Below are 143,686 nucleotides of genomic sequence, written 5' to 3' on the forward strand. Positions count from 1 at the left end.
CTTGTCCCTTCCCCACGCTGACCTCATCACCGTATACTTTGCGGGGGGATCTGGTCCCTCCACATAATGACCCCTTCACGCCACACATCACAGGGGGGTCTCGCCTATCCACTGAACTGACCCCATTAGTGCAAAAATAGCAGGGGGGGCCTGGCCCTTCCCCTGCACTGTCCCCATCACCCCACACATTGTGAGGAGGGCATCTATCCCCTCCACTGCACTGACCCCATCACCCCACATATTGGAGGGGGGTCTGGCCCCTCCCACACATAGACCCCATAACCCCACCCCTTGCAGGGGGGGGTCTGTCGCTTCCCCCCTACTGACTACATCTCTCCACAAATCCTAGGGGGGTCTGGCCCCTCCCCTGCCTCTATCACCCCTTACACCACAGGGGGGTCTGGTCCCTCCCCCATACTGACCTGATCACACCACCCATTGCATGGAAGTCTGGCCCCTCCCCCACATTGACCGTTCACCCCACACGTTGCAGGGGGGTCTAGACCCACCCCCGCACTGACCCCATCACTGCACATATTGCAAGGGGGTCTGGCCCTTCCCCCACATCGACGCCATCACTCCACACACCTCTGGGAGGCTCTGGCCTCTTCCGCGCAGACCCCTTCACCCCACACATCGCAGATGGGTCTGGCCTCTTCCCCGCAGTAAGCCCATTATCCTACACGTCGTGAGGGGGGTCTGGCCCCTCCACTGCACTCACCCCATCACCCCACACATCAAAGGGGGTCTGGCGCCTCCCCCGTACTGAGCCAGTCACCCCACAAATCGCAGACGAAAGGGTCAGCGTGCTCAGTGGCTTTTCCGTCTGGGGGTGGTGCGGGGGGACGGGTTTGGTGTGTTCCGAGGGGGCAGGCAGGCCTCGGAACGGGGGAGTTAGGGAGTCGGTGGTGGGCGTGTCACCCCGGTCGGGTAGAGCGATAGGTGGGACCGGGGGCGGGTTCCCGCGCATTGGGCGGGGCCGGGAGCGTATCCTTGTCGGTGGGGCTGGGCGGTTGGGCGCCGGGCTAGCAGACGTGATTGGGTTGCGACGCGCTGTGATTGGATGTGGCGGGCTCGTGCCGCCGGTTGCTAGGTTCCGTGCGCCGCCCCTCCCCTAGGTACGTGCCCGCGCGGGGTCGCGCTCGCTCGGTGATCTGCGCTCGGTTGGTGCCGGTGGTGGCCGGTCCCCGGTAGGGAGCGGCCTTTTCCGAGTCCGGCCGGGGCTGCCTCAGCGGTTGCCGCTCTGGTGAGGGCTCCGCGCGGGCCGGGCCTGGGGCGAGGAGGTAGCTCCGGAATTTGTGGCGGGGCCCGCGGTTGCCGTGCCGTGCCGGGCCGGGCCGGGCCGGGCCGGGCCCGATGGGGTCAGGGGGAGGCTGGGGCTGTGCTCGCCCTGTCCCGTGAGGTGTGGCCGGGGTCGTGGGGAGGTGGCTGGGGCTATGCTCGTCCCGGGGGTGGGGGTTGCTCTTCCCTGTTTCGGCTCTGGGCGGGGGTTGGGCCCTGTGCGCGCCTTCGGGATAGTGTTCTCTGCTTCCTTCGGCAGTGGCGTGTTATCTTTAGCGCTGTGCCTTTTAGCGAGGGGATTAACAGTGCTGCGAGGGCAGTCATCTGAACGGGAGGGCTCAGGATTGGGGAGGGGGGGGTCCTATCCCTTTTCCCTGGCCACTTAGCAGATATTCCTGAACATCCTGTCTCGTCTAAGGCAGGATTAGGGTCTTAAGTGTCTCCTACATTCCCATCCCCTCCCATTTTATGCCCTTGTCTCTTAGGGTGCAGCCCACCTTGAGTTACCCTGCACATGACCTCTTTTAGAGTCCAGGCATAAAACTCACCCCTTTCTACTTAGCTTGAAGTGCCTCAGGCTGCATTTGGCTTGGGGGACTGGGCTCTGAGGTCACCTCTGCATTTGGATATCCTGGCGATGGGCGTGGTAGACATACTTGGTGGTCTTATTTGGTATTGAGCTGGAAATCCCATCTTCCAGCTCTTGTGACAAAAGTTATCATGCTCTTGTGTGCAGTAGTTACTCCCTTGTCCTTCTAGTTGTGTGTTATAGTTAGGATTGGAAGGATTAGTTTTTTATTGGTATATGTCCGCAAACATCAATTTCACCATGCACGCCAAAATATTTTCCTCAATAATATGTGAAATTTCATATCGGCAAAATAAGAAAAATGCTGCCTGAGAACTTATTAGTTTGATTTATGGATATTTGCTTTGTGTTTTGACATGTGATAACAATTTGTGTTTTAACTGTTATAAAACTTCTAACTTTTTGAATCTCAGCATCTCCTATTGTTAAACAATTATTGTCTGTCCTGCCATAATTTCCTGACACTGTTAAAATATAAATGAAGAAAAATTGAAGAAAATCTTAAAAATAAACCTATTAATTATCAAAATTATAAAAAATAAGAATTGAATTTTGCCAAGGCTGATTGTAGCATGACGGGGCCCTACAGTCTGTCATGCTTGCTGTTCTCTGGTTCGGTTGTGAATGTGGCAAGGTTTCTCTATATGGACAAATAGCTATAACTCTACCCATTATGGTTGTAGAATCATATTGTCCTGTTCACACTAACAAATGCTGTTAGAATCTGTCTGCTCCTGATTATGTTAGAGCTGTGCTAGTGCAACGAGGCAGAGTAGGGGTGGTTGGCTCCTAACCTAGCAGTTTTCTCAAGGGCTGACATCTTCATTTCTGTCTGGGGATACATTGTCCAATGCCATGTTCTGTTAGTGGTGTTACAGTTGTGCACCAGTGTCCACTGGTGCCTAGCTGAGAGCTACTGAGAGGAGAATCTTCCCACCCCTACTCTATCCCTTGTTACAAGGCTTCTCTTGATGTTTATAAACTGAGGGAGGGAGGAAGTGCTGGCCCCTCCAGCCCCAAAGTAGCTCTTGCCCTCTTCCTGGCTATTCTTCATGGAAGATTTTGTTGCATGAACCTGTCCAAAATTGGTTTGTAAGAAGTTTTTTACTTGTCAGTTGCTGAGCCACAGATTGTATTAATAATAAGTCAGTGTAAGGCAGGGGTCTCAAAGTCCAGGCCAGCAGGCCATCTGCAGTCCAAGAACCTCCCCAATGTTTCCCACTGGGCTCCAGCAATTTTGGGGCTGGGTCTCTCTTGGCCCCACCTGCTGCCCCAGGGCGCTCCACCCTACGTCCCCCGGGCAATTTAAAACTGCTTGGGGCCCTGCTCACCACCGGCAGTGCAGTAGAGCTGAGCGGCTTTCTGTGCGCTCGTTCCACGTGGCTGCCAGCCCCTCCCTGTGGCCCTGGGACAGGGTGGGGCTGTGCCTCCATGCGCTGCCCCCACCCCGAGCACCCCTATGGCCAATGGGAAGCTGTTCGGGCGGTGCCTGGGGGCAGCAGTGTATGGAGGCCCCCAGGCCTGCCCTGCCTTGGAGCCCTAGGTAAGCATTGCACCCCACCCCTTCCTCACATACCCCCTCCCCACCCCCCAAACTCCCTCCCAGAGCCTGCAACCCCACCCCCTCCTCCTGCACCCACACCCTGTGCCCCAGCCCAGAGGCAGCACCCAAACTCCATCCCAGAGCCTGCACCCCAGACCCCCTCCCCCACCCAAACTCCCTCTCAGAGCCTTAGGCAGGTGGGGGGCAGAGTTGGAGGGGGTGGGTTCTGGGCAGCATGAGTGACATTATTGGCCCGCTGGGAGAATTTGTGGACTGGCCCTGGCCCCTAGTGTAAACTGAGTTTGAGACCCCTGCTGTAGGGTGTGCGGTGGCAGCAAGAGATGTTCTTGGGAACTTGAAAGCATTTGTCTTTCAGACCTGTGTCTTACAGTACAACTGAGGCCAGCACCAATAGACATCCTTTCATGGCTTATTGCTCTTCTAGCTGTTCTAATGGATGACCTGGCTTTCACTGAGGAGATGTACAGATGAAGGTGCTAAAGTGTGTGTTCCTTTTGAATGCAGGGTTTGGTAGTGGCAGAGAGTTTCTTCCTTTTGATATAATTGGACACGGCTTCTTTAATTTTATTAAAGACCTAACTTACACACACAGCTGTACCTTTCATTGCATCTTTTACCTCTTGTGCCTAGTCTTTTCTTGGGCTTCTGCATGGTGGTTCTACCCCTTGGGGTCAGTTGGGAGAACCGAGGCTGCGGTCTTGACCCTCGTCTCCTGAGTTTGGTGCAGTACTGTAGGGACTTCATGTGGGAGTGGAGCTGTTGTACTGAATGGTGCTATGGCATGTATGAGTCTCCCCTTCTGTCAAACTTCTAGGGTTCATTGACTTGAAAATATCACTTCTTGGTTTCCTCAAGCTCCTTTGATCAACTTGCACTGCCCATGCTGCTCTAGTGGAGTCCCAGTTCCAAAATACTTGCTAGCCTTTTACATAAACTTATATAAATCTTATATAAACTTCCATTATAACTACTGAGCATATTGAGCATATATCCAGTATATTTTTCAATGTGTGGTTTCTTACTCCTAGCTACTTAGATCTTGCTACTTCTCGTCTTTGACAAGCATATTGGTCTCAAGCCTTGTTCCGGCCCTTAATATGGAAGGTAATTGGGAGTGTCTCTATGCTCCCTTATAACACAGGCAGATTTTCCAAGATATGTGGTGGCAATGTGTATCTATGTATCTGAATTCTGAAGATATCTTCTGTTTAGATTCTTGGAGTGATAGGCGCTGACTTTTGTTTTTCCCTGGGGGTGCTCCATCCTTGCTCTGCCCCTTCCACAAAAGTCCCGCGCTCACTCCGCCTCTCCCGCCCCTGCTCCACCCCCTCCTTGAGGCCCCAGCCTGCCTGCTGCTTTCCACCCTTCCCCAAACCCCTCCCCGAGCTACTGATCAGCTACTCCAAGAAAGAATCTGATCTGGATCATTTTGGGGTAAATCCTAATACCAGTGATTTCTAGAAAGTAAATAAAGTGCAAGTTTCATGATGTTTTGTTCTTAAGTGGAGCATGGGGTGGGGATTTAGTCACTGAATCTGTAGAGTATTCCAGTTGGCATGTTCATTACAGGTGATGGCATCACAGATCATGTTCTCCAAGAAAACCTTCAGCACTCCACAGGAGTCTCCTCCACAGATCAGTCCAGAGATATGTTTATGGCCTTGCAGTGAGCTGAATAGCTAGCTTTCTTAGCCTAGCACCTTCTGATGGTGCTTAGTGCCAACCTTCCTGAGTCACTTACTATTTTGCCAGGTCCAGACATCCTAGTACTACTTACAGACTGTATGTGCTTCTGGATTCTTTGCCTCAAACTTTAAAATGCCCTTCCGTTCTGAAAATGACTCAACAGAAGTTATTGTTTTATGTTTGAGATAAAAAGGATTCACTAACAAGAAAAGGTTTTTGTTTTTTTCCCCAACCCTGCAAACCCTTTCCCGCCCCCCTCATCCCCAGGCTCTGAGAATTAAGCCAGGTTTTTTCCATGTTGTGCATGGCCAGTAATCAAGGCTCTGCAGGCTGTATTAGACCCTTTGTCTTCATTGGGTTGGCACAGATGTAACTGATTGCATCTTAGGCATGGGATACGCTGTGGGGGGGTTCGAACTAAGAAACGCAACTTCAGCTACGCTATTCGCATAGTTCGACTTATCTGGCCGTCCTCAACGGCGGCGAGTCAACCGTGGCGGCTCCCCCGTCGACTCCGCTTACTCCTCCTGCCGAGGCATCGATTTGGGGATCGATTTATCACGTCTCGCTGCGATAAATCAATCCCCAGTAGATCAATCACTACCTGCCGATCTGGTGGGTAGTGAAGACGTACCCTTAGTAAACAATTCTGTTGCACAAGAAGGAGTAGATTCCAGTGCTCTCTTTAGGTGTGCTGGCTCATCAGGAGTAAAGGACAACAAAGCTAATCCCTATCCAGCAAAGTCTAAATCGGTAGGCCCTAAAGCTAAGCTCTAGTCCCTTCAAATCAGCAGACCTGACTCTGGTGGTGTAAGTGCATGGGATAGTTGTAGAGCAGGGAGGTGCTATTTCTTTGTAGTTTGCTTTTCAGAATCGCACTGGTTTTTAGGAATTGGCTGAAGGCAGATAGTAGAATTCTTTGTAAATGGTTACGATTACCCTGATCTTTGCTGCCAGTGGCCTCTTATTGGTGGTTCAGGGAGGAAGAATGTGGAGGAAGCCTGTGTTGCTACTGGGAAGAGGTGTGACGTCTGAACAGTAGTGTGCTCCCTAGATGCTGGCTGAACAGTGTCCTTGGCTTGCAGCCCTGAGAACTGGTGTTGACAGACATACCCCCTTTTCTATGGTAAATGCCAAGCACTTACCTAGTTCACCTCAACCCTTCCTGGCAGGAGGTCCTGCTTCTCAGGTGCCCCCTGTGTAATATGGTCTCCTGTGCCTCTTGCCTCAGGCATGCTGCTGCTCTTGTTTATATTTTTAGTTTATATATAGTGCTGTTTTTAAAAAGTTTAGTTTGATGTATTCTTTCCTACCTCCAGGGTCATCAGTTTAATAGTCTCTAATTGACTGTAGGTTTCTTTGCAAAGTGTCTTCTGCTTCTTCTATTCCAAGCATCCTAAACCACTTATTCGTTCTTTCTGATACTTGTCATTGCACTCTCCTATCCTAAATATAGGGTAGTGTGCCAGCCCCCCCCCCCCCCAACCTGATAGTAAGATGAAGTGTTTGGAACTCCACTACTTAGAAAGATAATCAGCAAAGCCTAGCTTACTGGGTTTTGAATCTTTCTTTCTCCTTGGTGCAGGAATTTGCCCTTAGATTCCTGTGAGTGTCTGAACTACTCTTGCATTAGAGGAAAAATTTTGAGTGGGAGCATGTCAGTTTGAAAAATGCACATCTCTCCAATAATCAGTATATAAATGTTTGTAATAAATTCTTGGTAACAGCACTGGACTCACTCTTGAGCTGGAAAAACATTTGCCAGTGGGCTGATACATCAGCATTTCTGCTCTACATTTTGTGGTATAGATTTTGTATGGAATGTTTGAAATGTTAACGCTTATTTGGCCCAAGAAATGGCCTGCTTTCATTGCAGATTAAACCCATTACTACTTGTCCTACCGTGGAGAACAATTGATCTCTGTCCTCTTTATAACAGCCTTAACATACACCTCTACCCCAATATAATGCGGTCCGATATAACGCAAATTCGGATATAACGCTATAAAGCAGCGCTCCAGGGAGCGGGGCTGCTTTACCTCGTTATATCCGAATTCGTGTTACCACAAGCGGTTCCTCTGCGCCCTGCTCCAGTTCACCTCCACCTCCTCCCCTGAACGTGCCGCCCCCTTCCAGGCTTCCCGTGCCAAACAGCTGATTGGCACAGCAAGCCTGGAAGGGAGTGGGGGGGAGAAGCGGAGCGGCGGTGGTGCGCTCAGCGGAGGAGGTGGAGGTGAGCTGGGGCGGGGAGCTGTTCCTCTCCCTACCCCGATATAACGTGGTCTCACCTATAAGACGGTAAGTTTTTTTTGGTTCCCGAGGACCGTGTTATATCGGGGTAGAGGTGTATTTGAAGACTTATCAGGTCCCCTTCAGTCACCTTTTCTTAAGACTAAACATGCCCAGTTTTTTAAACCTTTCCTCATAGGTCAAGTTTTTAAACCTTTTATAATTTTTTTTTTTTTTTGCTCTCCTCTGGACTCTGCAGTTTGTCCACATCTTCTTAAAGTGTGGCATCCAGAACTGGACACGGTACTCCAGCTGAGGCCTCACCACTGCCAAGTAGAGTGGGACAGTTACCTCCAGCATCTTGCATGATACTGCTGTTAATACACCCAAGAATATCACCTTTTTTTGCAACATCATCATATTGTTGACCCATTTAATTTGTGACCTCCTGTAACTACCAGATCCGTTTCAGTAGTACTACCACCTAGCCAGTTGTTCCCCATTTTGTAGTTGAGCATTTGATTTTTCCTTCCTATGTGTAGAATTTTGCACTTGTCTTTATTTAGTTTCATCTTGTTGATTTCAGACCAATTCTCTGATTTGTCAAGGTCATTTTAATTTCTAATGCTGTCCTCCAAAGTGCTTACAACCTTATAACAGTGCTTATAACTGACTCCTGATTTGCTAGTACACAAGTAGTTTCAGTACTCTTCCCGTCTCAAGGAATTTGAAGACTCAGTCTCTGTTTCCTCTGTGTGTCTTACTCATGGTCACTTCAGTCAATCAGAGGCACAGTCAAGAATCCAAACCTAATACCTTGTGCACAGTAGGAAATTTTAGAGAAATTTCAAATGATGCTACACCAGTTCAACTGCTGCACTAGGAGTTGCAGTGTAGACAAGTTTCCTACAGCTGGAGATGTTTTTACCATCATATCAGTTAAACCTGGTGAGGAGCAGGTCTAATTAACACAGCATGTGTTAAAAGTACTAGAAGATGCTAGACACTTCACTATGTTAGGTAACACAAGTGTAGCTGATCTGCTGGTAGTGCTGGTGGAAACTTTTCAAAAATGCTCCACGCTAGACCTGGTAGTCTGCGAAGAAGCCCCCGCCAACTTTATAGGTATCATCACACAAGTGGGTCTTAAGAAGAGTTCCCTTTCCTCTGAGGCATTCAAAGTTAGTCAGTAGCCATGTACTATATTATACTAAGGTCTTGTGTATTCAGTGGCCATGTAATCAACCCCTTGCTACAGGATTGTGCTCCAGAATCCAAGCTTTTTGTCTTGAAAACAAACAATTTTGTATAACTACTGTGGTTATGAATAAAGCCTTCAATACAAACTGAGTGTGACTGATACAGTGCTATCCACAGGAGTCAGCAAACAGCCAAAAGAGCTAATGTGATCCTGAGATGCATAAAAACAGTAGGAGTAGAGAAGTTATTTTACCTCTGATGTGACCACTGCTGGAATAGTGTGTCCAGAATTCAAGAAAGATGTTGATAAATTGAAGAGGGTTCAGAAAAGAGTCATGAGTATGATTAAAGGATTAGAGAACATGCTTTATAATAGACTCAAGGAGCTCAATCTATGTATTTTAACAAAGAGAAGGTTAAGGGGAGATTTGGTTACAGTCTAGAAGTATACATGTGGTGAACAAATATTTAATAATGGGCTCTTCAGTCTAGCAGAGACAGGTATACATGGCTGGAAGTTGAAACCAGACAAATTCAGACAGGACAAGGTGTAAATTTTTAACAGAGAGAGTAATTAACTAGTGGAACAATTTGCCTAGAGTCATGGTGGATTCGCCATCACAGATAACTTTTAGATCAAGACTGGATGTTTTTCTAAAAGATCTGCTCGAGGAATTATTTTGGGGAAGTGTCACGGAGTCATAGGGTCCGGTCTAAGCTTCAGCCTGTAACCCGTCTCTTGGGAGTGACCGCTTAATATGCAGGGCCCCCAAAACCCACACAGTTCTGAAGGCGCAGGCCCATGGCCTTCAAGATTGGGCCTTTGGCACCAGCGAATGCTGTTTCACTCCATGGTTCCCTTCTGCGAATCCAGCCAAGCCATAGTCCTGAAGGATGCTTTTACTGTAGCTCTTCAAGGCACAATGCTCTCAGTATTTGCAATGACACAGGCAGCCTTTTGAGAACAAGTGAACCATTTATTAGTCACCTTGCTAAAGAATCTTATAGACCCTAGCTTAGCAAAGTGAGGCAGAAGTTAAGTCATAGCCCAGGTTGGCCAAGCCAGTGCCATGGTGATCCAGCCAAGCTGTAATGGACTCCAACTCTTGCTCTCTCCTCAGTTTCCCTTTGTCTCCTAGCTGTGGGTTCCTGAGTCCCTCCCTCCAGTCACCTGACAACTTGTTCCCAAGCCTGCTTCACAAGGCCAGCTGGAGGGTTTCCTGCTGCCAGATGTTGATTGTTTAGTTGGTGAGGTGACTTTGTCTTGCGGGACCCTCTGTTGATGTGAACCAATTCTTTAATTACTCTATTTATTCCACCCAGATGACACACACCCCTGTCCAGGGGCAGTCTGCCCACTTTTGCACCCACTGGATAACAAAGCAGTGTTCAGCAGGAAACTTCAGGTATGCCTAGAATTCATACAAATATTACAGAAAATTCCCACTTTGTCACAGGAAGTTTTTTGGCTATACAAGAGGTCCGACTACATCAGGGGACAGGACAATAAGGTGTAAATTTTTAACAGTGAGAGTAATTAACTTTTGGAACAAAACTTTTGGTGGCCTCAGAGTGCAGCCACCAACTCTTGCTGGTGCCTGCTCTGACACATTTTGCTAAAATACTTAACTTTAGGGAAAAACAAACAAATATGCACATATACATGTGCAAATCATTTATTTATTTATTTACATAGGTTGGGGTTTTTTTTGCAGACTCAATAATTAAAATAATGTACAGTTGTATTTTGGTGTTCTGGCCCCCGCCACCTCCCCTGGCCTCGTACTCGTTGGCTCTGGGCCCTGCTGCTTCTCCCCATTGCCCTGAGGTCCCTTCCATGGCTGCGCACCTCACTCCTTGCTTCTTGACCATGGTGCCCAATAAGGCTGGCCCTGCTGAAGCCAGGGGATGGGTGGGCAGGGGGAGCTGAAGCCTGGAGCCCTGAAGCTGGGGAGAAGGCTAAAGCCCTCCAGTGGAGAACCTGGGTGCTGCAGGAAGCAGCTACTGCTTTGCCCCCTCCCCATCTCTGCCTAGAAGGCTGTTGTGGCTGCAGGAAAACCCACTGATGGCCGCATTTGAGAAATACTGGATTAGATGATCACAAGGCCTTGGAATCTATGAAGAACTGGCTGAAAACACACTGCTCTGAAAATCCCATTGTGAGTGGACATATGAATTTTGTGCATGAGAGAATCAGAATTTCCAGTCTGCCCCACCAGTTTTGCAGAATACCTTGCCACAATATACACTTCATGGTATAATTTCTTTACAGCCAATAACACTGCTGTAGTTAGGTGCACTTCAGGGGTGAGTTAAATCACTACAAAGCTAATCTAGGCTACCTAAATCTGCTGCTTTATATGCCAGCAAACTTGCACTATCGTTTGTTTAACTTAATCTGTAGAGTGATGCTTAATGGATTATTTTGTAATGCTCAGATGAGTACTAAATACTGCGCACAATACATGCATACCCCTGCCTGCCCTGGAGAGCTCTCACACAAAGGAGGGATTTGACAGCTGAGGAATAACATTAGGAATGGGGGTGGGGGAAAGCACCCAGGCTGTAGTAATATGAGGGGCTATTCCTTTTAGGGAAGTGTACTTTTAGGTTGGTGCAGGGTTTTGTCTGTGTGCACACTAATTTCTTGTAGGTGGGGTTGGAGGAGTTAGATTTTAAGTGATTTGGATGAAGAGAGGGTGGAAGGACTATTCTCTTGCTGTCTAAAACAGTGGTTCTTAACCAGGGGTCTAGGGGGCCTCCAAGCAGGGCCAGCATTAGACTCCCTGGGGCCCAGGGCAGAAAGCTGAAGCCCAGGTCCCTAAACCCTGCCACCCAGGGCTGAGGCAAAGCCTGAGCAATGTAGCTTCTTTCCCTGCTTGCTACCTTCTACCGCTGGCCCTGGCTTTTATATGCAGAAAACCAGTTATTGTGGCACAGGTGGGCTGAGGAGTTTTTATAGCATGTTTGGGGGTTAGAGGGGGAGAAGTCGGGGGCTCAGAAAGAAAAAGGTTGAGAACCTCTGGTGTAAAAGACATTTGTCTGGCAAACAGAGCAGTACACAAGGTGCTACACATCTGCTGAAGGTTCCAGGAAAATATGTATTGCGATAAGTAGTATATGCTGTGGTTAATATGTACTGTAGCATTATGCTGCATAACATGGGGGCAGAATTAAGGTTGCACAGGTGACACTAACAGGTAATTCCTAGTTCTCGGGTGCTGAATATGTAACTTTAGTATTATCTTAATGTAGTTTTTATGCAGTCTCTTGTGTTTTGTGTGAGGGCTCCAGGTGTATAGACCCTGCTATTGTCACTGACTTCTTTCAGAAGGTTCGTGCTTTGATAGTGCATCATTGGGTAAAAGTTGTCTTGAATAGCAGGGTCTAGTCTAGGGGTAGTCAATTATTTATCAGGGTCCAAATTTCTTGGTCAAGGTTTAGTTAAGGTCCAGACTCCAAAGAAACATTTTCCATGCTGCAACATCAATAACAATGATGATGGTGATAAGTAAATACAGTTCTTCTTTGAGAGATTGCTCATGTGTATTCCACAGAAGGTGTGCGTGCTCGCCATGTGCACCGGTGCCAGAAGATTTTCCCTTAGCAGTATCCGTATGGGGGAGCACCGCTGTGACCCCTGGAGTGGCGCCTCTATATCGTGCTATAAGGGGAGCTGCACACTCCCCCCACCCTCAGTTCCTTCTTGCCACCAGTGAAGGTAGTCAGAACTTTTGCTCCAGCTCTGCTGCAGCCTTTTCCAGTGTTTTTAGTAGTACCTCTAGTTAGTCTTGCAGTTAGTAGTTTTTAGTAGTTAGTGGGCTCGGGGTATGCCCCTGGTTTCAAGTTGTGCGGCTCCTGTCACTCTTCCATGCCAAGGAGTGATCCGCATTCTGAGTGTCTCCACTGCTTGGGCAAAACTTGTGTGAGTGAACTCTGCAAGATCTGCAAGTCCTTCAAGCTGCATACTAAGAAGGAGAGGGACATCAGGCATCGCACTCTCCTTATGGAATCGGCGCTGGCCCCAACTCCGGTACGCTGAGCAGATTCGGCACCGTGTCTTCTGTGCGCAGTGAAGCCCCCTCCTCCAGCTGGCACTGCTCCCCCTCCAAGAAGCAGGGGAAGAGCTCCCCTGTCCTTCCCTCAGCGCCGCTGTGAGGTGGAGAGGCTGGTCCTGCGTCGGGCAGCCCTCAAATCCCCCCCGGGCCCGAAGCCTCTGACTCGTGATGAGCGGAGCAGTCTGGCACCGTCTGCGTGTGCGTCTCCGGCAGTCAGGATGCCATCGACGCCAGAGGCTCTCCAGGCCGTGCAAGACATTTGAGTTTGCCGGTACCCAGGGCACCACCGATGATGGGGCCCTTGGTCCCGCAGCAAGCCGCCTCTGGGTGCTCACCAGACCTCCCTGGCACGGCGCAGCTCCCACTCCAAGGACCCGCTCCTTGCCTCATTCAACACGCAGTGGCTGGTCATCTCACAGCCCGCATCCACCCTCCATGCTAGTCAGGCTAACGGGTTCGCCGCCCGGGCAGGTGTCTCGAGATCCCTCCACAACACGCAGTAGCGGATGCAGGCACTGTGACAGGCGCTGTAGATGCTCCTTGCGGCGCAGATACTGCAGCTGGTCCCGACAGCGTCGACGTTGACGCTCCCGTTGGAGTTCCCACTCTGCCAGACGTCGCACACGGGACTCGCCAGTGAATTACAAGGAACCGGAGTGAGCACCGAAGCAGCACTTCCGACGGGTACCGGTCCTCGACGTTGAGGTCCCGGTCCAGTGGAAGAGGCACCGCAGGCACCATCGCTCCCGCCGCTCCTATGGGGCCATGCGTTTGACGGTGACCTCAGCCTCGGCACCCAGCCACCCATCACTGGGTCACGGGGCTCAGCCAGCACCGCCAGGGCCCCAACTTGGACGGGGCAGTGGTGCCAATGGGCACCGTGGCCACAGATGCCCGCCCAGATGGGAACCCATTCAGTAGCTGAGGCGTCTCCATCTCGGCCAAGGGACAAGTCTACAAGTCACGAGTCGGCAGCCCCTCGCCCGGACTCCAACCTGGGGGGTCGACTCCTCGGTACCACCAGAGGCCCACGGCTCCGGGCTGGCCCTCTCTCTGGCACCGGATGACGTCATAGCGGCACTGCCGCCCGTTATCCCACAGGAGGATTTCAAGGCTCATCAAGACCTTTTAAAGTGGGTGACGTCCAACTTCCAGCTGCAAGCCGAGGAGCTGGAGGACCCATCTGACACACTCTTTAATGTGCTGTCATCTTTGGCACCGGGCCGTCTGGCCCTACCCATCCACCTGGGAGTAGCCAACATTTCCAACACTTTGTGGAAAACTCCCTCTTCCTTAGCCTCTATTTCCAAGAAGGCTGAGAGGAAGTACTTTGTGCCAGCTAAGGACCACGAGTATCTCTATTCTCATCTGGCACCTAACTCTCTGGTGGTGGAATCGGTAAACCACCGGAAACGACAGGGCCAGCCCGTGCCCACCCCCAAAAACAAAGACTCCAGGAGACTGGACTTCTTTGGTAGAAAGGTTTATTCCTCAGCAAGTTTCCAGCTCAGGGTGGCCAATCACCAGGCCCTACTGAGCCAATATGACTGTAACTTATGGGGGTCTCTGCCAAAGTTTGAACCACTCCTCCTGGAGCAGGAAAGGAAGGACTTCAAGGTTCTGGTGGAAGAAAGGGCGGCGGCGGCGGCGACCAAAGCAACCCTCCAAGCAGCATCCAACACAGCTGATATGGCAGCTTCTTCGATGGCTTCCACCATATCCATGCACAGAGCGTTGTGGCTCCTCATGTCTGGGCTGTCGGCGGAGGCCCAGTCCGTCATGCAGGACCTGCCGTTTGATGGAAAAGCATTGTTTGCCAATCAGACGGATGTCCGCCTCAGGGAATGAAGGATTCCTGTACCACCCTGCAAACCTTGGGACTCTATGTGCCTCTGGCTACGGACAAGGCCAAGACGCAAACATTGGCTCAACCTGCGTGGAGCAGATATGAGCTGCCGTATAAGAGGCTGAGAGACCAAAAGCGTCGGTCTCAGTGTCAGTCCCGCTCTGCCCCACAGCCCGGGCCCTTCAAGGGCAAGAAGCAGGGAAAAAGGTGGTTTTGACTATCTGCAGGGGGGTACCAGGGCAGTTGCTGGGGAGATCCCCCTATTAATAAAGTTGGTGTTCTGCAATCGCTTGTCTGCTTTCCACATGTCGTGGTCTCATATAACATCGGACCAATGGGTCCTCAACACCATCTCCAGGGGCTACACGTTGCAGGTCATCTCACCCCCGCCCAACCACCCCCGTCCCCCGCCAATGGTCTCGGGGGATCCGGAACATGCCCACCTCCTAGAGCAGGAGGTGGAATGGCTAATGCACCTTGGGGTGGTGGAAAGAGTACCGGTAGAATTCCAGGGAAAGGGGTTTTACTCCCGGTATTTCCTGATCCCCAAGGCAAAAGGGGATCTCAGGCTCATCCTGGACTTGCGGGATCTCAACCGCTTCCTGGTCTGTTACAAGTTCCGCATGATGTCCCTGGCTTCTATTATCCCCTCCCTGGACCCAGGGGACTGGTATGCGGCCCTGGACCTTCAGGACGCGTATATTCACATTTACATTTTCAAGGGGTACAGGCGCTTCCTCCGCTTCCTAGTGGGGTTAGATCACCACCAGTTTACGGTCTTTCCATTTGGCCTAACCACAGCTTCCAGGGTTTTCACAAAGTGCATGTACATGGTGGCGGCCTACCTCAGATGGCAAGGGGTACAAAACCTGGACGATTGGCTTCTCAAGGGCAACTCTCGGGCCCAGGTAAAAGACAGTGTAAACTGCTCAGGTCCACGTGCGCGGCTCTTGGCCTAGTGGTGAACGAGACCAAATCAACGTTAGTTCTGGTACAGCACATAGAGTTCATCGGGGCGCTGATGGACTCCTCCAGGGCTGCAGCATCTCTCTCGCTGGGCAAGTTCAAGGCCCTACGAGACCTCATTGCCTCAGTCATGCAGTTCCCGGTGACAATGGCAAGAGCATGCCTTCAGATCCTGGGACATATGGTGGCATGCACAATGTGGTCCGCCATGCCAGGCTACGTATGAGGCCCCTCCTGGCTAGCCTCCCAGTTCTGCCAGGCTTGGGACGGGCTAGACAAGGTTCTCACGATCCCGTCCCCGATACTTACATCCCTGCAATGGTGGTCTTACCCGAACAATATGCTGCAAGGAATTTCCTTTTGGGAGGTGACCCCGTCATTAGACCTGGTGTCCAATCCATCGGACTTGGGCTGGGGAGCTCACACAGGGAGCATGCAAACCCAAAGGAGGTGATCAGCCTTGGAATTGTCCCTCCACAAAAATGTCAAGGAACTTAGGGCGATTCGTTTGGCGTGCATAGCTTTCAGCATGCACCTTTGCGGCAAGGTGGTCAGGGTCCTTACGGACAACCCGTGGCGATGTACTACATCAGCAGACAAGGCAGGACTTGTTCCTTGGCCCTCTGTCTGGAAGCCCTGAGCTTATGGGAGTTCTGTATAGCCCATGATATCTCCCTGCGAGCTTTTCACCTGCCCGGTGTCCGCAATGCACGAGCCAATTGCCTCAGCAGGATTTTCTCCCCCCAATACGAGTGGTCACTCCACTTGGAGGTCGCTCACTTGCTCTTCTGAGAGTGGGGAGTTCCCCAGGTCGACCTCTTCGCAATCCGCCAGAACCAGTGTTGCCCCAAGTTCAGCTCCAGGGGAGGAGTGGGGAAGGCTATCTCGGACGCCTTCCTCCTACAGTGGTCAGGCCAGCTGTTCTGTGCCTTCCCACCATTTCTTCTCATTGGCAAAGTCCTGCAAAAGGTAAAAATGGACAGACGCGTGTCATCCTCATAGCCCCAGCATGGGCCTGCCAGCACTAGTACGGGACCCTCCTACACCTCCTAGCAGCCCCCCGAAGGAAGTTGCTGCATCGCCTGGATCTCCTCTCACAAGACTGAGGCAGTCTCCTCCATCCCAATCTAGCCACGCTCCACCTGACAGCATGGCTGCTCAGTGGCTAGACGAAGAGGAGAGAGGTTGCTCGGAGGAAGTCAGGCGGGTCCTCATAAAAAGCAGGAAGCCGTCCACATGCCGGGCATACCTGGCAAAGTGGTCCAGATTTTCCAGATGGGCAGGGGAGTGGGGAGCCTCCCCATTGTCCGCATTGCTCCAGCTTATCCTTGAGTACCTCCTGTCCCTTAGAACCCAAGGGCTGGCACCCATGTCTGTTGGGGTACACTTGGCGGCCATATCGGCCTTCCACCTGTCAGTGCAAGGCCACTCTCTTTTTCCACTCTGACTTCTCGCTTTCTGAGAGGCCTAGACCGTTCATTCCTTTATGCTAGTTTCCCCCATACCGCAATGGGACCTAAACCTGGTGGTGTTCCGGCCCATGGGGCCCCCCTTTGAACTCCTGGCCATGTGTTCCTGGTCTTGCCTCTCATGGAAAGTAGCATTCCTTGTAGCAATCACGTCGGTCCGATGTGTCTCGGAGCTCAGGGCCTTGACCTCAGAACCCCCATATACAGTCTTCCACAGGGATAAAGTCCAGCTTCGCTCACATCCCGCATTCCTCCCGAAGGTGGTCTCTACCTTTGATATGGAGCAGGACATTTTTCTTCCAGTGCTCTGTCCTAAGCCCCATTCCTCCAATGAGGAACACCGCCTTCATGTGCTCGATGTGCATAGGGCGCTGGCCTTTTATCTAGATCAGACCAAGCCCTTCCGGAAATCCTTGCAACTGTTCATTGCCTTGGCCGAATGTATGAAGGGGTAACCCATTTCCACCCAGCGCCTTTCTTGCTGGATCACCTCGTGCATACGCACATGCTACGATCTGGCAGGGGTTCCCCCGCCACCAATCGTCAGGGCGCACTCTACGAGGGCTCAGGCCTCGTTGGTGGCCTATGTAGCCCATGTCCCTATCCAAGACCTATGTAGGGCTGCCACTTGGTCCTCAGTCCACACATTTACTTCTCATTATCACCCAAACTAGAGATGACGCCGGGTCGGGCAGGGCGGAACTGCATCCTGGGAACTCATAAACTCCTACCCACCTTCAACAGATATAGCTTGGAGTCACCTACTGTGGAATGCACATGAACAATCACTCGAAGAAGAAAGGACAGTTACCTGTTCCGTAACTGGAGTTCTTCGAGATGTGTTGCTCAGTTGTAATCCACATCCCCCTCTCCTTCCCCTCTGTCAGAGTTGTCCGGCAAGAAGAAACCGAGGGTGGGGGGGAGTGCACAGCTACCCTTATAGCACAATATAGAGGCACCACTCCAAGGGTCGCAGCGGTGCTCCTCCGTACGGGTACAGCTAAGGGAAAAACTTCTAGCACTGGTACAAGTGGCAAGCACACACACTTACTGTGGAATACACCTGAGCAAAGCATCTCGAAGAACACCAGTTATGGAACAGGTAATTGTCCTTTTTTGTGGTCCATTCAAAAGTGTGTGGTCTGGATTTGGCCATGGTCCACCTATTGACTACTCCTGCTCTTGACTTGAAAGATAAAATCTAATCTTTCCAAAGAAATAATTGCTACTAGAAATAAATATGAACCCTTTCCAGAAGTGCATGCTGTGAGGGGATGCAACCCCATACTCTGGGTATTCTTAAACATCTGACTGCCAGAGGCTGGGACTGTACAACAGGGGATGGATCACTTAATAATTGTCCTGTTCTGTTCGTTCCCTCTTAAGCATCTGGCACTGGCCTCTGTCAGAACACAGGGATACTGGGCTAGATGGAGCATTGGTCTGATCCATTATGATCATTCTTATGTTCTTAAGAAGCCTTAAACAGCACTCTTTTGAAGTTGTGCTTTCTTGCATGGCAAATGCCCCTTACACCCATTGAATGTGGGAAGGAATCCATCACTCCAGTATAATGTAACTTTACCCATGTTTAGCTGTGGGTCCAAGCTTTCTATTGTGGTAGTAGATGGGGTTGGTACGACTCTTTACTTTGGTATATAGAAATGAGCTCCTTGTGGCTTTGTTGGTTAATTTAGCATTTGGGAGGGTTTGATAAAGAATAACCTAAGTCCTAGATGGGAAGGAGCTCCTCCATTTTGCATGTGATCCAAAAGTAGAACTTCAAAGGAAGGTTGCATTGGTATCTAAACTGACTTCTCAGTTTTCAGTTGCATTGGCCAAAATATTCAAAGACCATGGAAAGACGGGCTCGTAAGACCAGATTTTGGTATATAACCATGGTATTTTAAACAGTGCTTAAGTTAGGAGCACAATTCTCATTCAGGGCAATGGGATTTGTGCTACTAAATCACTTAAGCCATTTCCACATACACCCAACATCTTCAAGGCAGTTGCCAGTTGGAATGGCTTCAAGAACTATGAACTCGTGGACAGGGCAGCTGGGTTCATGTTGAAGAAAAGCAGAATCTTCTTTTTGGTGCTGAAAAGATGGTTCTGCTCTGCAATCCTAACTGATGCTATTTAGGAGGAAAGGGGAGATGTTATCTTCTGTCTCCAGGCAAGTCATTCCCAGGTTGAGAAAATGGCTGCAAAGGTTCCATCCACAGTGTAGCTTGAAGGCTTGAACTTGATGCTAACAAGCTTCTTTGGCCATCAGTAGGCACTTCCTTTCTGCCTTTTGAGCTGACCCCAAACACACTGAGAGGCTTATGACCATATCATTAGCAACTTTTAAATTAATGAAACAGGTACAAAAGATGGCTGAATCCCAACTTGGGGAGTGGGAGGAGGGGTCTGGGGGTCCCACGACAAAGGCATTGCTCTGAGGAGCCATGACAAAATGGAGGTAAAGAGAATTTGCTTTCTAAAGAGATGGGGGTGAGGGTCAGGTTCAGATCAAAGTATTTACACCGAGGCTAATGTCTGTCTGGTTTGGCTTTGAAGCAATATGCAAATAGAGCTGGTTTGCAAAAACTTTCAAAGGCGAACAATTGTCTCATTTACAGTACTCCCCTCCCCCACTCCCTTTACTGGAAAGAAATTAGCTTGTTTCCGTGGATAGGAACGTTATTCTCTTCGGTAGACTGGAACTTTCTGGAGGACCTGCAGTGAGCTCACACACTTGAATTCTTTGGGAGTGGCTAGCTGAAGTTCCTGTGATTGCTGCTGTTTTAGAGCAGAAACAACTGGAGCAAACCAAATTTCCTAGTCAGCTTGTTGGTGCTATCTGCCACCTATATTCTGAAAGGAAATCTGAGTCTTGCTATGTAGTGGTCTTTGGACGGTGTGGTGTTTCCTGAGCAATTAGTGTTAAGCACGCTGTCCTCTGTTCATTTCATTCTATGTGGCTGTACTATACAGCAGGGATTCTGAAACAATTCCATAATGTGGCCCACATCTTTGTAGAAAAAGGGTCTTAAAAGCTGCTTCCTACCCTCTATTCACATTCACACATCATTGTGGCAACTATATACTTACATGGAAAAGTAACAAAGTATTTAATATAGTTAGCTGTCTTTAAAGCTGTTTATTTCTAGATGCTAAAGAGAAGCCAACACCAATTGACTAGCCACTTCTACACAGTCTGCTCGCAGGTGATTGAGTGGACTGCTTGTGGTCAGCAGATCTGTCTGGGAACTTCTGCTGTAAAGGAATCACTTCATACGCTGCCAGCATGCAGCCATTTCTGTGAGGCAAGTGCATTACAGTGCATGCCACTTAGATGCTGGCTTAGGGTAGGAATGGAAGATGGGTATTACACCCTACTGAAACTGCAAGTGCTCCTTGTATATGCAACATGTACCATCATTACTCAAGCCAAAATTTAGCCGGGTCACTGGGGCTGTTACTCCTCATGTTCGTGGAATGTCATGGGGTTTTGATCAAGTATTGAGAGAGTTGGCTTGCCGTTTTGTGGGAAAGATGACAGCCCTGCCAGAAATCTGTAGTAGCGGTGCTTCGTTAGTGACCCCTGCAGGGGCAGGTTGGATCAAAGGCATCTTGTTACTATTATTGCTTGTTTGGAACGCCTTAGTTTTCTTGGGCAGACTCCCATCCAACTATTGTGTAGTCCTGATCCTGCTTAGCTTGAGATGTAGCAAGATCACTGCCCTTGAGGTGCTACAGTTGCTTGCTTTTATACTGATGTGAGCTTCTTTCTGACATATTTATTTTGCATCTGAAACCCTTTTTGACTGTTCTGGGCTTGGCAACTTGTCATTCAGGTGATGGTTCAAAAATCAGACCCTTTTGAGCTGCCAGAAGCTCCATCAGAGCCAGAACAGCTATTGCTTTGATGGTGCTCTTTGCCATATGAATGGCACCTGACAGAAAAGAAATTGTCCACATGGTAGGTAGCTGGGCACTTGGGCTAGATGGGCTGAATGGTGACTTCGAAAGCCAGTTGCTAGCTGGTGATAAATGATGTGGAAAAAGCTGAAGTACTCTATGCTTTTTTTTGCCTCGGTCTTCATAGACCAGGTCAGCTCCCAGATTGCTGCACTGGACAGCACGGTATAGGGAGAAGGTGAGCAGTCCTCAGTGGTGAAAGAACAGGTTGACTATTTAGAAAAGCTGGACATGCACAAGTCCATGCAATGCATTCGAGGGTACTAAGGGAATTGTCTGATGTGATTGCAGAGCCATTGGCCATTATCTTTGAAAACTCATGGCGATTGGGGGAGGTCCTGGATGATTGAAAAAGAAAAATATAGTGCCCATCTTTTAAAAAAAGGGAAGGAGGAGAATCCGGGGAACTACAGCCTCACCTCAGTCCCTGGAAAAATCATGGACAGGTCCTCCAGGAATCCACTTTGAAGCACTTGGAGGAGATGAAGGTGATCAGGAACAGTCAACATGGATTCATCCAGGGAAAGTCATGCCTAACCAACCTGATTGCCTTCTGTGATGAGATAACTGGCTTTGTAGCTATGGGGAAAGTGGTGGACGTGACATACCTTGACTTTAGCAAAGCTTTTTACGTCTTCCACAGTATTCATGCCAGCAAGTTAAAGAAGTATGGATTGGATGAATGGACTGTAAAGTAGATAGAAAGCTGGCTAGATCATCGGGCTCAATGGGTAGTGATCAACGGCTTGATATCTAGTTGGCAGCCGGTATCAAGAGAAGTTTTGTTTGGGACCGACTGGCTAAGTGGCAGTTCTTCAGAAAAGGACCTGGGGATTACAGTGGACGAGAATGTTGACTCGTATCCAGTGGACTGGATATGAGTCAACAGTGTGCCCTTGTTGTTAAGAAGGCTAAGGGCATATTGGGCTGCATTAGTAGAAGCATTGCCAGCAGATCGAGGGAAGTGATTATTCCCCTCTATTCAGCACTGGTGAGGCCACATCTGGAGAATTGCGTCCAGTTTTGGGGCCCCACTACAGAAGGGATGTCGACAAATTGGAGAGAGTTCAGCAGAGGGCAACGAAAAGGATTAGGGGGTGGTGTACATGATTATGAGGAGAGGCTGAGGGAACTGGGCTTATTCAGTCTGCAGAAGAGAAGAGTGAGGGGCAATTTGATAGCACCCTTCAGCTACCTGAAGGGGGTTTCCAAAGAGGATGGAGCTAGGTTGTTCTCAGTGGTGACAGATGACATAGCAAGGAGGAATGGTCTCAAGTTGCAATGAGGGAGGTCTAGGTTTGATATCAGGAAAAACTATTTCAGTAAGAGGGTGGTGAAGCACTGGAATGGGTTACTTAGGGAGGTGATATTGATGTTGCACTCCATATGTTTTATGGAAATATGTTTATAAGTGTCAATATGATGTAACTGGAATATGCTTCATGCAAAAGGTCTCTTGTAAGTTATTACAATGCTTATGATCTACTGAGCGTGTTTATCCTATTTGTTTGCATGTATTATTTCTATGTCTGGAGTTAGGAGAATAAAATATAAGTATGTTTACATACGTAATTTAAGTGGAAGCCATTAACGGTGCTTCAGAATCAATGAACTGTGAATGGGTTTGTTTACCTGGAAGCCTTCCTTTGTAGGTTTCTTTCAGCTACTAGGTAATGAAGAAGGTCTTACAGTGACATGTGATCATGTCACCTGAACTGGAATCCATCTTAAACCTGGTGCTTTTCCATTTAGAAGAAGAGGTGGGGATCCAAAAAGACAAAAGATTCCCACCTTGTGCCAAAGCTATAAAAGGGGGTGGGACAGAAAAAACGGGGCTGCCAGTCATGAGAAATCCCCTAGTTACCGCCTGAGCTAGAACTAGCAAGGACTGTACCGGGGAAAGGATTGGACACAGACTAGAAAAGGAGTCTTGTCTGTGAAAGAAGCTTATTGGAACATTTCTGAGAGTGAGATTTACTTGTATTCAGTCTCTTAATGTATTAGGCTTAGACATGCATGTTTTTGCTTTATTTTTGGTTGGTGACTAACTTTGTTCTCTCTGTCACTTGAAACCACTTAAATCGGACTTTTTATACTTAATAGAATCACTTTTGTTTATTGACAAACCCAGAGTAAGTGATTGATACCTGGGGGAGCAAAAAGCTGTGCACATCTCTCTATCAGTGTTATAGAGGGCGGACAATGTATGAGTTTACCCTGTATAAGCTTTATACGGAGTAAAACAGATTTATTTGGGGTTTGGATCCCGTTGGGAGCTGGGTGTCTGGGTTCTGGAGACAGGAGTACTTGCTGAGCTGTTTTCAGGTTAAAGCTGCAACTTGGGGGCCACAGTTCAGACCCTGGGTCTATGTTGCAGCAGGCTAGTGTGTCTGGCTCAACAAGATAGGGCTCTGGAGTCCCAAGCTGGCAAAGAAAATGGACTCAGAGGTAGTTTCAGCACATCAGGTGACAGTTCGAAGGGGGGTCTCTGTGACCGAACCCATCACAGTAGTGGATTCTCTATCCTTGGAGGTTTTTAAGGCCCAGCTTGACAAAGCCCTGGCTGGGATGATTTAGTTGAGGTTGGTCCTCCTTTGAGCAGGTGGTTGGACTAGATGACCTCCTGAGGTCTCTTCCAACCCTAATCTTCTATGATGCAAGCCCATGCTCTGGGTGGCCCTAAGTCTGTTTGCCAGAAGCTGGGAATGGGTGACAGGGACTGGATCGCTCAATGATCACCAACCCTAATCTTCTATGATTCTATGCATTCCCACTGCAATGCTGTGGCAAAAAGGGCTAATGAAATTGTAGGATGTATAAATAGGAGAAGGTAGTAGGAGCAAGGAGAGGTGATTTTACTCTGCATATGGCATTGTGTGCAACCAGTGCTGGAATTCTGTGTACTGTTCTGGTGTTCACAGAGGATGTTGAAAACTATAAAGGTAGTGATGCATCCGATGAAGTGAGCTGTAGCTCACGAAAGCTTATGCTCTAATAAATTTGTTAGTCTCTAAGGTGCCACAAGTACTCCTTTTCTTTTTATAAAGGTAGTGAGTAAGCCTGATGTATCTGGGCTATGAGTTGGGATCTAGCGTGGGCTTGGGAAGTTAACGGCTTTCCTGATATGCTGCTGCATTTCTCACCTAAATCAGAATCCTCCAAAGTTGCTGTTCTTGCTTTAATTTTAGCCTAGATTTCTGAAGCTGAACTTTAGAGCTGGAATGTGAGAGTTATAGGAAAGTGACCTTTGTAGCTGGACACATGCACTGCTGGGACTACCATGGAGTCGGTGTACTCCATGAGAAACATGCCTCTGCATGGATGGGTATGTTAAAATCTTGTTAAAGCATCGTTTGATCGCTCAACTCTAATACTATAAATGTTTAGGAGAACGTCAGATTGAAGAGAGTGTTTCTTGTCACTGTCAGGAGTTCCTTCTAGACACACAACAAATGGGCTAAGAATCTCTAATTGGAGGGATAACTTTGACCTGCGGGTTTTTGTTTGTGGTTCTGAGCGGCAAGGTCCTTGAGCACGTTCATGTGTATATTGTATGCTGGACTGTGCTGTGGTGGCTGTTCGTTGGCATTTTAGCCCTGGCACATTTTTAATGCACCTTAAGTAAATGCCAGCAGTTTTCAGGCTTATTGGAGACTCTTCTCTTGTCAAAAAGAAAAGGAGTACTTGTGGCACCTTAGAGACTAACAAATTTATTAGAGCATAAGCTTTCGTGAGCTACAGCTCACTTCATCGGATGCATTGAGCTGTAGCTCACGAAAGCTTATGCTCTAATAAATTTGTTAGTCTCTAAGGTGCCACAAGTACTCCTTTTCTTTTTGCGAATAGACTAACACGGCTGCTACTCTGAAATCTTCTCTTGTCCTTTCTCAGAATGTGTACATAAATAGGTTAGCATTTGCTTATGGGTCAGATTGATCTATGTTTGAAAGCTATGTTGTGATTAAATTTACGGCAAGATTCTTGTGTAGTGGTGTCTTGCTTTCTTTACTCCAGAAGCCTGTTTTGACTAATGCAGAATCCAGAGGCGGCAGATGCTACCTTTGGACCCCAAAAGCTTTAATTAGATGGGACTTCAGAAGAAGGAATTCTTGTTTGGTGTGACTCTCTCAATCAAAAAACTAATTTCAAAACTAATCGCCATCTGTGTAGTAAGAAATCTGCCAAGTTTGCTGTGTTTTCCCATGAGTTTGTTGTGACTGCAACATTATTTAGCACTAGTTTTATCAGTAAACACCCTTTGGGAATGAGTGTTTTACTTCTGAAAACTATCCAGTCAAGTAAGAATTTCAGACTTATTTCTAACTTTACTTAAACAGAAAATGCTTTGCTTCTAATATAAAGTAGGGTGGATAAAATCAATTAAAAATAAATAAAATCTGACCTCTCATTTTAAATTGGATTTTTAATTTAAATTAAATACAAGGTGTTTTTAAAATAAACTTACTAAAATTAAATTTGAAATTAAGCAACCTATGTTAAGGTCTAAACTTGCTATAATCTATTGCAAACATTTAAATTAAATTAAAAAATAACATGCTTCCAAGTTTAAAAGAGTCAAACCACTTAACTGGTGGAAGTCACTAGCTAATCCTGGAATCTGAGTTTTAAGTGCTTAACCAACTTTTGACTGTGCTCCTGCAGGTGCAAAGACACTATTTTCTTCATTTCAATTTATTCAACTAGTTCAGTTCAGTGATTAGCTTGTTCACAGTCAAGAAAAAGCAATTGGGAGTTGAAAAAGCAGGTGCACTTGTTTTTCCTCTTTCAATCCATGAATAAAAACTGTGTGAGGATGAGATCTCATCTAAAATCTTGAAGGATGCACATGGTGACCAGAAAGAATCAGTTCATTAACTACAATAATACTTCCTCTGTTTAATAAATCAGGTAGTTTTAAATGCAAAACATATTTTGATAGTTTTTTTTTAAATGTATCCAACACACTTAAGGTAGTTTTATTTACTTTAAAAAAAAAAAGCTGATTTGTGCACTTATAATTTGAATTTCCATCCAAATAGTTTGACACAAATCAAGTAAAAATTAATCTCAGTAAATAAGAAATGCATCATTCACCATTTTCTAACAATACAAAATGTAAAAAATAAGAATCTGCATAGATGTAAGTTAAGCTATATAAATGTGCGTAGATGTAGTGTAGTCTCCTGATTTAGCAAAAAGAAGCATCAAATTTAGTGTAAATGCTATATTTAGTTGCAAATCAATATGTTTTAATGATTATCAACTAAGGAGAACCACCCTTTATTTAGGAAAAGAACTAAAGTACAAATGCAAACATGATTAAAATTAGTGATTTAAATCAGGGTTTCCTGCTTGCTTATTTAAGTCATGATTAAAATTGGTCTGAATTGCTTTGATGTAAATCAAAGCACCCTGGTTTAATGGTGCAGTTACAGTGCCTGACCATTTGCCCAGAGGGGGAAAACTGAGCCTAAAAGCCCAGCATTCTGACTTTTTGTCTATACAGCTCACAGAAGCGAGCTTCCCAGCCTGGGTCAACAGACTGGCTCTAAAGCCTCGGCGTGGGGTGGACTTCAGAGCCCAAGCTCCAGCCCCAAATGCAACTTCAAAGTGATGTCTACACAACTAATTTTAAAGTACTAGCATGAGCCCTGCTAGCTCAGATATGCTAACTCAGGCTGGGAGGCTCGCGTCTGTGTATGCTGTGTAGACAGACCCTTGAGGCAGGCTTGGGAGTTCCTAGAAATTCTCCAGCCAAAATACACCACCTGTTTCTGCTGTAGTTTAAGGTTTAGGTATTTTTATAGCTAACCTATGAAGCTTTTGTCTGCAAAGTGGAGGTCCACTTTGGGAAGGGAGGAAAACCAAACTATTTTTACTGTCACAAATATGGCTTGCCATGTTTGTTTTAGCCTCTGGAGTCACTCAGGCCAATGTGAGGTTTTTTTTTTTTATATTGTCCTACTGTTGCAACAATATGCTAAATATATATTATAAAAACACTGGGAATCAGAAGAAAATATTTGCCACTTATGGAAGCTGAGGTACTGTGTCCTGTTGTAGCGAAGAGCCCGGGAAGGAGAATGCAGGAGGGTTCAGCAGTTAAATGATACTTTTGCATTCTTATGTGTTGTGTGTAGCACTCTCATGTCCCTGCCTCATTAAGGGCCCCTCTGCTAGGCAGCTGGCCTTGATGTCAGTTATGCTCTGTATATGTGCATTTCCATGGCACACCCCTCCTTGCAGAGAAGGGATTGCAGTGATAGACACTGCAGTAGGATTTAAAAATCCATTTGCTAGTGACAAGTAAGTAAACTTTCCTTAGTGCCTAGAGAAAAGGTGGAGCTTGGCTATCATAGATTCATAGATACTAAGGTCAGAAGGGACCATTCTGATCACTCCTGCAGAATTTAAACTTTCACTTTTAAAGTTCTTAGTTCTGGTTGCAAAGAAAAGTGTCCAAATGTGATCTGACGTAGTGCTGTCTACCTGAGTCTCCACACATTTCAGTGTCTCTGCTGCAGTTCAGAGCTTTGCCAACAGCAGGAGAGTTAATCTATTTAACTGCTGCTATTGAGAACCCTGCAGGCAGCATGAAACTGACTATCAGGTCAGTTTTACCCTGCTGCTTGGCTAAGTTGGGAGGTCTCAAACACATCTCCTGGGTATTGCCTTTGGACATCACTGGTTAGGGATTTTCCTTCATGTGTATTGGCCTGGCAAGTGGTATCTTGTAAATTTAAGGAAAAAAGAAAAGGAGTACTTGTGGCACCTTAGAGGCTAACAAATTTATTAGAGCATAAGCTTTCGTGAGCTACAGCTCACTTCATCGGATGCATTTGGTGGAAATGCATCCGATGAAGTGAGCTGTAGCTCACGAAAGCTTATGCTCTAATAAATTTGTTAGCCTCTAAGGTGCCACAAGTACTCCTTTTCTTTTTGCGAATACAGACTAACACGGCTGCTACTCTGAAACCTGTAAATTTAAGGATTACACTGCCTCTCTCAAATGCTCTCCAAATTTCCTTTTAACACTTCGATCCTGGCAACTACAGGTCTGCTCTTAGTATTGCAGTAGTGCTAAGGGATCCATAAGATCAGGACTTCACTGTGCAGATATGGAACAAAGATGGTCCCTGCCCCATGGAGCTTGCAATCTAAATTGCATTATTGCAAGACGAACCATCAACACAACTAACATTGTCTGTGCAGAACACTTCTTCAAGGAAGAACCGAGATGTGAGCAGACTGAGGCTATGTCTACACTACAGCCTATGTTGGCAAACTTTAGGGGTGTGAATAGTCTCCCGCCGACATAGCTTCTGCCACTTGTGAAGGTGGGTTTTTTATGCTGATGGGAGAACTGTGATGATGCTGCCGTTGGTGGGACACAACTGAAAGTATCAATTCAGGACAAATTGTTCAGGGCAGTCACGGCCCAAGGCTGGGTGTCCATTATTATTAAGGCATGCCAAACCAGCCAAATAGAGAGGACTTTGGTTTTACCCCACTGGCTAACCATAAGTCACACAAGCAATTCCCTTAAATACTCCAGTTTCCCAGTATCATCACCAGTGCCACTCATTATGGAGATGATTGGTTATGAAAACGGATACCCCAGTAAAAGAAAAGAGTTCTCCTGATCCCAAAGGACCAAGCCCCAGACCTAGGTCAAATGATAACTTAGAGCTTACCCAAAATACATGCTTATAGACAACTCTTATTAACTAAACTAAAATTTATTAAAGTAAAGAGAGAGAGAGTTGGTTGAAAGATCAATATACATACAGATTTGTGTTCAATTTCTTGAGGTCCAGTTACATAGCAGAGATGGTGAGTTTGTAGTTGCCAAAAGTTTTTAGAAATAGTCCATAGGTTATAGTTCAATGTCCATATTCAGGGTGACTCCCAGTCAGTGATGGGATCTCAATTCTTATGGCTTAAGGTTTCCCCTTCTTGAAACCCAAAGCAGATCTGAGATGAAGGAGGATTGTGTCCCAGGGTTTTTATACATTTCCAGCAGCCTCTTGGCCTGAGAAAACAATAGGCATAACTTTCCTTCTCCCAAACATCATGGCAATTAGCATAGGGTAATTTATCCGTTAAACAGGTCAGATACAGGTTACCACAACCTTCAAAGAGACACATAGACAATAATACTATTTCACTCCAGTGTCTTCCTAAATGTTAATACTCATTTTTTGATTTTTGAATTAGTCATAGTAATAGACAAGACTTGTTTACTTACATCACAAGACCTGAGCAAACAGCTACCGTTCTATCTCTAACAATGCAGGCTTGCATTTTAAAGCTCTATTCATTCAAATATCTTCCAAAAAAGTATTTAAAGTTTGGCCATGGGTCATGTCAGTCTGTGAGTTAATTAACTCTTTCATCATCTGGACCCATGGAAAAGAAGCCCTTGAGGAATTTCACCATGATTTCAACAATTTCCATCCCACCATCAACCTTAGCCTAGACCAATCCACACAAGTGGTCCATTTCCTGGACATTACTGTGCTAATAAGCGATGGTCACATAAACGCCACCCTATACTGGAAACCTACTGACTACTATACTTACTTACATGCCTCCAGCTTCCATCCAGGACACCCCACACGATCCATTGTCTACAGCCAAGCTCTAAGATAAAACTGCATTTGCTCCAACCCCTCAGACAGAGACAAACACCTACAAGATCTCTATCAAGCATTCTTAAAACTACAATACCCACCTGCTGAAGTGAAAAAACAGATTGACAGAGCCAGAAGAGTACCCAGAAGTCACCTATTACAGGACAGGCCCAACTAAGAAAATAATAGAACGTCACTAGCTGTCACTTTCAGCCCCCAACTAAAACCTCTCCAGCTCATCATCAAAGATCTACAACCTATCCTGAAAAATGATCCCTCACTCTCTCAGATCTTGGGAGACAGACCAGTCCTCGCTTACAGACAGCCACCCAACCTGAAGCAAATACTCTCCAGCAACCACACAACAAAAACACTAACCCAGGAACCTATCCTTGCAACAAAGCCCGATGCCAACTCTGTCCACATATTTATTCAGGTGACACCATCATAGGACCTAATCACATTAGCCACACCATCAGGGGCTCGTTCACCTGCACATCTACCAATGTGATATATGCCATCATGCACCAGCAATGCCCCTCTGCCATGTACATTGGCCAAACCGGACAGTCTCTACACAAAAGAATAAATGGACACAAATCTGACATCAGGAATCATAACATTCAAAAACGGGTAAGAGAACACTTCAGCCTCTCTGGCTACTCAGTAAAAGACTCAAGGGGTGTTAATTCTGCAATAGAAAACCTTCAAAAACAGACTCCAAAGAGAAACTGCTGAGCTTGAATTCATATGCAAACTAGATACCATTAATTTGGGTTTGAATAGAGACTGGGAGTGGCTGGGTCATTACACATATTGAATCTATTTCCCCATGTTAAGTATCTTCACACCTTCTTGTCAATTGTCTAAATGAGCCATCTTGATTATCACTACAAAAGTTTTTTCTCCTGCTGATAGCTCATCTTAATTAATTAGCCTCTTACAGTTTGTATGGCAAATTCCATCTTCTCTGTATGTGTGTATATATCTATATCTTCTTACTGTATGTTCCATTCAATGCATCCGATGAAGTGGGCTGTAGCCCATGGAAGTGTATGCTCTAATAAATTTGTTAGTCTCCAAGGTGCCAAAAATACTCCTGTTTTTTTTGCGGATACAGACTAACGGGGCTGCTACTCTGAAACTTAACTCCTTCTGGCTCTGTGTCACCTTTTAATGAGATTATATTACACTCAGAACCTCACAGGAGAGCTCTCACCTGTCAGCATAGAGTGTCTTCACCAGATACGCTGCAGCAGCACTGCTGTGTTGGTACAGTTGCACTGCTCCAGCGCTGTATGTATAGACATAGCGTGCACCTAGATTTTTATTCTTGTGCCTTTAATACTAGCCTAGAGCTTGAAGAGCAGAGACTTTGTGGTGACGATTGCAGGACTGGAAGTCTTTCAGATTGGTTAATCTGTATGCAGTTGACTCAGAAGTCTGGCCTTCAGAAATGTGTAAGGCTACCAGGCTCCAAGTGTTTGTTCCATTAACAGATTAGATTAATATTTTTGGTTGGCTCCAAATAAATCTGCTGTGTTTTGGATTAAGAAGGTCTGGATTTAATTTTAAATATTACTGCTTATGTAGTTTGAAGTGCCTATAGGAGCCCACATTCCTAAAGTTAAACTGCATTCAGCTGTATGTCTACTTTGCAATAACATAGCAGCATGCATGTAGTGAAGAGCAGAACTTGTTCCGAGCACTTCATTCCCAATGTGATGGGATAGCCAGCTGGGGAAACTAACAACCAGTTTGGATACATTGTCTGCTCGCAAGTTTACCCGTTCTCGTAACCTTGCATTGCACTGAGCGTTTGAGCCTGTCCACAGCTTTCGGGGATTCTTTGAAGCCTGTCCTTCAGCCTACTAGACATGTGTCATTTCTTGGGGGCAGGTGAGAGTTCTCATGGAACAGTGGAAGTTGGGTGTCTGCATGAATTGAACAGGGCTGGATTAAGATAATCTGCGATGCTAGACATGCTCCCATGTAGTGGTGCTGTAGCTTTGACCCCTGCCACACCCTCTCTTTAGGGTGGTGGTAGCAAGGGTCACCAGCACAAACTTCTGTTTGGGAAGCAAGCAAGTCAAGGGCTCCCTCTTCCTCCTCCTCCCCCCCCCCCCCCGACCCCCATAGCTCCTTAACTTCAAGCAGATGGAGGTCCAGGCCAGGATTTGGAAAGCTTCAACTTTCCCCACACACATCCCAGCAGACAACCTTCACTGCCCCAAATAGAGGGGGGCTCTCTGCTGGGGTGGATGGTGGTTAGCCCCTCATGGCTGCAGTAGTGGTGAGTTGGGGACAGGACAAACTGGCCTGAACAGAGACAAACTGAGGCTTCATATTTTATTCTTGTCCATCCAAAGAGCTGCAGCAGGGCAACACACTCTTCCAGTCCAGCAGCCAGTTGCAGATGTGGAGTGGCAGATCTCCAGGAGGTAGGGGAAGGATGTCCTGTTGCCTGGCTCTGGAACAGACTAATGCATCTCCCTATGGGCTCTAAGCTGTATGTGATGTGAGGCCCTTGCTTTATCTCTCCAGTGTCAGGTGCAGCTGCTGCCCTTGATCTTCCTCTGCTGTAGAGTAATGTAAGCCTCTGTCCAAAGTCCTCCCTTTCTGGGTAAAACAAGTCTCAAAAGCAAACTGCTCCAGTAAAACAGTCCTTCCCCCAGCTCCTCACCTCCTGGGCTGCAGCCTTCAGGAGTTCACCTCTTGTGGTGTTGGGTGGTAAGCATAGTTCCTGTGGGAGAGCCCATGCCCTCCCTCTACCACAGCCTCCAGCCCGAAGGCCCGAACAAGGAAGTGGGCAGCCACTTCAGCCTCAGATATTTGCCTGTTCTTCCCTCAGACCTACTTCCTGTGCTTGCTTCTTGGACACTGGAGGCCTGCCAGTGGTGGCTAAACCCCAGACCCTTCCAGGTTTCTTCCCTGGCTCGTTCCAATCCCTGGAGATTCTGGCCCGCAGGCTGCTGCTCCCTTCCAGTGTCTCATTCTGCACAGCAAAAGGAAGCACTACTTGCTTCCCCACCATGCACTGTTTGCAGCCCATGGCTGCCAGCCCTTGCATAACAGCAATCCCCCAAATGAATGTCCTGAAAGAGCCAAGACCCAGTAACAAGTGGTGGGCCTGGGCCTGCCCTTAGAGACCGCATGTCCTGCTGTAGGGACTCCAGAACCTGGGGCAGAAACCTAGTTTATGGTGGTCTGAAAGCGGCTGGAATTGATGCCTGTGCAGTCATGGCAGAATAAACAGGCTTCCAGGGGGCCTCAGTGAGTAGGTCTGTAGCTCTCCTGAAGCCATTGGATGCTCTGCTTTGTGAAGAGTGACTGTTTAGACATTTGGATTATATTGGGGCTATTGAGAGGCAAAATGTCAGCTAGCTTGCCATGGTCTGAGAATAACTTGGGTTGCCTGGAGAGGCTGGTAGCACTGATGTATTTAATCCTAAAGGGCCTCACCTTTTCTTTCAGCAGCGTAGTTCCCTAAATGCAAGTGCTGAGAGCTCTTGAGGCAGTTCTTAGCTCCATGGGCACAGGGAGACCTTTCCTGACCTTCCGGAGCACTGAGGTGACACTCATTTTATGCATAGTTAATTTATAGAAAGTTCCTGATTAAATTTTCTCCAGTAGCCACAAAACCACAGTCTCACATCAGCCAGCTAATCAAATTCTGCTAACTGACTCATGAGTTCTCCCCCCCCCCCCCCCCCCCCGGAAAAGTCATCTCCCTAATGAACGTATTGATTATGCAAGAGAAGTCGAGGGCTCACTGGGGAAAGTTGTCCTGTGAACAAGTTGTATCTCTAGTATTGAGACTAATATCTGATTCTAGGGTTTTGTGTGAATGAACTGGTAGCCTGCTTGTTCAGCCTGCTGCTGGGATTGGACTGCTTCTTCCAGACTTGAAAATGAATCCAAGGCTGAGAATTAGTAATATGAGCTATGCAGCCTTTGTGCCTGACTTCTGTAGCTTGTACAACTGGGTATACAAGTTTGCACATAGACCCATTCACTGGCATCATCTTCCTCTAGGATCTTCTGCTTGCTCATCTTCCAGGTAGGAAGAAACATGTATCTGCATGGGCGAAACACAACAGCTAGCCCACTTCAGGTAATGCCTTTGTTAGGCCACATCTATGCTGCTGCAATCGGTGTAGCTGGGGGTCAATTTAGCGGGTCTTGTGAAGGCCCGCTAAATCGACCACAGAGCATTCTCCTGTACTCCACCAGAATGAGAGGAGTAAGGTAAGTCAACAGGAGCATGTCTCTCATTGACTCAGCACAGCGTACTCTGCAGCAAATTGACCTAAGCTACGTCGACTCCAGCTACATTATTCACGTAGTTGGAGTAGTACAATTTAGGTCAGTTTACCCCGGTAGTATTGACAAGGCCTTAATGTCACTTTACAAGAAAGCAAATATCAAAAGTATCTGGGTTTAAGGGAGCAATTGTCTTTAAAGGGCACCAACTTGAAATCTAGTTTAATCTTTTTTTAATGTCAAAAATAGTTAAATGTCCTCCCCTTGTCCCTGAACACTCTATACCAGTTTGAGGTTTTATAGTTTTCCTTGCCCTGGCTGCTATGTGAAAGACCTACACAAAGGGGAAAAGACTGCAGACTATCTCCAGAGTTAACAAACTGAAAAAAGAGAGCTGTTTCTCTGCTCTTTCAGTCACAGGAATCTTGGGAGCTATTTGTTAAATTGTTTTAGGCAGGAGTGTGCTGTTTAAGGTCTCCACCCTTCAGGGCTGGATGGAGAATAACAAAGCAGATGCAAATGTTGAGATGCTGTGAATTTCCGACTTCTCTTGTCAAGAATCTAAACTGCAGCTCCAAAGCTGCTATAGACTTCATCTAGCTGGTAGGGTCTCTCTGGAAGGTGGGATGGGGAGAGAACTTGTACGCTGGCCTGCTAGAGTGGGCTGCTCTGCAGCTGGCCTTCTTGCTTTCCCAGCTGTTGGGCAAATTGGCCCCTTCATGCTGAGATGCCTTCACACCCTCCTTGGGAGGGGCATGATTTTTCACGCTTATCTCCTTTTGTTCAAGGATGTGGTTGAACAGTGCAGAAATTAATTTCAGACTAGCAGCTGGAGAGTGGATAGACTGTCTGTCTGCAGGGATTTTTAAACAGGTATGCAGGGAAAAGAATGATCAAAAGGGGGGGAATGACATTTAAACTCTCATTGTAACTTCTTGGCAGGGACATTAGAGCCACACAAAAGGCAGCTGTTCAAGAGCCTACCAGGCCCCCTGGAATAAATCCACTTCAGCAGCTCTTCCAGCCTGATGGAAAGGAAGTTTGTTTGGCATACTTGTGACCTGGAATTGCTTAATTTTTTGTAAACTGGGCCTGCTCCTTCCCCTTAAATCTCTTCTGCAGCAGTTGATAAGCAGTTTCTCTCTTCTGTCAGGGAAAATGCTGCAGAAAGAAATGCCAGGAATGCAGACAGCAGGTGGGGACTGACAGATGTGCTTATCAATCATGACAGACTTGGTTACAGAGTGGTTTATTTATTTAAACAGCTACTGTTTGCCTCTGGCACAGTTTATACGGGGCCTCTCAGTCCTTTTTTTAGAATATACTGGGGTTCAAGAATGAAAAGCCCTGTATTGCTGTGCCTCCCATCTGAGGGTGAGCTTCCAGGCTTCACCTACTAAAAGAGACTAGGTGAAATGGAGGATTTGGTGAGTGTACTTCTGCCTTGGCTCAGCCTGTGTCCAGCAAACCTCTCACACCACACCAGTCACGTCTTAATAGCATGTTTATTTGAAAGCAAATAACTTGGTAGATGTTGGAAGCAGGTTATGGGAAAGGTTTGCCTTCCAGAGCAGCAGTGTAGGAGGAAAGAAATTTTGTTGTGAAGCAAATTACAGTTCAGTGAACTAAGCTCACTGGACTATCTTTGTCATTTAAAACACTTTCACAGTGGTTAGCAATCCCAAGTAAACTTTTTCTACAAGGTGCCCTGTTTTTCAGTGATAGAATCATAGACTATCAGGGTTGGAAGGGACCTCAGGAGGTCATCTAGTCCAACCCCCTGCTCAGAGCAGGACCAATCCCCAATTTTTGCCCCAGATCCCTAAATGGCCCCCTCAAGGATTGAACTCACAACCCTGGGTTTAGCAGGCCAATGCTCAAATCACTGAGCTATCTTCCCCCCTCAAAGGATTGATACTTTGTCAAAACAGATCTTGCATTGATGAGAGCATCTTAATTGGCAAAGCTGCAATCTGCAGTAGGGTGCAGAGCTGTTTCACCCAACACAGTTGAAAGGTAGATAACTACAGTACAACTTCTTGGCTAATTCATGTTGTTGGTGCTGCCACTCCTGATTTCTAAGCACTTTGAGGTTGGTACTGGAAGGTGGGCACGATTTAAATGAAATACAAACAACACTGGTTGAGAATAGCAGCCGTGTTAGTCTGTATTCGCAAAAAGAAAAGGAGTTCTTGTGGCACCTTGGAGACAAACAAATTTATTTGAGCATAAGCTTTCGTGAGCTACAGCTCACATCCGATGAAGTGAGCTGTAGCTCACGAAAGCTTATGCTCAAATAAATTTGTTAGTCTCCAAGATACCACAAGTACTCCTTTTCTTTTTGCAAACACTGGTTGAATGAGGGAAAGTGGGTTTTTGTGATCTGGGAGCAGCTTTCTTGTGTGTGTTAGCAATGTACATTGGGGTGCTTATCACACGGAAGGCAGCACAGACATGTGGTATGGGTTTTAACCAATTTTATTAGCTAAATTACATCCAAAGTTCCCATCCGGGGGCAGCCCAGCACAGTCACTTGCACCCCAGTGATTATTTGCCAATTCTTGGGGCTTCCACCACAGGAGGAGTCAATCATTACACTAGAAGAGTCTCTGGGTGCTTCCACTTGCCTTTTTGGGGGAAGGAGGTGAGAGGGAGGGTCTCCTCCCCCCACCCCGATAGTTCTGTCTTGTAAGGAGATGCCCACTTTGTTACCTTTTAGGATCTGGAGCCTAAATCAGGAAGTTCCTGCACTGGGCACTGCCAGAGGTGCGACAACTAAATAACTCGGGTCCAAATTGTGATCTCTGGGAGGGGGAGAATTCTAGCTATCCAGTTGCCCAATCCCTAGGTTTCACTGCAAGGAAGGCGAAAAAACCCAGCCAGCTGTAGCCAGTCTGGTGGTATGAGGAAAAATACTTCCCAGCCTCAACACAGTGACTAGTATCGCCACAACAACAGACGAGGGAGGGAGGAAGGATGGGTTTATTGCTGGGATCCAGCAAACAGAAAGTGGCCCTGAGCAGATGGCTCAATATCTTGTGCCTACCCCAGAAGTCCAGTGGGGGCTGGAAACTTTGTGGGACTGGCCTGTCCTGTCCTTTTTGTCTTCTCCCATTGCGGAAGCCACCAAAACGCATCCTTTTCTAGGTTCGGGGGCTATCTGGTCACCGTATGCAGGGCAGGGTTGATGTCTGCACACTGCTGAGCATGGTAGATCCAGCCATGAACACAGACTTGCATGATGGAGAACTATGCAGTATAACTAGTTCAGCAGACTACAAAACTGGGTCTCACCTAAGAACCTATTTCCCATCAAAACTCTGGAATGCTGCTTTACCCCTTCCCAGTTTTGGTTCCAAATTGGTTCCATAAAGGAAGAGTCTGAGTTGTGTGCAATCAGGAAATCTCTTCCCTCCCCCCCGCATCCCCTAAAATGCCAGATTACACCAAAATAATTTCAGCTTTACAGGATACTGAGACTCACTGAACATTCAATACCTGCCCCCTTGCTGGTCAGGAAAAGGTGGTTAATGTTGGGGATTGGTCCTGCTTTGAGCAGGGGGTTGGACTAAATGACCTCCTGAGGTCCCTTCCAACCCTGAGATTCTATGATAAAGGACAAGTAACTCTGGAAACTTTACTTGAGCATAAGCTTTTGTGAGCTAAAGCTCACTTCATCGGATGCATTCAGTGGAAAATACAGTGGGGAGATTTATATACATAGAGAACATGAAACAATGTGTGTTACCATACACACTGTAAGGAGAGTGATCAGGTATGGTGAGCTATTACCAGCAGGAGGACGGGGGACTGACGGGGGATCTTTTGTAGTGATAATCAAGGTGGGCCATTTCCAGCAGTTGACAAGAACATCTGAGGAACAGTCTGGGGACAGGGGGGAGGAGGAATAAACATGGGGAAATAGTTTTACTTTGTGTAATGACCCATCCACTCCCAGTCTTTATTCAAGCCTAAGTTAATTGTACCCGGTTTGCAAATTAATTCCAATTCAGCAGGAATTCATAAACACGGGTCACTAGTGCAAAGCGAGTGCAAACCAGAATGGTCGTGCGTTCACACCCATCGCACTGGTCATGCTCCCAATGACTTCAATGGAGCAGGAGTAGGCCCGGAATGCACCAGGCACAGGGTGACGGAGAAGTGGGCACAAGTGGACTGCTCAAATGCTCAAGTGTCAGGATCTGAGCAAGGCAGGGTGCAAGGCTGCGCAGGATCAGGTCCAGGGAGAGTGCGGGGGTGTCTCTGCCATGTCCCCAAAGATTCATTCCTTCTTCCCTCCCGTGTCCGCTGGAGCCTGGAATCAGAAACCTGCAATTCATTACTGTGCCATGGCCTCTCCCTTGGTACCAAGTTCTCCCACTCAGCTGGTGCGTGCGTCTGGAACTCCCCACCCAGTGGATACTAGAACTGGCTGTTCGTCTCTCCCATGGGCTTTCATGAATTCTGCCTATCAAATATTCCAGAAAGACCAGTAGGATGGTGGGTGGTAGCATATCCTGGAAGCTGATGAGAAGCTGCATATGTCCAACTGTTCCTCAGATGTTCTTGTCAACTGCTGGAAATGGCCCACCTTGATTATCACTACAAAAAGTTCCCCCCCTCCCCGCTCTCCTGCTGGTAATAGCTCACCTTACCTGATCACTCTCATTACAATATGTATGGTAACGCCTATTGTTTGATGTTTTCTATGTATATAAATCTCCCCACTGTATTTTCCACTGAATGCATCCGATGAAGTGAGCTGTAGCTCACAAAAGCTTATGTTGAAATAAATTTTAGTCTGTAAGGTGCCACAAGTACTCCTTTCCTTTTTGCGGATACATACTAACACGGTTGCTACTCTGAAATCAGAAAACTTTGTTTCCACTCAACGTCCACTCTGACTTACTTGCTGGTACTAGACCCTGAATGACTCTCTGGTCAAAGTGAAGTTCTGTAAAACTAAACAAGATAAGACAGAGTGGGCCGCAGACTTGTAGTTGATGTGGCTAGAAGAATTCTCCCTTTTTGATGATTTTCTACATGTAGGCTACTTCAACCTGTCTAGACAGAAGTCCCTCCTGAGTACTTCCTGCAGTATTGGAAGGAAACTTGACTATCCTTTGAAAGCCATCAATGTCTGTAGAACTGTGAAAGGGGCACTGACAACTTGATGTTTAAAAAAGAAAAGGAATACTTGTGGCACCTTAGAGACTAACAAATTTATTAGAGCATAAGCTTTCATGAGCTAAAGCTCACTTCATCAAGCTTATGCTCTAATAAATTTGTTAGTCTCTAAGGTGCCACAAGTACTCCTTTTCTTTTTGCGAATACTGCCTAACACAGCTGCTACTCTGAAACTTGAAGTCTAGTCTGTCTGTTTGTCTTTTAAAAACAGTTCAAGGTAGTTTCTTTCACCACACCTGTTCAGAGTCCCTCCACCAATTTTTGTGGCTTTGCAATCACTTTTTTTTTTTTTTAATAAAAACATCTCATTTGCGGCTGTGTGGAAGACCTGTAGAACAGAGGAGACTAATTTTCCCATGCAGCAGGGGAAGCAATGAACATGAGCGCTGTCAAATGCAGCATATTAACACAAGGACAAAAGATAGCAAGTCTAGCAGCAGATCAAAAGCATTTTCAGGGCTCTGATTTGTTTGAGATGGTGACCCTGCAAACTTTCATTTGAAAAAGTTTCTATCCCTTAAGGTTGCCAAGAGCTTTTCAAAAGCATCCTTATGCAGCGCTACTCCTGAGTCTGCAGGCTGGCTGCTCTAGGGTCTCTGTTCAGAGCCGCTGCCCGGTGTCTTATGGAGCACAGTTGGGCAGCAATTTAAAAAGTAAGGATAATTGTGATGCCATTTTCCCTGGTACCCACATTACCCATTATATTCCATGCCCTGCTCAGAGTTGTTAATCAGCAGCAGAAGGAAATGAACAAAACTGCTCAGTTTCACAACTGCTGTGGTCAGTAGCAACACTGCAGAATCATCAGTTTCACTGTACTGCTTCTAGGGAAAGTGCTGAGGAAGAGCAGAGGCGCCCACACAGAGCTATTTTCAAGACAAGATGCATCAAATGGAAGCTGGGAAGTGGAGTAGCGATTGCTGTTCCAGCAGCCAGAAAGGGCCACCTGTTCAGACGTTTAGCTATAGCTGCCAGGCAGGGCCCAGAGATTATACTCAGCATCAGATTGGAATCTAGGCCTCTCACCAGGGTGTTGATTGCTCCCTAGAGCTCCCTAGTGGGAGCTATTCCATTGGCTTCTGATTAATAAGTCATTGTCACAGAGTGTAAGGCCAGAAGGCACCACCAGATCATTTAGTCTGACCTCCTGTATATCACAGACCACCAACACTAGTCCTCACATGCTACACCCAATAACTGAAACGAGACCACGGTATAACAGACCACAGAGGATTGTGCCAGAGGCAGGGAATTACACCAGTGTCAAAGGCCACTGCAGTGACAGGGAAATAATTGAATTGTCTGGTAAACTTTTCATTCCTGTTCTTAAACTACTTTGCAAAAGATCAGTGTTAGAGCTTATCACGGAGTGTGGGGGAGTCAGGGCCCTGCACTTCCCACTTCCTGCAATTCACTGTGACTCTCAGACAGTCAGTAAAACAGAAAGTTTATTAGGCGACAGGAATACAGTCTAAAACAGAGCTTGTGGGTACAGAAAACAGGACCCCTCAGTGAGATCCCTCTTGGAGGGTGGGAAGCCCAGACCCAGGTTCTGGCCATCCCCCAATCTCCCCAGCCAGCTCCAAACTGAAACCCCTTCCGACTGCTTCACCCAATCACATGCCCGGCCCCTCCTCCAGCCTTTGTCCAGTTTCCCAGGCAGAAGGTGTCACCTGTCCCCAACCTCTGGCTCAGGTTACAAAGGACAGCTGCCATCATTTATGTGCTGGCCATCAAGTACATCCCTCAATGAAGTCACACCCTTATTTCCCATCACCATCTAGTATTGGTGCAGTACCCCAGGGAAACAGAGGCACTCCATGTGTTAGCAGAAAACTGTAAACTAGTAAATGTTCTCATGAACATTACCAGGTGAATATCCCTGTCTCAGAGCTCCCTTGAAGGCCCCCTGTATATAGCGCTGAGGTCAGGAGGCCTAGTTAAGTTAATGTAGACAGAACCTAATCCTGTTGCTCTAATGGGTTAACCTCTGAACAGTCCAAAGTTTGACCTTGGCTACACTACAGTGTCGTGGCTCTGTTATTGAAACAGATACAGAAGTTTTATCTTCTGACTGCAATTTGTATTAGAGGGGAAGCTGGTAGCACCACTTGTAGTTAAGTTTGTCCAGCACTTCTCATTTAAGACCTTGCTTTCTGTTGCTTCTAACTTTGCAAACTGTAACTGTTAGGGCCGGAATTTCCTCTGCTGGGTGTCTGCCTCTGGCTTAGTTTGTTTCAGCAAATACTGTTCAGCCATTTCCAAGAATTAGGGAAAAATACATTATTTTGCCCATGCTTAAAAAAAAAAAAAAAAGTCTTACAACAGTTTTGTGGAGAAGCTGTAACACCTCCATGTTTGAAATTTGGCAGTTGGATTGCCCTGGTATCAGGGATCCGTCTTTTACCAGCCCCACAAAAACTCACCCAAATTTGACCAAGTTATAAGCATCTGAAAAATTTGAGTTTGCACATGCTCATCATAGACTTTTTAGTAAGGCAGCTAAATTCTCCAGCAATTCCACCTCCACTGGACATTCTCCAGCCTGGGGGTGCAGAGACTAAGCAGGACTTTCCCTACAGTTGCTGCTCATGGCAACTGGGGGCTGTTCTGGCACAATGCACTGAACTGAGAGCAGGGAGCTTCTCTCATGTGCTCTCAGTGCTCCTAGAGCTGATGCCCAGATAGCATGGAGGAGGAAACAGCCTGCTTTGAATGTAGAGCGGGCAGGAGCAAGACTGACGGCAATGAAGTGGAATGAATTTTGACAAAGGGGTGCAGGCAGCAGGTGGCTACTGCAGCAAGTTGCACGGGCAACCTTAATTCTGGCATTTCTTAATTTTTGAGTGCTTGACTTTGCAATCTTAAGGTCCGCTTTCAGTGGTTGTTGTATCAGATCTCTGAATATGTCCTTGTGAGGATGCTTTAGAATGGGGTGGGCAAACTTTTTGGCCTGAGGGCCACGTCGGAGTTCTGAAATTGTATGGAGGGCTGGATAGAGAAGGCTGTGCCTCCCCAAATAGCCTGTCCCCTATCCGCCCCCTCCCACTTCTTGCCCCCTGACCCATCCAACCCTCCCTGCTCCTTGTCCCCTGACTGCCCCCTCCCAGGACCCTACCCCCATCCAACCCCCCCTGCTTCTTTTTCATGACTGTCCCAACCCCTATCCACACCCCTGACAGGTCTCCCGGGACTCCCACACCTATCCAATTGCTTTCTGCCCCCTGGAACTCCCTGCCCCTTATCTAACCCCCTCATTCTCTGTCCCCTTACCATGCTGCTCAAAGCAGCATGTCTGGCAGCCATACGGCCTGTCTGGAGCCAGCCACGCTGTCGCGTTGCCAGGCAGGAGGTCGCAGCCCCACCACTCAGAGCACTGGTGGCACGGCGAGCTGAGGCTGTGGGGAAGGGGGAATAGCAGGGGAGGGGCCAGGGGCTAGCCTCTTCGGCCAGGAGCTCAAGGGCCAGGCAGGACAGTCCCACAGGCTGGATGTGGCCTGCGGGCGGTAGTTTGCCCACCTCTCTTTTAGAGGCTCTTGTGGGGTTAGGAGTGAGTGGGAAGGGGGAATTGGATGTTTGAGACCTTTAGTAAAGACTCTGAGGAAATGAGCTCCATTCCCTCATCCCTGGGTGCTCTTGCTGGGAGAAGTGCTGTGGTTACTGTTGGATGTGTTTTCTGCCCTCTCTTTGGGGAAGGTCTATGCATATGTCCTGGCTGAAGTTGCTGTAGACTTGACTCTGCTACTCAATTTCCATTCCTTCGAGGACCAGGCTTCACTCTAACCTGTAATTAGATATGAGAAGTCCCAATAGTGCAACATCCTCTGCCTTTATTTGCTGCTTTTTCCTTATACTCAGTATTGCTGTTATAGCCATTTTTATTTATTGCTTGTTGCTGTGCCATAGTTAGCCAAGGCACTTTCCAGACATCAGAGACAGGACTTTGTCTGAGGAGTTCAGTCCAAATCAGACATAACAAAGGGGGGAAGGCAAGGATGAGGCTTGCACAGTGACCTTGGTTAGACAAGGGAGAAGTGGATTTTTAAACAGGTTGCCAAACACAACTAAGTGCTGTTCAAAAATATTCCCCACCTTGTGTAGGAGCCTGTTAAAAATGTTAGCTGCATGTGGTCATAGCCATCAGTGCAGCAGGTAACAATGGTGAAGCACTAGCATAGACCGGGCCAGGAACATTAACCACCTTTTCCTGACCAGCAAGGGGGCAGGTATTGAATGTTCAGTGAGTCTCAGTATCCTGTAAAGCTGAAATTATTTTGGTGTAATCTGGCATTTTAGGAGATGCGGGGGGAGGGAAGAGATTTCCTGATTGCACGCAACTCAGACTCTCTTCCTTTATGGAACCAAAACTGGAAAGGGGTAAAGCAGCATCCCAGAGTTTTGATGGGAAATAGGTTCTTAGGTGAGACCCAGTTTTGTAGTCTGCTGAACTAGTTATACTGCATAGTTTTCCATCATGCAAGTCTGTGTTCATGGCTGGATCTACCATGCTCAGCAGTGTGCAGACGTCAACCCTGCCCTGCATACGGTGACCAGATAGCAAGTGTGAAAAATAGAGATGGATGGGGGGTAATAGGAGCTTATATTTAAAAAAAAAAAATATCAGGACAGTCCCTATAAAATTGGGACATCTGATCACCCTAGCCCTGCAGGACAGGAGTGATCTAGCTGGAAATACTGTAGTTCTTGCCTGTACCTGCAAATCTTGTAAAGCCAGAAAGCTGGGGAAACATTGCACAACCATTGGGGGAAAGCAGGGTAGTCTGCGAATCTGTGCGCTTAATGAGTACCTAATTCCTGCTGTTGCCTCCCCCCCCTCCCCCGGGGGGGATTGGAATCACACTCCAGCACTGCAAAACCAGAATGGGCCAGAGAGCAGTAAGTAGGTACCTTTGGTTTGAAGCATATGCAGAAGAGAGTTGTAAAAAGAAAGAAAGCTAAATAGACGTTCAGTGGTTGTTGGTTTCTTCTCTAATGCTTGCCCTTTTCCATCTGTAGTTGTATTCTTCCTATGAGTTTTCCTGAGCACCTGGAGGGTCACTGCCTGTATAGCCAGGTCTGCATACTCTTTGAATGTCTAGTTTGCTTCTACCACCACAGTGGACCATTGAAAATAATATTAGACAGAAGTGCTTCAGACTCATTCAAATTGACTTAGCCGTGAGCACGGTCACATGGGCCAAAACCTGGTGGAAGGAATATAAACACAGGGTAAAGAGCAGTAGGGAGGGTGCTGGTAAAATAGGTTTCCTCTAAGTTAATGGTTGGGGAGAGGGAGAGAAGCAACACCGTAGATCTGTAATGTTGCGACCAACAAGGACAGAACACTATGCTGGGGAGTTTAGAAATACAGATAGAAAGCAAAGTAAGATTAAATGTGGGATGGGGAGGGGGGAATGAACTAGCAAATCTGTGAAGGCAATAAACAGTGAGTAACTGGAAGAAACCTGGAGGGCAGCAATGCTGAGAGAAACCTGTAGTGCTTGTGGACACGGCTCCGCATTGTGCTTGGAGTATATGCACCCAAGGATAATAATTAGGATTGCTGTTTTTGTTTTGGCTGCCTCAGTACCAGAAAGATGGCAGCTAAATGAAAAGAATTTAAAGAAGAGCAATAGCAATAAGGGGAATATGGGGGGAGGGATGACTTATAAGGAGAGATTTAAAGACCTAAATGTAGAACTTTGCTAAGACGCTGTGTGGGGAGTGGGGGAGGGGGATGGATGGCCACAAGAGCCTGTAAGGTTTCAGAGTAGTAGCCGTGTTAGTCTGTATTCGCAAAAAGAAAAGGAGTACTTGTGGCACCTTAGAGACTAACAAATTTATTAGAGCATAAGCTTTCGTGAGCTACAGCTCACTTCATCGGATGCATTTGAATGCATCCGATGAAGTGAGCTGTAGCTCACGAAAGCTTATGCTCTAATAAATTTGTTAGTCTCTAAGGTGCCACAAGTACTCCTTTTCTTTTTAAGAGCCTGTAAGTATTTGAAGTATGTAAACAGTAAGCTTGGAAAGGGCTAGGGAATGGTCTGACTGGGAGTGACAGGATGAAATTGCATAAAAAAAAATCTAGGTTGGCTGGCAGTAGAAACTTCCTTACAGTGTAGCTTGGAAATTGTGCCCTCCCCCTTGATGTTGGATAGTGGGGAGCTGTCTTGTGACTTCTCTTGCAGTCCTCGTGATGGCACATCAGTTTAATTAGATCCAAGGAGAGTTACCAAATGCTTAATTTCATTCTATCTCAGTGTTGGGGGAGAAGTTAGCATGTACACCAGGACCAGGGGTTGACAACTTTTCAGAAATCGTGTGCTGAGTCTTCATTTATTCACTCTAAGGTTTTATGTGCCAGTAATACATTTTAACGTTTTTAGAAGGTCTCTCTCTATAAATCTGTATTATATAACTAAACTGTTGTTTGTATGTAAAGTAAATAAGGTTTTTAAAATGTTTAAGAAGCTTCATTTAAAATTAAATTAAAATGCAGAGCCCCCGGACCGGTGGCCAGGACCCAGGCAGTGTGAGTGCCACAGAAAATCAGCTCACGTGCCGCCTTTGGTACACATGCCATAGGTTGCCTACCCCTGGAGTACACTCAATGCATCCGTTGCCTCTCCGCCCATTATCTTCCTTCCTTAAAAGATGTCCGTGCTTTAATTAGGTAGAGCCAGCTTGAGTTGGAGCAGCTCTCTGACCAGGGAGAAGACACAGCTACAGAAGAGCTGAGTCCTGTTTCCTGTGTTTTGTCTTGTCACAGCTTTCTGCTTTGGAACCAACATGGAGGAGGAACTAACAGGATAGTAGTTCATATGTGGATGGAGGGGAGTAAATGATCTGCTCTTTCATGAAACCCTGACTCTCCTCCCAGGGTTCTCTAGGAAGATTACAGTTTGATATCAAGGTGCAGAGGCACTGTGTTGTGCCCTCAGCATAGATTAAAACCTCCAGCACCAATCTTTACTAGCTTGCAGTGGAACGGTTGGAACACTTGGTCTTCTGACTTGTCAGCCTCATTGTCTGCTGCTGGAAATCTTTCTGGCCAGAGCTCCTCTCCATGGAGATGTTACTAACCCCTTCTCGCCCCTCCAGCAGAGATTGGGTGAGACTGGGAGCTAATATCCTGAAGGAGTTTTACAATTCTCTTGCCCTGCAGGTGGACCTCACCTTTCGTCTTCATAGTCTCTTAGGCGTTGTACTGCTGAGCTAAGGTACTGGAGTAAAGCAGAGTAACAGAGAGATTCGGTCTCCTACCACAGACATTCACCTTCTAAGGTTAAGAGGCTAATGGAACTGGTTGGGCTTCAGATTGCTCTGAGGAAGGTGACTTGTTAGTGCCTGAACATCTTCTTTGGCTCAGTCATCCATGTAGTCTCCCTGCTACATGATAGTTACTGAACAGGTAGAGGCGAGAGTCCCAGTGCACACACCAGTCAGCCCAGCCCATCAATTACTGAAACCTCTTGCTGTGACTGTGTGAGAGGTGGCTTTTTACCCCCACCAGCATCCACATGAATCCTCTCCATGGAACTGTTCTTGGTGGTGAACAACCTGTTTAATTCAAGCTATCTCAGCCAAGTATTGAATCTCTCAGCTCCACCGCTACCAGGTAATATTCATGTGGACAGGCTTTATGGTTGAGTGGCTCTGTTCTTGGAAAAGAATCAAAGGGAAGTGCTGCATCCTGAGGGAGGTTCACTCAGTGTGTTTGAGGCTGTAGGGGCTGTGGTGATATCCATGAATAGCTCTACAGTGATATTTTATTGTATCCTGAGGTTGCAGTTCGTTAGCTTCCCCATTGTCTATCAGAGAACAGAGTTTGGAGTCCTAAATCATATGGAGTCCAAGGACCATTGTGATCATTTAGTCTGACTGTATAACCCAGGCCAGAGAATGTCCCCACCCATTTCCTGGGGCAGATCTTTTAGAAAAACATCTGATCTTGAATTAAAAATTCTCAGTGGTGGAGAACCCACAACAGCCTGTGGTAATTTTTTCCAGTGGTTAATTACTCAAGTTTTTGGAAGTTTGCAGATGACGCTAAACTGGGAGGAGTGGTAGATATGCTGAAGGGTAGGGATACAATACAGAGGGACCTAGACAAATTAGAGGATTGGGCCAAAAGAAATCTGATGAGGTTCAACAAAGACAAGTACAGAGTCCTGCACTTAGGAAGGAAGAATCCCATGCACTGCTACAAACTAGGGACCGAGTGGCTCAGCAGCAGTTCTGCAGAAAAGGACCTAAGGGTTTCAGTGAATGAGAAGCTGGATATGAGTCAACAGCGAGCCTTTTTGGCAACAAGGGCAAACGACATTTTGGGCTGTATAAGTAGGGGCATTGCCAGCAGATCGAGGAACGTGATCATTCCCTTCTATTTGGCATTGGTGAGGCCTCATCTGGAGTACTGTGTCTAGTTTTGGGCCCCACACTACAAGAAGGATGTGGAAAAATTGGAAAGAGTCCAGCGGAGGGCAACAAAAATGATTAGGGGGCTTAAGTACATGATTTATGAGGAGAGGGTGAGGGAACTGGGATTATTTAGTCAGCAAAAGAGAAGAATGAGGGTGCATTTGATAGCTGCTTTCAGCTTCCTGAAAGGGGGTTCCAAATAGGATGGATCTAGACTGTTCTCGGTGGTACCAGATGATAGAACAAGGAGTAATGGTCTCAAGTTGCAGTGTGGGAAGTTTAGGTTGGATATTAGGGAAAACTTTTTCACTAGGAGGGTAATGAAGCACTGGAATGGATTACCTAGGGAGGTAGTGGAATCGCCTTCCTTAGAGGTTTTTACGGTCAGGCTTGACAAAGCCTGGCTAGGATGATTTAGTTGGGGATTAGGTCCTGCTTTGAGCAGGGGGTTGGACTAGATGACTGCCTGAGGTCTCTTGCAACCCTGATATTCTATGATTCTGTGATACTCTCTGTTAATTTAGGCCTTATTTCCAGTCTGAATTTGTCTAGCTTCCGCTTCCAGTCATTGGATTGTTAGACCTTTGCTAGACTGAAGAGCCCATTTTTAAATATTTGTTCCCCATATGGACAAGACTGTGTTGACCAAGTCGCCTCTTACCCTTTCTTAAGCTAAATAGATTGGGCTCCTTGATCTTGTCATTATAAGAAGATTTTCTAATCCTTTAATAAGTCTTGTGGCTGCTTCTGTGAACCTTCTTGAATTTATCAACATCCTTTTGGAACGGTGGGCCCCAGAACTGGGCACAGTATTCCAGCAGCTGTCTCACCAGAGCCAAATACACAGGTAAAATAACTTCTCTACTCTTACTGGAGAGATGCATCCCAGGATCGCATTAGCCCTCTTGGCCACCGCATCACACTGACAGAATGTATTCAGCTGATTATCTGCCATGACCCCCAAATCTTTTTCAGAGTCACCGTTTCCCACGATAGTCCATCATCCTGTAAGTATTGCCTACATTCTGTGTTCCTAGATGTATACATTTACATTTAGCCATATTAAAATGCATTTTGTTTGCTTGCGCCCAGTTTACTAAGCAATCCAGATTGCTGAGTCACTGACCAGTCCTATTCATTATGTTCCACTCTGTTGATTTTTGCATTATCTGCAAGCTTTCAGTGGTGGTTTTGCTTTCTTCCAGGTCATTGACAAGGATGTTAAATAGCATAGGGCTAAACAACAGTCCCTGTGGGACCCCGCTGGGAACAGACATACTCAATGACTATTCTCCTTTTACAGTTGCCCTTTGAGACCTGTCAGCCAGTTTTTAATTCATTTAATGGGTGAGAGTGAGCTGTGTGAGGGGCATCTCAGAGAAGGCTGAGAATGTTAGGAGTTTGGGGTAGTACACAGGATGATGCAGGTGATATCTGTTCTTCCAGTGGCCTCCAAATGCAAGAGATTTACCTGCCTTTTATTACTGAAGTTGACAAGCTGGAGGTTGTGTTGGCAGGGCTTGAAAAGTCTACCAGAATATGTGAGGCTGATGGGAAAGCTTTTGGGAAGAGGGAGGGTGCAAAGCTTCATGCCTTTATATGGTCCCTGGATTTGGCTTTAGGCTTCATGTTTTGTGTTGGACCCTAGTTAGAAGCTGTCCAACAGGTGTGAAATCAGCTAAGCTCTCTGGCTGCTGACAAGGGAGAGCCTGCTCTTTTCCTTCAAAAATCTAGGAATCTCTGGGATGGGGAAGGGTTTGGGGGGCCTCTTATCGAGCATCCATTTCTGGGTCCTCCCTGTGAATCATCCAGTACCTCTGCTTTTCAGGAAACTGTCTGTCTGGCTGCTGGATGTGAAACTGACCTTATTCAGGTTTCAGAGTAGCAGCCGTGTTAATCTGTATTCGCAAAAAGAAAGGGAGTACTTGTGGCACCTTAGACATTAACAAATTTATTTGAGCATCCGATGAAGTGAGCTGTAGCTCACGAAAGCTTATGCTCAAATAAATTTGTTAGTCTCTAAGGTGCCACAAGTACTCCTTTTCTTTTGACCTTATTCAGTTTCCTGCTGCCCACAGGGTTCGCAATAGTAGGGTGGAAACTGACCAATCAATTCCTGTTTGGTATACTGTTTGCTACCATATGGAAGGGCTGGAACTTAACTTATTTTTAAATGGAAGCTTAAATTTTGCAGAAATTGATGGTTTAGGCCCATAACCAAAATTTGTCAAGCCTTGCTTGTTTGCTCTTCCTGCTTGTTGATATCCAGGTAGCAGCAGTGGCATGAGTGCGTTCTCATATTTGAGTTGCTGCAATATGCTTTGCCTGGAGTGACCCTGGAAGACCAGCTGAAATCTTCAGCAGTTGCTGAGTTGCTTTCCTAACAGGGGCCACATTATGCTGTAACATGCTCCTAAATCAGGTATGGGCAAACTTTTTGGCCCGAGGGCTACATCTGGGTATGGAAATTGTATGGCAGGTCACAAATGCTCACAAAATTGGGGGTTGGTGTGCGGGGGTGGGGTGTGAGGGCGCCGGCTGGGGGTACGGGCTCTTGGGTGTGGCTGGGATGAGGGGTTTGGGGTGCAGGAGGGTGCTCCAGGCTGGGACCGAGGGGTTCGGAGGGCGGGAGGGGGATCAGGGCTGGGGCAGGATGTTGGGGTGTGGGAAGGGTTCAGAGGTGCAGACTTACCTCAAGCAGCTCCCAGAAGCAGTGGTATGTCTCCCTTCCAGCTCCTACATGGATGCACGGGCAGGTGGCTCTGTGCACTGCCTTCGCGGCCAATGGGAGCTGCAGGGGCGGTGCTTCGGGTGGGGGCAGCGTGCAGATCCTCCTAGCTGCCCCTACGCATAGGAGCCGGAGGGGGGACATGCCGCTGCTTCCGGGAGCCTCATGAAGTGGGGCAAGCCCTGGACCCTGCTCCCAGGCAGGAGCTCAAGGGCCGGATTAAAATGTTTGAGGGGCCAGATGTGGCTCACCCCTGTCCTAGATTGTGTTGGCTTCCGGTGTATTTCTTAGTACAATTTCAAGGTGCTGGCTTTGGCCTGTGAAGCAAAGCCTTTTATGATTTGATCCTGTGTGCCTGAGAATACGCTCTCTGCTATTTGAGGTACTCTAGGGCAGGGGTTCTCAACCGGGGATATGCAGAGGTCTTCCAGGGGGTACATCAGCTCATTGAGATATTTGCCTAGTTTTACAATAGGCTACATAAAAAGCACTAGTGAAGTCATTACAAATTTAAAATTTAATGCAGACAATGGCATGTTTATACTGCTCTATGTACTATACACTGAAAAATAATAATACATTTGTTAGTCTCTAAGATGCTACAAGTACTCCTTTTTTCTTTTTGCGAATACAGACTAACACGGCTGCTACTCTGAAACCTCTCAGTGGAGAGGAGGCTGAACCACCGCTGACATTCCCTAACAAATCTGAATGGTGCATCCTTGAAAAGGACTCTAAACTCTCAGATTTATAAATACTTCTGAGTGAGAATGGAGATGGTCAGGCACTTCACTGAAACCATGCATCCATACTGGCTGCCCCAGCCTTCCCTGAATGGGCATCGTGTCTTGCTGACATGGCTGATGTCATCAACTGCCTGGAAGAAGTGTTAGGCAGGAACAGAGAAGAATTACTTTTAAATGATCTTACTCCCCTGCACTGCACAATTCAACTCCATTATGAGGTTAATGCTGCATGAATGAGTTGAAGATCCTGTTAATTACATTAGTGCCATGAATGCCAAACTACTCACAAGCTTTCCTGGTTTCAGAAAGTCAGTAATCCCAGATAGACACTTGTGGTAGCTGGGGCACCCTGAGACTTTCCAGGATGCTGGCTCCATGCATAGTCCTACAAGCAGAAGGTTTAGATTGCCCTGTGGGTCCCTTGCTAATGCTTTAGAGAAGCAACAGCAGTGACTGTGGGCACTTATGGTTTCAGAAGTGTTGAGTGCTGTGTCTAGGTTGCTCCACAATGCTGTTAGCTGTGTGGTGACTGCCTGGCTCCTTACATGTGCTATTGTGGTATGAGTTTTGATGCCCCTTTGTCTAAGACTGGAGAGACTCACTTGTTAGCCTCTGAATCTTTCCCTCCAACTGCCCATTCAGCCAAATGGGGAGCTATATACTTCCCCTATGTTCCAATTGCTGGTGTGCTCATGGCATTTCACTCTAGTCCACTCACTGGTAGCCAAGGAGCATGCTTCACCTATGCTGAGATCTGCTGTTGAAGGCCATATTGTTAGTTACTCATGAGGGTATTCTGCTCCTAAAAAATAAAAATTCTGTGCACAGTATTTTAAAATTCTGCAAATTTTATTTGTCACATAAATGTGGAGGCTCCAGCATGGCATTGGGGAGCACAGGGCACTGGCTGCACAGAGGTGGGAGATCACTGTACCGCTTCCCCCCTTCCCCCAACATGTATTCAGTGGTAAGGCTGCACCCAACCCTGACACAGCACCAGGACCATACCTACCCCAGAAATACCCAGAGCCCTGCTCCTCTGTGCCAGGTGCACCAGGTGTAGGCAGGCAGGCTCAGCAAGGCAGGATTCAAGTGTAGAGGGGTTTAGTGTGGGGGGAATCCAGGTGTGGGTTGAGTATGTTCTGTGTGGGGCAATCTGGGGGTGGGCGGCTCAGTGGGGGATTGTGTGCAGGGGGAATCTGGATGCACAGAGGCTTGTTGGGAGGTTCTGGGTGCAGTGGTATTGGGACTCTGCAGAGGAGTCCAGTGATGGTAGTTGGAGCTCAGTGTGTGGGGGATAACGCTCAGCAGAGAGGTCTGGGTTGGGGGGGCTCAGCGGGGGAAGTCAGATGCTGGGGGAGCAGGGCTCAGTGGGGTTGGGATCAGTGTTCCCTCTAACTTTTCCCACTTATGAGCGGAATTAATTTTTTTGTGTGTACCAATATGGAAGTGAAATTCATGTGATGGGGTGGGGCCGAGGGGTTTGGAGTGTGGGAGGGGGCTTAGGGCTGGGCCAGAGGGTTGGGGTGCAGGGGTGTGAGGGCTCTGGCTGGGGTTGCTGGCTCTGGGGTGGGGCTGGGGATGAGGGGCTCGAGTGGGGCAGAGGGTTGGGGTGCTGTGGTGTGAGGGCTTTGGCTGGTGGGGGATGGGCTCAGGGGTGGGGCTGGAGATGAGCAATTTGGGGTGCAGGAGGGTATTCTGGGGCTACAGCGGGGAGAGAGGACTCCCCCCAGCAGCAGGAGCAGCACCTCCTGGCCGCAGCAATTCTGGGGCTGGGGCTGCAGGATAGTCTCAGGTCAGGCCAGGGGAGGGGGCATCCTGGCTGAGGTTGGTTGAGGCTGGGGGAGGGGCGCCCCTCCCCTTCCCGTGGCAGATCCCCGGGCTGGTTCCCTGAGCAGCGGTAAGAAGGCTGTTGCGTGGCCGTGCAGCTTATGGGGATTTTAGTTTGGGATTCAGGTGCAGCTGGTTGGGGCTCAGTAGGGTGGGGATCTGGGTGTGGGTGGCTCGTTGGGGTGGTCCAGGTGCAGGGAGAGTGGGACTGGGGGGGGGGGAGTTCTGGGTATGAGAGGGATGCACGGGGGTTGGACAGATGGGGGAGCAGCTCCCTGTACAGTGATCCCTCCCCCTGTAGCTGAGGAGCAGTGGGTGCAGGAAGTGCTTGGGAGCAGAGTTTGCAGAGTTACTACAGCTGAGGGAGAAATCTCGTGGTAGGTCTGACCCAGCCCTGGATGCTGTGCAGGGGAAGAGGAAGTCCCCTCTTCCTCAGCCCAGCCGGGACTAACAGCTGAGCCTGGCGCAGGGTAGGCGCCACCAGCTGTCTTCCCCCGTCCCGCCCCACATTGATTTACCTCTCTGCTGGCTGTCCTGGGCACCCAAAACATACATTAGTGCCTCCCCCTTCCAAGACAGTAGAAGTGGCATGCCCCATTACCATTACTTGGCTTGGGGTTTATTCATGAACAGTTGTGGTAATGTTAAGGCCCTGGTTGGATGCAAGGAACTATTACAATAGCAAGTCTCTGAGGGGGACTATTTCCTTCCTCTCTTACGATTCATGGCCAGCCCCCTCACCTTGGAGGTTGGGCTGCAGTATTTTATCTAGGAGATCCTCGCTAAGTGGTCTATAATTCTTTCTACACACTGTGGGCCGAGAGTGGGGTGGTGTGTGATGGGTTGGATCACAGAAAACCCCTTGGAAACTGCCAGCTGATGTGCTGAGACTACTTCTAACCCATTTTCCCTGCCAGCTTGGGACTCCAGAGCCTTGCCAGTTTGAGCCAGACGTGCTAGCCTGTTACAAACCCAGACCCAGATCTGAACTACATCCCCCAACAGCTGCAGGCCTAACTGAAAACAGCTTAAGAAGTGTTCCTATATCTAACACTCAGATGCCCAACTCCCAATGGAGTCCAAACCCCAAATAAATGTGTTTTACCCTGTATAAAGCTTATACAGGGTAAACTCATAAATTGTTCACCCTCTATAACACTGATCGAGAGATATGCACAGCTGTTCTCCCCCCCCCCCCAGGTATTAATACATACTCTGGGTTAATAAGTAAAAAGTGATTTTATTAAATACAAAAAGTAGGATTTAAATGGTTCCAAGGCAAACAGACAGAGCAAAGTAAATTACCAAACAAAATAAAATAAAACGCACAAGTCTAAACCTAGTACAATAAGAAAGTGATTACAGATGAAATCTCACCCTCAGAGATGTTCCAGTAAGCTTCTTTTACAGACTAGTCTCCTTCTACTCTGAGTCCAGCAATCACTCACCCCAGTGGTTACTTTCCTTCGTACCAGTTTCTTTCAGGTATCCTTTGGGGGTGAAGAGGCTAGCTCTTAAACCAGCTTAAGACAAAATGGAGGGGTCTCCCAGGAGCTTAAATACACTTTCTCTTGTGGGTAGAAACCCCTTCCTCTCTCCTATGGAAAATCCAGCTCCAAGATGGTTTTGGAGTCACATGGGCAAGTCGCATGTCCATGCATGACTCGGTTTTTACAGGCATCAGCCATTGTCCACATGCTGTCTTGAATGTCTCCAGGAAGACTTCTTATGTGTATTGGAGTCTTCCAAAATTCATTGTCAGTTAAGTGTTTCTTGATTGGGCACTTAACTTACACATTCCTTTCTCAAGAAGCTGACCAAATGCTTTACTACGGCTACTTAAACTCAAACAAGTACACAGCCCATATTCATAACTTTGAATACAAAAATGATACATGCATACAAATAGGGATGAATATATTCAGTAGATCATAACCTTTACATAGATATGTTACATGGCATATGTAGCTTAAAACATATTCCAGCTATGTCATATATACATTTATGAGCATATTACCATAAAGCACTATGGGGTGCAACATCACACCCTCCTCCTGAACTTACTGCCAGAGACTTGAACACTATCCACGGCAGAGGCAGTACATGTAAAATCCCCTGGTCACCCTCCCTTTTAATACATTTAAACCATATGATGTCATTCAGGAGTGTTCTAGCAAGTTTTGGGATTCCTGGTCCCTGTGTGCCTGAAAACAAGTTGGGGTGGAGTATTGCTAACAGAATGCAGCCAGCAATATCTGTTAAGTGTAGGTGTCTTGGCACTTAGCCACCAATGCCATGAGGCGGTGTGCCTCTGTTTCCCCCTTCCACACAGCAGCATGGGCCTGTTATGCTTTTGCTGCTGTGCAAGCTTCCAGCCTGTTTACAGGTATAAGCTGAAAAGTTGTCACCATTCCTAGCATGTACAAAAGCTTTTTTCCACAAATCAGGTATGTTCCACATCTTTAAAGGGTTTACCACTAGTATTAACTCCTGTGTTTTGACCCATAGATGAAGTAGTAAAAGACACAAGATTAACAGCAAATCTACAGCAGACAGGCTTTGTTCACACAATTTAGCTTGTTTAGTGTCCATTGCATTTCCCAATTTCTTTGTGAACTGAAAGCCCTGCCAGAAGGGTTTAAAGGTTATTGTGCTGACTTACAGGCCACTATACTGAAGCTGCTGAACTTTTTGCCCTCTGCTAACCAGCAGGGAGATATGGCCCCCAGGAATACAAGCACCTGTATGCTGCAGGTCAGCCTGGCTTTGGCAAGAGGCTTCCTCCTTGGGGACTCCCTGTATTCCTAGCAATCCTTTGGGATGTGCTACCCAGCTGGCTGCCCACTGCCCATGTGGGAGACTGTCAGCTCTTTCTCTGGATTTGTGCTACAGTAGGAGTGGTTCTACGTCCCATTGGGATAAGTGTCCATGTGCTGGTTTAAAGTCAGAACACTCAGACATTTGAAGTCTTAGCTTATTTGGCCAGGAAAGTGTTTGTTTTTAACCCAGTCCATATTCAATATTGAAACTTGCAAACAAAACGGGTACCGTGGCTGCTCTGAGTGCACCAGTTGAAGGTAAATGAAGACTGTTGAGAGTTCCTTAGTGCAAATAATGTCCAGGCTGTTCAACCCAGTAAATATAGGGAATGTACCTTGTTGCCTTAGTCCTTATGTTGGGATGTCAGGGTAGTACTGGTGATGGGATCTGTCACGGAGTCACCAGGTAAAGGCTCGGGAACTACTCCATATGAAGCCGGTCAGGACTCTGGGGGAGCATGCCTCCTCTTTCTGAGCATACTGTCACCAAGGCAAGAAGCTTATACAGCTTTGACCTTCCTGGGTCTGAACTCTGAGCATTCAGCAATCCCCTTCCACACCATGCCTTCCTGCGGCAAGTCTTCCCAGGTGGGGCTCCTGGGGAAGCCAGAGGGCCCTGCACCCCAACTCCGCAGTTAGATGTGACTCTCTGCCAGCATGTAGAACAGAACAGTTTATTAGTTGACAGGAACACAGCGAAGAACAGAGCTTGTTAGCACAGAAATCGGTGACTTTCAGCCAAGTCCATCTTGGGGAGTCCTGTGCCAGACAGCCTGGACTCCCTCTCTTCCAGTCCCCGAAGCACACTGCCCCCGCTTCCAGCCGACCTGCGGCACCCCCCCTTGCTTCTCCTCTTCCTCTTTGTTCTGCTTCCTGGGCAAAAGTGTCACCTGATCGCACCCTCCTCCTGGTCTCAGGTTACATATGTGCAGACAGCTGGGGAGCCTCACCTGCCTCGATGGCCTCAGCAAAAATTCCCACCACCAAAATATTGATGCAGTATACAGGGAAATGGAGGGGTACACAGTATTCGTATAGGACAGTAAAACTCACATGCAACATAAGATGAATAAAACCCCACTTCGTCACATCTCTCTCCTCTCTGAGACCGAACTGAGCAGGGCCACTTTAGCCAGTGGCCTGGGGAAGTTTTGGCCCCCCTCTCCGAGACAAAGCATCTGCTATAACATTGGCACTCCCCTTAACATGAACCACCTCCATGTCACAATCCTGAAGCTGGAGACTCCACCTCAGGAGCTTGGTATAGCCCCTTTCATCTGGTTTAGGCCACATCAGGGGTGAGTGGTCAGTGTACACAGTGAAGCGCCACCAAATAGATATAGCTGCACTTTTAAGGGCCCACACCATGGCCAGGCATTCCTTTTCTATGGCTGCATAGTTTTTCTCCCGGGAAAGCACCTTCTTGCTCAGATACCTGATGAGGTGTCTCTCTCCCTTCTCATTAACCTGCATTAGCACCATACCTAGCCCTGTGTCTGAGGCAGCGGTGAACACCATAAAGGGCTTGCCAAAGTCTGGGTTTACTAGCGCCGGGCTGTTGACCAGAGCCTCCTTCAGAGCACAAAGAGCCCTCTGGCACTGCTCGGTCCAGCCCACCTTATCTGGCTTACTCTTCTTACATAGCTCATTGATGGGGGCAGCTATGGAGCTAAAGTGAGGCAAAACCTCCAGTAGTAGCTAGCCATCCCAATAAAGGCCTGGACCTGTTTCTTATTCTGGGGAGCAGGCCGATCTCTGATCACCTCCACCTTGGCTGGCTCTGGCTTTAGGCAGCCGCTCCCCACTTTGTGTCCAGGTATGATACCTCTGCCAGCCCTGCCTTGCACCTCCTAGCTTTTATAGTCTGTCCTGCATCCCGGAGCCAGCACTTGTTTTAGCCTGGGACACATGTTCCTCCCAGGTCTGGCTAAAAACACAGATCTCATCAATATATAGGCCAGGGCAAAATTCTCCATCCCCTTGAGTAACTGGTCCTCCAGGCACTGGAAGGTGGCAGGTGTTCCTTTAGGCAGAAAGATAGGGACCAGGAACTCATATAGCCTCAGAGGGGGGATAAAAGCGGATTTCAGCCTGGCATCCAGATCCAAAGGTACTTTCCCAGTAGCCCTTGGTAAGATCCATAGTAGTGAGATAATGAGCCGCCCGTAGTTTGTCTAGGAGCTTGTCAGGCCTAGGCATGCGGTAGGTATTGAACATGGTGATTGCATTAAGCTTCCAGTAGTCCACAAAAACCAGATTGACCTGTCCTTGGGGACCAGCACTGTGGAAGAGGCCCAAGGACTGGAGGATGGCTGGATCACACCCTAAAGCCAGTGTGTCCTTGATCTCTCTCTCCAGTCCTGGGCTGTTTTCCCAGTGACCCAGAACGGGAGTATCTTACAGGAGGATGGGCTCCTGTTTCCACCTGGTGGACAGGCCAGGTTAGTGAGCCCAGGCCAGTTGGAGAACAGCTGCTGGTTGGAAACCCAGTGCCTCCGGACCTCTGCCTGCTGGGCAGGGGTTAGCTATCAGAGGGGGAATTGATTCCAGCAAAGGGCTGGCACCTGTCTCAGGGAATAGATCCACCAGGGAATCATCTTCCTGCTCCTCCCACTAGCCATACACAGCCAGAACCAAATTCTCCCTGTCAAAGTACGGCTTCATCCTATTGACATGGTACATCCGATGGCTGGTGATCCCGGTTAGACAGTTCACTACATAGTTTCCTCATTCAGCTGCTTGATGACCTTAAAGGGCCTATCCCAGGCAGCTTGTAGTTTGTTTTTCTCACAGGAATGAGAACCATCACCTGGTCCCCAGTGGCATAGGAGTGAGCATGCGCTGAGCAGTCATACCAGACCTTCTGCTTCCCTTGGGCCCGGGCTAGATTCTCCCTGACCAAGTCCATGAGCTCAGCGAGCTTTTTCCGGAAAGTCAGTACGTACTCCACCACTGATTCTCCATCGGGAGAGGCCTTCCCCTTCCATTCGTTCCTCACAAAGTCCAGGGGTCCCCTCACTCTTCTCCCGTACCACAACTCAATAGGAGAGAACCCTGTAGATTCTTGGGGCACTTACAGTACGCGAACAGCAGTGGGGTTAAATATTTGTCCCAATCCTGCGGGTGCTGGTTTATTAAGGTTTCAGCATCATCTTTAGAGTCCCATTGAATCTCTCCACCAGCCTGTTGGACTGAGGATGATATGCCGAGGCCCAAGTGTGTTCGACCCCACAGTTCTCCAACAAGTACCGGAGCAGGGCTGACATGTAATTGGAGCCCTGGTCTGTAAGGACCTCATTGGGGAACCCTCTACTGAAAATGGTTAACAGTGCGTCTGCTACAGGTGTCTGCCTCGATAGAGGACAGAGCCACTGCCTTGGGATAACGAGCAGTGAAATCTACCACTACAGGAATGTATTTTTTCCCTGTCCTAGTTGCCTTGATGAAGGACCCTGCTATGTCCATGGCCACTTTCTGAAAAGGCTCCTCTGTGATGGGCAGGGGCTTCAAAGCTGCTTTCCTCTTGACCCGGGCCTTCCCCCACCTTCTGGCAGGGGTCGCAGGACCTGCACTACTGCTGGATGGCATCAAGACCCCAGGCCAGTCAAAGTTCTGTAACAGCCTCTGCCTGTGCTCTGGGTTCCCTGATGTCCCGAGGGAGGGACATCATGGGCTGGATACAGTAGCCTGTGGCAGTTCTCCTGGGGGACCACCTTCTGATCCCCCACTATTCCACTTCCCCTTGGGGAGTCCATTCCCGTACAGGAATCCCTTCTCCTGCAGAAAGAAAAGGATACTTGTGGCACCTAGAGACTAACACATTTATATGAGCATAAGCTTTGTGAGCTACAGCTCATTTCATCGGATGCATTCGGTGGAAAATATAGTGGGGAGATTTATATACACACCGAGAACATGAAAACCATGGGTTTTATCATACATGCTGTAAGGAGAGTGATCACTTAAGATGAGCTATTAACCAGCAGGAAGGGGAGGGGGGAAGGAGGAAAACCTTTTATGGTGATACTCAAGGTGGGCCATTATATACATTTTATGTGTATATAAATCTCCCCACTGTATTTTCCACCGAATGCATCCGATGAAGTGAGCTATAGCTCACGAAGCTTATGCCAAATAAATTTGTTAGTCTGTAAGGTTCCACAAGTACTCCTTTTCTTTTTGTGAATACAGACTAACACGGCTGCTACTCTGAAACTTCTGCAGGAATCTTTCACAGCAGCCTTCCCCCAGGGGTTTTGCTGCGCTATGGCCAGCAAGTTCCCTCAGCTTCTCTGAGGAGGGATCCTTCACAGCTTGGCCTGGAATTCAGGCGGCTGGGGAAGGGATGGGGACCTGCTCCCTCTCACTGGCTGGATCTGAGGCCGCAGCCCCGCCAGGTCCTGTCTGCAGTGGCTCCCTTCTTGCCAGGGTGGGGTCCCGTGCCCCATGCAGGGTACCCCCTCCCGGTGTCATGGCAGAGTGCCCTTTGCTGACTCTGACTCTGGGTAATGGGCTAGGATGCTCTGGGATTGCCTAGCCAATCTGCCAGGTCGCCCACCCGCTCAGCATCTCGGTTGGCAAATGATGGGTGCACCTCCACGTCTTGTGGCCCTCCTTTGCCCCCCCATTTCAGATGTACCCTTACCACGGGTACTTAAAACAGGGGCCCGCACATGCCCTTCAGGGTCAGGTAAGTGTTGGGCACCACTTGGTCTGGGCCACCACCTCGGCTGGGCCAGCATCACCTCAGTGCCCAGGTCCCAGTACCCAGTGACCTGCTTCCCATCCACCTCCAGGGGAATGAGGCACTCACTCCTCAGGGGTCATCCGGCGCCCACCGTGTAGAATGAGAACTTTGAATTTGGAGCATCAAGCCTCCCTGAGGAGCTGGTTTGGGAGATTCCTCCTCTTGAAGCCATTGCTAAACTGCCAGCCCCTTCGGCCTGTGGAGCCAGCCTCTCCTTCCGGCTGGACCCCCACCCAGTTAACCTCCTTTGGGGGCCTCGATTTGCTCATCCTGTTCCTGAGCGTTTGGCACCGGGCCCATCTGTGGCCCCTTTACCCATAGCATTTATACCTCAGGTCCTGTTCGTCCCCGGGGGCCAGTCAGTCAGCTCTGGTATTGGCTGTGCCTCTCAGGAGGGATTTATCAGAGTCCCCCTTCTGGGAAGCCCCTGGGTGACCCCCCTTCTGCACTGATGTGGGCCTGTCCCCCTGGAGTTCCATTCCATATCCTGACCTGCTGTCTACAAACTTGTCAGCCAGCATCCCTGCACGGTGCAGGTCCTTCAGCCTCTTCTCCACCAGCCACGTCCTCTGGTCAGGGGGACAGAATTCATATAGTCATTCCAGTCCCATCAGTTCAATCATGTCCTCCTTGATGTGGGCCCCGGCCCCATTCACCTACTTGTGGGTGTATTCCCCATCAGGTTGGCCAGTTCCAGATAGAATCATCCCCTGGGGTCTTCTGCATGCCCCCGAACCTTTTCCTGTATGCCTCAGAGGTCGGCTCAAATTTGTGCAGCAGGGCTTGTTTGAAACAGTTCATAGTGTCCTGCTTTCCACCCCATCCATCTGGCTGAACATCCCTGTGGCCTTGGGACCCAGTAAGGGGGTGAGATGTCTAGCTTATCTGCAAAGTCAACCTGGTGCACGTTGCAGGCCTTCTCAAAGGCAGTGAGAAGGGCATCTAAAATCATCCCCTTCCTTAAACTCAGGCAGCACGGAGTTCCCTGCAGGCTTAGTCACCCTGGGCCCATCTCCACTCACCCCAGCAGGGGTCCCTCTGCTTCTCAGCTCCTTCATCACCAGTTCATGACTGCCTCTGTCTCTCACAGTCCTCCTGTTCCTTCTCACAGTCCTGTTGTTCCTTCTCATGGTCCTCCAGCTCTTTCAGTATCCGTTCCATTTCTAACTCCAACCATTCAGCTCCACTGACTGGGAACTTGGCTGTGAAGATCCCTGCTGGTTGGGTAGCTGGGTCCTGGGATCTCCTGGCTGCTTTCAGCCCTCCCGCTGCCCTGGTTGGGTTGGTGGCTGGGGTGACCTTGGTTGGCTGCCTGGCTGCTCCCAGCCTCTCTCACAGCTCCATCTGGTCATGAAACCTGCTCCTTAGAGAGATCATTCTCCTCCAATCGAGCAATAGCTGTGCCTTGGTTAATCTTCCAATGCACAGTGCTCTCTCTCTCTGCAACCAGTTTTCTACAATGCTCTTCTTAAGGAGATGGTTATAGGCCATCTGCATGCTGTTCCCAAGTGGTCACGGACTCACAGGCCTGTGCTCTCTCAGCTCCCCCGGTTCCTGGGAGGTAACCCATTCAGTGCAACAACCCTTCTTGGGGGTCCACCACTCTCTCAGGGTTAAGCCGTAGCTCCTCTCCCTGTGCCTCTCTGAGCCTTCAGCACGTCGTCTTCTCACTAATTCCCCCTTCGTTCTACTGCTCCCCAGTCACTTACTGCAGGATGCTCTGTCCTCGTGGCACAGTTATCCCCCCGCTGCCACCAGTTGTCAGAGGTCACCAGGGCAATGCTCTGAAACTACTCCATACGAAGCCGGTCAGGACTCTGGGGGAGCATGCCTCCCCTCTGTGAGCATTCTGTCTCCAGGGGAAGAAGCTTACCCAGCTTCCACTTTCCTGGATCTGACCTCGGAGCATTCAACATCCCCTTCCACACCGAGTCCACCCGGTATGGCTCCTGGGGAAGCCAGAGGGCCCTGCACTCAACTCTGCAGTTAGATGTGACTCTCAGCCAGCATGTAGAACGGAAAGTTTTAGTCAACAGGAACACAGCGTAGAACATAGCTTGCTAGCACCAGAAATCAGTGACTTTCAGCCAGTCCAATCTTGTGGAGTCCTGTGCCAGACGGCCTGGACTCCCCCTCTACCAGTCCCCCAAGCAGACTACCCCACTTCCAGCAATCAATCCCCTGACACCACCCATTGTTCTTCCCTCCTCCTCTTTGTCCTGCTTCCCAGACAAAAGTTGTCACCTGGTTGCACCCCCTTTCTGGATCTCAGGTTAGGAAGGGCACCACAATAGCATATGTGCTGACTATTGGGCAGCCTCACCTACCCGAGGGCCTCAGTAAAAAATCTCACACCAATTCCCACCACTGAAATATTGGTGCAGTACATAGGGAAAGCAGAGGGTATACACAATATTAGTACAGGGACAGTAAGAGCCCACTGCATCAACATAGTTGTTCCTCTCTAGTCAGAATGTGTCCTGCTAACAGCTCATCTAATTATTCTGGCAAAAAGTATATAAATGTTGCCACATCTGTACTTGCCAGTGTTTAGTGTTTCATTGATCTTCCTGACTCAGTTGTATTAGGCTTCGTGGAGTCACTTAGGTATGTCCACGCAGGAATGAAATGCCTGTGGGATGGTGCTCAAAACTCTTCCAGGACCATCTTTAAACACTTGTAGATTGTCTTGTTTTGCTGGCAAGACAGCCGGTTTACTCTTAAACAACATCACAGCTTCCTTTTGCTGCTCACACTGTTACTCTTACCATAGACGTGAGGTGCCTGCCAGACCTGTATTGCATATTTCTCACCCTGAATGTGAAAGTACAATCTTTCACCCCCTCAAGTCCTCTTGTTTCCTTTGGTCTGGTTCATGCTTTACTTAGAACTAAGATTAGCAAGACTTATGTTTGCACAATGACCCCAGCTCTGAACTTCCCAGGGAAGTTTTGTATACAGTTCCCAGGATGCATAACTCTGGTCTGGGAATCTTAAGTACTTGCCTACCTCTGTTCCTGGAGGGCGGGACCCAGAGGAGGGGCTAAAGATATTTGTTTTGAGCCATCTTGGTTGGCTTGGAGGCAGTACTGGAGCTGACATCTAAAGGATTGAGTTCCCTTAGGACAAAAGTAGAAAGTTTGCTTTGAGCAGGAAATATTCCCTTCAGGGGAAGGAGAGTCCCCAGCTGTTTTTGGAAGGAGTGTGTTGAGGTCACTAGCAGTAGTGGCTTAGAGTGCTGTTCTGGGCTCTAGCTATGACAGCTCTGAAGAGTGCAGTTTGATCCCCTAGGACAAAGCGTGGGACAAAACTTCTTCCCAAGCCGCCTTCCTGATCTGTCATTCCTTATAGTATCTGCATCGGGCACCTTCTGTATACTATATAGGGAGCCTAAACCTCTTCCACTCTCGGAGGAGTGTCTTCCTTCAGCTTTGCTGAGAGCTAGAACTACTCCATTCACTAGGTGGACTGTCCTGGCTGGGGACATAGTAACATCCTAAACACTGATGCGTCTGTGCTTCCAGATACTCTATCTGCTTTGGACACCTGCAAGCCCTTGCTGCCAGTGCAAATAGCAGCTTCATGCACCTAGCGATGGCTAGTCATTGCTACTAGCAGCCTCTTCTCCCACACTCCCCAATATTCTGGGGACGCTTGGAAGAGTGCTCCTTTCAGGAGCTTTTCATTGTCTCTGCTGTGGTTCTGTAATACTACAGTAAAGGCAGTCCCTGGCTCTGCTGGCTAAGTAACCTGGTTCAGAAACCACCTGGCTTTGACCATAGCACAGACACAGCCTGAGCAGCATGCATGAAGCAGCATTTGATGCCCCAGACACCTGAAGGATAGGATTCAGGCTACGGAGTAGTGGGGAAAGGAGCTGCAGGTGTAATGATTTCCATGCCTTCTGATCTTGTGGTTCTGCCCAGTGCTTTAGGAAAATACTTGCCTGGTGAGACCACCAGAGTACTAGAAGAGCCATGTCTTGATGTTGTGTAATCCCCAGTCATTTCCCTTCAAGGAGCAATCATAAGTGACTTGTTATTATTGTACTTGTGTTTCTTCTCCTCCAGGTCGTCATGTCCTCTTGCTTTGCCTGGTTGCAGATCCCTTCTCTGCAGCATCCTCAAGCCCTAGCTCTCCTGACTGTAATGCTTGTCAAACAGATTTGAGACGCTCAATATCTTTAACATCTGTTGGTGAGTTAGTCCATGCAAGTTATTCCCCACCCACTTTGTGTCTCTAATATCCTGGAGCTGACGCTGCTACACCACCACTGTAACATCTGAAGATTTCAAATCACTTAAACGTTAACCCTTGCAGCCATGCTCAGTAGGAACCTATTAATCTTGCCCAGATGGATAAGTGAGTGAGACCCATCACTGCTGGGTTTGTCTACGTACAAACATGCTCTAGTTTAGTTAAACCAGTGCAAACTTCTGTGTAGACATTGATACTGGTTTAGAACTTGTTTACCACCTGTAAATTGATAGGGTCAAAGGAAATGGATACAAGTCACACTTACATTGATTTAAGAATGTTCACACACAAAGCCATGACAATTTAACATCATCAGTTTAAAATAATATCTTTAGTTAAACAGGTGCAACTGTATAGACCCACCCTAAGTGACTTGGCCACTGTTGCCTATGTGGCAAGCCTATTGAGGAGTTGAAAATACAACCCAAGAGTCCTGTCTCCAGTCCCTTGCACTAGATGCTAGAAATACACTGTGAGCTACAGGAAGTATGTGCAGTATTCTGCATGCCAGCCTTCTCCTGGGCACTGGGAAATGAGACCATAACACTGCTGGCTCCCCAATTACTTCATGATCCAATTTGAAATTGCCCTCCCCATCCTCCTTTTTTTTTTTTTTTTTTTTTTAAAAAGAACACGGACTTGCACTTGTCTACACTAGAACAGATTTGCTGCGATATGATACCTAGTGGAGATGCAGTTATAGTCTTTTGCCAGTAGCAGCTACATCTACACTAGGCTTTTGCCAGCAAGCTATAGAAGTTGGGGGTGATTGTTGTTTCATACTCCTAACTGACATAGTCATGCTGGTAAAACTGAAGTCTAGACCAGGCCTTCTTCTCCTCCTAGCCTCCACTCTGCCCACTCATAGTTTTACCACTGTGGATGCAAGAGCCTTCTCCTGTGCCACACACTGCATCTAGCATTACCTTCACTTCTGTCTAGTTTGACTCTCTACCTTCTTCTAAACATCACCTGAAAACATCTTCCCTTCCTTGCCTTTGCCTTTTGATTCTCTTTATTAGAAGGAAAGCTCCAGTGTTTCTACTTCAGAATTAACTTGTATCAAGCAGGTTCAGTAATGTATGAGGCATCCTTACAACAGAGAAATTTACTGGCCAGAAGTATATTTCTTGCTATGTGGGCACCTTGATTACTTTCACCAAGGCTTGCATGTGCCCCAAGCCAGAAAGTCTGTATCCTTCAGTCCTAACTTAGAATTTGTGGTGTTTTTAGAGCTGTTGTGTGAATAGTTCTCATACCCAAATACGTTGTATTTTTATATTTGAATCTCATAGTTGTTGCTGTGCACTGATGGGGGGAGGGATAGCTCAGTGGTTTGAGCATTGGCCTGCTAAACCCAGGGTTGTGAGTTTTAATCCTTGAGGGGGCCATTTAGGGATCTGGGGCAAAAATTGGGGATTGGTCCTGCTTTGAGCAGGGGGTTGGACTAGATGACCTCCTGAGGTCCCTTCCAACCCTGGTATTCTATGTACTTTAATACTTGCCTCTGCTTGCCATCCTCTAAAAATAAATGTTTAAAGTCAAGTTAAATATAGTATTTCAGTTTAACTTTTCCCTTTTGTTACCAGACAGAACGCAGGCAGTCGGAGAAATAGAAGTTCTTGTGCACAGTCTGGCAAGAGAATAGACATTCACTATTAACTCAAAACTAGATTTACTGAGCACTTCTTAAAGAAATAAGGTGGCCGAAAATGGCCCTCACACAGTATTCTGAGCCCAGTGCTATTCCTGGTTGAGTTCTGTGGCCAGAATGAGTTTTTCTGTCTAATTTCTCTACTTCCGGCAAGTTGGCAGGAAAATGAGGGCCTCCAATGGAATAAGCTTAGTGGCCCGACAGTTATGAAGAGGTTATCTAAATATTTGGTGTGTACTGTTTGGCTTATTTATCGGTCTAGACTAAGTCTGGAGGAGAATAGCAGTGTTTTTTTCATTAACTCACAGCATTTGAGGATACAGTCCCTGTAAAAGATATTACACTCAGTTGCGGTGTGGGAATAGCACTGAAAGCTGATTAGACCATGTGATCCGGATTTGGAAAATTACCCAAATCCTCACATGTACCCAAAATGTTTCACCAAGCCAAAAATACAGCAGTGTTCCAACCAATATCCCTTTTTCTTGGTTTGTGTTAGGCAAGAAATTTCCTGCTGCTTTGGCCCAAAGACCCAGCCTTCCCTGGCTGACCTTTATGCTCCCATCCCACCAGCAAAGAGCCGAGATGAACGACGCTGTCTCTCTGTAGACTCAAAAAGAAAAGGAGTACTTGTGGCACCTTAGAGACTAACAAATTTATTTGAGCATAAGCTTTCGTGAGCTACAGCTCACTTCATCGGATGCATTTGGTGGAAAATACAGTGGGGAGATTTATATACACACACACACACACACACACAGAGAACATGAAACAATGGGTTTTATCTTACACACTGTAAGGATGAAGTGAGCTGTAGCTCACGAAGCTTATGCTCAAATAAATTTGTTAGTCTCTAAGGTGCCACAAGTACTCCTTTCTTTTTGCGAATACAGACTAACACGGCTGCTACTCTGAAATCTGTAGACTCAGGAAGACTTGGCTTCAGTACACACTTGGTCCCGTTGGGAAGGTTTCTTCAGTTTTCAGAGCTAGACACGTAGGTACCGACTTCCCCTCTGCCCAATGGGATGCTCGCCTCTTCCTGCCCCGCCCTTGCCCCACCTGCATTCCACCCCTTCCCCAAAGGCCCCACCCTGCCTTTTGCTACCCTCTACCTGCCCCCATTCCACCCTCTTCCCTAACTTCCCCGCCCTTGCCCTGCTCTTCTCCGCCTCCTCTCCTGAGCACACTATGTCCCTGCTCCTCCTGCTCCCTCCTGGAAAGTCCTAAGCACTGCCAAACAGCTGTCAGGCAGCCGAGGGAGGGTGGGGGGATGGGAAGCGTTGGTAGGGACGGAGAGGAGCGGGGACGCAGCGCGCTCAGGGGAGGTTGGAGAAGGAGGCAAGGAGATGGGAGCTTGGCTGCCAGTGGGTGTGGAGCACCTGCTAATTTTTCCCCGTGGATGCTCCAGCTCTGGAACACCCATGGAGTCAGTGCCTATGGCTAGATGTGCAGCCGTTCTCAGTGGAAAGATGAGGTTCTGTAGAAATTGATGGCAGTGCAGGGGGAAGCTTCCTTCATCCCCTGGGCAAATGAACTTCTGAATCCCTGGTTGTGGTGATTTACATCCTCGCTGCTTCTTGGTTAAACCTGAGCAGAGCTTGTTCAGCCAGGCTGCTGCTGTCCTTCACAGGGATGTAGAACCCAGACAGTTTGTTAGGGATGGTTTCAGGGCCAACCTGTAAGTCAACTCAGCCCTTGCGGAGTAAAACATCAGTTTGAGCTGCTGATTCTTTTATTGTGTGACCAATTCCTCTGTCAATCACATATTCGTGTGAAGCTGATGCTGCTAGCATGCCGTGTGCAGAATGTTAGGCATAGTAGGTAGTGATTTAGAGTTTGCGACTGGGTTTCACATAAGCAGCAAGGGGTTCCAGTACTGCCTGTTTCCCTGTCTGGGCATGTCATTTAAGCAAGGGATAGTAATTTCTCATTCTAGATTGTTCCCAGCAGTCAGATTTTTCCTGTTGCTGGCAATGGATTTGCTGGAATCCAGCAGTGTGAAATGAGTAAAGTATGGTTTGACCAGGGAAAAGATTGTGAAAATGGCACTTTGTTACTGCATATATCTGCTGAGCTTGATGCTAGGTGTGTACTCGTCAGCACTGCAGAGCCAATGCAACTGTGGAAGAGTACACTGAAATCCAGTATGGAAGGCAAATGAAGCAGGCAGAGCACAGTTGGCTGGCAGGATCCAGGCTGAGCTTGCAATGATGGAGAACAACAAATTGTGGTTTAACTTGTAAACTCAGCCAGTTTACTGTGGTCAATTTGGGGTGGGGGAATTCTTGAGCTCCCAGCTGCCGCTGCGTTTCAAGAGTGAGTATCCTAATTCTTGTGTACTGGACTCCACTGTGATTCCACTCTGCTGATCTTTGAAGCCAGAGGAATGAAACAACCCAGAAGAATGCAGAGCGTAGGCCAGTTGGTATTAGTGTACCTGACCCTGGGGGAGTTGCTATCTACATGGATTCCTGGTAGTCTGTGTGTGGCATAAGACCAAGATTGTCAAGCTAAGCTGTTCTGACCATTCTAGGAAAGGGATGTCTGCCAGGGTCCTCTGGTGGAGCTGCGGAGGGCTGTTCTTCACAGACACAAGAGCTTCTCCCTTGAGCCACTGCTCTGGCCATTTCACAGGAGTTCTGGTAGCAGGCTACATGTAATGCTTTTTAGCCAGCGTGTGTGGGGTAACTAGGAATTCCGGCACCTCCAGGCTTCAGTATAGAACTGATCCCAACTGCAGTCGCTGTTCCTCGGAGCAGAGAATTTAGATCCAGTCTCCTGGGGGTGCTGCTCCTCGAGCTCAGTGACGTGAATCTGCTGACAGCTATCAGTTACTATGACCCACTTATGTGAATTCTGCACCTGGGCAAATGGCTTGATTGCAGTGCTGGAGCTGGCCTGTCATCCTCTGGGTCTTGCAGGAACAGCCATGTAGTCAGTAGCAAGGGAAGGGGCTCTTGGGGCAGCTCTGGCCTTAGCCCTGCTCTGCATGGGGGTGGGTAGGTCGACCTAGCTTACGGAGCTCAAGGCTGTGACAAACTTAAAGCTACCACGCTAGCTTATTGCTAGGGCTGTGGGAACCACTGCCAATGCAATGTATTGAATGTACTGAGTACTGCAGCAAGGCAAATTAGTGGAAACTGGTCTGGTTCAGACCCTGTGTGGACAGGGCCTCGGACTGACTCAAGCCATTCTACAGCCGTGAGCGTGCATTTACATGGTAGCGTGTCAGCAGTTCTGCTCTCCAGCTTGTCATACTGCTGCAGAGTACAGGGCTCTTTGTATCTGTGTCAAATGAGATGTGGGTTGAGGCAGCGGGCTCGTGTGCACAGCCTGGTTTTTCCAGTAATGGTCCCTATATGTATTCCAAACATGGGTGCGCATGCGTGCCATGTGCCAGAGCTGGAATGGTTTTGCAGTAGTGTCCGTTGACCCACTCATGCGTCATCTGCGTCCGAGGCTATAGGAGGCCGGGCAGGACAACACCACTCTAGTTCCTCTTACCGTCACATGGCCAGAGTCGGAACACCTGTTCCTTGGTGCTCTTAGCTCTGCTAATTCCCGGAAGGATCATAAGGCTAAGACTGCTGTGAGCTGCAGGTACCGCCTACCGCTACGGTTGCTGGTCCACAACCGTCAATGCCACTGGGCCCTTCCAGACTGTCATGCCCGGTTCCCTGCATGCCAGCTCACCTGATACAGCTGATGCCCACGGTAAAGCTGATGCTCCATACGCCAGTTCGCCGCCTCACTCCAGCCCTCTGGACACCTCGCTGCTTTCCACTACGGCAGATGAACCTCTCCTACTCCTCTGAGTGGCACACTTCTTCCACCCATGCCCTACCATTGATGACGGTTCTGCCTCTGCCAGACCTACCTTCTGAGTCTGATTGGTTTTCCAAGCCAGACCCCTCCTTGACATCTGCGCTCTCTCGCAGTCCATATCCCTGGCAAAACTCAACCTATCCACCCACGTATGACCCAGAGCCGTAGTTCATTCCCCCTGGGGCCCACTGATGCCAAGGACCCCTATGCTTGGCCCTACTGGCCTCCCTATGACTCTGCCAGGACCATGGGGTGCTGCCGCTGCCATCTTACCAGTTGTCCCCTGCCTGCACCTTGACCCTGCAGATATGACGAGCCAGAAGAAGACATCTGTCCTGGGCAACACAGTATGGGGAGGAGGTGAGCAGCCCTCAGTGGTGAAAGAACAGGTTAAGGACTATTTAGAAAACCTGGACATGCACAAGTCCATGGAGCCAAAACTAATGCATCCGAGGGTACAGGGGGAAGGGGAAAAGTGAGGCATGGCAGGCTCAGAGGAGGGGGCAGGAAGGGGTGGAGTGGGGCAGGGCCTGTGGCAGAGCCAGGGGTTGAGCAGTGAGTACCCCCGGCACATTGGAAAGTTGACACCTGTAGCTCCAACCCCACAAGGAACCACCCCTGTTCTATGCAAATCACGAGTGGGAGCTCCATGATCCCACACTTCACTCCGTCTTCCACCGGTGGGGGAATCCTGCGCTGGAACCTCTTCACAACCAACGAGAACCACAGACTCCTCCTCTTCTGCTCCAGAGGGGTCTTCGGGACGAGCTCACAGGGCGACGCTCTTCTCCTGCCATGGACTGTTGAAGTCTGCTATGCTTTCCCATCCATTCCCCTGCTCCCACAAATCCTCCACAAGGTGCAACGGGTTCAAACAACATTCATCCTGATAGCCCCCTTTTGACCTTACCAGTGTTGGTTCACTGACCACCTCCACCTCGCCGCTCTCCCTCTGATCTGCCTTCCCACCCACCTGGATCTCTTCACCCAGGTGCAGCAATGTGGGCCTGCTCCGCCTTACGGCTTGATGTTTGGATGGGGCTCATATATAGACGGAACGTGCTTCACCCTGGTGCATGACGTTCTCATGCACAGCAGGAGGCCTGCTATCAAGCGAAGTGGGCGTGTTTCACCATCCGGGCATACCACCACCATTATCCACTGGAGACTCTCTACTCCCATCCTCCTGGACTACATTCTCCATCTTAAGTGTCGGACCTCACTCACCCATCCATATGGGTCCATCTGGCGGTGCTCAGTGCCTTCCTCCCCACCATGGATGGTTCCTTCACCATCACTCACCCGACCACCATTCACTTCCTTCAAGGCTTGCTCATTTCCTTTCAACCAGTACGGAACCCCTACCCCATCTTGGGACCTAAATATAATCCTCTCTGCCCTCACTAAACTGCCCTTTGAAGATCTTCTTGATGGCCATCACTTTGGTGCAGCGCATTAGCGACCTAGTGGCTCTGATGGTGGACCCCTCCCCCCCATATGCATCTTCCATAAAGTTTCCCTGTGCCTGCACCACAAGTTTCTCCCTGTTCCACCTCAACCAAAGTATCCACCTTCCAATCTTCTACCCAAAACCGCACACCACCTCCAGAACAAAAACACTGCATTCTCTCGAAGTCCACGAGGCACGAGCCCTCTATTTCCAGTGCACCCAGGACTTCCAGGCTTTGCCCAGGCTCTTCGTCACCATTGCCAGGGCCTCTCTTCACAACACATCTGTAAATGGATCTCCCATTTATTGCGGACTGCTATGCTCTCTCCTCCGCCTCCTGGAGTCCTGGCTCACTCCACGCAGGCACAGGCCGCCTTGTTGGCCTACTTTGCAGACGTGCCTTAGCAGAATGTTTGCAAGGCAGCGACATGGACCTGGGTCCACACCTTTACTGCTCACTGCGCCATTGCTGGGGATGCGTTTGTCAGCTGAGCTGTCCTGCCGACTGACTTCACGCGAGTCCACGCACCCACCTCCACGCTGAGCGCCGCTCACTACTCACCCACATCTGGCCTCCATGTAGGGACCATCACTCAAAGAAGTTCTTTGAGATGTGTGGTCCCTATTTGGTTCCAATACCTGCCCTCCATCTCCTCTGCTGTAGACTCCATTGCTTGCGAGTAAGAGAGAACTGGAGCGGCGTTAACTGCATGACCTCTTATAGCCTCGGACACAAGCATGCAGGTTGCTCACATGCAGATCAAGGGCACTACTAGAAAATCGCTCAGGCGCATGGCATGCATGCACATGCACGTCTGGAATCCAAATAGGGACTATACATCTCAAAGAACCTCCAGTTACAGTAAGTAACTTCTTCTCGGGTCTGTCAGAGGGCTGATGTCAAATGGCACAGCTGGAGTAGATTCATTGACAACTTACAGGCTGTGCTCGGATCTGGTAGTCACAAAGACCTGCAGCTTGTCTCGGAATGGCTGTGAGGTGCTTCTCCCTGGATCGAGAAAGGGACGCTGGAGTCACTGTCATCTTCTTAGCCCTGAAGAAAGCCTCATCCCTTAGCAGTGTCTCACAGGGCTAAGCAGCTTCCCCTTGAACCATTATATCCTGACTCTTTGCTTCCTAGCCCAGCCTAGAGCGCTGCCCTATCCGGCATCAGGGGATGGGGGGGCCTGCTTCTTCTTGTGACATCTTGCGGTAAAGACTCCCAAGGGCTTCCCGAACGAAGAAGCTGTAGCACAACACAAGACTTAATGGATAGACACAATTCATGGCAGGAGCAGCCATGGCATGGGGAGCTGCACTGGAGATCTCTGACTATCACTTTGGGCCTACACAAACTCTGAGCACTAAGGGGAAGGGGGGAGGGAATGGAAGGAAGAGGGGAACAAAAGATGGGAGCTGGGGCACCAAAGAGGAGAGAAGGGAACACAAAGGTGGAGGGAGAAAGAACAAGCCGCTAAATAAGAGACATTGAAGGCAAGTCTGTGTGAACAAAGAATGGACAGCACCTGATCCTTGCACAGCACTGGAAAGGAGCAGTGGTGCCCATTCTATGTGGGAGCGGGACAGGACAGCATACGGGGAGGAGTGGAGTAGGGACTGGGGGGTATGATAGGGAGGGGAGCATCCTGCATGTGTAGGGAGGGTGTTGGGGGGCCCAGTGCATGCTTATTGCCCCACACCAGATTTGGCAGTGCATTGCTAGCAAAGAGGGTCCGTTCTGCACACATGCCTAACTCTGAAAGCTAGAATTGGGGGCGGGTCCGGTTGTGGGAGCTCATGGGCCTTCGGAGCAGAATCATCTGTTCTGCCTCAGGCTGTCAAGGTGGCAGCTTCCTGCTCACACCGGTGTACATCTCTTCAGGGACTTGTTCTGTGTAATTAGCATTTAAATTCATTGATATCCTAGCTTGACTGCAGCTCTCCTGGAAAGGTCACCTAGTTCCAAAGTTCTGAGACTGCATCAGTTCCTGCTGCTCACACCCCAGGGTGTTCCTCATTGAATCACTGAGCGCTCGGGCTCCAGCAGTTGGTGGCTGAGAGTGGAGAGGAGGAAGGATCCTTGTTTCCATTGAGTGGCTGTACTCCAGTGTGAGCATGGGCTGCTAAAGGCTTGCTCTCCACTGGGAATAGGCCTCTTGCATTTGCACAGCAGAGCTAAAAGGGTGGGAGGGCAGAGGCGTTAGGCAAGTGGGCTTTTTGGCTATTCTTCAGTGCTCTTAAATGGGCATCTTTCATGTGCTGACTTGGCCTCTTCTTTCTCTCTCAGGTTCGGGAGACTCCCAGGATGAAGCTGCTGTGAGGAGCTTGAGGAGCCAGCACACAGGCTTTCAGGGTTCCCTTTCTGAGTGGAATACAGTATTGGAGTCTGCAAGAAAAATGACTGTGGGATTTGTACGGCTTGCCCCTCTGCTGGGGAGGACTTTGCTTACACTGCTGCTGGTGGCTGCCTCTGTTCAATGCCATTGGCCCAGTGAACCATCTGAACTTGCACAGGACTGGGAAAACCAGTTAGAGGCCTCCATGCATTCTGTGCTGTCAGATCTCCGCGAGACAGTCCCAGCAGTGGTGGGGATTCCAGACAGCTCTGCTGTGGTGGGACGCTCCTTCAGAGTCACCATCCCCACAGATTTAATTGCTTCCAATGGAGAAATGGTGCAGGTGAGAAATGCATCTGCCTGCCTCATATCTCACAATCCCCTTCCTTGCAGTCATGCCCTTGGGAGGGACTGGGCCTGTCCACACCAGTGTGACAAATGGGTTTGAATGGATGGATCATAGGGTGGTGCCATGATTCAGACCAGGGAGAGGGGGAGACTGTTGGATTTGGTGATAGATGGGTGGAAGAAACTTCCATTTCCCTCTTCCGGAACATCAGTTTATTTCTTACTGGATTGAACGCCTTCATCCTAGACTGAAGAATAGAGGAGGTCTGGTCCCCTCTGTAGGAGCTGGTTTGGTTCAATGTCTGGTTGCATTTAACCTGTTGTGCACCCAGATGCTCAAGCAAGGGGTACATGAATCACTGAAGGACAGTGACCCTCAGCCTCCCATAGTCCAAGTCCTGGACTGATCCTCTGAAACCATGGGGTGACTTGTTTTACTATGGGGACAAAATATTGGGCCACTGATGTGGTGCCATAGCACAGACCCTGTTCTGTGGCTGTGGCTTTTGACTCCATTTGACACCGTGTGTCCTCCCCTCACCCTGTGTCCCGTGGGGAGAGCTGGGGACACTTCTCCTTGTCTGAGAGGAGCTATGATCAAACCTGTGGCTCCCAAGAGAGCCACATCTGCCTGTCTTCAAGCTTTGTGTCTATTGCCTTCAGGACTTCTAGGTGCTGTAGCTGCAAGAAATGGAAATGTGAAAGTGCCACCGGCTAGGCAAGGAAAGGATAATGAGAGAGACTGTCAAGGTGTCACTATTCACTACTGGTGAGGAGTCCTCTCCAGGCTGGGTGCAGGGAAGACTGCTCCTGCTCCCCATGCTTTTCTAGATTCATTGGCAGCTGTGGCTGGACCATTTCCCAGTCTAAACAAGAGAGAATTACGTGTTTGTTATTTTTCAAGTGGTCAGAAGGGATCGGGAGGTGAGGGGGGAGGAAAATCTTGGACTTGCCAACTTCTCCTTATAGGCGTGTTTGCTGTAGAGCCAGAGGACACAGATCACAGCGCTAAAGAATCTAGATCAGGAAAGTGAAGTGTGAGTAGGTCCGATTTGCACTACTAAGAGTCCTGTTCCTGATGAGTGGCAGTGATGATCTGGAGATCTAAAAGGTACATCTGGAACACCTGGATTCTGAGTCGGGTGGAGAGGAGAAAGGTGCTGGATGAGTTCCATGTTTAGAAGAGCTAGAGGACTGTCATCTGCTTTGAACTGAAGGCTGCAGCACTGTGGGGCTGATGAAACTTGCCCAGGTGGAAGCTAGGACATGCCATGGTAGCCTGAGTCATGCTGCCTGCTCTCTTCATATGACCACTGCCATGTGAAAGCCTGGTTCTTGGCTGCTTAATACCCAAACTCCAGGGAGTCTGGGGAGCTGTGAGTGCTCAGCAAATTGACAACTAGCATCTGTTTTATCAACAAAAATACAAGTGCAGGCCAACTGTCAACTTTGGATTTTTGTCTCTAAATGTACAGTCTCCTGCTGATCAAATTCCCAGGCTTCACAGTGCAGCCCAAGGTGTGAGCTGTGCTCTAGGAACCCCTATCTGTCTGAGAAACTGCTTCCTGACCAGTGTCTCATACTGGCTGCTTTACTGAAGTGCACACCCTCTTTAGCTAGGACTGCACGGGGGGGGGCTCTGACTCGGTGTTCTCAGAGGCGCACGTGTAGGATTGGGGGTAACACTGACCATGTGGGGGTGTGGCAGGTTTGGGGGAGCACTGGGCACACAAGCTTGGGATTGAGGAGTACGTAGAGCATTCAGGGGTGATTGAACCTGCACGGAAGCACTAAGGGGTTCTGTAACTGGACGTTGTAATGCTTACCTGCCTCCCAGGGAAAGTGCTTCCAGCTCCTCAGCTCGAAAGTGCTGGAAGAGGGTTACTATGCTGTGGTGCAGTGAAGCCTGAGTGGTTTTCAGGTGTCAGAGGACTAGTCTAAACACAGAAGTTGCACTTCAACTTAAATTGATTTTAAAAACAGACTTAGGCCTTGTCTGTGAGATTTTCATGAGTTTACCCTACAGTAGTTTAATATAGATCTCTGCGCTGGTAAGGATGTATCCATGCTTACTGAGTGTGGAGGGCTTCCTTCCAAAGGACTCCACATAGGAGAGGGGATTCCTTATGGAAGACATAGGTAGGCAACTTTAGGTGTGGGAGGTCATCAGCAGTTCTACTTGTTTTTCCGGGGCGATTTTGGCCTGGACAGATTCCCTATCTGAATCAATCCCTTGTAGAAGTTAGGAAATCCTGTGGGCTAGGTGCACCTGAAAGAACTCTGGCATTTATTTGCTATTGCATCTCATGCAATCCTAGACAATTTATGTTGCTCAGCTGGAGCTCTCAGCAAACCAATGTATGTCAGAGTTACGGACTCAGACTAACCAAGCCCTTCATAGCCAGTATGTAGGGAGCTCAAGCCCTAATTAAAATCAGGCAAAAATAGCCATTAAATGTCTCCTAGTTGTGGCAGTAAAGCAGATCAGAAAGACAATGACCTATACTCCTGCTCTTCCTGGTCTCCAGGAAGTCAGGAATGATATGCTGGACCTAACAAGGTCCTCAAAGCCGCAAAAAGAAAAGGAGTACTTGTGGCACCTTAGAGACTAACAAATTTATTTGAACATAAGCTTTCGTGAGCTACAGCTCACTTCATCGGATGCATACAGTATGCATCACGAAAGCTTATGCTCAAATAAATTTGTTAGTCTCTAAGGTGCCACAAGTACTCCTTTTCTTTTTGCGGATACAGACTAACACGGCTGCTATTCTGAAACCTGTCAAAGCCACAGTTCAAGATGGAGACATTTAAAGCCTACCCCAGTAGCTAACTCCCAAGGGGTTTTCTCTCCTGTAGACCAAAATGAGGCATGTTGCCACATCCCTATGTAATAGTTTTTTGAATAGTCCATAGCTGTGTTTGTTGTAGTCAGTACTTTCACTGTTCCTACACTTTGGGCTAGCCACTGTTCCAGCAGCACTCGCAGGAAGAAGTTCACATTAACCTCTTCCTCCTGTCATCACTCCAAGCTGCTCTCATGTGCTGTCTGTTGTTGAGGTCACTCTCTCTGCTGATGAGTGAAGGTCAGTAGAACTGCAGGCTGCAGAATTTCTGAACTGGAAAGAATCTGTGACTTCCAGCCATGGGTCTAGAAAGCTGGGAGCATATTATCAGCAGAAGAGTGATCAAGGAAACATTGTCACACGGAGGAGAGCACAGCATCAGCTGGCTGGCGCAGAATGACATGTGACATGGTCTCAAAGCACAGCCTCCCCGAATGCACCGAGTGTCCTAGTAATGATGAGCATCACATCCACCACGATGAGTATTAAATGAGGAGACCTGATCCCCTTCCTTACAAGTCTCTTACTTTCCTAGGCAGGAGGATTGTCTCATGCCTGTGTGCACTTCATGCTAAAGGAGAGCTAAGCGCTGGAGCAGACTAACAGGACACTAATAGAGCTGGCTGAGGGGAAGTGTCTATTTTGAGAGTAACTGTGCACCTCGGCAAACTGCCAGTGGACTTTTACTCCCAGATTTAACAGTAAGACCCCACACTCTCCCTTTCTCCTGAGAGGGACCAAAAAGTACCAAAGGATCCTTCCTGAAAATATACCAGAGTGCCTTCTGCATACCTTTCCTCTTGTCCCATTTCTTTCCAGAAGATCAAGGAGAAGACAGCAGTCATATGGAAGGCCTTCTCTGGCAATGTTTGAGGCTATGACTTTAAACCTAGTCAGCATGACTGTATCCCTCTCTCAGGGACTGGTATTCCATCACAAACCAGGAAAGCTGATCCTAGCTGCCTGGGCTTTTAGAGGAAATCTTTTTACAAAAGACAGGGTATTCACTCAAAGTCATTACTCCCAGTCTGGCTTCAAGATGTCCCAATGCTTAATCTGACTTGGTTGGGATTTTTGCATTAGTGTAGAGACCACCCTCAAATGTTATCTTCAGCTAGAATGTGACACCTCTTGAGCTCCTATAGGGAGGGTTATCCATGGCTCTAAAAGATCATTCTCATTAACATTCTGGTAGAAGTAAGTAGGAGAGAGCTGGACAACAGATGGCTCTTTAAGCCAGCCTCACACATCAGTTTACCCTGCAGTATGTGGAGCAGAGCCCTGGAATCACAGCCGAATGTTAAATGTTCTCACAAACATGCATCTGAGTCACTGAAGGAGGAAATTCTCTTCTTTCAATCTGTGGCATTCTTAATGAGCAGCCACCTCAGAAGAGCCTGTAGGTGGGAGCTCTATGCATTGAACCCCACTATTGTATGTTCTTCACAGAAAAGGCTGGGTCTTCTAGTGAACCTGGCATTGTTCTCCAGGTACACATTCTTCCTCAGACTGCGGGGAGATCATGTTTCCCCATTCTGTCCTAAACCTTTACACCTACTGGAAAGATGCTGATGCCACAGGATCTCCAAGAGGTATCCTGATCGCCTGTCTCTGACAATGCAATACCCTAACTGCACTCTCCCCATGGGGAAATACATGAAGGTTTCAAAGGCCTCATTCAAGATGGATCCAGAAGAGCACGCTGGATGGATAGTCCAAGATTTAACTCAACCTACTAATGCCACCACACATTTGCTGAGAGCAATGTCCACAATGTGGGCTGAAAACATGTATGTTTTGTACAACAAGATGTGAGGCAGCTTCCTGGCTTTCTCTCTGTACCAGCATGAAAGTCTACAAGCTGGGCATGTGAGCATCAGAAAAAAGGCTGTTGTATGCAATGAGACTAAACTCTTAAATATTTATTTATTTCTGTGGCATCAAACTTGCTGCTGATTCGCAGTCCCACTGAAGAGATTGGTGGCCCTTTTATCCTCAGCAGAAGAGGAGAATTTCTGTGCTTAACCAAAATGTTCTGGTAGGAAATTGCACAGATCCAGCCTAGCACAGGCTGGGTGAAATAGAATCAATAGCCAGCGTGATGGTGAAGTAATCTATAGTCCTGCAACAGACAAGTTTGTGTACTACAGTTTGTTGCTATCAACAGAAATTTTGCATCTCTTTAGTACTATAATCTGAATATTGATCAAGATAGTCTTTGCTGGCAGGCTCTGAGAAGGGGGTGTGCCAAGTGTGGGACTGTCCTTGGCATGGCAGTGAGACTGCAGACCTAGCATAAGATTCTGGTTCTATGGACTGTCCTACCAGTAGAAAGGAAATGACCACTAGTATGGATCCGTTTTTCTATCTTCCGTTGCCCAGTCTGTATGTTTTCCAAAACATCCAGGGTCTTTTCCAAAGTGCATAAGGGCAGCAGCACTCTGAGAAGGATGCACAGTGAGACAGCCACTCATAGCTCCGTGCCAGTGAGTCACTCAGGATGACATTGACTCCTTTAATTTTGTGGGTTAATTTACTTGATTCTGTTAAATGGCGTTTCTGTGGCTGTTGGAAAGCTGTTCTGTGCAAAGCAGTTTTGCTCCTTAAACAGGAGGCTGCTTTTGACAAGCCCAGTGAATACTCTGTTTACCATCTGGTGAAAGGACTTTTGTTTAACGAGTTTATTCTTATCAGATATTGGAGAGTTCATTCTCTAAGTAGGATCTGTAGGGACTGATTTGCAGAAACCATACTAGATTTATTATCTGCTGTAAGTGTGGTGTGTGCACAGGTCCTCTGCCTGTCTCTGGTAATACAACAGTCTCACTGAGAGAGGCAGACTTCTGAAGCATTTAGACTTGTTGGTGAGTGTGAGTTCTGCTGAATTCCTTGAAAGTAAGGTCTGAAATCATTCTATTCTCCCTCTAAGGAGCTTCGTGCAGGGATTGCTAATTGAATGTGACCCATCAGCCAGCATTTCTTGGCGGAGGTTTGGTACAGGACAAAAAGCATTACCAGTTGGAGCAGTGGGCAGGTGTTGTGCTAAGTAGTGGTGGCTTTAGAGTTAGGGACACCTGGGACCAGGAGAATAATTCTCCCTGATTAAGATGTAAAGAGTTGTGCTGCAGTAGCTTCAAGAGCATCTGTGGCTGTTTACTCATTTATATTTTGGGCTCAACAGTGGTCTTTGGTTGGATCTGGTCACAGGAGCTCTTGGGAAGGGATCTACCTAACTCTAATCCTGCAATCCATGAGATAAGATTTGTTGATAGTGGTTCATTGTCTGCTTTTCTGTAGTGAGCTAGGGTGAGGGAATTGAGCATTTTCAGTGAACTCTCAGTAACGAGCTCTGGATTTGGAGGGCTGGAAAGTATGACTCAGTCTAATTATAACCAGCTTCTTGGGCAGGCCTGGAAGTTCCTTGTTTTGTCTCAGCACCGCTGTTATGGATTGCTTCCTCCAGTATTTGGGAGGATGAGAGGGCAGCCAGTGGGGAGTAGAACATCCTAGTACACAGGCTGGCTGAAGGTCACTGGTTTAGGCTTAGCTAACCCTACTGCCAGCTCACACATCAGCCTGCTGCATATCTGCTGAGCTTGTAGCGAGTGCGGGTTAGCAGTGAGATCACAGTACTTGGCACAGACATTATGGGGTAGTTCTGCTCACCTCTGGCCTTTGGCTTATTAAAAGGCCGTGACTAGAGAAGCAGACAACCTTCCCTTTCTGAAAGCTGTTCAGGGCTTTTCCTGTGCTGTTACTCTGTGAGTGAGAAGAATCAGGGTGTGGGCAGGGATTTGAACTCCACGCAGGCATGCAGCTTGTTCTAGTCAGAACAATGCAACTGAACAAACCCTTTTCAAGTTGGCAGTGTGAGCTGCTGAAGGGAGTTTTTCTGGGGACACTCAATGTTTTGTAGCAACCTCCCTGTGAAACAGCTGCCCTGTCCTCCCGCCCTGGCAGAGGGAATCTTTGTACCCTGAAGAGTTCCCTTACAGGAAACATGAACACATCTGGAAAATGAAGGCATCCTAGTGGGAGTGGGTGAGAACGGCATTCGCTGGGGCACATCTATTCCAGAACTTTGCCTGTTCAGTTGTGAAGCAGAGCTGTCTGGCAGGAAGTTGGTGTTTAAACAAACAAACAAAAACAAACAAACAAAATCCAATGCTCCTGGCATACCAAAGAAGTGTGTGGACACAATGAAGTCTCTCACTGACATCTGTAAAAGGGTGCCTTCCATGGGTGGCGAGGTGTCGAATAGCAGGCATGTGGCTGCTATTTCATCTTGCCATGAACGTGTGAAGGTAAGGCAGTTTCTTTAGGTGCCTTAATCGTCTGGTTCATGAGGGACTTGCTGCATTTGAAGTCCCTTCCCTCAGTTAAAAAGCCTCCAGCTCCAGGGTTAGTAATGTGGTCCTTAGAACTGATGGATGGTCCTCTTTGAGCCCTTCGGCTCCTGAGAGCTCAGCTTTCTTACCAGCAGGTTTTCTTCATGGGGCCGTGACTTCAATTTGTGGAGTGAGCAAGGAGGCCTTTTCAGGGTTGTCATGGCTAGCACAGATGTGAAGAGGCTCCCAGCCCTTCCTACTCATAAGAGAAGTGACTCTTCTGCACTAGCTGGAGCTTCTAGAAAGCCTGGGGTAGAAGTAGTCAAGCCCTAAAGATAGATGAAAGCCTGTATGACTGAGGTGAGGTGTACTTCTGAGAACTGGTGAAATCTCTTGGCCATCTGTAGATATGAGGAGAGAGGATGAATTTCTATATGAAAGCATAAAGAGAAAAGGAGTACTTGTGGCACCTTAGAGACTAACAAATTTATTAGTGCATAAGCTTTTGTGAGCTACAGCTCACTTCATAGGATGCATTTGGAAGCGTGTTCATTTTCCAGGGGGGTCTCTGGGCACGTTCCATTTGTGGGATATGGTGCCCCAGCCTGGAGCTGTAGAACTGCCGAGAAGAGCCATGTCCATATGGGGCAGAATGCATAAGATTTCTTATGATGTGAGTAACATCACCCTATTCTGTATCAGGAAGGGCATCCACAACCCTTTCTCCGCCCTCATAGATTGTGAACAGAACTCACTATCATGTCCTCAGACTAGACCTTTCCTACAGGATAGCTTAGTGTAGATAGCCCCTCTCTTGGGCCACTTAGTGAGACCATAGCTGGCCAGGAGCCTGTAAGGTTTCAGGAGCTGCACTTTCTGCCCATCAGTCATAAAGACAGATGCTTACATCCAGTGCCTTTTGTGCCTGGGCCAGACCCACTTGGTAACTCAGTGTACAGCAGAGAGCCTTGAGACGCCAGGCTCATCAATCTGATACTGGGTCTGTCAATGGTACCAAGACCGGCCTCCATGTCATAAGTCCTGCGTCAGAGGACCAAGATCACTGTGCCTCTCTGGCTTTAGTGCCATCTTCTGTCACAACCTGGAGACCAGACTCTCCTCTGCCCTGTACTGGGAGTGAATTCTTCACCCAGCACTGACTACTGAGTTTTCAGTAACTTTGGTGGTGATGTAGGAAGCACCCACCTTAGCACCTCTTCCCTCAACTGGCACCATCGTCCTTCACACAGATTTCAAACCTGTTCAGTGATGCCAGGTTTGTCTTGTCACTGCAAACCCACTTAGAGGTCTGTATGGGTAGAAAGAGGAAGCACGTATCCCCACAAGAAGGGCATTAATAGAAGAAAAGTTAAGAAAACCTCCCCACCCCCTTTCATACTCTCTGAACTGGGAAGGCTTTGAAGAGATTGGGATCTGTTCTTAGCTTTACACTATTTAATAGTTTTATCAGTGACCTGGAAGAAAACATAAAATCATCACTGATTAAATTGCAGATAACATGGATTTGGGGAGAGGTAAATAATGAAGAGGACAGGTCACTGATACAGAGCAATCTGGATCACTTGGTGAACTGGGCACAAGCAATTAGTATGCAGTTTAATATGGTTAAATGTAAACGTATATATCTAGGAACAAAAAATGTAAGACACTTACAGGATGGAGGATTCTATCCTGGGAAGATAGTCCTCTGAAAAAGACATGGGGGTCATGGTGGATAATCAGCTGAACAGGAGCTCCTAGTACAATGCTGTGGCCAAAAAGGCTAATGCGGTCATTAGATCCATAAACAGGAAAATATCAAGTACCAGTAGGGAGGTTATGTTATATTTGTATTTGGCACTGTTGCTGGAATCCTGGGTCCAGTTCTGGTGTCTACAATTCAGGAAGGATGTTGATACATTGGAGAGGGTTCTTCAGTCTAGCAGATAAATGTATAACAAAATCCAGTGGCTGGAGGTTGAAGCTGGACAAACTTAGACTGCAAAAGGAGCACTTTTTTTATGGTGAGAATAATTAACCACTGGAACAATTTACCAACGGGTGGGGTGGATTCGCTATTACTGGCCATTGTTACATCAAGAGTGGATGTTTTTGTGAAGGATCGGCTCTAGTTCAATTCAGGGAGTTCTTTGGCCTGTTATACTAGATGATCACCATGTCCCTTCTGATCTACAAAGGCTCTCAGATAGCACTGATGACACTTTAATGGGGAGAGTGATTGACCATTGGAACAAACTACCAAGGGAAGTGGTGGAATCTGAATCTCTTGATGACTTCAGATCCAGACTGTATGCCTGTCTGGCAGAGATGCTCTAGCCCATGGTTACTGGCTCAATGCAGGTGTAGCTGGTGACATGCCACAGGAAGTCACTCCATGATCCCTTCTTGTCTTCAACTCTGTGACTCTACAAACTATTCTTGTAAAGTTCCTCTCTGCACTCCAGCTCTTCACCCTTCTTTCCATCTGCCTCAGAACGACTGTGGTTAGGGAGAAGGCCCAGAGGGGACTGTGGGGGGTGCACTTCCTTATATCTGGTCAGCTGAATATCCCTTTGAAGCTATGTTTGCACTCAGGTGGACTTTCGGCCTCCATTTTCTCTTCTCTCCCCCCCCCCCCCAGGTAATTGTTTGTAGAAGCCTATTTGGGGTGCTAAGTAACCTCAGAGCAAATGTTGAACACCTTCAGCAAGGGTATTAAACACAGTTCACTGCCTGCCATGCATCAGAGTTTAAAGAGAAGGTTCCAGTATTTTTATACTTGATGTTAATTCTACTCTACATCAATAAGAGTTGTCAGACTAATTCCATCTATCACAGCCACACATGGACAAGGGGACCACATCATAGAGTTACTCAATAGACATGCTCATGTCTTGATGATCTGCTACTTCAAAAAAAAATCTTAATCAGAAGTTTTGGAAGGATTTAACTGGGCAAAGAAGGTGGCTTGCAGCAGGTGTTCTTTGTATAAGGAGACATAATACAAAGTTCAGTATTGGTCAAGAATACAGAACAAACTTTACCCTTAGGTGCTCTGTAGAGAACAAGTGAAAATAATTGGTGGCAGTATCTTGGAGTTCCGTCCCAAACACTTAGTTTTACCTCTTTCTCCAACAAAATCTTCCAGAATTGAAGCAGTACGACACCGGGTAGACTACGGGAGATTTTCTACCTGTGTTCAAAAAAGGATCAAAATAGTGGTACTAAGGGTTGGTATTCCCTCTACAGGAGCAGATGAAAGCTACCTGCTGCTGGTGGAGCACTCTAGAACTCTTGGAACGCAAGCTGAGAGTCCCCTCCAGTCCCACCCTGGGAACACACACCTAAGACTAGGGCAGGGGTTGGCAACCTATGGCACGCGTGCCAATTTTTAATGGCACGCTGCTGTCTGCCGGACCTGGGCTGACAGCAGTGTGCCACTAAAAATCCTGCCCAGCCCACTCTTTTCCGCCCACTGCTCTCTCCTTGCAAGGCAGGCAAGCTTCCCCCTCCCCCCGCCACTCCCCCCAGCGTGCAGGGTTCCTGCCCCTCCTTCTCTCCCTCCCTGCGGCCAATTAGCTGATGGCCCTTGCCATGGAGGGGGAGAGGGAAAAGTGGAGCCGCAGTGCACTCTCTGCTCCAGGGACCTTGGGGAAGGGGGTGGAATCAGGGCATATCCCCTCCAGCCCCCTGCCGTGAGCCGCTCAGGGCAGGGGGCTGGGAACAACTCCGTGACCCCAGCCCACAGCCCCAGCCCTCCACACACCCCAGCCCCCTGCCCTGACTCCTGCATCCTCTTCACACGTACCCAGCCCCCCACACCCCGTGCCGTGACTCTTGCACCCTCCACATCCCCACTCCCACCCTTAGCACCAAACGGGAGCTCCTGCGCGCGCGCACGCACACACACACACACACACACACACACACACACACACACATATATATATATATATATATATATATATATATATATATACACATACATTCCCACCTGTACCCGTCGCACCAAATGGGAGCTGCCCAGGTAAGTGCTCCACACCCAAACCTCCTGCCCCAACCCTCAGCCCCCTCCCTCATTCTAGCTCCTGGCCAGACCCTGCACCCTAACCCTTAGCCTTCTCCTTCACCCCCAGCCCTGTTCTCAGCACACTAGCACCCTCATCTCAGTGCAGAGAGAGGAAGAGAATGGCTAGAACCAGGGAACTAGGTAGGTACTTACTCTATGTGGACAGGGCCGGGACTCCAGACCGGCAGCAGGCTAAGTGGTCGCCGGCCCCACTCAGCCCACTGCCAGTCTGGGGTTCTGGCTGCCTGCCCCTTGCCAGCCGGGGTCCCGGCTGCAGGCCCCGCTCAGCCCGCCGCCGGCCTAGATGAACGGAACCCCAGGCCAGCAACGGGCTGAGCGGGCCGGCGGTGTAAGATCAGCATTTTAATTTAATTTTAAATGAAGCTTTTTAAACATTTTGAAAACCTTGTTTACATATGACAATAGTTTATAGACTTATAGAGAGACCTTCTCAAAAACATATTATTGGCATGCGAAATCTTAAATTAAAGTGAATAAATAAAGACTTGGCACACCACTTCTGAAAGGTTGCCGACCCGTGGACTAGGGAGAACTCCAAATAAACAGACCTTCAGAGATGAAGTGAGCTGTAGCTCATGAAAGCTTATGCTCAAATAAATTTGTTAGTCTCTAAGGTGCCACAAGTACTCCTTTTCTTTTTGCGAATACAGACTAACACGGCTGCTACTCTGAAACGCATTCTGGGCAGCACATATCTCTCGCCTGGTCTTACCGCTTGTCTTTTGTAAGATTCCAGTGGAGTGCAAACCATGTTCAGCCACTCTGATCCCATGTTGACACCGTCAACTCCACCCAGCACATTGAGTCCATGCAGGACACCCTGCCAACACTAGGAAATCATTGCGGCGCCAGCGGAATGATGGTGCCTTCAATCCCGGAGGCAGTGGCCAGAGACTTGCTTATCACTCCTGGTGACTGCTGACTTCGTTGGCACAAACGTAGGTTTGGTACTCTGAGCTCCTTCCTGGCACTGGGACCTTCCAGAGACAAGCTGACCCTGCTTGCTTCTACAAGGTCGTCCCCAGTCTGGCACCAGTCCCCAGACCCCCACCTTACAGATCTGCAGAAGTGACGGGTACCACTCCCCCGTGGTCACCTCGGGAGGTCTCCTCGTCTGAGTCCAAGGTGGAGCCTTACACGCATCCCAAGAGCTGCCACTAGTACCTGTCCTACATCCCGCCGAATCCCAGTGCGGGTTCCCCCCACCGGTAACTGGCCAGGTGCACAGTGGTCTAGGCTCTATACAATGGCCATTCTGGAACCCATGAGGGTTTCCTCTGGTACCAGGTCCGTCTTCTCACCGGTCATACTCAGTGGTTTCCGAGAGAAAGGCCCCTGCACCGCTTCACTAAGCACCGGACCCTGACTCAGGTACCGAATCCAGTACTGATACACAAGACATGAGCCACATGGAAGTAATTGAGGCTGAAGAAGTTGGGCCGAAAACAAAGGAGGCAGGATCTGAAGTGGGACCCTCAGCCGCACCTTCAAAAGCACCCTCGGCCGCACCTTCAAAAGGCCTGCTTGGGCCCACCGGAGTACCTATGCGACCCTGGCACTGAGACTGAGGTGGTAGAAATGCAGTGTCTCCCCTCCCTCTCCCCCCAGGACATACTTCCTCCTCCTCCTCCTCCCCAGGCGAGGCTGTCTCAAGATGACTTTCAAGCCCATCAGGACCTTCTAAAGAGGATAGCGGCTACCCTGGGGCTAGAGGTTGAGGAGCTCAAGGCATCATCCCACAGCTTCATTGACATTCTGGCTGCAGCTGCACCATCTACAGGGGCCCTGCCCATTAACAAGTTGGTAATGGGTGAGGTCAGAGCCCTGTGGCAGACCCTGTCTTCTCTCCCTCCCGCTTCAAAGAGGGAAGAGAAGAAATACTACGTGCCAGCCAAAAGGTACAAGTACCTATACTCTCACCCCCCCTTCTAGGTCCCTAATTGTATCGGCAGTTAATAAGAGAGATAGGTAGCAAGCAAGTTGCTACCCCCAAGCAGAAGGACACAAAGAAACTTGATCTATTTTGGAGAAACATTTATTCAACGGGTAGGCTACAGCTACGCATCTCAAACCAGCAAGCCCTGCTGGGGAGATGCAAAATTACAACTTATGAGACTCCTTGTCCAAATGTAAAGACTCCGTGCCTCAGGACTCAAGACAGGCATTCTCTGCCCTCTTAGAGGAGGGAAAGACCATTGCAAGAGCCTCTCTCCCAGCAGCCCTGGATGCAGCCAATGTGGCAGCCAGGCCAATGGCTTCTGCAGTGGCCATAAGGCAGTGCTCTGGGCTGCAGTCCTTGGAGGTCCAGCAGTCAATTCAGGAACTCTTTCGAAGGCTCCTCGTTTTCAGAGCAAACAAACACAATTTCCACGTCCTGAAGGACTCAAGGGCTACCCTCAGGTCCCTGGGCCTCTCTGCTCTGGCCCCTTTAAGGAAGCACTTAAGGCCTCAACAGTCGGCCCACTTTTTGGGGTTGCTAGACTAATCAGTAGCACCCCCACTACTGCTCCCACTCCATCTGGACCTGATCTCACAAGACCATGGCAGTATATTCCACCCCAATGTCTGGTCCCTCGCATGACCACAGGGAAGCTCCATGGCTGAACCAGGAGGAGCAAGCTTGTTCAGAACAAGTTCAGCAGGTCTTGCTGGGTAATAGGAAGCTGTCCAGTAGAGCTATCTACTTTGCCAAGTGGAAGCATTTCTCAATAGGCCTCGAGGGGATGGCCATTTCTCAGACTTTCTCTCCAGTTTATTCTGGAATACTTGCTCCACCTAAAACAACAAGGTCTGGCCCCCGAATGAATCAAGGTGCACCCAGAAGCAGTTTCGGCCTGCCTCCCGCCAGTGGAAGGTAGGTCAGTTTTATCTCACAAAATGACAGTCTGGTTTCTTGAGGGGTTATAGACTTTCCCCTCACGTTTGCTAACTGATTCCTCTATGGGTTTGAACTTGATCCTATTGAAAATCACGGGCTCTCCCTTTTTGCTGCTAGCATTGTGCCCTCTGCTCTTTCTCTCCTGGAAGGTTGCCTTCCTGATAGATATTACCTCAGCCAGAAGGGTCTCTGAAATCAGGGCCCTTTTGTCAGAAGCACCATACATGGTGTTCTTTGAAGGACAAGGTTCAACTGCACCCCCATCTGGCCTTCCTACCAAAGGTAGTCTCGCAGTTCCGTAGCAACCAAGCCATTTTCCTGGCAGTTTTCTTCCTGGAGCCACACAAGAATTAAGAAGAGCGATGGCTTCACCCTTTGGATGTTAGGCATATCCTCACCTTCTACATTAAGAGGACTAAACCCTTTTACAAATCAACACAACTTTTCCTGGCAATAGCAGAGAGGATGAAAGTCCTACCTGTTTCAACTCAGAGCATCTCATCCTGAATAATCTCATGGAGCTGGGCATGTTATGAGCAGGTAAATGTTCCACCACCTGCCATCCTGACCACTCATTCCATGAGAGCTGAGGCCTCTTCAGCAATGTTTCTGGCCCAGGTTCTGATTCAACACATCTGTAGGGCCGCAACCTGGTCATTAGTGCAAACCTTCTCATCCAACTATGCCAGGGCGGCAAACTTTTTGACCCAAGGCCACATCTGGGTATGGAAATTGTAGGGCGGGCCATGAATGCTCACAAAATTGGGGGTTGGGGTGTAGGAGGGGGAAGGGCTTCGGCTGGGGAGTGTGGGTTCTTTGGTGGGTCCAGAAATGAGGAGTTCAGTGTGGGGGAGGGGGCTCCAAGCTGGGGCGGGGGGGTGAGGGCTCTGGCTCAGGTTGCAGGCTCTGGGGTGGGGCTGGGGATGAGGGTTTGGGGTGTAGGAGGGTGCTCCGGGCTGGGATCAAGGGGTTTGGAGGGCAGGAGTGGGATATAGGCTGGAGCAGGGGGTTGGAGTGTGGGAGGGGGCAGAGGTGCAGGCTCTGGGCGGCGCTTACCTCAAGCAGCTCCCGGAAGCAGTGGAATGACTGCCCTCCGGCTCCTACATGGAGGTGCAATTAGGCAGCTCTGCACACTGCCCCGTCTGCAGACGCCACCCCTACCCCTCCCGTTGGCCGTGGTTTCCAGCCAATGGGAGCTGCGGGGGCGGCATTTGGAGCGGGGGCAGCGTGCCAAGCCCCTTCGCTGCCCCTACCTGTAGGAGCCAGAGGGAGCCGCACAGAGCCACAGTATGCAAGGAGCAGAGCAAGCCCACGACTCCACTCCCCAGCTGGAGTGTCAGAGCAGGGCAACCCCAGACCCTGCTCCCTGGGGGAGCTCAAGGGCTGATTAAAATATCTGAAGGGCCGGATGCAGCCCCCAGGCCTTAGTTTGCCCACCCCTGTACTACGCCATCACCAACAGGCTCGAAGTGATGCTGGGTTCGGGAGAGCAGTGTTGGAGTACACATGTCCATGAACTCCAACCCCACCGCCTTAGGTACTACTTATGAGTCACATAGTATGGAATAGATATGAGCAAGTACTCAACCAAAAAACGGTTACTGATATTACATAACTGTTGTTCTTTGAGATGTGTGGCTCACGTCCATTCCATGACCAACGCTCCATCCCTGCTACTGGAGTTGATGGCAAGAAGGAACTGAGAGGGTGCGGGGCTGGTGGAACCCCTTATACCAGCACATATGTGCGCAGTTCCAGAGGTCACTAGAGCCAGCCCGACAGATACCACTGAAGGAAAAATCTCCAGCAATGGTGCACGCAGCGCGCACATACCTAATGTGGAATGGACATGAGCAACACATTTTGAACAACAGTTACGAAAGGTCTGTAACTGTCTTTTTCTGTGTTAGATGGGTCTTTGCTACGCCCCCAGGCTTCTGTGATCTTTAGCTGCTAAAGGCTCATTTATAAGTATCTCCAAAATAACTGGAAAGTGAAGACAGCCTTTTTTCTCTCACGTAACAGAGGAGGTATTTCAAAACTAGAACCCTTGAAGGAAATGGTAGAGTTTGAAAATTTGGCACTGAGATTGTGTACAGAGTAAACTGGAAAGCTTCTCTTGATGAAATGATCTGAAATCATTAACAGCGTATAGGCTTAAGTAATACATTTCAATGGTATTTAAAACCCTTTCCTACAGCAGAGTCCAGGGTTCTCTTTACTCTGCCAGTGTTCATACTGTCACAAACATGACAAGGGAGTGCAGAAAACACTGTGCTCTGTGCACTAGGGGCATGCTATCAAAGTGCCTCAAAGAGAACAGAATTCTGAACTGGACCAAGATGGCTAAGTTAAGGACTCCCCATTGAGTGTTACGATTTATAAATTAGTATCAAAGTTTATATTTACATATATTCCTTCCTTTAGTTTAGCGACCGGAGTCTGCTCTGAAGTCAAGGCTCAGTGACTTCTCATCTAAGATTTAGCTCTGTGTTCCAGTAATTCTCCACGTCTAACTTTTCATAGAGAAAGGAGGATGGGGAGAGTCCAAAGTGTGCTAACACTGAGGTCCAAAAGCACACAGAGTTTAGGCATGTGCAAAGTCTGTATAGAAAGATGCCTGGAACTGGGTGTGCCCGGGTCTTGCCAGTTCATCAGGTTCTGGGCCACCAACAGAGGCTTCTATGAATCCAGGGAACTTTGCTTTGAGTTCCTCAGTTCCACTTTGAGGATCTCTTCTTTAACAGAATAGGAATTACCACAGGCCTCTGACTTCTTATGGCCCAAGTACCTTGCAGTACAATTTTACTGACTCAGACTCCACGGGTAGGTCTCCAGATCCTTAAATGGCAGTTGTCTACAGCACCCTTGGTTTTGTGTGCTGAGCACCTTTCTTGAAGAAATGTCCTTCAGGAACAGTGAGAGCTTTCAGGCTCTGCCTCTCATAGAGTTAATGCTCTGGCCACCATTTCTGCTGTCTCCTCCTGTCCACCTAGTCACCACTTCCTGAAGTAGGAAACCATGAAGCTCACAACCCTAGGCCCTAGGATAGCATGCCCCCTAATGCCAGCTCTGTCACTGTGACACGTAGGATTCCACTGCGTCCCTCACAGTGCCTCTGGGCAGAATGGATCTTGTGAGATGAAATTATTCCAGAGTGTGGAAATGCTTTTTCAAATCAATTCCCCTCCGCCCCAGGAAATTACATGGGAAAAACAGTGTTAATGTTCAGCTCAGGAAGGCTGAACAAGAAATGGTCTCAAGTTGCAGTAGGGGAGGTCTAGGTTGGATATTAGGAAACCCTATTTCACTAGGAGGGTGGTGAAGCACTGGAATGGGTTACCTAGGGAGGTGGTGGAATCTCCATCCTTAGAGGTTTTTACGGCCCAACTTGACAAAGCCCTGGCTGGGATGATTTAGTTGGTGTTGGTCCTGCTTTGAGCAGGGGATTGAACTAGATGACCTCCTGAGGTCTCTTCCAACCCTAATATTCTATGATTCTAAGGCTATAACTCTGGTAAATCCCACATTTAAACTCTGCCCCAGACATGTATGCATTACTGGTACACCTGAGTACTGACCATTTATCAAACACAATACAACATCCAGCCATGTAAGGTTCATCTCGTGAACTGTGCAGTGAAAGAGGCAACATTTGCTTTGCAGCTTGTATAGAAATAATTTTCCTGGACATTCTGGCATGGCCAGAGTGGTCCACAGTCGCAAAAAAAGTAGAGTTATGGGAAAGATTGTGTGTTGGAGTAATAGCATGTGATCATGTAATTAGAGTGTATTGTCATGTGCACACAAGGACCGGAGTTAAAGTTGCATGTGCAGCCTTAATTTACATTTCCCAACATGTGTTAACCATGAACTGTAAAACTCTCTTATCCTCAAGTTTGTATGTTGGAATTTAAATAGTTTGAAGCAATGCTGCCAGAAGAACCAGATTCTTTAGGCTGCCATTTACATGCTTAAATTTACTAAAAACTTTGCCTTAACTTAATTCCAATTTCTGCCCTCCCCCACTCCATATGTAGCCCCTTGGAAATCAGTGATTAATTTTGTCATGAATAAGGGTGGTACAATCTGACTCAGGCTTTTGCATTCAGTTTAAACTAAATCTCATTATCTTTTCTCTTCCTGGCTTCTGAACCTTGTGGAGACCATGCAAAATTCCCGTTGCTTTTGTGAAATGCATGCATGGGTAAGGTGGCTTCCCTCACATCCTAGATGTGAGGTAGGGGACAGTAACCTCAGCCACTCCTCCCCCTTAACCTGTGGCCTCACTCCCTTTTCCCTGTGCGACTCTGCTTTCTGGCAGGCTGATAACGTGACTTAGGGTGGGGGACAGGAGACATTCCGCTACAGCTGACCTATCACTAGCTTCATTGACCATGCTGCCTGTACCTGGTATCTGATGGTAACCTGGCAATGTGCTGCACAGATGCTTTACCTGGGGACTAGAGCAATATCTTGGGCCTGTGCTCTTGAAGGCTGCACTTGCCATGCTGAGCTCAGGTAAAGAGCAGCACTCCCCTTCAGGCTGGGTGTTTTTCTCTGCCTTGCTGCAGTGCACATGAACGGTGGGAAAATTTGCCATAAAAATGCCTCTTTCCCCAAGGCAGATGGGCAGCTATACAGAGGATGGATTAGGGCATGATCTCCTATGTCTACACATCTCAGAGCTGAATTCCAGGCAGCTAACACAGACTGCTCACTCCCCACCGTGACTTAGAATCATTGAATATCACAGAATATCAGGGTTGGAAGGGACCTCAGGAGGTCATCTAGTCCAACCCCCTGCTCAAAGCAGGACAAATCCCCAACTAAATCATTCCAGCCAGGACTTTGTCAAGCCTGACCTTAAAAACCTCTAAGGAAGGAGATTCCACCACCTCCCTAGGTAACGCATTCCAGTGCTTCACCACCCTCTTAGTGAAAAAGTTTTTCCTAATATCCAACCTAAACCTCCCCCACTGCAACTTGAGACCATTACTCCTTGTTCTGTCTTCTGCTACCACTGAGAACAGTCTAGACCCATCCTCTTTGGAACCCTCTTTCAGGTAGTTGAAAGCAGCTATCAAATCCCCCCTCATTCTTCTCTTCTGCAGACTAAACAATCCCAGTTCCCTCAGTCTCTCCTCATAAGTCATGTGTTCCAGTCCCCTAATCATTTTTGTTGCCCTCCGCTGGACTCGTTCCAATTTTTCCACATCCTTCTTGTAGTGTGGGGCCCAAAACTGGACACAGTATTTCAGATGAGGCCTCACCAATGTCGAATCATGTTCCTTAATCTGCTGGCAATGCCCCTACTTATACATCCCAAAATGCCATTGGCCTTCTTGGCAACAAGGGCACACTGTTGACTCATATCCAGCTTCTTGTCCACTGTAACCCCTAGGTCCTTTTCTGCAGAACTGCTACCTAGTCATTCGGTCCCTAATCTGTAGCGGTGCATGGGATTCTTCCGTCCTAAGTGCAGGACTCTGCACTTGTCCTTGTTGAACCTCATCAGATTTCTTTTGGCTCAATCCTCTAATTTGTCTAGGTCCCTCTGTTTCCTATCCCTACCCTCCAGCGTATCTACCTCTCCTCCCAGTTTAGTGTCATCTGCAAACTTGTTGAGGGTGCAATCTACGCCATCCTAGATCATTAATGAAGATATTGAACAATACTGGCCCGAGGACCGAACCTTGGAGCACTCCACTTGATACCGGCTGCCAACTAGACTAGACAAAACGTCCATTGCTTTCCCCTCATCCACAGAGCCAGTTATCTCATCATAGAAGGCAATTTGATTAGTCAGGCATGACTTGCCCTTGGTGAATCCATGCTGACTGTTCCTGATCACTTTCCTCTCCTCTAAGTGACTTGGGAGGATCCATCAGCAGCCTGGTGCAGGCCACTACTTTGGCTTGGTTCCTTGTCTCAGAATCTGTGTCTCTGGATTTCCTGCTCCAATTCATTGACACCTGAGTTATGTGCCACACAGCATTCTAACTATTTTAATATCTGCCCAGTGCAGCTGCTGCCTTTGTGAGCAAATGTCTCATGCTATGCTTTCCTGCCATGTCTGCTCTCACAAAAATGGGAGCCCACTGTTCCCCACAAGTGGTAGCAGTGGTGCAAGCTGTGGAATAGAGAAGGAACAGGCTCAGTGGCTGTGGTTTAACTCCTGTGCTCAGTCTACACTACAGTTTCCATCATTGCTATTCCCGGGGGAAATTGCAGATCCTAATTTTACTCTAGTAGACTCAGCCACATAAACCTGTGTTGCCCTCAGTAGCTAATATGGTGACATCGCAGGACAGAATCAGGCTGTGACCAACCAAAGGGAGCCACATGGCTGCATGTAAGAGGTGTGGCAGGAGCAGCAGCCCCTAAGGAAAAAGGGGAATGTCTCAAATACCTGTGAGGGAAGGGAAGAGAACTGATCAGGGGAAAGACAATTAAGGTGAGTAGCACCTCTCTGCAGACACTCAGACAGTAGGTCACTGGGAAGGAGGTGAACATCCATATGACTTGGATCTCTGATGCTGCTCTCTGCTGCCACTGGGTGAAGAGTTGGGTTGTGTATTGTGGGAGGCAATCATGAAAACTCAAACTCCATAGCAGCAGCTGCTATTTTCTTGGAGCTGAGATCCACTCAAAATGTGGGTAAAATTAAGATCTGCATCCAAAAAGAAATGGTATTAAAAGAACATTAAGGCTGCACAGTCAAGCTCTTAAAAGTTAGGAAATGCCAGAATTTGGGTTGCTCTTGCAACCTGAAATGGCCCCCTTGTGCATTTGCACTATGCTCCAGTCTTTAATTATAGGATTGCATCCTGTTTTTTCTACATTCAGTGCACAGCATTGATGGTGAACGAGGCAGAGCTGGGTAGTGATTCAGGAAGCCAGTATAAGGTGTAGGTGCTCAGGCCATCGGAAGAATCGGGCCCTGGGGGGTCTCAAGTTACACACCCAAAATCAGTGAATACTTTTGCAAATGTTAACCTTAATCTTGCTGTAAAATGGAAATAACAGAATTGTGACAACAGATTCATTGTTTGTGAGATATTTGTACCACAGTGATGAGTGCCACAGAGAAATCAGTTCTACATTCAGTGCAGGTTTCGGGTGGTGTGCAGTGTATAAGATATTGGAACGCACAATGAGGATAAAATGAAATATTAAGTAGTTGCCTCATTCTCTGAACATCATCCATATTATGCACTGCTTGAGGCATGGGTCCTGTGGAAAAAAGTGATTGTGTAAGTAAAGGCTATATCCAAATTGAATAAATGCGAGGGCAGAATTAAGGTTGTACAGGCATCCCTAATTCTGGCACTTCCTAACTTGGGAGCACTTGACTTTTCAGCTCTAATATTTTTAACACTGTTATAAGCACAGACATGCTGGGTCAAACCAATGGTCCATCTAGCCCAGTATCCTGTCTTCCGACAGTGGCCGGTGCCAGGTTCTTCAGAGGGAATAACCGAAACAGGTAGTCCTCAAGTGATCCAGCCCCTGACACCCATTCCTAGCTTCTGGTAAAGAGAGACTTAGGACCACCCAGAGCATGGGATTGCATCATAGAAGATGAGGGTTTGAAGGGACCTCAGGACATCATCTAGTTCAACCCCCTGCTCAAAGCAGGACCAACCCCAACTAAATCATCCCAGCCAGGGCTTTGTCAAGCCGGGCCTTAAAAACTCTAAGGATGTAAATTCCACTACCTCCCTGGGTAACCCATTCCAGAGCTTCACTACCTCCTAGTGAAATAGGTTTTTTTTCTAATATCCAACCTAGACCTCCCCCACTGCAACTTGACAATATTGCTCCTTGTTCTGTCATCTGGTACCACTGAGAACAGTCTAGATCCATCCTCTTTGGAACCCCCTACAGGTAGTTGAAGGGTGCTATCAAATCCCCCCCTCACTCTTCCCTGCTGCAGGCTAAAAAAGCCCAGTTCCCTCAGCCTCTCCTCATAAGTCATGTGCCACAGCCCCCTAATCATTTTTGTTGACCTCCACTGGACTCTCTTGGATATCCCTGCCCATCTTGGCTAGGTAAATTCTATGGAAAACATAATACATGCAAATAAAATGTTATGTTGAGACTTAGCTTTGTATTTAAAGACTTGACTTCATGTGTCAGATCTGCTCTCAGGGGACAGCACTTTGCAGCTAGCTGCCAGAATATGTATCCAAATTCTAAAACTAGGTAGAAAGCTTAGGTCAGCAGGAGATGAGGCCTGTTAGCGCAGGCCCAGCACTGCCACTGGGTTACTGCGCTTTCTCTGCTCACAATAGGGTACAAAGCAATGTGCATAATTTCACTGTTAGTTGAACAGCGGAGTAAAGAGCTGTGAAAAGTCAGAGGTAGCAAGAGTCAGACCCATTGGTTTGAATTGTAAATGGAAAAGGATTTCTGTTAGTCAAGCTGCTAATCATTGATAGTCTTTCCTCTGCTTGCTGCAGTCTCTAGGGCTTTTCGGTGGTGCATGTCATGTCTGCTCTTGTCACACATGAAGGGAATTGTCACCCACCGGCCTGGTAAGATACTAGGTATTCTCCTTACCACACAGATGGGGAGCTGAGGCCCAGAGAGGTCAAAAGTCACACAATGAGTCTGGTCAAGCCCTGAATTGAACACATCTCCTGAGTTCCAGTCCAGTGCTTTAGCCATGAAGCTTTCCTTCTGGTTTGCTGTCTAGGCCATCCCTGTCTGTCTTGACCCTAAATCCCACTGCAGATGAGAGGGGGAGGAGCTGAGAAGGTTGGAGAAGGCAGAAGCCCTGCTTACAACACCTAATAATATCGTCAGGTTTCAGAGCAGTAGCCGTGTTAGTCTGTATTCGCAAAAAGAAAAGGAATACTTGTGGCAATTTAGAGACTAACAAATGTATTTGAGCATAAGCTACAGCTCACGAAAGTTTATGCTCAAATACATTTGTTAGTCTCTAAGATGCCACAAGTACTCCTTTTCTTTTTGCTAATATAGTCAGTGAGTAATGACTGATCTTGGTGCTTTTTCATTCAGCTATCCTAAAGCAAGAGACCTCGTGCTCGGTAGCCAGCTCCAGCATTCCAACCCTCTCTTTGCAACTGCTCTCAAACCTCATGTGCATTCCTACAGTCTGCAAGGCTGCCTTGTCCAGCTATGTGTTCTGACAGATTATGAAATATGTGTGAGCTATACAGAATTGCAGAGATATGAAAATGGCCTTCTTGGAGAGAGCTTAAACACATCACTGCGTTAGGCTGCAGCAAACCCAGCAGGCTCGAGGGAACCCGAGTATCTCCCTGTGCACAGGGACACCTCGCAGTGGCGAGAGGAAGCTGCTTGTAGCATTAGAAACTGCAGGCTGGAGTAGTGGGAGTTGCAACTTAATTCTTGCATCACTCTGCTGCCTCCTAGCTCTCATTGAGCTCTGTGTAGGCTTTCTTAGGTGTTAAAAGAACAGGAGTACTTGTGGCACCTTAGAGACTAACAAATTTGTTAGAGCATAAGCTTTCTTGGGCTTATGCTCTAATAAATTTGTTAGTCTCTAAGGTGCCACAAGTACTCCTTTTCTTTTTGCGGATACAGACTAACACGGCTGCTACTCTGAAACTAGATGTTAAAGTGCTGCTTGGGGAGGGGATCTGCTATGAATTGTAGCTGTGGTTCTCAGTTCTTCAACAACAGAATCCACCACTCGCTGCAGGGTCATGTTTCAACATCTGCGTTGGTGTCTTCAAAGCTACAATTCTTGTCCTTCCAGAGGTGAAAGACTCCTCCACACAGCCAGTGTAAAGCCAGCATGCATGTGAGGCCATGTACCAGCATAGGAAGGGATGGTGTGCTCAGCTACACAGAGAGCTTGCAGTGTAACTATGGGATTTAATCCACTTAATATCAAAATAAATAATGAGAGGGAAATGGTGCCAAAGTATCCACTTCCTTGTTTGAGTCAGTACAAACTGCCACTTCGCTGCAGAACCTCAGGGCTTGCTGCATAGTCAGAGGGAAATGGGAGTAGCAGTAGCCTTGCAAACAGTGCGTCACAGTATGTCAGGCCTGCTCTTCATTGTGAATGGAGGGAAGTGGCCATAACACACACAGAACATGAGCTGCCACAACTTGAGTGGGTGCTGGAAGCACACAACTGCCGCCTAGCAGGTGCAGTTGGTGTCCTGTAAGTGGGAGCCGAGTACCTGGGCTTCGGAGCAGGCAGGAATGGGTACAGAAGTAGATACTGTGGCTTTGCACATGTGGTTTTTCCTTATATGTGGGGGGAGGTGGAAGCACCTTGGCATCTCTCCAGACTGTCAGCTGTGCTGATGACAAACAGCTTGCAGTGAAAGCAAAGTCCTTGTAACATAGAATGATTGGCAAAGTGAGGCATGCTGTCTGCTGGCTAACATTTCAGAACAAACTAAGAACTTCTCACTAAATGAACAAAATGGCTAGGAGATCTTGGGGGAAATAGCTTTATTTATGTCTCTCCCCTCTTGTGCCCCACATGGAGATGTGTATGGTCAGGGTTATCTGAGAGCTGCAGGGCAGGTGTGTGCTGGGAAGATGAGAGTGGAAGACTGGTAGGAATCGCATCAAAAGTACATTGGAAAGAGCTGGTGTGATTAGGTGCACTTACCTTTAACTTGATCTTCCTTCTCAGCACATGGCAGTTCATCTTCACTTACATTAACTTTTCACTCCTAAATTAGACAACAGGATTTCAAGGAAAGACTCAGGTTAGTGATCCACTAACCATGGCCCCAAGTCACTCAACAAATAACAAAATAGCGTCCAATATTAACTTACAGGAAAGCAGCAAATGAAATGTTCCGAATTCTCGGGTACAGGGGGCCAGGCCAGAGCACACTTTTGTTTCTGTTCTAGGGAAGTCAAACTCCTGAATAGTAGGCTCGTTTTGAATAGGAGGACTGACTCCTATCAAATGGCTTGAACCTTTTGTACAAACTAGTGATTGTCAAGTACAGGTTAACAGCGATCAGTCATGCCACCTGGTTTCATTCTCCACTGCTGTGTGCCTCTGCGCTTCACAGGTAAGTGCTGCCATGCTGATCTGGTGGCCCTCACTTTGTCCTGGTGTAAATGGCCACACAAGGAGTATGGGGAGGCAGTGGAGAGTCAGGCCTCTGGTCCTCTCAGGAGGATGGAAAGCCAAGGGCAGAACCCTTTCATTGGAAATAGCAGTATGGTGTTAATGATTCATTTCTGTTGTTATCAAGAGCTAAACATGAAAAGGGCAACTGGCATGTTAGTCGCCCCAGTGACAGGAGATCCTTGTGAGCCTCAGATGAGGACATGAGCTAAGTGGATATGCCTTATTTTCCTTCTGGGCATCTTAGGTTTGTAGAAGACTTCAGAAAGAAGATGAACTGTGACAAAGTCAGAAAACTTACTAGCTTAATCAGTACTGTTGTGAGGAAGATCTTTCTTTAATAGCTTAATTCAGAGCCACTTGGACTCTGGCATCTGAATTTGTGGTTCTACTAGGTATTTGTAGCTCAGATAGTGCTGGAATAATAAAACATTTCAGCTTCATAGTTCTACACATCAACTAGACACTTTTGGCTGGCCCATGCCAGCCAACTCGGGCTCGTTGGTCTTGGGCTGCAGGACTGTCTCGTTGCTGTGTAGACTTCCAGTCTCCGGTGCCTTCAAGGTGGAAGGGTCCCAGAGATCAGACTCCAGCCTGAGCCCAGAAGTCTACACAGTAATGGAACAGCCCAAGCCCCGCGAGCCTGAGTTGACTGTCATGGGCCAGCTCTGGGTGTCTTGCTGTGTAACCAAACCCTGGAATTGCACTTGAGCCTTAGCAGAAAATAACATACTTATCCCATATAGTGGTGCCTACTGGTACTTGGGAGCTTACATCATGGAGACGAGTCCTTTGACGAAGTATTTTTAAAAACCTACTGGGTTTGCTTCTCTGTTCAGGCCACTTCAGTGTTTTGGGGGCAGATGCATGCAATAAAAATCAATCTTGGTATTCTGGCTAGAAATTTACCTTTTACGCCTGTTGTGCTTACAAGATCAGTTGTTGAAAGCCTGTAACATAAACATTGATTGTGATCAAATTGGTCTCTTTACTATTTTCTAAAAGTCAGCAGTACCTTACCATACCTCTCCTTCTCTTCTATAGATATCTGAAGCGGGGAAAGACTCCTTGCCTTCTTGGTTGCATTGGGAACCGAAGAGTAGCACCTTGGAAGGTCTGCCCCTGGATACTGACAAGGGTGTGCATTACATCTCAGTGAATGCAGGGCAGCTGGAGCCCAATGGAAGTTATGTGCCCCAAACCATCAATGTCTTTTCCATTGAGGTTCACCCTGAAGACCACAGTGAACCTCAGTCAGTACGAGTGACTTCCCAAGACCAGAATGAGGCAGCACCATTCATGTGTGGCACAGAGGAACCAGTCACAATCCTGACTGTAATTTTGGATGCTGACTTAACAAAAATGACACCAAAGCAAAGGGTTGAACTTTTAAACCGAATGAAACGTTTTTCAGAGGTGGAACTTCATAACATGAAGTTGGTTCCTGTTGTAAATAATAGACTCTTTGACATGTCAGCCTTCATGGCTGGGCCTGGAAATGCGAAGAAGGTGGTGGAAAATGGGGCCTTACTCTCATGGAAATTGGGATGTTCTTTGAGTCAAAATAGTGTTCCCAACATCAACAATGTTGAAGCTCCTGCTAAAGAAGGTGCCATGTCTGCCCATCTTGGCTACCCTGTTGTTGGCTGGCACATTGCTAACAAGAAACCTCATCTTCCTAAGAGGATAAGGCGGCAGATCAATGCCACCCCTACACCTGTCACTGCCATCGGGCCACCTACAACTGCTATCCAAGAACCACCAACCAGAGTTGTTCCCACCCCCACATCCCCAGCCATTGCTCCACCCACAGAAACAACGGCTCCTCCAGTAAGAGAACCTATACCGTTACCTAGGAAACCTACAGTTACTATTAGAACAAGAGGAGCCATTGTTCAGACACCAACTCTAGGACCAATTCAGCCAACCAGAGTAGTAGAAGCCACCAGTACTATCCCTGGGCAGATTCGCCCAACGATGACTGGATATGTAGAGCCTACTGCTGTGGTTACACCACCCACAACCACTACTAAGAAACCAAGAGTCACCATTCTGAAACTAGGCACACCATCAACAACAGATTCCTCTACAGTTACAACTCGAAGGCCTACCAGAAGACCCAAAACGCCTCGACCTACCAAGCCCCCTGGCACGACCAGATCACCAATCACTAAGTTGCAAACCCCCTCTCCTCCAACCCGCATACGCACTACCATTAGTGGACCTTCCCGTGTGTGGGAGCCAAATGAGCCGCCAAGGCTGACAAACCACATTGACAGGGTGGATGCATGGGAAGGCACTTACTTTGAAGTTAAAATACCTTCCGATACGTTCTATGATAAAGAAGACACCACTACAGATAAACTGCAATTGACTCTAAAGCTGAAAGAGCAGAAAATGGTGGAAGAAAACTCCTGGGTCCAGTTCAATAGCACTAGTCAACTAATGTATGGAATGCCTGATCACAGCCACATAGGTAAGCATGAGTATTTCATGTATGCCACGGACAAAGGTGGCCTCTCTGCAGTGGATGCTTTTGAAATACATGTTCACAAACGGCCACATGGGGACAAGTCTCCAGTTAAATTCAAAGCCAAATTCCATGGAGACCACAATGCAGTGGCCACTGACATCAATAAGAAGATTCAGTTGATAAAGAAGCTGGCTTTTGCATTTGGTGACCGGAACAGCAGCACCATTACCTTACAGAACATCACCAAGGGCTCCGTTGTAGTGGAGTGGACAAACAACACTCTGCCTCTGGACCCGTGCCCGAAAGAACAGATCAGAGCCTTAAGCAAAAGAATCTCTGATGACTATGGTGGTCCTAGCCCAGCCTTCTCCAATGCCTTAGAGCCAGAGTTCAGGCCCATAAACATTTCAGTGGTTGGCTCTGGCAGCTGCAGGCACATTCAATTTATTCCAGTGGCTAGAGATAGCAGGATTATCTCTGAAGCTACCCCGACGTTGCTGGCAGGTAAAGACCCCGAGAAGAGCAGTGAGGATGACGTGTACCTGCACACTGTGATCCCTGCTGTGGTGGTCGCTGCTATCCTGCTGATCGCTGGCATCATTGCAATGATCTGTTATCGCAAGAAGAGAAAAGGCAAACTCACCATTGAAGATCAGGCCACCTTCATCAAGAAGGGAGTGCCGATCATATTCGCAGATGAGCTGGATGACTCCAAACCTCCCCCTTCCTCCAGCATGCCCCTGATTCTTCAGGAGGAGAAAGCCCCTCTTCCCCCCCCAGAGTACCCAAACCAGAACATGCCAGAGACTACCCCCTTGAACCAGGACACCATCGGGGAATATACTCCATTGCGGGATGAAGACCCCAATGCACCTCCATACCAGCCTCCCCCACCTTTCACAGCACCCATGGAGGGTAAAGGCTCCCGCCCGAAGAACATGACCCCCTACAGGTCTCCACCTCCATATGTTCCCCCTTAATGAACAAAAGATTCTTTGCGGAGTAGGGGCCTCTAGTCCCGTGCCAGGGTTGTCTGTAGGGACTGATGGCCTGCAAATCCATTGCCAACCAGAAACACCACTCAGAATCCCAAACCGCAGCCAGCCCCTCTCCGGAAATGTTCGCTCACCAGAGTGCTGGGGAGACTTCGGGACACTGATTTTATTTTTGCCTAACAGCTTTTATTTTATTTTATTCATAGAAAATTCTTCTTGGCTCAAATGTATTTCTGACGGCAGGCTTCTCAATGCATCCACAGACTGGTGAAAAGGGAGAGGGATGGCTGGATGTGCAGGCAGCACAGGGGGTGGCACTCTGAGGCTCTGCTGTTTTTGCCTTTAACACTAACTGTACTGTTTTTTTGTTGTTTTTTTTTTCTATTCACGTGTGTCTAGCAACAGGACATAACATGAAAGATAGCCTACAAATAATGACATTTAAGGACTTTCTGAAGTCAAGGCTGAGTTTTTACATTTATTCTGCTGTTTACCTAAAGTTGTCTGTGTAGTTTTGGGGATGGGGGAGGGGAAGTACTTTGCTAAAAATCAGCTCTAGAGGTGTTTCAAACCCAGTTAGAGGATGGACCCAGCCAGTGTTTTTAGCAGAGGAATCCTATTTTTTCACGTATTGTAAAATTGTCATTAGCCTGGGTGTGGGCACCCTTTGCCAAGCGTCCAGGAAACTCCCTGCCCCCACATAGGCTGTTGCTGGCCTGCCAAGATCACCCTGCCCGTCCCCATGCTGCTGGAGAACAGAACTTGGTGCCTCAGAACAGCCTGGAAAACATCCATTGGGTAACAGAGAGTGGGGCTCAGTCACGCTCAGAGAGGCAGCATCTCCACGGTGGGCTGCATGGTTGTGATGTGGACAGGCCAGCAATGGGGGGCTCTGCCAGGAATGGGAGAAGGTTTTATACTGCCCCACTTCTCCATGTAAGTAGTGAGTGCTGGGGTTTGACACACTTTGAGGTGTTTTGGCAAAGATGCAATATTTTTATGTAGTGCGTTGCTATCTCCTCACTTCTCCTTGAGCATAGTATTGGCACAGCTTCTCATCCATCCCCTCTTGCTGTCCCAACCCACTTGTTCTGCACCACGCTCACGCGCACATTACGCTGGCGGTTGGGATCTCCGAAGTGCCAGAAATGGCTCAGAGTAAAACTCTCAAAACTAATTTTTTACTAAATTTTTGATAAAGCCTCAAATTGTTTTATTAAAAAATAATTAAAAATGGTAATGCTGACTGCAGTTTGTACGAGCTTAGCTTCATAGTATCAATTCCATGGGACTGACTGCTTTGCTCATTTTGAGTTCTGTCTCTTAGTCATTGTTAAATATTAGAGCCATGTCTAGGTTTCTTGCCTTTTTAAAATGAACTTCCATCATCTGTCCTGCAAGGTTGGGGTTGCCCTGTAGGCTGCTCCTGTGCTTTTTTCCTTTGAACTAAATCATTTTAAGCATGGATTTTTCTTGACCGTTTGAGAACTATTTTTGGTACATTTAAAGGGAGGAAAAACCCCTTGCAATAATGTGGCCCTGCCCTGGCCGGGGCTGGCTGGGCAGGTTCTGGCTGACTTTGCACACCAAACAGACACTTTAAGCCATATTGACTGTTTTGCAAAGTATGTTTGTGTGCGGACGTGGCCAAGTTACACACCAGTAGGTGACTGGAGAAAATGACCTTCACCTCTTAATTGCTAGGCTGGCATTTCCCATCATCCCTTTTCTCGACTTCAAGGGAGTTTGCCTGTCAAAAGCAAACACTAGTCTAATCTTGTTAGGGCCTTAGCTCAGCAGTCTCTGCTTCTGCACCTGCAGGGGGGTGGGAGGAGTGAGGTCGGGGTGGCTGCAAAGTGCACCCCAGGCAGGGTTTTAGTGGTGCTGGCTTTACGCCACACCAACTGTGACTCCTCCCCCACTCCCCCTTGCAGGAGTGCTGGAGCTGAGCAGGCTTCCTAGGAGAGTACTGGCCCATCTTTTCCTCTCTGGCAATAGGGGGAGTGGGAGTGTCGTCACCCAGATGCTCTGCTGGCTTTGTGCTGCGCCTAGAGCTGTGTCTGGAAGCCCGTTGCAGCTGGGAGTAGATTGGGAGGGCTGAGCTGGCAGCGGTGCATTTTGGATGCCTCTCCAGCAGGCCTGAAGTTATCCCCACACGTGCAAGTTGGAACAGGCTCCCAAACAGTGCTGTTGTCCCTAGCAACTGCAGCCTCTCCATACTGGCCATGCGCAGGCGCACATATGTCAGGCCTGGGCCTACCTGTCACCATAGAAACTGGAGGCGAAGGGGCAGTGAACAGAATAATAATAATGGCATTCTCAGCGGCCGCCTTCCCCTTAGCACCAGTGCTGTTTGTTTATGCCACTAGACACTGTAATGGTGAAAGAGACTTGTATTAAAAAGTGTTCAACAACTACTGCTGTGTTTTTATTCCTTGTATGATTATTTTAAAGATGTTTTCTGTATTCTGTAAAGAATCCTATCAACTAAATAAACCCGTGTACTTTACTACACCACAGTGGGCTCACGCACTCTTCCTCCGCTGCTGGCTGCAATCGTAAGGCGTCACCCACCCAGCAGGCTTCTGGGGCAGAGAGCTGCAGAGCAACTGCTGTGGTGGAATTTCAGGCCCAGCAGGGCTTGGGGGCAGCTCTCCGAGGGTATTCTGCCGCTAGCTCTGGGACGTGGGGGCTTTTACTAAGAGCTGCTGGCTTGCCCTCAGTTGTACCTGGCGCTGCAAGGCAGGTGTGTAACTGTCTGTCTGTTTAGATGAGAGCCTCTCCCATTTGTGCACTCTCTAGATCAGAGTGAAGCAGACAGAGAATACAAGCACTTGAGTTACTGCAGGGAATCCCAGTCTGCTACCAGCGAGAGGTGCTGGGTACACATCAGACCCCCCACTGCCCTTAGGGCCATGGGTGTGACTCCCACTCATCCATCTGTGCAAGTCCATGGAGACTTGAGCCCTTAGCCCTTTATCTCCAGAGCAGAGCATGGGCAGCAGTGATGCCAATTCACCCCCATGCCATGCTGGGCCTTAGCCCTGGCCTGAGGGGCCAACTAGATGGAGACAGGAATCCCAGCCAGGATTTGCATGAGATTTTAACCAGTTCAGTGAAGCACTGATTTGAACACAGCCCAGTGGGGCTCTGTTCACGCAGCGGCTATTTGGCTGTTGTCACTAACTCAGCTGCTTGCAGAAAGTCGGTGGTTCACTCTCCACAGGGAATTGTATATTTGCTTTCCCTGTGTGCTCACAGCACAAACCTTGCTCATTCTATCAAAAACAAGACTGTGACCAATCACATTAAAGTAGCTGAGATTTCAAATGCTTGGTCACATTTTGAGAAAATGGGGATGTTTGTGCATCAATCACCTGTTCACAAGGACCCACTCAGCTCTAATTCAAGCTGCTGAGCACCTGGCATCTCAGGCCCACAGTGCTTGCCAGTCCATGCCCGACCCCCAGCTAATCAGAGCAGCTGGGCTGTGCCCTGGCAAGGCAGTGAAGGCCTAGCATACGATCAGTTCTGCCCCTGCCCTAGACTCAGACAAGTGAGGTGAAGCAAAAGGCTCCATACATTCCATTACTTTTCTCCACAACCTTGTGTACTCTGAACATGGCTTCCATCCACTGTGTGTGTCACGATACCAGCTCTACTGAACTACAGGGAAGCGTAGACCCAAAACTTCACTGGCACCAGAACAAGTTTGAGGGATAGGGAGAAGCCAGATGTGAGGAAAGGAGAGCTGCTGCCATTAGAGCAGGCAGAGAATCACTTCTGACTAGGGGAAAAAAAAAAAAGAGTACTTGTGGCACCTTAGAGACTAACAAATGTATTTGAGCATAAGCTTTCGTGAGCTACAGCTCACTTCATCGGATCCATGCCAGCTTATGCTCAAATACATTTGTTAGTCTCTAAGGTGCCACAAGTACTCCTTTTCTTTTTGCGGATACAGACTAACATGGCTGCTACTCTGACTTCTGACTAGATAACTTGTCGGTTTCCCAGGCTGAGGTTAATTAAAAAGCTGGAGAGACTGCGGCAGGGCCTAACTTCCCAGCCTTGCAAAGACATTGCACAGATGTTTCTCTGGCTGCTGGGCAGCTGGCTGAGGATATGGGCTTTAGCAAAACTGTGGTGTTCGTTCCCTGTCAGGACAATATGGACTCTGGAAAGGTGGGTAGTTGACAACCCAGCACAGCTGCTGCCTACTGCATTGAGCCACAGCGAGCTTGAATCTTTCTGCTCTTCTCCTTGGTGTATGGATCCTGTTCTCCCCGGAGGCTGGGCACTAGATTGGTCAGCAGGCCTTTAATCGTGTTGCAGCCAGAGGAAGGGAAGGGAGACTGAGAAAATGGAAGCTTAAAAAATAGTTTTTCAGCGTCATCTGTTACAAGGGTGAGTGGGGCACTCGGGGGCCGCTGTCTGTGTGCACCCCACTCCCCCTGCTTGTTAGATTATAGATATGCAGGCCTGCCTGTAAAGGCCTATACTTTAAGAACTTAGGTGTATTTTTATCACTTAGCTCGTTATAGAGGTATAAAACAAAGAATCAAAATCACAGTCCACCTGTGTATGAGCCTTCTCTCACTAGGATAGTCTGAGGCCTGGTTCTTAGGCTAAGGCCTTTGGCCAAGCAGCAGAGGCAGCCATAAACTTGGAAGCGTAAGGTCACATCCTCACATTCCAAACTTTGAGTCACATTAAAATAAGGTGCTATTGGGCTGTTAGGAATACACCTATCACCACCAGATAAAGATGGTTAAAGAAAACTTAGTTTGATAGGATGCTATCTGGCAAGAAATCACTTCTCACTAGTTGTGGTTGTGAAACCCTAATTTCTGTATGTTTTATCTTTATGGCCCTGATTTTTCTATTGTTAATCTGTCTGGTTCTCTAATTGTTTCTGTATACTGTATTACTAATTTTGCTAGGTGTAAGTTAATTAGGGTAGTAGGATATAATTAATTAGAGAATTATGTTATGGTATGTTAGGATTGGTTAGATAGATTTCAGTAAAATGACTGGTTAAGGTATAGCTGAGAATATTATTATATAAACTGGGGTCAAACAGGAAGTGGAAGGGAAAATTGGAATCATGCTTGCTAAGTGGGGAGGGAGGTAACGGGAATAGGGAACAGGGACACAGGCAAAGCTCTGCAGCATCAGAGCTGGGAAGGGGGACACTGGGGAACAGACTCTATTGGCGTATAGAGATAAGCATGACTGGTGTGAAGGGCTTCGAAATATGTTTCCTTGGAAATTAACCCCAATAAACATTGCATTGTCTGCACTTTGGACTTCTGGTCTTTTGCTGCTTGCTGTCTGCATGACAAGAACCAGTGAAGCGGGAGGGTTGAGGGAAAGCCCTCTAACATCTTGGTGCCATGACTCGGATGCATCACGTTGGACAGGTATGTAGCAGCCACGTAAGTCCCCCACCCCAACTGTCCGCACAGCTGCTTGGAGGGGGTTATGGCAGGCTCTCATGATGGTAGTTTCAGATCCTTGCAAGCTGGGGTAATGGTCTTTTTGGATAAGTGGTTACGGAAGAATCGGGGCCCATTCCAGGTGTGGGGGTCAACCTGGGATGAGATTAAGAAGGAAATGGGAGCAGTGTTGGGGACCCAGAGGGATGGGGGCTGGCTGAGGAGCCCACCTCCATGGTAAATGGGTAGTGGAAGGAGGTCCGTACCCATGGGGTAGGATGCCTTCCAGGGAAAGGAGTCACTTAAGTCCACTTTGCATCCGATAAAGTGAGCTATAGCTCATGAAAGCTTATGCTCAAATAAATTTGTTAGTCTCTAAGGTGCCACAAGTACTCCTTTTCTTTTTTTTAAGTCCACTTGTAAGAGGTTTGAAGTAAAGGCAGCATTATGGAAAGCTGCCAGTAATCTTTCAAGTTTGGTGCTACTCCAGCAAAGGCTACTGGAGGATGTGGAATAAAGTTAGGAGTGGTTAAAGATAATTTGGCAAACAGGGTTTGGAGTCAAAAGCAGAGTTAACAGACCACCTTAAGAGACAGGAGCTGGGACTTGCTCCTAGAGGAGTGGAGAGGGGAAAAAAAAGTTTCAAAGTGAAAAATGGCAGGGTCTGTAGGAGCAGGTAACAACCTCCACTCTTCTCCAAGAGCCAGGATAAAAACCTGGGGGTAAGGGTTCCCAAGTGTTTTAAACTTAGGGAGCCTGACACTTTGCTCAGAGCTAACTATATCCTTTTCTTCTTTTTCTTTCCTCCTCAGTTTGCTTAATTTGGTTGGAAGTTGTGAAAATGTTAAAAGGTAATGGTTGTGAAGCAAATTACACAAGAGGGTCAAGTGGCTACTACCACCACTATGTTTTTGTCCCCAGGAACCTTTATAGCTATTCTGAGGGGAAATAGGCCCTTTTCCCACAGAAATGGTCTGTAAAGGACTGCTTCTGAAACAAGACTGAAACAAGCAGGGAGAACTGGAGGTCCTGGTGATGTCAAGGAATTATGACGTAATTGGAATAACAGAGACTTGGTGGGATAACTCACATGACTGGAGTACAGTCATGGATGGTTATAAACTGTTCAGGAAGGACAGGCAGGGCAGAAAAGGTGGGGGAGTAGCACTGTATGTAAGGGAGCAGTATGACTGCTCAGAGCTCCGGTACGAAACTGTGGAAAAACCTGAGTGTCTCTGGATTAAGTTTAGAAGTGTGTGCAACAAGAGTGATGTCATGGTGGGAGTCTGCTATAGACCACCGGACCAGGGGGATGAGGTGGATGAGGCTTTCTTCCGGCAACTCACGGAAGCTACTAGATCGCATGCCCTGATTCTCATGGGTGACTTTAATTTTCCTGATATCTGCTGGGAGAGCAATACAGCAGTGCATAGACAATCCAGGAAGTTTTTGGAAAGCGTAGGGGACAATTTCCTGGTGCAAGTGCTAGGGGAGCCAACTAGGGGGAGCGCTTTTCTTGACCTGCTGCTCACAAACCGGGTAGAATTAGTGGGGGAAGCAAAAGTGGATGGGAATCTGGGAGGCAGTGACCATGAGTTGGTTGAGTTCAGGATCCTGACGCAGGGAAGAAAGGTAAGCAGCAGGATACGGACCCTGGACTTCAGGAAAGCAGACTTTGACTCCCTCAGGGAACAGATGGCCAGGATCCCCTGGGGGACTAACATGAAAGGGAAGGGAGTCCAGGAGAGCTGGCTGTATTTCAAGGAATCCCTGTTGAGGTTACAGGGACAAACCATCCCGATGAGTCGAAAGAATAGTAAATATGGCAGGCGACCAGCTTGGCTTAATGGTGAAATCCTAGCGGATCTTAAGCATAAAAAAGAAGCTTACAAGAAGTGGAAGGTTGGACATATGACCAGGGAAGAGTATAAAAATATTGCTCGGGCATGTAGGAAAGATATCAGGAGGGCCAAATGGCACCTGGAGCTGCAGCTAGCAAGAGATGTCAAGAGTAACAAGAAGGGTTTCTTCAGGTATGTTGGCAACAAGAAGAAAGCCAAGGAAAGTGTGGGCCCCTTACTGAATGAGGGAGGCAAGCTAGTGACAGAGGATGTGGAAAAAGCTAATGTACTCAATGCTTTTTTTGCCTCTGTTTTCACTAACAAGGTCAGCTCCCAGACTGCTGTGCTGGGCATCACAAAATGGGGAAGAGATGGCCAGCCCTCTGTAGAGATAGAGGTGGTTAGGGACTATTTAGAAAAGCTGGACGTGCACAAGTCCATGGGGCCGGACGAATTGCATCCGAGAGTGCTGAGGGAATTGGCGGCTGTGATTGCAGAGCCCTTGGCCATTATCTTTGAAAACTCGTGGCGAACGGGGGAAGTCCCGGATGACTGGAAAAAGGCTAATGTAGTGCCCATCTTTAAAAAAGGGAAGAAGGAGGATCCTGGGAACTACAGGCCGGTCAGCCTCACCTCAGTCCCTGGAAAAATCATGGAGCAGGTCCTCAAAGAATCAATCCTGAAGCACTTAGAGGAGAGGAAAGTGATCAGGAACAGTCAGCATGGATTCACCAAGGGAAGGTCATGCCTGACTAATCTAATCGCCTTTTATGATGAGATTACTGGTTCTGTGGATGAAGGGAAAGCAGTGGATGTATTGTTTCTTGACTTTAGCAAAGCTTTTGACACGGTCTCCCACAGCATTCTTGTCAGCAAGTTAAGGAAGTATGGGCTGGATGAATGCACTATAAGGTGGGTAGAAAGCTGGCTAGATTGTCGGGCTCAACGGGTAGTGATCAATGGCTCCATGTCTAGTTGGCAGCCGGTGTCAAGTGGAGTGCCCCAGGGGTCGGTCCTGGGGCCCGTTTTGTTCAATATCTTCATAAATGATCTGGAGGATGGTGTGGATTGCACTCTCAGCAAATTTGCGGATGATACTAAACTGGGAGGAGTGGTAGATACGCTGGAGGGGAGGGATAGGATACAGAAGGACCTAGACAAATTGGAAGATTGGGCCAAAAGAAATCTAATGAGGTTCAATAAGGATAAGTGCAGGGTCCTGCACTTAGGATGGAAGAATCCAATGCACCGCTACAGACTAGGGACCGAATGGCTCGGCAGCAGTTCTGCGGAAAAGGACCTAGGGGTGACAGTGGACGAGAAGCTGGATATGAGTCAGCAGTGTGCCCTTGTTGCCAAGAAGGCCAATGGCATTTTGGGATGTATAAGTAGGGGCATAGCGAGCAGATCGAGGGACGTGATCGTTCCCCTCTATTCGACACTGGTGAGGCCTCATCTGGAGTACTGTGTCCAGTTTTGGGCCCCACACTACAAGAAGGATGTGGATAAATTGGAAAGAGTACACGCGAAGGGCAACGAAAATGATTAGGGGTCTAGAGCACATGACTTATGAGGAGAGGCTGAGGGAGCTGGGATTGTTTAGTCTGCAGAAGAGAAGAATGAGGGGGGATTTGATAGCTGCTTTCAACTACCTGAAAGGGGGTTTCAAAGAGGATGGCTCTAGACTGTTCTCAATGGTAGCAGATGACAGAACGAGGAGTAATGGTCTCAAGTTGCAATGGGGGAGGTTTAGATTGGATATTAGGAAAAACTTTTTCACTAAGAGGGTGGTGAAACACTGGAATGCGTTACCTAGGGAGGTGGTAGAATCTCCTTCCTTAGAGGTTTTTAAGGTCAGGCTTGACAAAGCCCTGGCTAGGATGATTTAACTGGGACTTGGTCCTGCTTTGAGCAGGGGGTTGGACTAGATGACCTTCTGGGGTCCCTTCCAACCCTGATATTCTATGATTCTATGATTCAGGCAGCAAGCCAGCCAGATACTCTGATCTATATTATTTGACTATTGGACGAGTTAATCAAAATCACTAAAGGAATGCGAGGGGTTTCCATTAAAACTTGACTGTCTCCAATTGTACAAGATGGAGATGTAATCTGGGTACAGTTGTGTAAAAATAATAAAAGCAGTGTGGGGTGTTGGGCAAAAGAATTTTTGTGTGTGAATCTTTTTGTGTAATGTGAGGTTTTAAGGACCTAAACCAACACTCATGGTTTGTAAAATCCTGTTTGTAGATTTAAGATGAATTGGTTTGGTTTGGTTTTTAAACAGTGGCACTAAATCCATTTGAATCTTTCATTCAAAGTTGCAACACTGACAGACACTTTTTGCCAGACACGGGTAACTAGTGTTGTTTGGCTTTGGTATTTAGCATTTAATCCTTAAGGTACCTCAATGCTTTATAAAGTTTAATATGTTTTTAAATAAAGACCAAAGTTGTGGCTGTGGTGGGAGGCGACCAGGGCCAGGGGATGGAGGAGACATCCTGGATCTTTTTTTGCGTGTGCACAGGAAAAAGAGAAGGAAAAGGGGAGCAATGATGGGAACACTGACCCTTGGGGTGGCTCTGGGGGATCGGACTGTCGCTTTGCTAGGGGTGCATGAGAACTCATTGGGCACGGGGGAGGCAGTTGTACCTTCTGTGAAAGTTGATGTGGCTAATATAATGTAGTGTTGAACTGTGGAGGGGATATGCATTTTCCCAGAACATGTGCAGCGTATATTGTAGAAGGGGTAAAAGAAATGCAAACAAAACATACTACTTAATTAAAATCCTATCAGGGCTCCAAAAGGAGCCACAGTAAGTTGTGTTTTCTTTTTCAGATGGTTGTGTGTTTTAGAAGCAGGAGTTAAAAGTGAAAAATAATCAGAACTCTGGTGGAAGTTAATTGGGTCCCTTTTAAGACAGAGTCTCTGAGCTGCTAGTAGCTTTGTATCCAAAAGCAAGCCAGAAAGCCTCTGGGTGGATGCAGATTATCTAACTGATAGAGGAAGGAGAAACCTGTCCATAAATGGCAGCACAAAGGCGCTTCAAATAATAAATATATCTGGTCAGCAAACAAGCTTGAAGACTTAGATTATGGCCCTCCAGGACAGGGAGGTGGGAAAACAAGTCAAGCCTGAAAATAAGAGGGGAATCTGAGGTACACCACCTCATGAATTTCATGAATGAACAGTAGGATAATTCACGAGCCTGCCTATAGAACAAAACAAGGAAAATATGGAGGTAGTTCTTCTGTTTTTCCTGCAGTTAGCAAGATTTGTAAAAGGAAGGGGAATTTTTAGGCACTAATCTATCCCCACCCAGGGGGCTGGGAAATGTTTTTTGTTTTTCAGACACTCTACAAGCGGCAGCGGAGCAGCGGGGACAGCAGAGCAGCTCACAGCAGGAGTTTGCCTGGGACTGGTAAGTATCCGAGTGTGTGTGTTTGCTTGCTGAGGAAGTATCCGAGCGTGTGTTTGCTGGGAGGGAGCCTGAGTGAGTGTCTGATTGGCTGCTAGCCTGCAGGGGGCGGGCATTAGGGTGTCTGTGTGTTTGCGTCAGGGAAGCCTGGCTGTTTAAAAATAGCCGGAGCCTCGCGAACCAGCTGAGCGGCAGCGGAGCAGCGGGGACAGCAGAGCAGCTCACAGCAGGAGTTTGCCTGGGAGTTCGCCTGGAGTGAGCCCAGTGAGGCTTACATCTTGCCAACGTCTCTGAGGAAGCTCCGTAGTAGGTAGGTGAAATGGAAGGGGGGAATTCAGCTGTTGTGACCTGCACTGGATGTGCCATGTTTGTCTTTCTTCCACAGGAAAGAAGCGACTTTGTCTGTACAAAGTGCAAGCTGGTCTCCATATTGGAAGAGAAGATTGAAGGTCTGGAGCAACAGGTAACGACCCTGCGTTGTATACGAGAGACTGAGGATTTTCTGGACCAAACTCAGGATAGCCTTCTAGGGGCACAAAGCTCTAAAGATGTAGAGCAGGTTGCACAGAGGAGCCAAGAGGCCAGTGAAGAAGCTTGGCAACATGTGACCTCCAGAAGAGGTAAGCGGAATGTCCGGGTTCCAGTAACACAGACACAGGTAACTAACCGCTTTCATGTTCTCTCCACAGGTACCAATGCGGAGAGTGGACCAGATGATATGTCTGGGGGGAGAAAGCAGAAGGAGACTCCGCTGGTTGGGAGGCATGAGATGCGATGTCCTGAGGTTGGAGGTTCCACGACCACCACTCCCAAGAGGAGAAGGCGGGTGGTGGTGGTCGGGGACTCTCTCCTCCGGGGGACTGAGTCATCTATCTGCCGCCCTGACCGGGAAAACCGAGAAGTCTGCTGCTTGCCAGGGGCTAAGATTCGTGATGTGACGGAGAGACTGCCGAGACTCATCAAGCCCTCGGATCGCTACCCCTTCCTGCTTCTCCACGTGGGCACCAATGATACTGCCAAGAATGACCTTGAGCGGATCACTGCGGACTATGTGGCTCTGGGAAGAAGGATAAAGGAGTTGGAGGCGCAAGTGGTGTTCTCGTCCATCCTCCCCGTGGAAGGAAAAGGCCTGGGTAGGGACCGTCGAATCGTGGAGGTCACGAATGGCTACGCAGGTGGTGTCGGAGAGAAGGCTTTGGATTCTTTGACCATGGGATGGTGTTCCATGAAGGAGGAGTGCTGGGCAGAGACGGGCTCCATCTTACGAAGAGAGGGAAGAACATCTTTGCCAGCAGGCTGGCTAACCTAGTGAGGAGGGCTTTAAACTAGGTTCACCGGGGGAAGGAGACCAAAGCCCGGAGGTAAGTGGGAAAGCGGGATACCGGGAGGAAGCACAGGCAGGAAGGTCTGTGAGGGGAGGGCTCCTGCCTCATACTGGGAATGAGGGGCGATCAACAGGTTATCTCAAGTGCTTATATACAATGCACAAAGCCTTGGAAACAGCAGGGAGAACTGGAGGTCCTGGTGATGTCAAGGAATTATGACGTGATTGGAATAACAGAGACTTGGTGGGATAACTCACATGACTGGTTTCAGAGTAGCAGCCGTGTTAGTCTGTATTCTCAAAAAGAAAAGGAGTACTTGTGGCACCTTAGAGACTAACAAATTTATTAGAGCATAAGCTTTCGTGAGCTACAGCTCACTTCATCGGATGCATTTGGTGGAAAAAACAGAGTAGAGATTTATATACACACACACAGAGAACATGAAACAATGGGTTTATCATACACACTGTAGGAGAGTGATCACTTAAGATAAGCCATCACCAACAGCAGGGGGGGAAGGAGGAAAACCTTTCATGGTGACAAGCAGGTAGGCTAATTCCAGCAGTTAACAAGAATATCAGAGGAACAGTGGGGGGTTGGGTGGGAGGGAGAAATACCATGGGGAAATAGTTTTACTTTGTGTAATGACTCATCCATTCCCAGTCTCTATTCAAGCCTAAGTTAATTGTATCCAGTTTGCAAATTAATTCCAATTCAGCAGTCTCTCGTTGGAGTCTGTTTTTGAAGCTTTTTTGTTGAAGTATAGCCACTCTTAGGTCTGTGATCGAGTGACCAGAGAGATTGAAGTGTTCTCCAACTGGTTTTTGAATGTTATAATTCTTGACGTCTGATTTGTGTCCATTCATTCTTTTACGTAGAGACTGTCCAGTTTGGCCAATGTACATGGCAGAGGGGCATTGCTGGCACATGATGGCATATATCACATTGTAGATGCGCAGGTGAAGGAGCCTCTGATAGTGTGGCTGATGTGATTAGGCCCTATGATGGTATCCCCTGAATAGATATGTGGACAGAGTTGGCAACGGGCTTTGTTGCAAGGATAGGTTCCTGGGTTAGTGGCTCTGTTGTGTGGTGTGTGGTTGCTGGTGAGTATTTGCTTCAGATTGGGGGGCTGTCTGTAAGCAAGGACTGGTCTGTCTCCCAAGATCTGAGAGAGCGATGGCTCGTCCTTCAGGATAGGTTGTAGATCCTTGATGATGCGTTGGAGGGGTTTTAGTTGGGGGCTGAAGGTGATGGCTAGTGGCGTTCTGTGTTTTCTTTGTTGGGCCTGTCCTGTAGTAGGTGACTTCTGGGTACTCTTCTGGCTCTGTCAATCTGTTTCTTCACTTCAGCAGGTGGGTACTGTAGTTGTAGGAATGCATGATAGAGATCTTGTAGGTGTTTGTCTCTGTCTGAGGGGTTGGAGCAAATGCGGTTATATCGTAGCGCTTGGCTGTAGACAATGGATCGAGTGGTATGATCTGGATGAAAGCTAGAGGCATGTAGGTAGGAATAGCGGTCAGTAGGTTCCGATATAGGGTGGTGTTTATGTGACCATCGCTTATTAGCACCGTAGTGTCCAGGAAGTGGATCTCTTGTGTGGACTGGTCCAGGCTGAGGTTGATGGTGGGATGGAAATTGTTGAAATCATGGTGGAATTCCTCAAGAGCTTCTTTTCCATGGGTCCAGATGATGAAGATGTCATCAATGTAGCGCAAGTAGAGTAGGGGCATTAGGGAACGAGAGCTGAGGAAGCGTTGTTCTAAGTCAGCCATAAAAATGTTGGCATACTGTGGGGCCATGCGGGTACCCATCGCAGTGCCGCTGATTTGAAGGTATACATTGTCACCAAATGTGAAATAGTTATGGGTCAGGACAAAGTCACAAAGTTCTGCCACCAGGTTAGCCGTGACAGTATCGGGGATACTGTTCCTGACGGCTTGTAGTCCATCTTTGTGTGGAATGTTGGTGTAGAGGGCTTCTACATCCATAGTGGCTAGGATGGTGTTTTTAGGAAGATCACCAATGGACTGTAGTTTCCTCAGGAAATCGGTGGTGTCTCGAAGATAGCTGGGAGTGCTGGTAACGAAGGGCCTGAGGAGGGAGTCTACATAGCCAGACAATCCTGCTGTCAGGGTGCCAATGCCTGAGATGATGGGGCGTCCAGGATTTCCAGGTTTATGGATCTTGGGTAGCAGATAGAATACCCCAGGTCCTGGCTCCAGGGGTGTGTCTGTGCGGATTTGTTCTTGTGCTTTTCAGGGAGTTTCTTGAGCAAATGCTGTAGTTTCTTTTGGTAACTCTCAGTGGGATCAGAGGGTAATGGCTTGTAGAAAGTGGTGTTGGAGAGCTGCCTAGTAGCCTCTTGTTCATACTCTGACCTATTCATGATGACGACAGCACCTCCTTTGTCAGCCTTTTTGATTATGATGTCAGAGTTGTTTCTGAGGCTGTGGATGGCAACTGTGTTCTGCATGGCTGAGGTTATGGGGTAAGCGATGCTGCTTTTCCACAATTTCAGCTCGTGCACGTCGGCGGAAGCAGTCTATGTAGAAATCCAGGCTGCTGTTTCGACCTTCAGGAGGAGTCCACCTAGAATCCTTCTTTTTGTAGTGTTGGCAGGAAGGTCTCTGTGGATTAATATGTTGGTCAGAGGTGTGTTGGAAATATTCCTTGAGTCTGAGACGTCGAAAATAGGATTCTAGGTCACCACAGAACTGTATCATGTTCGTGGGGGTGGAGGGGCAAAAGGAGAGGCCCCGAGATAGGACAGATTCTTCCGCTGGGCTAAGAGTATAGTTGGATAGATTAACAATATTGCTGGGTGGGTTACGGGACCATTGTTGTGGCCCCTTGTGGCATATAGTAGTTTAGATAGCTTAGTGTCCTTTTTCTTTTGTAGAGAATCAAAGTGTGTTTGTAAATGGCTTGTCTAGTTTTGTAAAGTCCAGCCACGAGGAAGTTTGTGTGGAAGGTTGGTTCTTTATGAGAGTATCCAGTTTTGAGAGCTCATTCTTAATCTTTCCCTGTTTGCTGTAGAGGATGTTGATCAGGTGGTTCCGCAGTTTCCTTGAGAGTGTGTGGCACAAGCTGTCAGCATAGTCTGTGTGGTATGTAGATTGTAATGGATTTTTTACCTTCAGTCCTTTCGGTATGATGTCCATCTGTTTGCATTTGGAGAGGAAGATGATGTCTGTCTGTATCTGTGCGAGTTTTTTCATGAAGTTGACAGATTTCCACTCTATAACGGCTAAATTCAGTGCCTTGCATAATCACAGGTTTCAGAGTAGCAGCCGTGTTAGTCTGTATTCTCAAAAAGAAAAGGAGTACTTGTGGCACCTTAGAGACTACAAATTTATTAGAGCATAAGCTTTCGTGAGCTACAGCTCACTTCATCGGATGCATTTGGTGGAAAAAACAGAGTAGAGATTTATATACACACACACAGAGAACATGAAACAATGGGTTTATCATACACACTGTAAGGAGAGTGATCACTTAAGATAAGCCATCACCAACAGCAGGGGGGGGAAGGAGGAAAACCTTTCATGGTGACAAGCAGGTAGGCTAATTCCAGCAGTTAACAAGAATATCAGAGGAACAGTGGGGGTGGGGTGGGAGGGAGAAATACCATGGGGAATAGTTTTACTTTGTGTAATGACTCATCCATTCCCAGTCTCTATTCAAGCCTAAGTTAATTGTATCCAGTTTGCAAATTAATTCCAATTCAGCAGTCTCTCGTTGGAGTCTGTTTTTGAAGCTTTTTTGTTGAAGTATAGCCACTCTTAGGTCTGTGATCGAGTGACCAGAGAGATTGAAGTGTTCTCCAACTGGTTTTGAATGTTATAATTCTTGACGTCTGATTTGTGTCCATTCATTCTTTTACGTAGAGACTGTCCAGTTTGGGCCAATGTACATGGCAGAGGGGCATTGCTGGCACATGATGGCATATATCACATTGGTAGATGCGCAGGTGAAGGAGCCTCTGATAGTGTGGCTGATGTGATTAGGCCCTATGATGGTATCCCCTGAATAGATATGTGGACAGAGTTGGCAACGGGCTTTGTTGCAAGGATAGGTTCCTGGGTTAGTGGCTCTGTTGTGTGGTGTGTGGTTGCTGGTGAGTATTTGCTTCAGATTGGGGGGCTGTCTGTAAGCAAGGACTGGTCTGTCTCCCAAGATCTGAGAGAGCGATGGCTCGTCCTTCAGGATAGGTTGTAGATCCTTGATGATGCGTTGGAGGGGTTTAGGTTGGGGGCTGAAGGTGATGGCTAGTGGCGTTCTGTTGTTTTCTTTGTTGGGCCTGTCCTGTAGTAGGTGACTTCTGGGTACTCTTCTGGCTCTGTCAATCTGTTTCTTCACTTCAGCAGGTGGGTACTGTAGTTGTAGGAATGCATGATAGAGATCTTGTAGGTGTTTGTCTCTGTCTGAGGGGTTGGAGGCAAATGCGGTTATATCGTAGCGCTTGGCTGTAGACAATGGATCGAGTGGTATGATCTGGATTGAAAGCTAGAGGCATGTAGGTAGGAATAGCGGTCAGTAGGTTTCCGATATAGGGTGGTGTTTATGTGACCATCGCTTATTAGCACCGTAGTGTCCAGGAAGTGATCTCTTGTGTGGACTGGTCCAGGCTGAGGTTGATGGTGGGATGGAAATTGTTGAAATCATGGTGGAATTCCTCAAGAGCTTCTTTTCCATGGGTCCAGATGATGAAGATGTCATCAATGTAGCGCAAGTAGAGTAGGGGCATTAGGGACCGAGAGCTGAGGAAGCGTTGTTCTAAGTCAGCCATAAAAATGTTGGCATACTGTGGGGCCATGCGGGTACCCATCGCAGTGCCGCTGATTTGAAGGTATACATTGTCACCAAATGTGAAATAGTATGGGTCAGGACAAAGTCACAAAGTTCTGCCACCAGGTTAGCCGTGACAGTATCGGGGATACTGTTCCTGACGGCTTGTAGTCCATCTTTGTGTGGAATGTTGGTGTAGAGGGGCTTCTACATCCATAGTGGCTAGGATGGTGTTTTTAGGAAGATCACCAATGGACTGTAGTTTCCTCAGGAAATCGGTGGTGTCTCGAAGATAGCTGGGAGTGCGGGTAACGAAGGGCCTGAGGAGGGAGTCTACATAGCCAGACAATCCTGCTGTCAGGGTGCCAATGCCTGAGATGATGGGGCGTCCAGGATTTCCAGGTTTATGGATCTTGGGTAGCAGATAGAATACCCCAGGTCCTGGCTCCAGGGGTGTGTCTGTGCGGATTTGTTCTTGTGCTTTTTCAGGGAGTTTCTTGAGCAAATGCTGTAGTTTCTTTTGGTAACTCTCAGTGGGATCAGAGGGTACAGTCATGGATGGTTATAAACTGTTCAGGAAGGACAGGCAGGGCAGAAAAGGTGGGGGAGTAGCACTGTATGTAAGGGAGCAGTATGACTGCTCAGAGCTCCGGTACGAAACTGTGGAAAAACCTGAGTGTCTCTGGATTAAGTTTAGAAGTGTGTGCAACAAGAGTGATGTCATGGTGGGAGTCTGCTATAGACCACCGGACCAGGGGGATGAGGTGGATGAGGCTTTCTTCCGGCAACTCACGGAAGCTACTAGATCACATGCCCTGATTCTCATGGGTGACTTTAATTTTCCTGATATCTGCTGGGAGAGCAATACAGCAGTGCATAGACAATCCAGGAAGTTTTTGGAAAGCGTAGGGGACAATTTCCTGGTGCAAGTGCTAGGGGAGCCAACTAGGGGGAGCGCTTTTCTTGACCTGCTGCTCACAAACCGGGTAGAATTAGTGGGGGAAGCAAAAGTGGATGGGAATCTGGGAGGCAGTGACCATGAGTTGGTTGAGTTCAGGATCCTGACGCAGGGAAGAAAGGTAAGCAGCAGGATACGGACCCTGGACTTCAGGAAAGCAGACTTTGACTCCCTCAGGGAACAGATGGCCAGGATCCCCTGGGGGACTAACATGAAAGGGAAGGGAGTCCAGGAGAGCTGGCTGTATTTCAAGGAATCCCTCTTGAGGTTACAGGGACAAACCATCCCGATGAGTCGAAAGAATAGTAAATATGGCAGGCGACCAGCTTGGCTTAATGGTGAAATCCTAGCGGATCTTAAGCATAAAAAAGAAGCTTACAAGAAGTGGAAGCTTGGACATATGACCAGGGAAGAGTATAAAAATATTGCTCGGGCATGTAGGAAAGATATCAGGAGGGCCAAATCGCACCTGGAGCTGCAGCTAGCAAGAGATGTCAAGAGTAACAAGAAGGGTTTCTTCAGGTATGTTGGCAACAAGAAGAAAGCCAAGGAAAGTGTGGGCCCCTTACTGAATGAGGGAGGCAAGCTAGTGACAGAGGATGTGGAAAAAGCTAATGTACTCAATGCTTTTTTTGCCTCTGTTTTCACTAACAAGGTCAGCTCCCAGACTGCTGTGCTGGGCATCACAAAATGGGGAAGAGATGGCCAGCCCTCTGTAGAGATAGAGGTGGTTAGGGACTATTTAGAAAAGCTGGACGTGCACAAGTCCATGGGGCCGGACGAATTGCATCCGAGAGTGCTGAGGGAATTGGCGGCTGTGATTGCAGAGCCCTTGGCCATTATCTTTGAAAACTCGTGGCGAACGGGGGAAGTCCCGGATGACTGGAAAAAGGCTAATGTAGTGCCCATCTTTAAAAAAGGGAAGAAGGAGGATCCTGGGAACTACAGGCCGGTCAGCCTCACCTCAGTCCCTGGAAAAATCATGGAGCAGGTCCTCAAAGAATCAATCCTGAAGCACTTAGAGGAGAGGAAAGTGATCAGGAACAGTCAGCATGGATTCACCAAGGGAAGGTCATGCCTGACTAATCTAATCGCCTTTTATGATGAGATTACTGGTTCTGTGGATGAAGGGAAAGCAGTGGATGTATTGTTTCTTGACTTTAGCAAAGCTTTTGACACGGTCTCCCACAGCATTCTTGTCAGCAAGTTAAGGAAGTATGGGCTGGATGAATGCACTATAAGGTGGGTAGAAAGCTGGCTAGATTGTCGGGCTCAACGGGTAGTGATCAATGGCTCCATGTCTAGTTGGCAGCCGGTGTCAAGTGGAGTGCCCCAGGGGTCGGTCCTGGGGCCCGTTTTGTTCAATATCTTCATAAATGATCTGGAGGATGGTGTGGATTGCACTCTCAGCAAATTTGCGGATGATACTAAACTGGGAGGAGTGGTAGATACGCTGGAGGGGAGGGATAGGATACAGAAGGACCTAGACAAATTGGAAGATTGGGCCAAAAGAAATCTAATGAGGTTCAATAAGGATAAGTGCAGGGTCCTGCACTTAGGATGGAAGAATCCAATGCACCGCTACAGACTAGGGACCGAATGGCTCGGCAGCAGTTCTGCGGAAAAGGACCTAGGGGTGACAGTGGACGAGAAGCTGGATATGAGTCAGCAGTGTGCCCTTGTTGCCAAGAAGGCCAATGGCATTTTGGGATGTATAAGTAGGGGCATAGCGAGCAGATCGAGGGACGTGATCGTTCCCCTCTATTCGACACTGGTGAGGCCTCATCTGGAGTACTGTGTCCAGTTTTGGGCCCCACACTACAAGAAGGATGTGGATAAATTGGAAAGAGTACAGCGAAGGGCAACAAAAATGATTAGGGGTCTAGAGCACATGACTTATGAGGAGAGGCTGAGGGAGCTGGGATTGTTTAGTCTGCAGAAGAGAAGAATGAGGGGGGATTTGATAGCTGCTTTCAACTACCTGAAAGGGGGTTTCAAAGAGGATGGCTCTAGACTGTTCTCAATGGTAGCAGATGACAGAACGAGGAGTAATGGTCTCAAGTTGCAATGGGGGAGGTTTAGATTGGATATTAGGAAAAACTTTTTCACTAAGAGGGTGGTGAAACACTGGAATGCGTTACCTAGGGAGGTGGTAGAATCTCCTTCCTTAGAGGTTTTTAAGGTCAGGCTTGACAAAGCCCTAGCTGGGATGATTTAACTGGGACTTGGTCCTGCTTTGAGCAGGGGGTTGGACTAGATGACCTTCTGGGGTCCCTTCCAACCCTGATATTCTATGATTCTATGATTCTATGATTCTACAAGCAAGCTGATGCCAGCAGAAAAATAACCCCGAGCACCGTGGGTCTACTGTCGCGACGAAGGTTGTGGGGTGTGTGTGTGTGTGTGTGTGTGTGTGTGTGGTGTTTGTCTTGTTATTACCGTTATTTTGGTATTTGGTGGATATTCTATGATGGAGAATCAGTGGTGGAGTATGTACTGACTTTCCTGGAAAAGATCGCTGAGCTCATGGGTCTGGCCAAGGAGAACTGGGCTAGGGCCCAAGGGAGGCAGAAGGTCTCGTACGACCACTCAACCTATGGCACCGGGGATCAGGTGAAGGTTCTCATACCAGTGAGGGAGAATAAGTTGCAAGCTGCCTGGGATGGGCTTTTCAAGGTCAAACAGCTGAATGAGGTTGTGGAACTGTCCAACTGGACTCTCAGCCACCAAGGGGACCAAGTCAACATGATGAAGCTATACTGTGACAAGGAGAGGCTGGTACTGGCCATGTGTGGCCAGTGGGAGAAAGGGGAAGATCCCCTGTTGAGACCAGAGCCGGCCCCTTGCTGTACTCAGTTCCCCTCTCTGACCAGCTAACCCCTGCCCAGCAGACAGAGATTAGAGAGATGCTGCATTCCAACCAACAGCTGTTTTCTAACCTGCCGGGACTCACTAACCAAGCTGTCCACGCGGTAGATACAGGACCCAGCCCTCCAATCAGGTGTTCCCCATGCAGAGTAACAGGGAACACAGCACAGGCCTTGGATGGAGAGGTGAGAGACACGCTCACTTTAGAGGTGATCCAGCTATCCACCAGTCCTGGGGCCCCTCCCGTGGTGCTGATCCCCAGGAAAGATGGGTCAATCCGATTCTGTGTGGCCTATCAGAAGCTCAATGCCATCACCATGGCTGGTGCCTGCTCATACCTAGGCCTGATGAGATCCTAGACAAGTTTAAGGGGGACTCGGTACCCCATCACCAGGGATCTCACCAAAGGCTATTACTGGCAGGTGCCTTTGGATCCAGATGCCAAGATGAAACCTGCTTTTGTCACTCCTTTGGGGCTGTACAAGTCCTTGGATCTACCTTTCAGCCTCAAGGAGGCGCTAGTCACCTACCAGTGCCAGATGGATCAATTACTGAGGAGAATGGAGAATTTTACTCTAGCATACATTGATGATGATTGTGCCATTAGCCAGACCTGGGAGGACCAGGTGTCCTAGGTGAAGAGGGGGCTGAGTCGCTTCTAGAATGCAGGGCTGACTGTAAAAACTGGGACAAGGAAGGTGGGGATGGCAGAGGTGTTGTACCTGGGCCACAAGGTGGGGAGCAGCTGCCTAAAGCCAGAGCCACCTAAAGTGGAGGCGATCAGAGACTGGCCTGCTCCCCAGACTAAGAAACAGGCCCAGGTCTTTATTAGGATGGCGGGGCACTACCAGAGGCTTGTGCCCCACTTTAGCTCTGTGTCAGCTCCCATCACTGAGCTGTGCAAGAAGGGTAAGCCAGACAAGCTGGTCTGGACTGGGCAGTGCCAGAGGGCTCTCTGCACACTGAAGGAGGATCTGGTCAAGGGCCACATGCTGGGAAACCCAGACTTTGACAAGTCCTTTATGGTGTTCATCGATGCCCCAGACACAGGACTGGGCACGGTGCCGAGGCAAGCCTATGCAAAGGGGGAGAAACACCACATCATGTATCTGAGCAGGAATGTGCTGCCCTGGGAGCAGGGCTCTGCAGCCATAGCGAAGGAATACCTGGCCATGGAGTGGGCTCTTAAAAGACTGCAGCTGGATCTATTTGGGTGGTGCTTCACTGTGTATCCAGACCATTCACGCTGCCATGGCTGCACCAGATGAGGGGCCAATACCAAGCTCCTGAGGTGGAGACTGTCCTCCCAGGATTATGAGAAGGAGGTGGTCCACGTTAAGGGGAGTTCAAATGCTATAGCTGATGCTTTGTTCTGGAGAGGGAGACCTGAACTTCCCCAAATCACTCACTAAAGTGACCACACTCAGTGTGGTCTGGAAGGGGAGAGAGAGGTGACAAAGTGGGGATTTTTCCTTGTTTTGTTCTATGTGAGTCTTACTATTTTGCATGAATGCTGTGTGTGTGTCTCAGTTTCCCTGTCTAGGTGGTGGGAATAAGGGGAATACCTAATGCTGTAGCTTCCCCTTCATTACCTGAGACTCAGGAGGGGAATGCGACCAGGTGACTCTTGACCTGCAAAGCGAGGCAAGGACTGGAGGAGGAGCAATGGGCAGGGCAGTCTCAGGTGTTTTGGGGTACATGGGGAGGGCCAGAGTCCTGGCTCTAGGCTCCCCTCCCTCTAAGAGGGACTTGGCTGTTTCATAGTAGGCCAAGATTTTAAAAATGCATTATTTGCCAAGGTCGTATCTCACAACATCACTATCTCAAGAGGTCATTATCTTGGGGAGTTTCTGTACTAAACTTTATTATAATTATTCTTATGTAAGAATGGCCATATTGAGTCAGACCAGTGGTCCATCTTTCTCAGTATTCTGTCTTCCGACAGTGACTATTCCAGGTGCTTCAGAGGGAATGAACAGAACAGGGAATCATGGAGTGATCCATCTCCTGTCATCCACTCCCAGCTTCTAGAGAACAGAGGCTAGGAACACTCAGAGCATGGTGTTGCATCCCTGTCCATCCTGGCATTTTTCAGTTTTTATTATGGTGCCATACAGCCCACCTTTGCCCTCACAGTCTGAACCCTCATCGGCCTTCACTCCCTCCCTGCCCCCGAATATTCCAACAACCCCCTCAATTTCAATTCCTGGGGAAAACACTGTCCATGGCCACCTTCTGAAAAGGCTCCTCTATGACAGGCAGTTTCAAGGCTGCTTTACCCTTGTCCCAGGCCATTTGCAGCTCTGGACAAGGCAGCCCTGGTTGGCAGCTGTCCCACCCTGGCTGTGGTTCCCCATGCTCAGCTGGAGTCTCTGATACCCCTGGGCTCAGCTTTGCCCCAGCTGTACCAGCGAGGGCAGGCAGCGAGCCCCCTGCTTTGCTCACAGCATCGGAGCCAGAGTGAGCCACCTCCACTTGTGTGCAGGAAGGTGGGGAGTATCTCTGTCTCACTCAGCTCCAGGGCTCTGGTTACAGACAGGTGGGTATCTTGAGCTTAGCAGCTCCTCCCCCCTGCCAGCCAGGTCATTTGCATTTTCACTGACTGCTTCAGTCCCAGTCGATTGGTTCCCTGGATTCAAATTCAAATCCTTAGCCATTACAGGAACAGAGCCTGGATCCTGTCCCAAATAGACACAGTCATTCCCCAACAGGAGGTCACAGCTGATATCTTGGAGAACCCCAACTACCAGCCAGCACGACCCCTCCTGTGTCTGCACAGGGATCTGGCCCATAGGCAGGTCAAGTGGCTTCATCCCTGGGACCTTCACCCAGGTCACACAGCCCCTCAGCATCTGGTGAGGCAGCACCACCCGGGGACTGACATCAGTTCTCTCTGTCCCAGGATCTCACCACCCCAGGATTGTCTCCTCATTGATCACCACCTTCTGCTCCCACTGCGGGTCTGAGGGCCCTGAGCCCCGAGAGTCCACGCAGACACATATGCTGAGGCCAGGAGTGAGAGCCAGTCTGCCACCCTGCCCATCTGGCTAAACAGCTCTATGGCCTTGGGACCTTTTATGATGAGATTACTGGTTCTGTGGATGAAGGGAAAGCAGTGGATGTATTGTTTCTTGACTTTAGCAAAGCTTTTGACACGGTCTCCCACAGCATTCTTGTCAGCAAGTTAAGGAAGTATGGGCTGGATGAATGCACTATAAGGTGGGTAGAAAGCTGGCTAGATTGTCGGGCTCAACGGGTAGTGATCAATGGCTCCATGTCTAGTTGGCAGCCGGTGTCAAGTGGAGTGCCCCAGGGGTCGGTCCTGGGGCCCGTTTTGTTCAATATCTTCATAAATGATCTGGAGGATGGTGTGGATTGCACTCTCAGCAAATTTGCGGATGATACTAAACTGGGAGGAGTGGTAGATACGCTGGAGGGGAGGGATAGGATACAGAAGGACCTAGACAAATTGGAAGATTGGGCCAAAAGAAATCTAATGAGGTTCAATAAGGATAAGTGCAGGGTCCTGCACTTAGGATGGAAGAATCCAATGCACCGCTACAGACTAGGGACCGAATGGCTCGGCAGCAGTTCTGCGGAAAAGGACCTAGGGGTGACAGTGGACGAGAAGCTGGATATGAGTCAGCAGTGTGCCCTTGTTGCCAAGAAGGCCAATGGCATTTTGGGATGTATAAGTAGGGGCATAGCGAGCAGATCGAGGGACGTGATCGTTCCCCTCTATTCGACACTGGTGAGGCCTCATCTGGAGTACTGTGTCCAGTTTTGGGCCCCACACTACAAGAAGGATGTGGATAAATTGGAAAGAGTACAGCGAAGGGCAACAAAAATGATTAGGGGTCTAGAGCACATGACTTATGAGGAGAGGCTGAGGGAGCTGGGATTGTTTAGTCTGCAGAAGAGAAGAATGAGGGGGGATTTGATAGCTGCTTTCAACTACCTGAAAGGGGGTTTCAAAGAGGATGGCTCTAGACTGTTCTCAATGGTAGCAGATGACAGAACGAGGAGTAATGGTCTCAAGTTGCAATGGGGGAGGTTTAGATTGGATATTAGGAAAAACTTTTTCACTAAGAGGGTGGTGAAACACTGGAATGCGTTACCTAGGGAGGTGGTAGAATCTCCTTCCTTAGAGGTTTTTAAGGTCAGGCTTGACAAAGCCCTGGCTAGGATGATTTAACTGGGACTTGGTCCTGCTTTGAGCAGGGGGTTGGACTAGATGACCTTCTGGGGTCCCTTCCAACCCTGATATTCTATGATTCTATGATTCTATGACCCGGGAATGGGGCTAGACAGAGGAGCCTTTCCACAGGGCCAGCCTGGTTCCAATTGCAAGCCTTCCCAAAGGCCACAAGACAGCCATCTACATCTCCCCCCTCCTTAACCTAGGGAAGCAATTTAGTGTCAAGGTTCCCTGTGGAACTGGCATCCTGGGGTCCACCCCACTCACCCCTGGACTGGTTCTTCTGCCTCTCAGCTCAGCCATCGCCAGTTTATGCTGCCTCTGGCTCTCCTGCTGTTCTGCTTCATGCCTTCCCTGTCTCTAATGGTCCTCTGACTCCTTCAATCTCAACTCCAATTCTATCTGTCTCAGATCCACCGACGGGCAGCTGGTGGAGACTCCCTGCTGGTTGGGGACGGTGGCAGAGGTCTCAGCCCGCCTGCTCCCAGCCTCTCTCGCGGCCCCAGATGGATCAGGAACTGGCTCCTTAGAGCGATGCTCCTCTTCCAACTGAGCAATCAGCTGTGCCTTTTAGGCCTGGTCTACACTGGGGGGGAAATCAATCTAAATTACGCAACTTCAGCTATGTGAATGATGTAGCTGAAGTCGACATACTTAGATCTACTTACCACAGTGTCTTCACTGACGCTCTCTTGTTGACTCCGCCTGCACCTCTCATCCTGGTGGAGTACCAGAGTTGGTGGGAGAGTGCTCAACAGTCGATTTATCACGTCTAGACTAGACGCGATAAATCGACCCCTGCTGGATTGATCGCTGCCCGTCGATCCAGCGGGTAATGTAGACAAGCCCTTAGTGAGCTTTCCAATGTGCAGCCCTCTCTCTCTGCGCAGCTCTACAATTTCCTTCTTGAGGTGGTTATAGGCCATCTCCACGCTGTTCCCAAATTGTCACGGACTCACAGGCCTGTGCTCTCTCAGCTCCCCACGATCCCTGGGAGGAACCCATTCAGTGCGTGAGCTCTTTTTGGGGGTCCACTCTCTCTCTGGATTAAGCCATAGGATCCTCTGCATCCTGGAACCGCACCTCTCTGAGCCTTCAGCACACCTGTCTCCCACTAATTCCACTTCATTCTACTGTTCCCCAGTCACTTATTGCAGGATTCTCTGTCCACAGGGTACAGTTTATCCCACTGCTACCACCAGTTGTCATGGAGTCACAGTGCTCTGGAACTACTCCAATACGAAGCCAGCCAGGACTCTGGGGGAGCATGCCTCCTCTAACTGAGCATACTATCTCCAGGGCAAGAAGCTTACACAACTTTGACCTTCTGGGGTCTGACCTTGGAGCATTCAGCATCCCCTTCCACAGCATGCGCTTCCCACAATGAGTCCACCAGCATGGAGCTCCTGGGGAAGCTAGAGGGCCCTGTACCCCAACTCTGTAGTCAGGTGTGACTCTCAGCCAGCCAGTAAAACAGAAGATTTTTTAGTCAACAGGAACACAGCGTAGGACAGAACTTGTTAGCACAGAAATCAGTGACTTTCAGCCAAGTCCATGGACTTGGCCCATCTTGGGCCAGAAGCCCTGGACTCCCCTTCTTCCAGTCATTCCCCCCCGAAGATTGACAACTTCCAGCAACCCGATCTCAGACACCCCCTTTGCTCCTCCTCCTTGTCTTTTTGCCCAGGAAGTGAGACAGAGTCACCTGGTTGCATTCCTACTCTGGGTCTCAGGTTATGAAGGGCACCTGTCATAGCATATGTGCAGGCAGCTGAAGTAGCCTCACCTGCCCAAGAGGTCTCAGCCAAAGTCACACACCCCTATTCCCACCAACGAGCTATTGGTGCAGCACACAGGGAAACTGAGGCACACACAGTATTCATGAAAAACAATAAAACTCACATAGGCTCAGCAGTAAGGGCATGGCTACACTTGTGAGTTAGAGCTCATTAAAGCAGCCCAGTGTGCTCTAACTCACGATGCGTCCACACTGGCAAGGCACGTAGAGTGCTCTGACTCCATGGCTAGAGCGCTCTTGGTACTTCATCTTGGTGAGTGGAATAACATTTGATGTGCCCGCGCTGGTGTGCCATGGTGCCAGTGTGGATGCCCTGGTCTATTAGTGCACTCTGATCGGCCTCCAGAAGTGTCCCATAATGCCTGTTCTAGCCACTCTGGTCATCGCTTTGAACTCTACTGCCCTTCCCTCAAGTGACCAACCATCAGACCCGCCCTTTAAATTGTCTGGGAATTTTGAAAATCCCCTTCCTGTTTGCTCAGCCAGACATGGAGTGCTCTCAGCAAATCTTTCCAGGTGACCGTGCCTCCATGCGCCAGGCGATCCCCACTGAGTATGGAGCAATGGCCAGGTGCTGGACCTCATCAGTGTTTGGGGGAGGAATCTGTCCAGTCCCAGCTGCCCTCCAGCCGTAGGAATTATGAGACGTTCAGGCAGATATCAAGGGACATGATGGAAAGGGTCATGACCGGGACGCTCTGCCGTGCAGGGTTAAAGTGAAGGAGCTGCAGAATGCCTACCACAAAGCCCGCGAGGCAAACAGCCGCTCCAGTGCTGCCCCCACAACCTGTTGTTTCTACAAAGAGCTGGACATGATACTTGGGGGCGACCCCACCTCCACTCCGAATACCACCATGGATACTTCAGAGCCCAGTTCAACAAGGCAGGAGGAGGAGCAAAGTGGGAGCGAGGGTGTTGAGGCAGAGGAAGACACCCCAGCAATCATAGATGCACGCAGCCAGGAGCTGTTCTCAAGCCAAGAGGAAGGTAGCCAGTCGCAGCGGCCGGTGCTTGGGGAAGGACAAACACCAGAGGAGGTTCCTGGTAAGCAGCTTTTATTTTGAGAAAGAAGTTATTCGGTGCGGGGCTCTTGGGGCAAGGAGGGTTAGGGCTGCATGCAAGCCTAGATGCGGAATAGGGTGTTGATGTGCTCTCTCACATCGCAGTAATCGGCCTCAGTGATTTCTTCAAAGGTCTCATCCAGAACTTGGGCAATGCGCTTGCGCAGGTTTCTCGGGAGAGCCACTGTGGTCCTTGTCCCAGTAAGACTAACTTGTCCGTGCCACTGTTCCGTGAGGGGTGGGGGGAACCATTGCACACAGGGAAGCTGCATATGGGCCAGGGCAGAAGCCTCATTGTAGTAGAAGACTCTCCCTTGCTTCCCAGGTGACCCTCAGCAGCGAGATATCTTCCAGGACAAACTCCTGTGGAAAATGTGGGGACAGTGTTTAGTAGAGGGGCCCCCTGCAGCTGTTGGCTCTCCCCAAGGAACAGAAACCCGGAGGACAGTACAGCCATGAAAGAATCAGTCCCCCTGGACCCTGTGCTTACTCACCATTTTGGGGCTCCCGTGGGTTATGTGTGCTCACTTTGGGATGGGCAAATTATGGTATTGTGTAGACTGTGCTTGCCCCTAAGTACGGGGGAATCATTGCTCTGTCTGGTGTGAACAATGCTGCCTCTGTTAAGTGTTGCATTTTGCCTTTACAGATGCAATCTTGAGATCTCAGCTGTCCATGTTATCACCGGCTGAGAGGCTGCAAAGAATCAGGAAGAGGCCATGTAGAAGCAGAGAGAACATGCTGTATGAAGTCACGCAGCACTCCCTTAATGAAAATCAAAAAGTGCAGGAGTGGCAGGAGAGTGAAAGGAGGGTCCGCCAGCAGAATGTGGATCATGAGTACCAAAACACAGAGAGGCTGATCAGCATCATGGAGTGCCAAGCCGACTCGATCCAGGCGCTCGTAGCCGTGCAGGCGGAGCACTACCATGCCCGCCTCCCCCCTGCAGCCCTGGTCCCAAAACTCATCCCCTTGTGCCCCCATGTCACCTCCAACCCACTTTCCCCATCTTCCGGGTTCTTATCGCCACCAGCTGCCTCCAACACCTGTAGCTTCACCACCCAGCCCGGAAAACTATGACCTTTACCCACTGCACTCAACCCCCATCACCATGCAGAATAGCCATCCTGAAGTGCAGCACTCATTGCACAGCACTTCAAACAGGAAGGCTGAGTATGATAACAGGACATACGCAAACCTGTGATTGTACCATTCCGCACCCCCACCCCCTTTCCTTTGTGTTTCCCAAGCAGTTGTGTTTCTTTTCAAAGAATGAATTTTCTTTTCATTAAATTGTTTTCAAAGCAAAAAAAATCCTTCTTTATTATTGCATAATGTAAAAGCTACCTTAGCCCAGGAAAGCAACAGGCCCTGCAAGTCAGCATATCATATGTAGCAAACACAGATTCCTACTAACATTGGAACCACTGCACTTCACTCCCATGCAGGGCACCAGACATTACTGGTAGCTTTCAGCCTCAAATTGCTCCCTCAAACGATCCCTAATCCTTGCAGCCCAGCGCTGGGCCCCTCTAATAGCCCTGCTCTCTGGTTGTTCAAATTCAGCCTCCAGGTGTTGAACCTCCGAGTTCCATGCCTGAGTGAATCGTTCATCCTTCCCTTCACAAATGTTATGGAGGGTACAGCACGTGGCTATAACCATGGGGATGCTGTTATCGGCCAGGTCCAGCTTTCCATACAGAGAGAGCCAACGGCCCTTTAAACAGCCAAAAGGGCACTCCACAGTCATTCTGCACCAGCTCAGCCTATTGTTGAACTGCTCCTTGCTGCTGTCAAGTTTCCCTGTGTAGGGTTTCATGAGCCACGGCATTAAAGGGTAAACGGGGTCTCCAAGGATCACAATGGGCATTTCGACTTCCCCTACGGTGATCTTCTGGTCTGGGAAAAAAGTCTCGGCTTGCAGCTTCCTGAACAGGCCAGTGTTCTGAAAGATGAGTGCGTCATGCACCTTTCTAGGCCAGCCTGTGTTAATGTCAATGAAACACCCACGGTGATCCACAAGTGCCTGGAGAACCATAGAGAAATAGCCCTTCCGATTAACGTACTCGGACGCCAGGTGGGCTGGTGCATTTTGGAATATGCATGCCATCTATCATCCCTCCGCAGTTAGGGAAACCCATTTCTGCAAAGCCAGCCACAATGTCATGCATGTTACCCAGAGTCACGGTTCTTTTGAGCAGGATGTGATCAATGGTCCTGCAACTTGCATCAACACAATTCCAACGGTCGACTTCCCCACTCCAAACTGGTTAGCGACCTATCGATAGCCATCTGGAGTTGCCAGCTTCCAGATTGCAATAGCCACCTGCTTCTCCACCATCAGGGCAGCTCTCAATCTTGTGTCCTTGCGTCTGAGGGTGGGGGGCTCACACAGTCCCATGAATTGGCTTTTCTCATCCGAAAGTTCTGCAGCCACTGTTCGTCATCCCAGATTTGCATGACGATGTGGTCCCACCACTCAGTGCTTGTTTCCCAAGCCCACGGTGATGAGCATGTCCATGAATGCCACAAGCAAACTCGTGTCATATGCATTACTTGAGTCAATATCATTGTCAGAGCCTTCACTGTCACTTTGGATCATAAGGAGTAACTCGACTGCCAAACGTGATGTGCTGGCGAGACTCGTCAGCACACTCCTCAGCAGTTCAGGCTCTGTTCCCAGAGTCCGAAAGGGAAGACAGAGCATGCAGTACAAAAAATGTTGAAAGATGGCGCCAATTGTGGATGGAAGCAGAGGGATTGCTGGGAAGCGAACCAATGCACCACGGGGCATTGGGACAGGACCCAGAATGTCCCGCACCCCCCTGCACTGTTTCCACAAGCCTGAGCGCCAGAATGAGAAGAGGTGCTCTGTGGGATAGCTGCCCACAATGCACTGCTCCCAATGCTGCTGCAAGTGCCACAACTGTGGACAAGCCAGTGCGTTTGCAGCTGTCAGTGTGGACAGACTGCAGCGCTTTCCCTACTGCGCTCTACGATGGCTGGTTTAACTTAAAGTGCTCTACATTTGCAAGTGTAGCCATGCCCTAAGACTCACATACAATATAACAAGGGAAAATCCCCAATTTGTCACAGGGGTACCTGGGGTCTAGAGATGGAGAGTGAGCAGAGAGTCTCTGTACAGCAGGGAGTACCTGGGGTCTAGAGGTTCATAGAATAGCAGGATTGGAAGGGACCTGAGGAGGTCATCTACTCCAACTCCCTGCTCAAAGCAGGACCAATCCCCAACTAAATCATTCCAGCCAGGGCTTTGTCAAGTCTGACCGTAAAAATCTCTAAGGAAGGAGATTCCACCACCTCTCTAGATAACCCAGTCCAGTGCTTCACCACCCTCTGAGTGAAATTTTTTTTCCTAATATCCAACCTAAACCTCTTCCACTGCAACTTGAGACCATTACTCCTCGTTCTGTCATCTGCTACCACTGAGAACAGTCTAGAGCCATCCTCTTTGGAACCCCCTTTCAGGTAGTTGAAAGCAGCTATCAAATCCCCCCTCATTCTTCTCTTCTGCAGACTAAACAATCCCAGTTCCCTCAGCCTCTCCTCATAAGTCCTGTGTTCTAGTCCCCTAATCATTTTTGTTGCCCTCCTCAGGACTCTTTCCAATTTTTCCACATCCTTCTTGTAGTGTGGGGCCCAAAACTGGACACAGTACTCCAGATGAAGCCTCACCAATGCCGAATAGAGGGGAACGATCACGTCCCTCGATCTGCTGGCAATTCCCCTACTTGTACAGCCCAAAATGCCATTGGCCTTCTTGGCAACAAGGGCACACTGTTGACTCATATCCAGCTTCTCGTCCACTGTAACCCCTAGATCCTTTTCTGCAGAACTGCTGCCTAGCCATTCGGTCCCTAGTCTGTAGCAGTGCATGGGATTCTTCTGTCATAGATTCATAGATATTAAGGTCAGAAGGGACCATTATGATCATCTAGTCTGACCTCCTGCATAACGCAGACCACAGACTCTGCACTTGTCCTTGTTGAATCTCATCAGATTTCTTTTGGTCCAATCCTCTAATTTGTCTAGGTCCCTCTGTATCCTATCCCTACCCTCCAGCGTATCTACCTCTCCTCCCAGTTTAGTGTTGTCTGCAAACTTGCTAAGGGTGCAATCCACACCATCCTCCAGATCATTAATGAAGATATTGAACATTATTGGGGGTCTCTGTACAGCATGGGTTACCTGGGGTCTATGGGCAGGAGGATGGTGGGGGGGTGTCTCTGTACAGCGGGGGGATTTAATCCTGTTTCCCAGAGGATCATGTCTGTGCCCAGCCCCGGCCCAGCAGAGCCCGGCCTAAGGGCAGTTCCGGCCTGTGGATCAGGCCCGCAGGTGCTGGGGAAGGCGGCTCTCAGCTGGGAGCCCTCTGGCTTTGGTCGTGCGCGTGCTCCTTTTCCGTGGGCGAGGAGCACAAAGAGCCCTTCGCTGCTGGCATGCCATGTGCCCCACGGTTCAGCCCTGCCCAGGCCCCTGAAGCTCAGGGGAGTTGGTGGGCAGTGGGGCAGCTCTGGCACAGACAGCTCTCCCTGACTAGCTATGTCCCACTGGCAGGGCACAGGACCAGTCCCTGCCAAGGGTGCAGGTACTGAGAGCAGCCTCGCCCTCACACACTCCCAGCCCCAGCCACTTTACCTTCTGCTCCTCTGTGATGCAGGTTCATGGACCCACACCCCAGAAGTCCTGGCCCTGCTGGGGTTTACTGCAGCTGTGAGCTGGGCAGGTTGGGTTTGGGCACATGCTGGGAGCTCTGGCCAGACTGGCTGATGCCACAACACCAGCTTCCTCTGGGCATCTCTCAGGAGGTGCTGTCACCCATAAACCTCCCTGTGCTCCTGGCAGCATGTCCAGCACTGCTCCCTATCCCTTGGAGGGCATGGCTGGGCACTGTCCCAGGTCATGCCAGTCCTGCCCCAGCAGGGCCAGAGACACCCCATGGCTCCCAACCGGGAGGCAGTGGGATTGCTCCTGGATTTCGCCCTTGTGCTCACAGGAGCAGGGTTGTCTGGGGAAGGGTGATTATGCCAGAGCTGCCCTTGCCCTGCACTCCCTACTCACTGCTGCCAGCTAAGGAGGGAGCACTGGCATGCCCAGCTCTGCCCATCTTCTCCACCGCTCCCTGCCTCTACTTGGGGGGCTGTGGCACTGCCTGTCCCAGCTGGGGGCACAGAGGCATGAACCCCAATGCAGATTCAGTAGCCGGCATGGCCCCTCACAGCATGCTTGGTGGAGCCTTTTGTACCCCACAGCTGGTAAGGAGCCCTAAGGAGAGAAGTAGCTGAGATGCTTGTGCTGCGGAGCCTGCACCCAGGCAGGGAAGGGGAAAGATGGGAGCAGGGTTAAGACCCCATCCCCACCACGCTAGGCAGGCAAGTCTGGGCAGACACTGCACAGATTGTAATACCACCTCGGGGGACACCCCAAGCCTCTGCCTCCCATAGAGGCCCAGCATGCACCAGCACAGAGCAGGGCAAACTGGTGTGGGGGGAGGAGAGTAGCCCACCAGAGCTTGGGGGGCACCCAGCTGTGTAGAGGGGGCTCAGAGTGCCAGCAGAGGGTGGGGCTGGAGAGCTGCAGACTCTGGGCTTTGCAGGGAAATCAGGGCTCCTGGTCCATCCCTTTGGTCCCTGGCATGCTCCCAGCTTCGCTCTGGGCAGCTGGGGCAGCACAGTGAGGCTGTGTTCAGGCTCCAGCCCGCAGGGAGTGGCTGGCACTGGCAGCAGCTGCCCTGGCCCTGGGAAAGGAGTAGGGTTTGGCACCAAGGGCCTGACAGGTGTGAGGCTGCCTAGGGTCTGGTGCTGACATGGCTCCAGGGAATAGCGCAGCTGGTGGAGGCTTGCACAGGCCGAAGCAGGGAGCCACTCTGGGCCAGGGAACAGGCCAATGCTTCTTAACCAGCGTGGCCTGCGTTCCCAGGGAGGGTGTGGCAAGAACTCGGCAGTGGGGAACACACGCCAGTTGTACCAGTTCAGACCAGTCCCAATAGCTCTGCCAGTGCTTCTCATTCCCAACCCGCAGCCTCCTGTTAGCCCAGCCCTAGGCACCTCCCAGTGCTGCTGGTGCCCCTAACTCCTGACCCGCTGGAGGGGGGACTGTGCCCGACCTGCAGCCCCCTTCTGTCCCAGCCATGGGCTCCCCCTAGCTCTGCCAGTGCCCCTCACTCCCACCACACAGGGCTGAGAGTCACACCTTGAACACCCAGCCAATCAAGGTATCAATTCCCACAGGAGGCCCCAGATCCACCCTCCAGACATTCCCCCACTCCTCAAACCCAGTGCAGCTTGCAGGGAGCCTGTCCTTCCCAGTGTGCAGACCCAAGACACTGGCACCTTGCCCCCCAATGCCATCTGTCCAATGCCATCCTGCCTCCTCCCCAGATCATGGAGAAGCGTTAGCATATTGCTCAGGGCAGATCTTGAGGGAGAGAATGAGGATTCGCCGGGGGAGGGAGTGGTGGGGGGTCAGGGCTGCTGAATCAGGAACCACTGGGCAGCAGTGACGGGTTTACAGTGGCTCCATGGAGTCAGGCCATTGCTCAGAAGGGGCCCCGGCCTGCTCCGCTTGCACTGCACCCTGAGACCCAATGGTTCCGCCCTACCCATCACTTGCTCCTCTTGGCCTGCCTGGTGACTGGCCGAGGTCTCCTCTCCACCCCCTGGCTCCACCGCCTGCTCTTCTCAGCCACCTGGTTGGACCCCAGTGTACCTCTGGCTCTGGGCAGTCTCTGCTCCCCACTACCTGTGGGGCCCCACCAGGGCCAGTCTCGGCCAGGTGTGTGAGGAGACAGTGCAGAGGGCTTGGCTGAGCCCCTCCAGGCAAGTACGTCTTGAGGGAGCCCAGCCGGGGCAGGCCCTGGCTGATCGTGCCACTCCTGAGGGGCCAGAGTGGCTCCTGGCCCTGGGACCAGCCCCGGATGCACTGCCGCCTTAGCTCGGCAGACAGTCACCTCTCAGCAAGGCCGGTGAGTGCGGTCAGGAGGCAGGGCTTGGGGGAGAGGGTCTGTGGGGGTACTGGGCTGTGAAGGGGCAGGGAAGATCCATGTATGTTGGGGCATTAGGGAATGGGGGTTCTGTGGGGGGGTGCTTGGCAGTTGTGGTGGGGCTGTGGGCAGGGGTGGTGTTGTGCAGGGTGCTGTGCATTTATGGGTGGGTCGGGGGGGGTGCGCTGGGCCTAGTGGGTCCAGGAGGGCTCTAGCCACAGGGAGTTGGGGTTTTTTTGGGGGGGGGGGCTGTGTGGTGTGGCATAGGTCCACCCCCGAGGGGAAGGGGCATGCTGGCAGCACAGGGCCAGGAGGCCACTGTGCATCTGGCAACTGTCAATTTGTAAATAGTGCCCTTGCACTGGGAAGAGCAGGGTCATCCCTGCCATGCCATGCCCCATTGCCTCTGGCTGGCCCCTCGCTCCAGGGACTGACCTCCTCGCGCCGTGCTCCATTGCCTCCACAAATATGTTTGATACCGGGCCCACAAAAGGTTAATCCAGCCCTATTGTGCAGTTTGGAACGGCAATTGGGCAGAGCCAGCACCCTGGGACAGTGCTACACATTCTGTTTGCCAGGAGGTGGCACTCTTCATAACTCTCCCCATGCACAGCATCTATCCATTGCACTCTATAGGCACCAGCTATCTAAGCCCATAGCTCTCTCTCTATCTATCCCCATCCATCCCCCCTCCCCCATCTCACTCTCAGTACGCTCATACCCCAGTCAACAGGGCTGGGCTGCCCGGGCAACAAAAAGGCACGGCTGACAGGGTGAAATGTGCGAAGCCCTAGATGGAAAGGCCCTAGATGGAAAGGTCAAAGAGCTCATCATGAACATCCAGCTCAGGCCAGCCCTGCCCCCGCTCCCGGGATCCTGCATTGGCCCCTGACTCCTGTGGACTCTTTTCAAGATTTCCAGGGCTGGGGCCTGCAGGTAATGAACCGACTGATGATTAAAGAATCTGCCTTTAATCACACAGGGCAGTTTCTGAAAGGCACCCTGCTCTGAAAGGCACCCTTCTGAAAGGCCACCCTGAGATGGCCCAGGGAATGGAGCCCTTAGTCTATCACGGGGGAGGTGGGTATGGGAGCACATCAAGCATTCCCTACTCTGCCCCTGCCTGCCAGGATCGCACAGCCCTGCTTTGGGGCTGTTTCTCCAGGGGCCACAGGGCAACTCAAGTCCAGACAGTTCTTGGCCTATCTGCTGAGTCTGCCCTTAGTGGCAAGTAGGCAGAGTGGGGAGCTGGAGCTGAACCCCAAGACACCTGCACTGCTGCTGGGTAGGGTGACTGCACCACTGGACTGACATGTGAATGCTGTGAGATTCCTGTGGCAGCCAGTTCCAAGGAAAGGGCGGTGCGGGGGGGGTCATGCCACATATGCACATTTACAAAATATAAAGAAACCTCACACCCATGCAGAGCCCAGAGCAAAGCACTCCAAAGCTAGTCATGCCTGTGTGACCTTAGCTCTTTCGCTGTGGCATCTGTGCTTAGGGACAGGTTTTCACGACGGGCTCACAGAGTATTTTTTCTCCCAGTAGTTATGATCAGGGTTTGAGCCCAGCACTTTCAGACCCATAGCACAATCCCCTTGTTGCAGCAGTGAATATAGGTCGCTGCTGACCCAGCACCTCCTCAGTTCCTTCTTACCGCCAGCGATGGTCACTGGAACTGTAGTCACTTGCTTCACAAGTGCTTGCCTTAGCTTATTCTGCTTGTTTCAGAGTAGCAGCCGTGTTAGTGTGTATTCGCAAAAAGAAAAGGAGAACTTGTGGCACCTTAGAGACTAACAAATTTATTTGAGCATAAGCTTTCGTGAGCTACAGCTCACTTCATCAGATGCATTTGGTGGAAAATACAGTGGGGAGATTTATATACACACACAGAGAACATGAAACAATGGGTTTTATCATACACACTGTAAGGAGAGTGATCACTTAAGATGAGCCATCACCAGCAGCAGGGGGGGAAAGGAGGAAAACCTTTCATGGTGACAAACAAGGTAGGCTATTTCCAGCAGTTAACAAGAACATCTGAGGAACAGTGGGGGGTGGGCTGGGGGGGAGAAATAACATGGGGAAATAGTTTTACTTTGTGTAATGACTCATCCATTCCCAGTCTCTATTCAAGCCTAAGTTAACTGTATCCAGTTTGCAAATTAATTCCAATTCATCAGTCTCTCATTGGAGTCTGTTTTTGAAGTTTTTTTGTTGAAGGACAGCCACCCTCAGGTCTGTAATCGAGTGACTGGAGAGATTGAAGTGTTTTTGCGCAGACAGCCCCCCAACCTGAAGCAAATACACACCAGCAACCACACATCACACAACAGAACCACTAACCCAGGAACCTATCCTTGCAATAAAGCCCGTTGCCAACTCTGTCCACATATCTATTCAGGGGACACCATCATAGGGCCTAATCACATCAGCCACACTATCAGAGGCTCATTCACCTGCGCATCTACCAATGTGATGTATGCCATCATGTGCCAGCAATGCCCCTCTGCCATGTACATTGGTCAAACTGGACAGTCTCTACGTAAAAGAATAAATGGACACAAATCAGACGTCAAGAATTATTCAAAAACCAGTCGGAGAACACTTCAATCTCTCCGGTCACTTGATTACAGACCTGAGGGTGGCTATCCTTCAACAAAAAAACTTCAAAAACAGACTCCAACTAGAGACTGCTGAATTGGAATTAATTTGCAAACTGGATACAATTAACTTAGGCTTGAATAGAGACTGGGAATGGATGAGTCATTACACAAAGTAAAACTATTTCCCCATGTTATTTCTCCCCCCCCACCCCACTCCCCACTGTTCCTCAGATGTTCTTGTTAACTGCTGGAAATAGCCTAGCTTGCTTGTCACCATGAAAGGTTTTCCTCCTTTCCCCCCCCCGCTGCTGGTGATGGCTTATCTTAAGTGATCACTGTCCTTACGGTGTGTATGATAAAACCCATTGTTTCATGTTCTCTGTGTGTGTATATAAATCTCCCCACTGTATTTTCCACCAAATGCATCCGATGAAATGAGCTGTAGCTCACGAAAGCTTATGCTCAAATAAATTTGTTAGTCTCTAAGGTGTCGCAAGTTCTCCTTTTCTTATTCTGCTTGTTACCTGTTATAGTTTAATAGTTCTTAGTCTTATAGTGTTAAGTTAAGTTAGTTAGTGACAAGAGTAATTGGAGTGGGATACTTTCCCCCACCCCATATCCTTCCCCTGGGTGCTGGATATGTCTCAGTTCCATAGGTTTAAACCCTGCGGAAACTGCCATTAGCCCATGCCAATGGGCGACTCCCAAGACTCTTGCCTTAAGTGTCTGGGAAAGGCGCACCACACAGAGAGATGCAAGATTTGCAAGACATTCTGCCCGAGGACGAAGAAAGAACGGGACTTTAGCTCAAGCAGCTCCTGATGGAGGCAACTCTTTGTCCTCAACTGGCCCTGGACCAGCAGGATCTGGCACCAAGTGCATCTATGCGAAGTGCCCCAGCCTCTGTACGTTACACGGTGCCGAGGAAGGACTCTGGCCAAAGACTCTCAGCACCGGCGCTCCCTGGCACCACAGACAGTGGAGGCAACCCAGCACTGCTCCCATTCCCCAGTGCCACACAAGCGGCACAGGAAGATGGGACAGGGGCTACTCACCTGCGCCGAAGTCAGCCATGCCAGCTGCCATGACCGGGGTGCGTCCGTTGCGGGAATACCTGGCACAGAAGTCATAGGAGACAGCACTGTCAACTTCAATTGCTCAAAGGGGGCTGTCTCCTATGGGGCAGCACTGATCCCTGGCGCCAGTTGAAAGGCACCAGCCACTCGGCCCTGTTCCTCAGCACAATACCACTCAGCACCACCATGGTCCTCACAATCCCGGTCCTGATGATTGGACTTTGATGCCAAGTCATGTTATTCACAGCGCAGCCGGTACCAGTCTGACAGGTGCTGGCACAGGCAGGATGCAGGCATGGTGCCCTGGCAGTCACAGTGGCAACTACCCGCACAATGGCTCTTTTGGACCCCTGGGCCTACCACCAGGCACAGAGCTCCTTTTCTACGGGCTCACAATCAGTGGTCTCCGAGGGACATGCACCCCCGCTGACCAGGGATCATCCTACGCCTTGGGGTTCCAAGACATCGTCAGCCCATGGCACCTGGCCTGAACCAGTGCCTGAACCCACACCCAGCATGGGGATGGGCGTCAGCACCGAGGGCCACAGTGCCAAACATTATGATTCCAGAGAGCCGGAAGGACAGGAGGGCCCAGCACCACCTCTGGCTTCATCATCTTCATTGCCGGACAAAGCAGTGGCAGGGGCCTTGGCCTTGGGACCACCACCTATTGATAGCAAGGCCCATCAGGCAGGGGCAGCAGGGACTGACCGACTCGAAAATCAAAGAAGTCAAAAAAGATGGACCTTTTTGGCTGAAAGGTCTATTCGACTGGGAGGCTGCAGCTGAGGATAGCTAACTAGCAAGCTATCCTCAGCAGGTACAACTTCAACTCATGGACCTCCATGTTCAAATTTAAGGAATTGGTGCAGCCAGACTCAAGAGCAGAGTTCATGGCAATAGTGGAGGAGGGCAAGGCAATGGTACAGAACTCTTTAGAGGCCTCACTGGATGATGTGGACTCTGCTGCGTGAACCATGTCCTTGGGCATTGCCATGAGGAGAAGCTCATGGCTTCAGGCATCCGGCTCTCCAAGCTTGGCTCACATTGGTCTACCGTGCAGGTTGCGATGGCCTGGACTCTGTGATCACCATTCTGGCGCAAGTGTTAGAGTCCCTCCAATGGTGGCTCAACCCTCAAATGGTGTAAGAAGGAGTCCTCTTCAACAGCCCCAGCCCTTTCTGTCCCTGGTAACAGATGCATCAGTGCTGGGATGGGGCATGCACCTGGGAGACATCCAGACACAGGGCTTCTGATCTCAGGACAAGCTCTTGTTTCATATCAACATCAAGGAGTTGAGGGCATCTGACTAGCGTGCCAAACCTTCAGCGTCCATCTGCAAAGGCAGTGTGTGGCGGTTATGACAGACAACATGACTGCCATTGTTTACATCAACAAGCAGGGTGGAGCCAGTTACTCTCCCCTATGTCGGGAAGCCCAGCAGTTGTGGAAGTTCTGCATAGCCCATGCCATTCATCTGGAAGCATCCTACATCCCAAGTGCCCAGAATGAGCTAGCAGACTACCACAGCAGATCCTTCCGCAGAGTGGTTCATCTGCCCGGATGTCATACACATTGTCTTCCAGAGGTGGGGGTCTCCCCAAGTCGATCTGTTTGCCACACGAAGCAACAGAAAGTACCCACAATTCTGTTTCTTCCAGAAACACAGCCCGGGCTCACTTGCTTGCTTGCTCCTGGATGAGACATGTGCTGTACGCATTCCTGCCATTCCCATTCGTAAACAAGGTTCTACTCAAGATTCACAGAGACAGGGCGGTGGTTATACTGGTGGCACCAGCGTGGCCTCACCAACACTGGTACACCACTCTTCTGGAGCTGTTGGTGGATGCCCCAATTACATTGCCACTGTTCCCAGACCTGATCATCCAAGACCATGGTCACTTTCACCACCCCGACCTCCAGTCCCTCCATCTCACAGACTGGAAGCTTCATGGCTAAACATCATGGAGCTCATGTGCTCTGAGCCAGTGAGGGAGGTCTTACTTGGTAGCAGAAAACCCTCCACTAAGGCTATGTACATGGCAAAGTGGAAGAGGTTTGCAATCTGGTGTTCTCAGGGCCGCACATCCCCACTACAGATGCCCATACCGCTCATCCTGGAGTACCTACTGCATCTGAAACAGCAGGGTCTTGCAATGTCATCCATCAAGGTGCACCTGGCAGTCATTTCAGCCTTCTACCCAGGAGTAGCCAGCTGTTCCATCTTCACCAATCCCATGGTCACCCATTTCCTTAAGGGCCTGGAATGTCTGTACACACAGATCACACAACCGGTTCCGGCGTGGGACCTTAACCTGGTCCTCTCCATACTAATGGGGCCCCCATTTGAACCGCTGGTGACTTGTTCGCTCCTCTACCTATCATAGAAGGTTGCCTTTCTGGTCACCATTACCTCAGCAAGTAGGGTGTCAGAGATAAAGGCCCTCACCTCCGACCCCCACTACAGGGTCGTCTTTAAGGACAAGGTGCAACTC

At 48.7% G+C, this 143,686-nt stretch overlaps 1 protein-coding gene across 7 annotated transcripts; it reads left to right on the forward strand.

The window, feature by feature from the left end:
- Positions 1 to 956: 956 nt before the first annotated feature.
- Positions 957 to 105,329, forward strand: DAG1 (dystroglycan 1). Of its 7 annotated transcripts, XM_038410658.2 has the most exons (5): positions 1,117 to 1,246; positions 49,634 to 49,786; positions 50,727 to 51,056; positions 73,711 to 74,102; positions 100,392 to 105,329. In XM_038410658.2, the coding sequence occupies exons 4-5, from the start codon at positions 73,821 to 73,823 to the stop codon at positions 102,798 to 102,800; spliced, it is 2,691 nt and encodes an 896-aa protein (XP_038266586.1). In that variant the 5' UTR covers positions 1,117 to 1,246; positions 49,634 to 49,786; positions 50,727 to 51,056; positions 73,711 to 73,820; the 3' UTR covers positions 102,801 to 105,329. The 7 variants fall into 7 exon arrangements, with proteins under 7 accessions (XP_038266588.1, XP_038266585.1, XP_038266586.1 ...); XM_038410655.2 differs by lacking the exons at positions 49,634 to 49,786; positions 50,727 to 51,056 and adding an exon at positions 9,873 to 9,955 and having other exon boundaries at positions 1,125 to 1,246; XM_038410660.2 differs by lacking the exons at positions 49,634 to 49,786; positions 50,727 to 51,056 and having other exon boundaries at positions 957 to 1,118.
- Positions 105,330 to 143,686: the final 38,357 nt, after the last annotated feature.

Source organism: Dermochelys coriacea, chromosome 7 (assembly GCF_009764565.3).
Source record: "Dermochelys coriacea isolate rDerCor1 chromosome 7, rDerCor1.pri.v4, whole genome shotgun sequence".
NCBI lineage: Eukaryota > Metazoa > Chordata > Testudines > Dermochelyidae > Dermochelys > Dermochelys coriacea.

Bases quoted from the DNA above. Each gene is read 5' to 3' on its own strand.
- DAG1 (XM_038410660.2), top strand. From the start codon at position 73,821: ATGACTGTGGGATTTGTACGGCTTGCCCCTCTGCTGGGGAGGACTTTG. The intron at 74,103-100,391 runs GTGAGAAATGCA...TCTCTTCTATAG, and splicing joins CCAATGGAGAAATGGTGCAG to ATATCTGAAGCGGGGAAAGA.